The 144,179-nt window shown below is 43.0% G+C and overlaps 1 protein-coding gene and 1 non-coding gene across 2 annotated transcripts; one reads left to right on the forward strand and one right to left on the reverse strand.

The window, feature by feature from the left end:
• The first annotated feature begins 29,099 nt into the window (after positions 1-29,099).
• On the forward strand, positions 29,100-81,129 carry SNX7 (sorting nexin 7). The gene is made up of 9 exons (XM_056844154.1): positions 29,100-29,171; positions 42,786-42,968; positions 44,494-44,604; positions 45,291-45,455; positions 46,224-46,428; positions 53,112-53,311; positions 57,342-57,428; positions 67,353-67,505; positions 80,952-81,129. Exons 2-9 carry the CDS (start codon positions 42,798-42,800, stop codon positions 81,030-81,032), a joined length of 1,173 nt encoding a protein of 390 aa, XP_056700132.1. The 5' UTR covers positions 29,100-29,171; positions 42,786-42,797; the 3' UTR covers positions 81,033-81,129.
• On the reverse strand, positions 44,355-44,426 carry TRNAA-GGC (transfer RNA alanine (anticodon GGC)). The gene has a single exon. It is a non-coding gene; the product is annotated as a tRNA-Ala (tRNA).
• Positions 81,130-144,179: the final 63,050 nt, after the last annotated feature.

Consider the following 144,179-nt stretch of genomic DNA (forward strand, 5'->3'; position numbering starts at 1 on the left):
ATTGCCAACTACTGTAAAGTGCCTACTGAAGCAAATAGACAGACAGACAGACAGACAGACAGACAGATGTTCCCATTGAAGCCTATAGGGAATGTTTCTGGGGCTGTGGTGGGCTGTTTTTAAGGTAGAGGCACCAAATTTGCAGCATAGCTACTGGTGACTCTCTTTACAAGAACTTCTGAGTTTGGTGAGGATTAGGTCAGGGGGTCCAATTTTATTTGCCCCGTTTTTTCCTCCATTTTTCTAACCCAATCTTTACCTAACTTGGGGATTCTTGTAAGGAGAGTCATCAGCAGCTATGCTGCTAAATTGATACCTCTGCCTTAAAAACAGGGTGGCCCCCAGAGCCCTGGAAAGATTCCCCATAGAGTATAATGGACCCCCCCCCCAAAAAAAAAGCAGGGGGGAAAAACATACCGGTATGGGAACTTGGCTTTCCCCCAAAAAATCTTTAAAATATTTTAGGTCTAATATACCTGAATAACAAAAAATACCAGTTGTTTTTGTGTTCACCCCTAGTTGTAATTCCAGGAGATCTCCATCCCCCACCTGGGAGGCAGGGCAGGGAGAAATGGGCCAGAGGGATCGTGGCTGCCTGCCGTTCAACTGTATCAGGGGTTTTAAAGGAATGTATCTGATCTGATGCCCAGTTTGCGAGTTGGCAAATCTATTTGATTGTGTTTATTGTATTTATAACCTGCCATTCTTTCTGGAACAAAAACAGATTTATGGATGCTCACAACATATGCATATCACAACACATATCAAAGAATAAGAGTTTAAAACAAACTAACCACCAACAAATAGGATTCCCATCTCCTGGAGATTTGGGGGTAGAGCCCCAGGTGGGTCGGGTTTGGGGAGGGGAGGGAGCTTAGCAGGGTATGAAGCTATAGAGTCCACCATCCAAAGCAGCCATTTTCCCCTGGGGAAATGATCTCTGTAGTCTGGAGATCAGTTGTTATTCCAGGAGATCACAGCACCCACCTGGAGGTTGTCAGCCATAACAACAAAACCATTAACTACCATTTGAGAAAAATTGCCCCCCCCCCACACATTTCACCATACCCAAGGCAGCGCCTAGACAAAAGGCTCTTTGAAATAACGCCTTCTTACAGTGTGTTTTCCAAATCCGCAGGGGAATGCTCCTCTGTCCTCCTATGCCAATCCATTCCACAGTGCTGGAGCCAGGTCCAGAAAAGCCCAGGATCAGGCAGCAGCTGAGCATATCATCTTGTGAGATGGTAAGGAGTCTGTTATCTAATTGCTACCCCTAATTAGGTGAAAGTAATTTGACACCCATTTCATGCTTCATATTTGAATACTCTTCTGGAAATGCTGCTGAAGTTTCTACATGTATTTTTAAAAGATTTCTAAGGTAGGTTCTTGAAAGTAGATGTGGATCTGGAGATCCAAGTCCCACTTCAGCCACACACTCATTCGGCAGCCTTGGGCAAGGAACACTGCCTTTCTCTCGTCTCTCTGGCTCAGTTTTCAGCCTGTAAAATGGGCATAAATATGGCTTCCCGTTTCCTGGGATGATTTTGAGGACAAACAAAATACAGACTGTGTGGCGGATTGCACAGGGGTTCTTTAGATATGAATTATAATGATCAGAATTTCATATTATTTCTGTTATGATTAGTATTACACAGGAGGGGTAATACTTAATGACCTTTCTTTCTCATGCTCCGTATTATCCCTAGTGTAAACCTTGTCCTCACTTTTCAGTAAGTGAGTGGTTATTTCTTACTACAAAGGCAAAAAACAAAGAACCTTCTTCATTGTGGAAACTGGGTTCTCGAGAAAGGACCAGTCTGCCTTCACCTAAGCATGCTGCTTCCCTGTACAGCTAGGGTTGCCAACCTCCAGGTGGCACCTGGAGATCTCCTGGAATTATAACTGGCCTCCAGTCCACAGAGATCAGTTCCTCTGGAGAAAACGGCACCTTCAGAGGTGGACTATATGGCATTATACCTTGCTGGGGTTCTTCTCCTCCCCAAACCTTGCCCTCACCAGGCTCCACCCCCATATCTCCAGGAATTTCCCAACTTTGCCATGGAAGTTTGTCGGGTGACAGGAGACTAGGGCACACACTCTCAGCCTTACCTACCTCATGGGGTTGCTGTGAGGATCAAATGGAGGAGATGAGAACAATGTAAGCCGGCATGGGGCCTCATTGGGAAGAAAGGTGAGGTAAATAAATAAATAAATCATTGGCTGACGGACAAAGGGAAACGTAGAATGTCTTGTTATCAAGACAGGACTGAATTCAACCAGAGGTCATGGGTGGGTAAGTGGGGTGGGGGTTAGCCAAATAGGCTGGTGCCATTTGAACAACCGCCCACACATTTAGTTTAATGGCTACTTTGGCCCCAAATAGGACTTTAGCTTAGAAAGAGATGGGTAATAGGCAACCTGAGGAGTGTTCCTTTGTTTTCTCACTCTTGGCTCCTATAACCCCCCACCTTTTTTTTCTTTTCTTTTTTCTTTTTTCCCTTTGCTTTCTTCAAGCAGAATTCCCATTCCCACAGCCCTCAAATACCTTGGCTACAATCCCATGCAGGTACCCAGGCATAACTGTGCACAGGGTTGAATTCTATTTCTTGAAAATCTGTGGCGTTCTAAAGTGGCGCAGCTGTGATTTTATTATTGCTTTGTGGTGTTTTAATATTCATTTGAATATTATTGCACATTATCATCTCTATTATAACTGTTACTAAGGACATGGGCCCCAAGAAGTGTCATTTATTTTATCAGATCACAGCTGCAACATAGCAAAAAAGCCTTGGGCAGCAGCAGTGGGGTAGCTGAGGGAATCGACATCTTCTATGTTTCTGAAGAGGGAAAAATTGTGGGGGGGATCTTTAAAAAAGGGAGAAAAATGTATTTGCAAGCATTTCAACACAGCTATAAACACCCTTGGGTTTGTTTCACTGCATCTGGCTTGCTCTCTCTTGTTTATTTTTAATTGCTGAAGGGTTTTCCATATTGGTTAGTGGAAACAAAGAATGCTGATACAATTTTCAATAATGTTTCAAGAGTGTCTTCAGTTTAAAAATAAAAGAGAAGATGAAAAACACCACCAAAACAAAGAGAACTTCTGAAGAGACATTGGAAATTTGATTTTCTTTGTTCAGATGTTCTATAAATCTATGGCACAGCCACATTTTAAATACTGTGTACTATTCTGGCCATCCCTGCATCTCAAAAAGAATAGCCTAGAAAATCTCTCTCTCTCTCTCTCTCTTTCTCAGTCTCTCTGTGTATGTGCACATTTGCTCTTTGCCTTCACTCTTCCCCCTCCCCCTCTCTCCCTCCCTTCCTCTGTTCTTTCTTTCTTTCTTTCTTTCTTTCTTTCTTTCTTTCTTTCTTTCTTTCTTTCTTTCTTTCTTTGAAATCTGAGTTCATGGAGGTATATTTTCAACAGTTGTTTGCTTTCTATTGTGCTGTGATTTAAAAAAAAATCAAATTGTTAAGAAACAGGATAATATAAAGCTGGAAAGTATACAGAAAAGAATGATCAAAATAATTGTGCAGTTGGAGCAGCTTCCCTACAAGAAAATGCTAACACTTTGGGGCTTTTATGCTAAAAAATTAAAATTATAAAATTTTATGTTGAAATGTTTATATGTTTTATGTTATGTTATGTTAATGATTACAACAGTACTCCATTCTTCTGTCATAGATACATATATTGCTGGGCTGCTACTACAAATCATCTAGGGGTGCAGAAGTCTATTATATATTTTCTGGTTTGACTTGAGTTTTGATAGCTCAGGTGGGTTCTTTTAAGCTGAGGAAAGAAATTGCACCTTTGATTTACAGATGATCTTTGACAAAAGAAACTAGATCTCAGTATTGATGTCTGTTGTTCAGGGTTTGAGGATTAAGTAGCTTTTTCTCTCTTTTGTGTGTGATTGTTTTAATGGGGTTTGATAGAGAGGGGTCTATGCCCACTCTCGGTCCTTACTAACACCAATTGAGCTGAAACCTTTTATCCAGTCTGCATAATTATATGAGCCCTCTACAGATAATTGGTCCACAGGGTCAATCAACGGCACAGGGTGGACTAGGTAGGGCTGCCAAGTTCCCCCCTGGCTATGGGCAGGGAATGCAGGGGTAAGGTTGCCAGATCCAGGTTGGGAAGTCCTGGAGATTTGAGGATGGAGCCTGGGGGTGCAATGCTTTAGAGTCCACCCTCCAAATCAACTATTTTCCAGTCAAGCCAAAGAGATAAAATTTCTAGACATCCTCAATGACTGTACCCTCGAATAGTTGGTTGTAGACCCAACCAGAGGGGAGGCAAAACTCTTAATACTCTGTGGTGCTGCCAGTGACTTAGAGTAGGATGTGGATGTAGCTGAGCCAGTTGGCAACAGTGACCACAATGGCGTCAAATTTAATGTATACATATGTGGGGAAGTGCCTGAGAAATCTCACACAATTACCTTTGACTTTAAAAGAGGAAACTTCTCTAAAATGAGAAACCTGGTAAAAAGGAAGTTGAAAAGAACAGTTAGGAGGGTTAAATCTCTGGAAAATACTTGGGGGTTATTCAAGTCCACAATACTAGAGGCTCAGCTAGATTGTAAACAGCAGGTCAGGAAATGTGGTATTAAGTCCAAGAGGTGACCACCATGGCTAATGGGTAAGGTGAAGGAAGCCTTTAGAGAAAAAAAAGCTTCCTTCAGAAACTGGAAGTATTACCCAAATGAGGCAAACAAAGCAAACACAAACTTGCACAAAGGAAATGCAAGCAAACAATTGGAGATGCAAAAAAAGATTTTGAGGGACATATCGCTAAACACATCAAGACTAACAATAAGAAATTCTTTAAATACATTAGGAGCAGGAAACCAGCTAGGGAAGCGGTTGGACCATTGGATGACAATGGGAATAAAGGAACGCTAAGGGAGGATAAAGCGATTGATGAAAAACTGAATGAATTCTTCTCATCTGTCTTCACTGTTGAAGATATAGGGCAGATACCTTCTCCTGAACAGAGGTTTTTGGGATGGGAGAATGAAGAACTGGGGGAAATAGTGGTAACAAGGCAGCAAGTCCTAGTACGTCTAGACAAACTGCAACCTGTCAAGTCATAGGCACCAGATGGTATTCATCCTAGAGTTCGTCAGGAACTTAAATGGGAAATTGTTGAACTTCTAACAATGATATATAACATGTCTCTTAGATCAGCCTCTGTACCAGACTGGAGAATAGGCAATGTAACACCCATTTATATAAAAAAAGGTTCCAAGGGGAACCCAGGAAATTACTTGCCAGTTAGCTCAGCATCTGTTCCAGGTAAATTGATGGAAAGCATTATTAAAGATAGAATTGTCAAGCCTATAGAAGGGCAAGGCCTGCTGAGCAAAACCCAACATGGTTTCTGTAAAGGTAGGTCCTGTCTCACTAACCTATTAGAGTTTTCTGAAAGCGTCAATAAGCATGTGGACAGGAATGAGCTTGTGGACATTGTGTATTTAGATTTCCAAAAGACTTTTGACAAAGTCCCCCACCAAAGACTGCTAAGCAAACTTCATAGTCATGGGATAAGAGGACAAGTCCTCTTATGGATTGAGAGTTAGCTGAAAAATAGGAAACAGACAGTAGGAATAAATGGTCAGTTTTCGCAGTGGAGTAATGTGAGCAGTGGGGTCCCTCAGAGATCTGTGTTAGGACCCGTGCTTTTCAACCTGTTCATCAATGACCTGGAGTTGGGGGTGAACAGCAAGGTGGCCAAGTTTGCTGATTACACCAAATTATTTAGGGTGGTTAAAACAAAATTGGAATGTGAAGAGCTCCAAAAGGATCTCTTCAAACCGGAGGAATGGGCATTAAAATGGCAAATGAGATTCAATGTAAGCAAGTGTAAAGTGATACATATTGGGGCAAAAAAAATCCCAACTTTACATATACACTGATGGGATCTGTGCTGACAGTGACAGACCAAGAAAGGGATCTTGGGGTGGTAGTGGATAGCTCGATGAAGATGTCAACCCAGTATGCGGCTGCTGTGAGAAAAGGCAAATTCCACTCTGGCCATAATTAGACAAGGAATAGAGAATAAAACTGCTGATATCATATTGCCCTTGTACAAATCTATAGTGAGACCACATTTGGAATACTGTGTACAGTTCTGGTCACCACACCTAAAAATTGATATTTCAGAGCTTGAGAAGGTGCAGAAAAGAGAAACCTGTGAGGAGCGGTTAGGGCTGTTTAGCTTGGAAAGAAGGTGGTTAAGGGGAGACATGATAGAGGTCTATAAAATTATGCATGGTATGGAGAGAGTGGACAGGGAAAAGCTTTTCTCCCTCATAATACTAGAATGTGGGGTCATCTGCTGAAGCTGGAGGGTGAGAGATCCACAACAGATAAAGGGAAGTATTTCTTAACACAACACATAGTTAAATTGTGGAACTCCCTGTTCCAGGATGTGGTGATGGCTGCCAACTTGGATGGCTTTAAGAGGGGAGTGGACATGTTCATGAATGATAGGGTTATCTATGGCTACTAGTCAAAATGAATACTAGTCATGATGCATACCTATTCTCTCCTCGATCAGAGGAGCAAGCCTATTTTATTAGGTGCTGTGGAACACAGGCAGGATGGTGCTGCTGCAGTTGTCTTGTTTGTGGGCTTCCTAGAGGCACCTGGTTGGCCACTGTGTAAACTGACTGCTGGTCTTGATGGGCCTTGGTCTGATCCAGCAGGGCTTTTCTCATGTTCTTATGTCTGTAGTCTGGAGATGAGCTGTAATTCTGGGGGATACACAGGTCCCACCTGGAGGCTGGCATCCCAAGGACTAGGTGAGTGTGCTTGTGCTTACTGCCTCTCTATATATGTAGACTGAATGTGCAGAAGGATTGTCTATAGCCGTGTTGGCAAACCTATGGCACAAGTGCCGCAGCTGGCACACCGAGCCCTCTCTGTGGGCACCGCGGACCCGTCGCGTCTGCCTAGGTCTGTGCCGAGTTGCCATGGTGAGGGCGCTGAGGGCGGTGCTCCTTCTCCCCAAGCCCATGCTTCCCAAGCCTGCGCTGGCGCCCTTCCTGGCCCCGCCCGTCTTCAGTTTGGACCGGCGCCTAATCACTACTGTTGTGATAAACCACTCAGCTTCCCCCTCGGTGGAATTTGGACCACTGACTGCTGTTTTTCACACCAGTGCTCCTTTCATGTTCACATATGACAATATAAAAAAGGACTGAAGGATGAGAAATGACAGATACAAAGTACCAGCATGGGACTCAAATTGGAATCCCTTCCAGGTAGGCCCAGTGTCTTACAGAGACTTCATCTAACACCAGTGCTTCATAGGAGGCTGTTTCCTTTCTGGTCTGAGATCACTTGACTGGGTCCCAGCACTGCCTCAGCAAATGCCGTGAAATTTTGTGGGGTGCCTGGGATGTGATATCACTTTTGGATGATGCTTAAGGCTGCATCCTCACAGGCCTTAGACTCTTAGACCTCTCTTTCTCTTTTCCTTCCTTTCTCACCTCTCTATCCTCCTCTCAGGAAAAAGGCATTTTTTTTTAGGGCAGATTTAGACACTGTTGAGAGTTTCTCAGAATAACCATTAATTTTAGTTAAACTTTATAACACTGAAAACATTGAACATTTCAATAGTATGGATTGGATCCAGACTAAGAGCCCTTTCCTTAGTGGGGGGGGGGTGTTCCGTGGCAGCCAGAGGCGACACAGTCGCACCACCTCCAGAGTGTCAGACTCAGGCGTCTGTCCCTAGCATCCCATAAGCAAACTCATCCAGGCGGGTAGCTCTGAAGCAGTAATACTTTATTAGGAGCAACAGGGCAGATTAAAGAACCGACTGTCTAGAAACAGGTGAGGCTTGTAATGAGGAAACGTTGGCAGGTTACATGTTTAAAAGCAATACAGGCTTTGGAAGTAAACATGAGCAAGCAGTCCTGAGATAAGCAGTTCCCAGGGAGAAAGACTAAACAGCGGCCCAGCATCTGCAGAGCAGGGGGAAAACAGGACGGGGAAAACTATACACAGAGTTTACAGGCATGAGAACCGAAGACTTGACACGTAGCCAAACACTGGCCTAACTCAGGTCAAAAGCCTTTACTCTTGTTAGAGAGCAAGGCCTGACACAGAGCAGCTTGCTGCTAGCACAGCAAGCTGAAAAAAGAAATAAAATTTATTGCATTCTTAAAACCCCGTGGCACTCCCCATTCAGTTCCATGGGGCTGCACCACAATTTTGCAGGTATATCTTGGCGCCTGCAAAATGGCGCTTACAGAGACCAAAAGGGGTTAGGAAGTTGCCTAAAGCTCCGCCCCTGAGCACGACTTCGGACTGCATCCAGGATGCCAGCGTGGAGAGATATGCTGGGGGAATGTCTGCAGGAGGCCATGCCAGTGTCCAAGAGCTGCACTGCCATGGCAGTCCAAGGGGGGTGGTGTAATTGACCTGTGGCAGCATCTCTGCCAGTTTGCATGGCACAAGTGGCATGGACACTGGCGTAGGGGTCACTCCAGCTCCTATGTGCATTCAGCCCCCCCTTTAGGAATGCGCTGTAAATTGGCAATTTCCACTGATTCCCCATTCCTGCTGCAGACCACCCCTCATGTCATTCTTGGGGTTCCCTCTCCCTTAGTAGCAGTATTTCATAGAGGAGAGTGGGCTGCAGTTGAAGGGGGGAGGCAGGGAAGTTCTGTTCTTCAAATGGAAAATTTAGACAGGTTTCAACCCTACATTATCATCATACACACTGTGTACAAAATTAGTCTACAGCATACAAAGGCATTATCATTATCTAATGTCGTAGATAGTTTTACATAAAAATCCAGCATGGTGTAGTGGTTAAGAGCGGTGATTTGGAGTGGTGGATTCTGATCTGGAGAACCGGGTTCGATTCCCCGCTCCTCCACATGAGCGGTGGATGCTAATAAGGTGAACCGGGTTGGTTTCCCCACTCATTACACATGAAGGCAGCTGGGTGACCTTGGGCTAGTCACACTCTCTCAGCCCCACCTACCTCACAGGGTGCCTGTTGTAGGGAGGAGAAGAGAAAGTGATTGTAAGCCGGTTTGATTCTGCTTTAAGTGGTAGAGGAAGTTGGCATATAAAAACCAACTCTTCTTCTCCATAATGTACATTCTGCGTGAACAAAACCTTGTATTTAAAAAAGTGTTTCACTCATTCAAAAAATATTTCATCGGAGCTTTTTCAGTGCTCCCTAAAAATTTCCAATTTTTCCTTTGAAAAAGCAATCCTTGGAAAAAAAGCTCTGAGAAAAAAATCCAATCCCTCCCCCCTCAGGTGTTCACATCTCAGTACATGCCTAGATCTCCAATACTGCAGCATTGACAACGCACGTCACATGATCTGCTCCATTTTTAGTATTATAAGTTATGGAGAATGTCTCTCCAAGCTGCCAAGTGAAAAAGTGGCAAGGAGAGCGACAGAATATGTCTTGGGGTAAAGAACCTCAGTGGGAGTTGATGAAAGTCGGAGGAAGGAAACAGCCAGAACTGTGGATAATGGGACATTGCGGTGGGAGGTAGTGGGGCTTATCTAGATGACAAATTGATGAGGAGAGACTAGGAAACAATGTTGATTTAATGTGAAACAGGCTGCACAGCTCTTTGAGGCAAAACTACCAAGGTAAATTCCACAGCAAGCTCTGTTGTGGTAGATTAATACAATACCCAGAAATTCTCTGCATAGAGATTGCTCAAGTGCCCTTGGGATGCATCAGATATTACACACAAAGAGCAAGAACAAGAATCCAACAGGAGCATTTAAAAAAATCAACTTGAATTAAAAAAAAAAACAATAGAGAACTGGGCCTTTAAAAAAGAAAGGAACGAGAAACATAAAGTGCATTAGATAAAGAAGAAGAATTAATAAGAAAACTAGCATGACAAATAAACAGAGCTTGGATATTCAAATTGTAAGGTGGCCTAAGGCTTTCGTGCTTGAGGCATGCTAATTTTCTACATGCTCCAATTAAGTGTGGATGTGCCTCTCCCAACCAGTTTAGCTTGGACGGCTGTGTCACGCAGTGCTGGAATCTATCCATCTATTGCATTTATAGTCCACCCTGAGGGGCTCAGGATGGCATAAACGCTTTCTCTATTCTTCATTTTATCCCTAAAATTTACCCAGTTTCTCCCTGATTCCAACAATTTGTTTATGCTACTCTTTTCAGGAATTTGGAGACTATTTCAAAGCAATTGCTTTTTAATAATAAAAAAAAAAAGAAATTCAAAGATAGGAGGGCCAGGAAGGGAGATCATGGAATCATAGAGTTGGAAGGGGTCATACAAGCCTTACAGTTCAACCTCCTGCTCGATGCAGGATCAGCCTAAAGCATCCCTGACAAGTGTTTGTCCAGCCACTGCTTGAAGACTGCCAGTGAGGACAAGATTATGCAAAATTTGAGAATTTTATTCTGCAGATGCTCACAGGCAGGCAACGTCTTTTCCCAAACCTTACTATCCTGCTAGAGCATTATATATATCATCATTTATATGCAAGGGCTGAATTTACAAAAGGGCACATATGTTGTATTAACAGAGTAAGAGGAACCAATGGCTAGATATTTATATTTTTAAAAAGGATTTTGGGAAAAAGAAACTCCATGCCTCATATCAATGCTAAAGAGAATATAGAGGCTCCTCAGCCTTCAATTTGCAAGATCTGAGCAAGGCTGTCAAAGATAGGACATTTTGGAGGACTTTCATTCATAGGGTCGCCTTGAGTCGGAAGCGACTTGACAGCACTTAACACACACACGCACAGCCAAGGGGAGCAATCCAAGGCCTTTTCCACCATGCTTGTCTCACCACTCAGAATGGGCCTCCCTCCTACCCACGACTATGGAGCAACCTTCTGCTTGAAACATTTGCATGCATTTGACTTGGGTCAATATATTTCAATCATTATTCCTTTGAATAAATATTTATTGATTGTAATAATATCCTGACCTGGCCTTGATGGCCCAGGTTAGCCTGACTTTGTCATATCTCAGAAGCTAAGCAGGGTCGACCCTGGGAAATATTTGGATGGGAGACCACCAAAGAATACCAGGGTTGTGACATGGAGGCAGGCAATAGCAAACCACTTCTAAATGTCTCTTGCCTTGAAAACCCACCAGGGGTTGCCATAAGTCAGATGTGCTCTGTCAACATCAGCAGCATCATATACCACACTCACACAAGTCTCCAGGGATCTCCCATTCAGGAGAGTGATCAGGGTCATACTTAATGTAGTTTCAACAGCGATGAACCATCAACTGCCCCTAGATACATTAACGTGCCTCCACATTAGCCCAATATTACCTACTCTGACAGGACATCCAGAGTCTCAAACAGAGAAGTTTCCCAGCCCTACTACATGACATCCTATGACATAATTACCAGGGAATGAGCCCAGGGCTTTCTTCATGCAAAAGGTGTGTTCCATGTCTCTGATCTATGGTTTCCAGGGTCCCTGCATAAAGACTCGTCCAACCCACACACCATCCACACCCAATGTGGATGCCATAAGGAAATGAATCACACAACTAGACCAATATAATATACAATGTTAATCTGGTACCCCATCATGTTGATGGTGTGTTTGATCAGTTTGTTTTTTGTTGTTCTGCTGAATTTTTGTTTTCCCTTTTTATTGTTGTTTTTACTGGTGTTGTATGGGTACTTGCACTACTCTGTTGTTTTGTGCTGGCCAGTGGCCATAGATAGATAGATAGAGAGACAGAGAGAGAGAGAGAGAGAGATAGATACACACACACACCTAGACCAATTCCATCAGTCTCCAGGGTGATCCAGTCCTGTGAATTTGTTCACCCAGATCCATCCAGTCAGCAACCCTGAAGGCTCCTTCAAAGCTACAGGAGCGACCGGAGATTTGAGTAGGGTTGCCAACCTTCGGTGCATTATACCAATAACTCACTCTACTGTAAATAGTAATGATGCAAATGAAACAGTAGTAGGCAAAATTGAATAAGGCAATAGGCAAAACAGCAAAACAGCCGAGGCTGTAACTATATTACAAAGAAAATAAATGTACAAACGAAGCTAAGCAACAAGGGTTACAAAGCAAGGAAATGACAAGGTCAAGAAAAAAAATCAGCTGGGGTTGCTGATGATAGGTACAAAAAAGTTCATATAAGACATAGAGTCATATTTAAGTCAATTTCAACGTGTCTTCAGGCAACGGAGATGCAGATGGTAACGCGGCTCCTGACGTATCCCAGCGTTTTCACTACAAAAGTAGCTTCATCAGCCTGATATAAAAATATATACGCATAACAATGCAAAATTACAAAAATACGAAATAACCTCTATGATAAACTACAATATACATAAATATACAACTTACCAAAAGGGCTTAATATTACTATTCCTAGGATTAAAGTGGAGCTCCCTGATGGGCTGCTATCTTGATAAATCTTGCGTGGGAATGACTGTGAGAACATCTAGCTCAAATAGAAACAGGTGCAGAGCAAAGCATGGCTCTTAAAGGTATATTCAAATGAAACAGGACAAATCAAATTCTGTATTTAATCCATTTGGGGTAAGGGTATTGAACAAAAAAATAAAGCGAATTTCATTTTGTAAAATAATCTTTTGAACATCGCTGGCATTATGAGGGTGGTCCTTGTAAACCCAGAGGACAAAGAAGCGCAGGTCATTTTCAGAATGTTTTTTTGCAACAAAATGACTAGTGAGGGGCGCCTCAAAATTCCGCGCCCTAATCCGGGACCTGTGTTCACCTATACGAAGGCGAATTTGTCTCATTGTGGAGCCAATATAAAGTAGAGAGCACCCACAGGAGACTGCGTACACGACCCGGCTCATGGAACAGTTAGAAAAATGCCTGAGTTGAAAGTGGAAATTAGAAGAAGGAGAATGAAACTCTTTGACAGGTAAAGAAAGAGGGCAAACGGAGCAACCACTGCATTTGTAATGGCCATATACTGAAGGGCGAATACTTGTTCTGATAGGATCCGACCGAACTAAAGTGTCTTTTAAAGAGGCAGTGTGGCGCAAGCCAAAAGTGGGCGGCTGGCTGCAACCAGGGATAGTCCTCAGTAAATGCCAGTGTTTCCTAATGCTTAGCTGAATAGCATAGGAGTGTTGACTGTAGGTCAAAGAACAAAAGATCTTTTGACTGGCATCATGATGTTGTTTCTTAAATAGATCTTGACGATCTTTACATTCCACACGCTGTCTAGCATTTCTCCCCTGGAGAAAATGTCTGCTTCAGAGGGCATACTGTATTGACCCACGTCCCTGCTGAGCTCCCTTCTCTCCCCAAAGCTGCAAATCTCCAGGCTGCAAATCTCCAGGAATTTCCCAAAGCAGAATTATATGAAATTTATAATAGTTGTTTTATTGTGTTTTAATAATGTTTTATTTATATTGTTAGCCTCCTTTAGTTCTGCAAGGGAGAAAGGCAGCTAATAAGAAAGAAAGAAAGAAAGAAAGAAAGAAAGAAAGAAAGAAAGAAAGAAAGAAAGAAAGAAAGAAAGAAAGAAAGAAAGAAAGAAGGAAAGAAAGAAAGAAGGAAAGAAGGAAAGAAGGAAAGAAGGAAAGAAGGAAAGAAGGAAAGAAGGAAAGAAGGAAAGAAAGAAAGAAAGAAAGAAAGAAGGAAGGAAAGAAAGAAAGAAGGAAAGAAAGAAAGAAAGAAAGAAGGAAAGAAAGACTAAATTTGGGTTAAGTTATCTGTAGCTGGTCTTGAAACCGAGGCTCCTGCCTCCAAAGCACAGACCCTGAACCGTGGAAGCATAGCATATTCACTTATTGCAGTATTAGTAATTTTAAATGCTGTTTTTAAATATAACACCCTACTTTGAGTGTGTTTCTTATTGTGAAGTGACCCATAAATGTATGGAATGAATAAAGTTCAGGGATTGGCCAGGCTGACTTTTTAATGACAAATCTAAATAGAACGACAGGAACGCCATTAAAAAGTAAATCTTAAAATATTTTATTCACCTACATCAACTAAAATGAACTTTTAGAGAGTCACTTCCTCATGTCTGTTCTGTATATTCAGATCACTCCAAAACCACAAGCAAAACTGAATCAAATTCTAATAAGAGCAGCGGAAAAATCAGTTCCAAAGACATTGCATGCAAAAACTACTAACTTCCCTATCCTGATAACAAATCTCTGCTTGGTTTTTACATTTAAGGAATACCTACATGAATATCACATAAAAACAAGACAGGCCACTGGTGCAGAATTCTATGCTGTTTTCTCCAATTTAGGGGGCAAAACTACTTCCTAAATGTGACCCTCTCACCAGCATATATTGTTAAATCCACTTAAGGAGGACTTCCTGCAGAGCAAAAAATCAAATGCTGTAGCCAAGAAACCTGTAGGATAGAAAAAATGGGATATGGAAGATATCCATTTGCTGTCTTAAGTGATATGCTATACAAGAAATGCATTAGTCTGTTAGGCTACAGGAGATCAGTAGAGCAGAAAAACGGGCAGTCTTCCTTCGCAGATAAGAATGGCAGAACTGTGAAGTTAAAAAATGGAATGCACTGAAGTCTGTAGTTCTCAAACTTTTTCTGATGGGCGACTGTCGCATTAAAGCAGATATTTGATGCTATTCAGGGCTCTGGATATATCATGTCACATTACATCTTGGTTTATTTAGCAGGTTTTTCTTCTTGAGCTAGTTGCCATGCTGAATCTCCAAAATGTTTTTCCGCTAGGGTTGCCAACCTCCAGGTAGTAGCTGGAGATCTCCTGCTATTACAACTCATCTCCAGCCAATAGAGATCAGTTCACCTGGAGAAAATGGCCTCTTTGGTAATTGAAGTCTATGGCATTGAAGTCTCTCCCCTCCCCAAACTCCACCCTCCTCAGGCTCTGCCCCCCCCCAAAAAAAGCCTCATGCTGGTGGAGAGAGGGGACCTGGCAACCCTAGAATAGAAATTTTATTAGTCAATGACCAGCACAGACCTGGCAACCCTATTTCCCCCCGCCCCTATTCCTGAGATTCAAAAGCTGATTGAAGATGAAGGAAGATGTGGGAGATGTAGCGAAATGGAAATTGAGATGCGTGGTTGCTAGCGTGCATGAAGAACACCTCCCTCCTAGATCAGGAACTTGAAAGAACAGTATCTCTCATAGGTCCAGATGTTACTAGGTGTTTACCTAGCAACTTGTAGCTACTCCAAAATTATACTACCCATGGCCACACCTTGAATCTGCAAATAAAACTGGTCTTGGAAACGAACATAATTCTTCTCCAACACAAGCTCCTTTGGTAGCTCATTTCATGAACCCTACCAATCCTACAACATGGAAAAATTACTGTTACAAAGGGAGGCCCATTGGATTTTCACTTTAAATACATTAGCTTCGTATGGCCTTAATGATCGCTTGGACCGATCTCCTTTTTTATAATTTTTGCTCACGTTTGAGGTTTATCTTATGTTATGCACATGGTATATCTCTCTCAGTTTGCTCTTGGTCTCTTTAAGGATGCATTTCCCTGCATGCGTATAGGCTTGGGTGATGCAATGTGCTCCAGCCCATAGCCTTCTGCACTGCACATGTTAATTGAATTCATGGCTTCATTGTCTCACACTGTAAGTTTTAAAATTGGGTTTGAGAGCCTTCCATTTTATTTTCATGCGTCTTTGTTTACTAATTGTTATATACTTTATTTTACAGCTGGCAGACTTGTCACTGTTGTGGTTCTGTGTTATATTATCAACACTTTTGTTTTTTGTTTTAGCTCATTTTATGTATACTGTAATACATGTCTTGCAATTTCTTTGAACCTTTGTTACTACTATTTTGTATAATTTTGGAGTAGCTACCAGTTGCTAGATAAACGCCTTGTAACCTCTGTTGCTTTGCACATTTTTTTCTGTCTTCTATCAGAGGTTTCTCCCCCTTCTTTTTTTCCTCTCATAGGTCCAACCATGGAGGAAATAAGGAAAGGTTATATATGGACAGGTTTCATTTCTTTCATGAGGGATTATGAGGACTATCCCATTGCCAGGATCACACTTTTATTAATATTTGTTATTATTTTGTGTATATACATCTCATCAAGAAGATAATTCATTACACATTTCAGCATATTTGAAGGTAGCATAGCCTAGTGGCGAGAATGTTATACAAGAACGAAGCAATGATAGTGCAAAGCATGATAATGTAGAATTCAATAACACAACATTACAAAGCAAAAATAAGCAACCTCGGTCGTGTCCGCACTTTGCGTTTGTAGCGCTGATTTCAATGGGGTTTCCTTGTCTGTTCGCACCTCATTTCACCCGATGGATTATGGAAACATCTCCAGAGCACAATTTCTCCGTGTTAAGTGCATGCACTTATACCGCGATTTAATAAAAATGAAACGTTTTCCTCACCGGCAGCTATGAGTGCGAACAGAATACCTTCTGAGATTGTTCACTTCCTGCCGCCAGCTTACGCTTCACTCCCCCCTCCACCCCCCCAACTTCCCGCCCTCCTGTTTCCTGCCCTTTTTTCCCCTTCGAAGAAAAGTGCAACCGTTACTACAGAGGTCTCTGTTTGTGCGAGCAGCAGCGGTTGCTACCGCTAACTACCATGATCAATTGTAATGCGCTTTTAAAAAATTGCTAGCACCAAACGCGCGGTTGTGACACTTTTTTTCTGCGCAGAATTATGAAATGACTGTGCGCTTATGTGTATGTCATGTTGTGCTCATGTAATCCACCGAATTGGCTTGTTATAAAAGAGGCAATGATCCACATTTCTTTATTGTTGATTGCTTTGGCAAAGGAACATTCTAAGGGTGGGATGGTGGCCAGTTCTGTGCTCCCAATGCCCACCACCTTCACCGCGTTTCACTGACACCATGATCGGGGTGGGGTGGGTTTAAATGTTTGTTATCGCCAATTTTTAAACCGCCATTACCGCCGTTCTGAAAGACACCTCCACTCTCCCAGAATTCTCCCTGGCCTTTATGTTTGCCCATTCGCTGCCCATTTTCTGAGCACACAGTACGCATGCGTGGTCGGCTACCAAGTGAGCATCTCCCTTGAAAAAAATTCTCACACATTGGCCAGCCATTTCAGCTTGGATTTTGTGGCCACCAAAGGTGTGAATTTATCATGTCAACAAGCACCAGACCCCAGGACACGACTTCAAAACCTAATGGAGGATGCGGAGTCTCTTGGCGCGAAAAGGAGACTCTGGATTTGCTTTGCATCTGGGGTGAAGAGAAAGTCCAGGAAGCCCTTTTCACTACCCACCGCAACATAGATATCTTCAAGTGAATTGCTCGTCAGATGGCGGCGCTTGGGCATAGGTGCTCTGCCGTTGAGTGCTGAACGAAAACGAAGGCGATGCACCATGAATATAAGTAGGTGGTGGCCCACAACTGCTCAGGCAATGATCTGGCCACATGTGCATTTTATCCTCAGTTGCACCGAATTCTCGGTGGCGATGCAAGCATTTGCCCCAGAAGGGTGGCCAGAAGCCTGAAGGTTCATTGGATCATCGGTGAGCAGCCACCTCAACAGATTGCCCTGGGATCAGAGGAGCTCTTCACACACAACATGATGACCATTAACACAGATGACATCGCTGCTCCATCACCTCCCGTGGATCAAGGTAGGCATCCATTTTGACTTAAGATTTCCTTCCTCAGGACACCCCCCCCACACACACACACACACTTGTGGCTGCGCCTAACATTATTCTCCTTTTCTCCATCCCTTGCCCCGCTAAGCGGAATTTGAACACAGCCAGGAGAATGGCGGTGACGATGATCCCAACAGATCCCCAGATGAAGAAACCATGCTTTCCACAGAAGAACAGAATGGTCAGTAACAGGTTTCTCGTGTTCAGTGTCTTCCTGTTCTGCTTGCACGAATGCTATTTAACACTTTTGGGAGCTTCTTACACAAAATCATCGCCATCAGAGGCATGTGCTTTATGGTGAAATAGGGGGGTTCAGTACTTTGGGGGGTTGGTACTTTTCCTCTGGATATGTGGGCGGAGAGCATCGACAATCTCTTTAAAGGTGTTGCTGGTCATCCTAAAGTTGGCTAACCACTGCTCCATACCCCAGACTCCATTTACATAACAGTCCCACCAGTCGGTGGTCTTGGGAAAAACCCAGTACCGTGGATATACAGGGATGCAGGCGAGACCATACCACCACTGCCGACGTCGTTCCATATCGGACTTTGGAGGAGCACCTGCTGGACAAGGGAGATCCGCGGAGGATCACATTGCCCCGCATCTCATCGCCGCATGCAATGCCCTGTGTCTTGCCCTCAATCTTCTCCTGTACATCCTAAGAATTGACTGATGGCACTCCAGAATGTGCAGCATCACATGCATGAAGAACAGCAAAACAAACATTTGTGGATCCATCACTGAATAGAACACCAACACACTCCAAAAGTAGCACCATTCCAAAAAGGAGCCAATTGAATTCAAGGGGATATTTCACCCAGTGAAAACACTCCTTCAAACTGAGGCGCGAACGCTACCGCACATGCGAGGAAATTAAATGGCGGCCGTGACAATAATGGCGGGAGCACTGCCCCTCCTCTCCTCCTAAAAATTCACTGTAAATCAACAGGTGCAAAGGGAAATTATACTAATCTTATACACCGGTGGAAGGAGGCGCGGTATGAACGGAAAATTGAACTTGTGTTGGATGCTTGTGGACTGACTACGATTAAACAGTGAGGTAAGTTGCTGGTGTGGTCACGGCCCTCCACTGTCACCAAATGAAAAAAACTGCTGTCCAATCCTGTCCATGTTTTCTCAGAGTTACATCCTTCTAAATCCAGACCTTAAAAGGGTGTTACTCTGCTTAGCCTGCAGTCCTAAACACTTTCCTGGGAGTAAAGCTCACTGAATAATATGTGACACTTCCAACTAGACCTGCTTAGAATTGCTGCCTGTATTCCTAGTAAGTCTGAATTAGGTTGCAGCCTTATGAAATGAAAATCCCTTTTTGATCTTTGTAGTTCTGCATTGATTTTTGTCAGCAAAACTCCTGGGACTGGCTTTGGAGATGAGTGCAATTTCCAAAACAAATTACACCCTCATCACAGAATACAACCTCTTCATTCTGATCTAAATCTCGATCAGTCAGAGTCACAGCTTGCCCCAACTTGTCTTATTTAACAGACTGCATCTTAACATAAAGCTTTAGTAGAAAAGCATTCCAGCAGCTTGCTTAGGCTTCCTTTTTATGGCTCTTGCTTTGGGCGGGGGGAACCCTCTTAGCATGTACAGTTAAAATGAAAGCACCAACAGTAGAGTTAAGAGGGAAGAATTAAAGCAAGTTCTTTAGATAGCTTTATCAATCATCAAGGAACTTCGTCAAAGGACATCCTTTCAGGGGGGGCAGTAATTATTTGCTTATTTTCAGAGCTTTTGGACTGTAAGGTCTGGCTGGGTTTGATGTGGATCTGGATTGCTCCTTGGCTAGGCTTTTTGAAAATATCCTGTCTGCTGCATTTTAATTGTTTTACAATTCCTTTGTGGGCTCTGCAGTTTTAGTTATTGGGAGTGTTGAACTCAGAGAGAGATAGGATATAAATATTTCAGCAATCACACAAAATAAATACATAAACACTTCAGTATTTCAAGAGGTGCTGTAGGTCGGCTAGTCCCTCGGTTTCAACTAAACCCATTAAATAAAATTTACAGACCTTTGATCTTTAAAGAAACATTCTTTATGCACAACAGGATAGATCAGCTGGAGAGTAGATCAGAAGGTTAAATCGCATGTTTCAAACCAAAGTAAGATCACAGAGTATCTTTAAGTAAACAGTAGGAAAATTAAGAATCCAATACAGAGTTAAGTTGTGATTAACATTGGATTTCAGTGGACTTTAAGTATGCTCAACTCTCTTTGGGACTGAGGCCAGAGTCCAAGGTATGAACCATCCTATTGGGGAAAAAATACCATCTGCTTTTCCTGTAATGAATACCCAAGGACCTGGAATTGGAAGAAAATGAACTCTTAGAAGAGTCTTTATTGGAACCGACACAATACAAAGACATGAAGGTGTTAAAATGTTATGAGATGAAGACACCTCTGTATCAATGATGGTGTGTACTCTGGCCGATAAATAGGAAAGAAGTTCTGAGTTTCTTCGTAATATTGAAAAAGTGCATAGACCATGTCTTTTGCTTTGGTAGAGAGCCACCCCCACCTCCAAATTCTTCTGGCATTCCATGGAAATGTTCTTCAGGGTCAAGGGCAGTTTTTGTTATGGCTTCTATTGCCATCTGCACATATGTGGTTCTTTCCTTTCCTCTTGCAAAGTGCTGTTCTCAGCCTTTGCTAGACAGATTTAATGCTGTTATATAATGTCACCATTTTGCACAATAGCTCAAGGACTTCAAATGTAACTGAATTACCTGGCCCATTATTTCATGTTATGCTTTTTTCTCCCATCTATCCCTTCAGTCATTTATTTAGTACATTTTTGGTAACCTCATTAAAACAGTTATTCCATCATTTTTATTTCAGAAATTCCAGTGCTAGGGATTATTAGAAAAGTGAAATAAAACAGTATTGGAATGCTGGAATCCATAAATGCCTTTGGAATATTGTGTACAGTTCTGGTTGCCATATCTCAAGAAGAATATTATTTTAGTGCTGGAGAGGGAGTAGAAAGGAGCACCCAAAATGATCAAGCGGTTGGAGCACCTTCTGTACAAGGCAAAGGCTAAGGAGTTTGGGAGTTTTTCATTTAGAGATAAGATTACTGTGGTGTTACATGACAGAAGTTTATAAAATTATACATAGGGTGGCAAAGGTAGATTTTTCCTCTCCCATGAACACTGGAAGTTACAGGCTTCAGGTTTAGGCTTGCTAACTCAGGGTTGTGAAACACCTGGATATTTGGGAGTGGAACCTGGGAAGGGGAGGGTTTGTGGAGGGGGTGGATCTCTGTGGGGTATGAAGAAATGACCCAGGCAGTTGACACAATTGCTCCCAGGCACCTTCTCTCAGGTGTTAGATCCCAGGTAGGCCCTTGGTTTACTGAGGGGCTGTGGGTGATGAAAAGACAAAGGCGACGGCTAGAGTGTCAGTGGAGGAATACTTGTCTGAATCTGGTAGGACATGGGCAAAAACTCCTTTTAAAGCAGACTCCGTGGCAGTGTTGGTGACAAAGAAACAACTTTTCTGCCATCATTGCATCTACACAGTGTAGGGCAGTGGAGCTGTTCCCGGTGGCCAGAAGCCTGTTGGGATTTGGCCTGCAGGAGGAGTTGGACTGCTCAGTGGCACACTGTGACAGTTTTGCTTAGCACTTTGCAAACAAAATCTCTTGCATCTGTTCCGACTTGGACTCTACATTAGCAGGGTGCCAGGGTGCCATCTTGCCCAATTGTTTGGGATACTTTTCAGTTTATTCAGTCAGAGAATATGGACAGGATCATTGGAAGTTTAAGCCTACCACCTGAAGCCTACCACCTACCACCCTTGCCCTTTCTGGTTACTTAAATCTTCAGGCGGGGGGTGGGGAAGCTGGCTGACTGGGTTCAAGAGATAGTTAATGCTTCCTTAAGCGATGGTGTTGTCACCCCAGCATTGAAACAGTCTGTGGTGCATCCACTTTTAAAGAAGCCTACCCTTTCCCCAGCTTGCCTGGGGTAAAGGGAAGATGACTGGGGAAGGCACTGGCAAACCACCCCATAAACAAAGTCTGCCTAGTAAACGTCGGGATGTGACGTCACCCCATGGGTCAGGAATGACCCGGTGCTTGCACAGGGGACCTTTACCTTTCCCCAGATTTCAAAAATTATCTACCAGTCTCAAATTTCCATTCTTGAGCAAGGAAACTGAACAGGTGGTGGCTGGACAACTCGAGCATCAGAGTTAACTGTTCAAAGGCATGGATGTGTTTCAGCTCCTCCACTAAGACTTCATTGACCAGTTGGTGCTGCTGGAGCAGCAGTCACCCCAGAATTGTGGGGAAACTACCAGGACATTGAAGTTTATGGCACAGTGTCCAAGGGGTCTTCCACCTCCATATGCTTAGTTTCCAGGACCTGCCACAGCCATTCCCACAAAGACTCCAGGGCGCCTCCAAGCTTTCCTCGATGAGGCAAATTGTTTAGACCCTTTCCATTCTGGGTTTAGCACTGCCTTGGTAGCCCTGCTGGATGACTTGTGCTGGGAGATGGACAGGGTGAGTGTGACTGTGTTGATTCTCCTGGACCTCTCAGCAGTTTTCAGTACTATTAATCACGGTATCCTTCTGGACTAGGATTGGGATGCACCCTTCTGCAGAGGTTCTGGTCCTACTTGGAGGATAGGTTTCAGAAGGTGGTGTTAGGGGACTGCTGTTCAGCCCCTTTGCCTATGGACTGTGGGTTCCACAAGGGTCCATCTTGACCTCTATGCTCTTTAACACCTACATGAAACTGCTGGGCAAGGTCATCTGGAGATTTGGGCTGGGTTGTCACCAATAGGCGGATGATACTCAGCTCCATCTCACATTTCCAGCTCATCCCAGGGAGGCTGTAGAAACCCTGAACTGGTGCCTGAAGGCAGTTTTGAAGTGGATGCCGGCTAATCAACTGCAGCATAATCCTGACAAAATGGAAGTGCTACTGGTGGTTGGCAGGCCTCACCTGGGAATTAAGGTGTCCCCTGTTCTGTATGGGGTTGCACTCCCCTTGAAGGAATAGGTCCATCCTCTGGAGCTGCTCTTGGGCCCAGGCCTACAGCTTGATAAGCAGTTGGCAACTGTTGCCAAGAGTGCCTTTTACCAACTTTGACTAGTTAGCCAGCTGTGGACCTTCCTGGACAGAAAAGATCTCCCCACTGTGGTGCACGCCCTGGTTACATGCTGATTAGATGCCCTGGTTACATCCAAGGTCACCCAGCTGGTTTCATGTGTAGGACTAGAGAAACCAACCCGGTTTACCAGATTAGAGTATGCCACTAATGTGGAGGAGTGGAGAATCAAACCTGGTTCTCCAGATTAGAGTCTACCACTCTTAACCACTATACCACTCTGTCTCTCTCTCTCTCTCTATAGTCACCTAGGGGCTTCTGCACTTGGCTGTTCATTCACAGACTGTAATTTGAACTGGCTTGGGTGTTTTTTCTGTTTAGCTTTTGCATATGGTATTGTAATAGGGAATCAACAGCTTATACATGATAGCCCTGATTTTGGGAGATTTCTGCACATCAAAAAAATACTGCACCCGAATACCTCTGTGCATAAAAACTTCAGAAAGCATAAATGGATTGTAAGGAAAGCCCACAGTTTAGTTCTGCGTGAGTCACAGGAATATTTTTTCAACATTCTGGAAAGAATGGCTGGCTGAATATACTCAATTTGCTGGGAGGGGAAAAGTGCTGCTAAAAAACAGCTGATACCTTTAAAGCGTGAAGCTGGGTTAGTGGGTTAAAAGTGACTGAAATGAGAACTGACAGGCTAAATGTCCACCAATATTTTCTACTTAGTATAAATTGCTAGAAACAAATGAATGTGAAATTGTTGGAGAAAGTATTCTCCTTTTTGCTTTAGTAAGGAAGGTCAGGTTTAGTCTGAAGTTCCTGAGTTTTTACTGCTTGCTTTGGCTTTCTGTAACAGTTTATGCAATTGTAGCCAAATCATCCCTGTAGATACTAATCTAAATTAATGAGAACACAGATGTATTTTCTCATGTTAAATGATACTATGTAATTTAAGTAATCTATTGTTATGGATAAAATATAGTGCTGACCTAAAATTGTTTTCACTGATACAGGAGTCCTTAAGGCATGCTACTAATTCCAGAGGGCTAGCTGTGAGTCTGTGGAAGCAAACAGGAGTCTTGCGGCATTTTAAGGACGAATATGTTTTTATACTACCGTAAATCTTTGTGGACTACCAGCATAAATCTTTGTGCAATGAGGCAGACCTTTTATAGAAGAGGTACAAAAAATAAAGAAAGAAACAGCAGGGTTAAGGGGCCATTGAATGCAGGAAGTGCATGACAAATTTTATTATGCAAAATTCAAATCTAACCAAGATACAGATACCATTTACACTTATTACCTAATTATCACTTTGGCCTTTGGCCCACAAGGTTCCATTTTATCCCATATGCTCTTTAACATCTGCACGACACTGCTGGGTGTGTTAACCAGAGATTTGGACTGGGTTATCACCCTTTGCAGATAACACTCAGTTCTGTCTCTCTCTTCGTTTATCCCAGGGAGCTTGTAGGAACCATGAACCTGAAGGCCGTATTGGGGTGGATGAGGGCTAATAAACTGAAGCTTAAACCCAAGTAGTGTCTCCTGCTCTGGATGGGGTTGCACTCCACTTGAAGGAGCAGGTCTATAACTTGGAGGTGCTGCTGGACTTTTCCCTACTGCTGGATAAGCACGTGGCTTTTCCTGGGTAGGAAAGATCTGGCTACTGTGGTACATGCCCTGATAACATCTAGATTAGATTACTGCAATGGGACTGCCCTTGAAAAGTGTTTGGAAACCTCAACTGGAATAGAACCCTACACCCAGGATGCAGACTGGAGTGGGTGAGGACCATAACACTCCCATCTTGGTCCATTTACGAAATCTCCCAACTTGTTCCTGGCCCAATTCAAGGTCATGGTATTCATTCATTCGTTCATTCATCCCCTGCCTTTCTCCACAATGGGAATCCAAAATGGCTTACATAATTCTCCTCTCCTCCATTATATCCTCACCACAAGTCTGTGAGGTAGATTAGGCTGAGAATGTGTGACTACCCCAAGAACACCCAGCAAACGTCCAGATGGGTGGCAACCCAAGAAACAGCCTTCTCAGTCATGGTGACAAAATTATGGGACTCCCTCTGCAGGGGTTTTCATCTGTCCCCATTATGTTTAATTTTCTGTCTTGTGATTTATATATGTATTTTTAGCTCTGGTTTCTAATTGGTTTTATATATTTTTATTATTTATTAAGCTTTGGTTTTTAATTGGTTTTATGATGTATGTTATGATGATGATGATGATGTATTTTATTATGTTTATGATGTATTTTATGTATTATTTTAATAGCTGCCTTGGTGCTCTGATTGTGGGATATAAATGTTGTAAATAAATAAATAAATACACTGAGTAAGATCCCAAGTTTTTGCTCAACCCTGCAGGAAGAACCTCTCAATAAATCCTAATTCAGTAATGCTGTCATCTCACTATAGGGGAAAGGCTAGACCCCAGGTTCAATACCTGGTACATGCAGTTAAAGCACTCAACCAGAAATCAGCCTCGTGACATAACTGATTCCTTGTGATGATGCTCTCCTACTTAGGAACAAATGCAACATCAAAAACTATGATGCTGTAGCAGAGTTTGGAAGACACGCTGGTATGTTTTGCAGCAAATATTTAAGAGTAGTGCACAGCATTTAAAAAAAGATGTGAATGTTCTCAAGTTTGAGATCTCAGTATTTCTACAGCTGGATTTGTTTATTCAGAGATGCAGCACAAACCGGGGCCTGAGCTATGCAGACAGGATTTAAGGACACTGCTACTGGCACTCCGAAAATGCAAAGTTGTGCAGTTCAGTTCACAACCAATCACTTGGAAACATTCTGTGCACAAAAGCTTTTTATGTATGGGCCAAACATTTCTCTATTTCTAGACTGTTGTCTGGAAGGCTCATCTTCCAACTAAAGAGTCATCAAAACTAAAATAAATTATGTAGCAAGGAGTTTGAAGCGGTGGCATTATAATACAGTGACTTTTCTGAATACTCTCCTTTCACCATCCTGCTTACTAGAACTCAACATGTCATCCAACAATCTTTGCTTGATTTAATTTAATTTTTAACATATTTTATTAACAAATATAGATACAATCACAGTTCACAAATACAGGAACAAATAAATACATAAAGCAAGAAAAGAAAAGAACCCCCCCCCCCCAGCAAAACTATAATTACAGCACTACTGGTTGAGGGCTTAATATTTGTAGCAAATTATTGTGTGTGTATATATATATATATATAATTTATTTCCCTTTTGATTACAGGTATAAAGGAGTACAATAACAGCATAGGTGTTTAATACATTTTAAAATGAAAAGAAGAGGAAGGGTCATTTGTGCTTGATTTAAATATCTGTAAGTTTTGAAGTAAACTATTTTGTTCCTTACATTAAGCTTAAAAAAAATCCTTGCAGCTGTGCAATTCTTTGAACTGCATGACTGCTAATGGCATTTTTGCTATCATGGCACTATGGTGTGGTGTTTAGAGTATCAGATGATCATCTGGGATACCCAGATTCAAATCCACACTCTGCCATGGAAGCTTCCCGGGTGACCCTGGGCCATTTGCACTCTCAGGGCTGTTCTGAGGATAAAATGAAGGAGGGGAGAATGATGTAAGCTCCTTTGGGTCCCATCAGGGAGAAAGGTGGGGCATAAATGAAGCTAATAAATAAATATGTGTCCATAACTGGGGCTGACTACCAGAACCTCTGGAGATTTCTGGTTCAAACTAAAAGTCCACTTAGGCTTCCGAGGGGACCTAGCCAATAGATTTAGCTCTTCTTTTTTTTCCTACCAAGGATTCAAAGCATGGCAGGCAAATCTATAAATCTAGCCTTAAAAAAAAAAAAAAAAAAACAGCTCCTGAGGATAACAACCCTGTGAGATAGGCTGGGCTAAGACAGAATGACTGAGAGGGTAAATAAATGAGCTTCAAAGTGAGGTCTTTAAACCTAGTCCAAACCACTACACCACACTGTTACAAAAGTGTCGTTGCATCACCACGCTAGAAAGACCGGGGTTACCGCACTTGTATTCCCAGCGATGTATTAAGAGTTTGAAAACGTTATAAAAAAATACTGTTCGCACTTTGTTTGGCCCCTTTAGCTGTGAAGACGTCTTCCAACCATTTATAAGCCGTGGTATCCAAAAACCCTTTTAAAGCGATGTTTTTTTACAACATTTTCAACTCTTAATACATTGCTAGGAATAAGTGCGGTAACCCCCATTGTTATAAAAAACATCGCTTCAAAAGGGTTTTTGGATACCACAGCTTATAAACAGTTGGAAGACGTCTTCACAGCTAAAGGGGCCAAACAAAGTGCGAACAGTATTTTTTATAACGTTTTCAAACTCTTAATTCATCGCTGGGAATACAAAGTGCGGTAACAGCCCATTTGTTGAAGCACTGCCTATAAAAAAAACATGAACCTTATGGCGGGGAGGGGGGGTGCAGTTGTGGAGGTGGGACGCCTTTAAGGAAAAAATTTGCTCCATCCCATGCTATTTTCTAAAACAACTTCTGACCCATGATGATAAACTACTTAACAGGAACATGGACTCTGGCACCAAGGCCTGCAACAAACCAAGGTGCCAACTTTGCCCTCATATAGATTCTAGGAACATCATCTCTGGACCCACCAATGTCAGCCATACTATCTCAGGTTCATACTCCTGCTCATCTTCTAATGTGATTTATGCCATCAATGCTCTTCCACAATCTACATTGGACAAACAGGTCAGTCTCTTAGACAAAGATTAAATGGACATAAGTCTGACATCTGACATCAGAAACCACAATATTCAAAAACCAGTGGGAGAACATTTCAACCTTCCAGGACATTCTGTTGCAGATTTAAGAGTAGCAGTTCTCTTACAAAGGAATTTCAAAGGGAGATTGGAAAGAGAAACTGCTGAATTACAGTTGATATTCAAACTAAAGTCAATGCATTTACCTGGGCTGAATAAAGATCTTGCGTTCATGGCTCATTACCAATGCTGATTTCTCCACACCCACCTCTCCCCTGGACATCACAGACTCTTCTGCACACCACACCTCATCCCATCACGCCTGCTATTCACATTGACATACGGTTAACATTTACATACTAGTGCTTGTCTGAATTCACTCTCCTCTACTTAAAGACAGATGGATTCACATTCTAAGCTGTATCTGAAGAATTGAGCTCTGGCTCACCAAAGCTGCCAGAAAATATTCTTGTTAGTCTTTAAGGTGCTACCGGACTCTTGCCCTTTTCTACTACTGCAGACAGACTACCACGGCTACCCACTGTGAATTAAAGTCAATGTGTTTGCCTGGGCTGAATAAAGACCTTGCATTCATGGCTCATTACCAATGCTGATTTCTCCACACCCATCTCTCCCCTGGACATCACAGACTCTTCTGCACACCACACCTAATCCCATCACGCCTGCTATTCACATGGACATACTGTTAACATTTACATACTAGTGCTTGTCTGAATTCACTCTCCTCTACTTAAAGACAGATGGATTCACATTCTAACTGTATCTGAAGAAGTGAGCTGTGGCTCACCAAAGCTGCCAGAAAATATTCTTGTTAGTCTTTAAGGTGCTACCGGACTCTTGCCCTTTTCTACTACTGCAGACAGACTAACACGGCTACCCACTGGCAATTAAAGTCAATGCATTTACCTGGGCTGAATAAAGACCTTGCATTCATGGCTCATGGCCAATGCTGATTTCTCCACACCCATCTCTGTCCTGGACATCACAGACTCTTCTGCACACCACACCTAATCCCATCACGCCTGCTATTCACATGGACATACTGTTAACATTTACATACTAATGCTTGTCTGAATTCACTCTCCTCTACTTAAAGACAGATGGATTCACATTCTAGCTGTATCTGAAGAAAGCTCCTACGCTGCCAGAAAATATTATTGCTAGTCTTTAAGGTGCTACCGGACTCGTGCCCTTTTTCTACCACTGCAGACAGACGAACGCGGCTACCCAGTGGGAATTATTCCCTTCTCAACCAGCCTCATCCCAGTCTGGGCGCGCGCGCGTAAAAACTGGTCCCGGAGCTCACTGCTGGGGCGCGCGTTCGCCTCTCTCCCAAAGCGGGCGGGGCTCCCCGGCCAGCCCCACTCCTCCTCCAGCCCTCCCGACGCGCTCGGACGCGTCTCCAGTCCGCCGCGGTGGGTGGGTCGGTGGGCGGGCCGGAGCAGCGAGGGCCGGAGCCCGGGCGGCCAATGGGCGCGGCGAGAGGAGGGGCCGGCGGCGGCCTGGCCCACCTCCTGGCCAGGGCGCGCGCACAAGGAAGCCCGGGATGGAGGCTGAGCGCTGCGGCTCGCGGCCGCTGGAGGCGACCCACGCCGGGCCGGCGGTCCTGCCCTCTTCCCCGGAGGGGCTGGAGTTCGACGCCGACGAGGACCTGGAGGTGTTCAGCAAGGTATCGAGCGAGGGGAGCCCTCTCCTCCTCCCTGCCGCGCCCGGGGAGCCTGGCGGCTCGGGGCTTGCCCGTCGGAAGCGCCGGGCCCCTTCGGGTGGGCGGAGGCCAGTCCCTCGCGCTGCTGCCCTTTGCTCTCCGCCGGGAGGAGGCTGCTTGCTCTTTCCAGGGCGCGCGGCGGGGCCCCAAAAGGGAGCGGCCGGTGCCCTGAGGCTGCGTTTCCCCTCTGCCCTGGCTGGGGGTGCAAGGCTGGGGACGCCGCCGCGGGTTCGTTGGCGTGGCGCTTTAGGGAGCCGCCTGGCAGCGGCAGGACGCGTTGGCGTTCAGCCACCCTCCTTGCACTTGGAGGAGCCGCCTCGACCGGAGACCAAGGGCGAAAACGCGCGGTCGCTTGAGCCTCCTTTCTTCCCTGTTCCAGCCAGGATCCAGCCAGGATCGAACGCACGGCCGTGCGTTCGATCCTGGCTGAATCCTGGCTGGAACAGGGAAGAACGTTCGTGCGTTCGATCCTGGCTGGATCCTGGCTGGAACAGGGAAGAAAGGAGGCTCAAGCGACGGTGCATTTTCGCCCCAAGAAAGGGGTCCACCGCATTAGTGTGGGGTCTTTCCCAGACCTCTCGGAGTGGAGCGGATGGGTGTTTTCTTCTGATGACTGCTCGTTGACAGCAGTGCCGGATTTACGCGGACTGCCCCCCCCAAAAACAAATCAGTGGGTTCTAGATCAAATCAGCCCTGACCTGGATGGCCCAGGCTAGCCTGATCTCATCTGATCTCAGAAGCTAAGCAGGGTCAGCCCTGGTTAGTCTTTGGATGGGGGACCGCCAAGGAAGTCCAGGGTTGCTGTGCAGAGGAAGGCACTGGCAAGCCACCTCTGTTAGTCTCTTGCCATGAAAACCCCAAAAGGGGTCGCCATCAGTCGGCTGCGACTTGAAGGCGCTTTGCACACACACAGATCAAATCAAGCCTGAACTGACCCTAGGAGCTCAAATGACTAAACTGCCGCTGTCGTGTTTTGGTCGCGTCATGAGACGACAAGAGTCCCTGGAAAAGACAGCCATGCTAGGAAAAGTGGAGGGCAGCAGGAAAAGAGGAAGACCCAACAGGAGATGGACGGACTCAATAAGGAAGCCACAGCCTTCGGTTTGCAAGATCTGAGCAAGGCTGTCAAAGACAGGACATTTTGGAGGACTTTCATTCAAAGGGTCGCCATGAGTCGGAAGCAACTTGACGGCACTTAACACACAACACACAAACAAGCTATAGCTTAGGCCCCCACTCTCTTGGGGGGGGCCGAAATTTTTTTAAAGGACATAATAATTATTTCATTATTAATATACTTCTACTTAATTGTATTTCAGTTCAACAATTACTTTGATAAAATACATATTTTTGTTATGTGCAAATGGCTTTAGATACCTATTAGGTCCATAAATTACTATATAGCATATATTCAGCACAAAAAACAGCGACAATTTGTTGTTGACAAAGGACAGCTGGACATATAAAGGGCCCCATTACCTTCAAGAGCTTAGGGCCTCATCAAACCGAAATCCGGCCCTGGTTGAAAGGCTGTTCGCCCATGGGGCACGGAGGTGGCAAGACCTCAGTTGACTACAAAGTTCAACCCTGAATGATGCCAAACATCCCCCCTGATCCCTTCTTTGTTACAGTATTTGGAAGAGATCAGTCACCCCATAGATCAGGACCCACATTTCAGCCACCAGGCCTGTGTTTCACTTCCCTTGCTGCCTTGGAAAGGGCTGTGGACATAAACCATGTGATGGCCCTAATTTATGTAATGAGTTATCACATTACTATTTTGTCCCTAGGAGTTTAAAATGGCCTAAGTTAGGCTGGGAGATGTTCGTTCCCTGTGAGCATCATACCTGATTAGAGATGTGACCATCTCCTTTGTCCAAATCCTATATTCTGAGATTCCTCAACGTGGCTATAGGCACCACGGTGCCTGCAAATACTTTTCCTGGTGCTCAACAAGGGCTTTTAGAAAATGGGTAGGGCTGGGCGAGTCTTTTGCCCTGCAGGTCTTCTGCTTGGCTGTGCATGTTTTAAAAAAGTGTCATGTTAATCAGAGTATCTGCCTGAAATGTTGAAGAGTTAGTATTAGAGTTATTTGTGATCTCATTCCCATTGGTTGGCTGTGACTCCTGTGGCAGCCATTTTGTGATTGTGCCCACCACCCTATTTTTGGAATTTCGAAGGTGACTGCAAAATCAAAAAGGTTAATCTCTCTACTTCTCCAGATGCTATAGTCAAAACAGCAGGTGCCAATAGATTTTGCTTTGGTGTGCTATCCAGGTATAACTTTTGATTCCTGCTGACTGTTTCTCCGCACGGTGAGAGGAAGAGGAGAAGAGAGTCCTCATATGACATTGTGGGGGCAGGGAGAAGCCAACAGAAGTTTCTCTGTTGGCTTCTGCCTGTTTCAAAGCTCAGAACAACACCATGAAAACTCAGTTCATTCACCCTCTTATCCCATGAGAGGGAGGTCTTGGTGTTTGCTGAGCCCTGGAACATGCTGCAAGTTTCTGCTTCTGCTTGTGCCCGCAGCCAAAGCCCGGCAATAGGACAGACCCCCTCCCTCATCCTATGTGCTAGAGGATTCAGGAGAAGAGACAGGATCTTACTTCACACAGTGTGGGAGCTCTCTCTAGAGAGCCAGGGACCCTTACCTTTGGTAAGCTGCTGAGTAGATTTGTCAGACTGAAGGAACCAGTTGCCGCAGGAGGGATTTCCATGTCAAATGCAACTTATACTGTAGTCCTTACTCCACATTTATATGGATATGGTAGCCTGTCATCTCAGTGTTTACTAGTGTTGCATTACTACTTGCCCAGTAGGCCGAAGCATGAGCTAAACCTGTCCCGTTTCTCTCATTGCTGCTATTTTATTTAATTTATTTTTTTAATTAGATTTTTATCCTGCCGTATGCTTACTAAAGTAGGGCTCAGGGTGACTTACAAGGACATAATCCAGTTAGAACTGCATCATCATCATAATATATAACATATAGAATAATTAAAAATCTGCAGTACAATATAAATTAAACAGTTTAAAACCAGAAAATCTAAGATCCAGATGACTCTAACTATGCCTCCATATTGGCAGTAATGGTGACATTCAGGTGGGAAAACGGACAGGTGTAAATAAACAATAAATCAAAGATGGAACAAAACAAAATCAGGAGGACAGCTTTAGATGGAACTGTTGCTGCCCTCAACCATAGGCCTGGTGGAACATCTCCGTCTTACAGGCCCTGCCGAATTGAGCTAGTCCTGCAGGCCCCTGGTCTCACTTGACGGAGAGTTCCACCAGGCTGGGGCCAGAGCCTAAAAAGCTCTGGCCCTGGTTGAGGACAGCTGGATATTTCTCGGGCTGGGGACAACTAATAAGTTGTTATCTGATGCGTGTAAAGCTCTGTAAGGGGTGTATCAAGAGAGGCAGTCTGGGAGGTACAATAGTCCAAGACTATTTAGGGCCTTGAAGGTTAATGACAAAACCTTAAACCTCATCTGGTATTCAACCAGGAGCCAATGCAGCTGGCGGAGCACTGTTTGAATATGTGCTCTCTATGGGGTCCCTGTGAGGACCCTCGCCACAGCATTCTGGACCAAATGAAGCTTCCAGAGCAGTCTTAAGGGTAGCCCTGCATAGGGCAAGTTGCAGTAGTCCAGCCTGGAGGTGACCGATGCATGGATCACCATAGATAGGTCAAGGCGGGACAGGCAGGGCACCAGCTGCTTAGCCTGGTGGAGATGGAAGAACACCACTTTGGCTACATTCGTGACCTGGGCCTCCATTGATAATGAGGCATCCAGTGTCACTCCCATACTCTTCATGGTGTATGCCGGTGTTAACTGCACCCCATCAAGAGTTGGGAGCAGGTACCCTGTCTCTGACCCAACCCAACCACGGGGCCTCTGTCTTCGATGGATTTAATCTCAGCTGACTTTGTTTCAACCATCTCACCATGGCCTCCAGACACCTGGCCAAAGTATCTGGGACACTGGCTGGCTGCCATCCATCCATCAGCAGATATAGCTGGGTGTCATCCACATACTGATGACAACCCAGCCTGAAACTCTGGAGACGTTGGGTGAGGGGGCCCATGTAGATGTTAAACAACATTGGGGAGAGAATTGCCCCCCCAGGGACCCCAAACACTAAAGGGTGTTGCTCCAATACTCTCTCCCCCTAGCGCTACCCTCTGTCTCCGATCTCGGAGAAATGAAAGCAGCCATTGAAGGGCTGTCCCACATATTCCAATATCGGCGAGGTGGTGGGTCAACAGATCATAGTCGACCATGTCAAATGCTGCTGTCAGATCTAATAATAACAGCAGTGCTGACCCACCTCGATCCAACTGCTTGCAGAGAGGGTGACCAGAGCTGTCTCTGTCCCATGGCCAGGCTGGAAGCTGGATTGAAATGGGTCCAGGGCCAGTGTGTCCTCCACGAAAGCCTGGAGCTGCTCTGCTACCACATTCTCAGCTACCTTACCCAGGAACGACAAGTTGGACACTGGGCAGTAGTTGGCAGGATCACCATGCTTATGCTATCTGAGACTGAAGGCCTCAGTTTCATTGATCTTTCCTCGATAAGAGAGAAGGCTACAGAAAGCAAGTAGACTGATCTTCTGAGGTGGCAGTTTTTCTTCTCCATTTGAAGCTGATTATGATGGGCCAAGGGTAAAGCAATCACTTGATGGATATAATTGAAGCAGGTGATCTATATGATGGTCATCTACAAGATGGATTTCATCAGTGGGCCTCTAGGTGTCTACCTATAACTTACACAAATACTATGGCAAAAATATTACGTGACAATCTTCAGCATACTTTAATCTCCATCTCTGTTGTTAGCATAAATCTGTTGCTTGCCAGGTGAGGATAAGTCATGGCTCTGTGGGAATCTCCCACATTGCAGGAAATACTACTCAGACAAGTTGTGTGTATCATGTTACACATTCTTTCGTCGTGCAGAAGGTTTAATGTATTTTAAAATCCATCAAACAGCTATGTAGAACACTATGGAGGGCCATGTGCTGGGAGCCTTTTTGCTTGAAGAGGGCACATGCGCCCAACTGGTGGTGCATTCAGCTTGTTCCTGTTGCCCTTACACTGAATATTATTAAGGCAGTTTAGTCATTAGGTTCACTGTGACCCAGCAAGGGAAGCAACATTGCCTCTATGAATGGCGCACCCCCTCTTTGCAAGGAGAGGTGACCACAAAAAGTGTTTTCATACAATAAATGTTACCCATGCCCCTGGCAGCCACTCCTTGCAGGGAGAGACCATTTCCAGGAGTGGATACATTGCAGATGTGAGTGCACCTGAGCTCCAGATAGGCAACATGTGGCACAAGTGGTTTGGGCAAGGTTACCTTGGGCAGAGTAATCATCACACCTGCTGTAATAGAATATTTATTTAGTATACCCTGCCTTGAAGCCAGAAGGTTCTCTAGGCGCTCCATAAACATGATAAAATCCATTCTACAAAATCAATAATAATCTAAAAATAATCAGTCATCATAATCCTAGGAAAATAAGCAACAGAGGCAACACAATCCATATAGGATTACAGGAAGTCATATGTAAATAGAACTATGTGGATATAAAGTCAGGGGTAAAGATCTTAAAATCGACAGCCTTTAAAATCTTGCAGAATGATGCATGAGAGCTGGTAGTTATATACATATGTAGCTTGAGTTTAGTTTTTTCAATCAGAATTTATTTTTAAAGATTTTAAACTTTTGTGCTGTCCAAAATGAGTTTCACTAGTGTAGAAAAATGCCCCTAAAGAGTTGCTGAGCCCCTTGGCATGATTGATGTTTTCAAATATGAGGAAATCACAGGAACTGTGAATCACAATGTTAACAGATGCATTCCAAAATTTAATTGGTTAATAAAACCAATTAAAGATCTTCCAAACAATTTCAAAGCTGCTCCTGTATTAATCAGGTACCATTTTTGAAAAGGTATCACCCCCCTCCCCTTTCTGAACACACACACTTGGTTGGCAGGGTGGTTAGAAAAAGTTAGGCTCAGAGCTCTCCCCTGTGATGCTATAGTTGCTGATCCTCAGCTTGCCTCTTGGAGGAGTCAGCTTGGAAAGGAAACAGGATTCTTGGCAAGGCATGGCTAACCCATACTTTTTTGTTTTGTACAGTATAGAAAAAGGGAAGTCCTTGGTTCAGTTCCCAGTGGTAAAAATATTGGGCTTGATTAGGGAGATGTTGGTATTCTCTTTTCTTATAATCTGAGCTGGAATTTCCATCAAACGTCTGTGTCTAATAAAAGCAAACCTGGTGTTGGGGCAATTGTTAATTATTTTTATACCAAAGGTGGGAAAAATATATCCCTGGAGCTATTCAAGTTTTTAATCGAAAAATTATTCCAGTTATTCTCTTTGGTACTGCTATTTGGATAAGTGCTGTTAATGAATCTATAAATCGTCCTCTGCTTCAGTTTTTACGGAGGCTGTTAAATGGACTTCAGTGTGTTGCTGGTGTTGTCCTTCATTCTGAGTTTGGCCAAATGTCTCTTGAAGCGAGGGCATGATTGCTTGCCTTTAAGCTACAACTCAGGCTGTTTTTTAGCACTGAGGGATATCTAGCTTTTTTTTTTTTTTAGTATGACTCGTGCAGATCCTTGTGGCAAAAATAATTCAGTGAGAAATTGTCATTGATGGGCATATCATGGGATAGGATATGAGATCTTGGGAAATCAGAGGCTTTCTCTGAAATAAAAAAAACGTATTAAAGAGGTTGATTATTTTAGCATGTGGTTTCGTGCTCGTCACGTTTGCTCATCTCAGTTCTTTGGAATTCCTCCCACACCTTGCTTGCCTGCTTATACCTATTTCTTGGCAACTCTTTAAGAGCTTTTTTTTCTTGCTAGACTAAATGCTAACCCTTCTATGGTTTTGCAAGGTGGATAGATGAATCTACCATATTCTGAAAGTATGCTCCAGTGTTCTACTGGTTCTATTGATTCTCTAGCACACATGCTCCTGGAGTGTAATTTTTATGAGGATCTAAGATCAAGTTATATTATTCCTCTTCTAACAGATTGAACTAGTACCTCTGTGTCTGAGTTAATACCCTATTAAGTGACAGTGATCCTAAGGTTATCTTGGCAGTGGCAAAATTTATCTCAGTCCTTATATCCCGTAAACAATAGATTTAGAATTATGCTGCTCACAATTTATGAATCAAAGAGCTTCTAAGAGAGAAAGGAATGGAAAGGCTGTCTTTAAAAGCATAGCATAAAACATATTACAGTAGTCCAGCTGTGAGATTACAGAATCATGGATCAATGTGATCAGGTCAGCTGAGAGTAGGCTGGTGGTGCAGCTGGTAGAAGACATATTCCCCTCCCCAAACCCCTGCTTTTCAAACAGCAAGACTGGGTCCATGTATACCCCCAAGCTCCTAAACTGCTCTGCAGATGCCAACTCCTCTTCATCCAGCACAAGTGGAGCTAGTGCCTCTGAAACATCAGCCTTCCCAACCAGCATTGCCTCTGTATTATCTGGATTCAGCTTGTTCTTCCTTGGCCAATTAGCACAGGTTCAAAGCCATAACGGATGCACCTGGAGGCTTAGGTAAAGAAATTTAGTGCAGGGTGTTGTCTGCACAGTGATAATATCCAAACCCAAAGCTTTGATGTTAAGTTATTAGGATTTGAAAACTAGCCATGATGAGGTGGGTGAACCAAGAATCATTGTCAAAGTAGCTTGTAGTTGTGGTAGAGGGATGGTCAACGGTGAGATTGCTGGTAGAGTTCCTGGAAGCAGAGTCAGGAAGGCTGATCAGTTGGGATTGGAATATCCAGAAATCCTTGCAGGAAGGAAGTCTATAAACAGGGGTCATCCTGAAGCAGGGATTTATGTATAACCAATCAGAAGACTGGAATGAAAGTCAGCTGGGGTCTTTAGGAAGTCGTTGTGTGGCTCAGTAGTATCACAAATCTCCGTCAGTTTCGTGATCTTCTGAGCTGGCTGGCTACCAGTCCTAACTCCACAATTCCACTCTGAAATGCAAAGCTTCACTGTTCAGCCTATTGGCAGAAAATCAGCTGTTCCACATGGCAAACATTTAAAGTTGCTGTCTGCCTAAAAATGAAGGAAAAGAACATTCACAGAGCAGCTGTAAGAGGCAACACACATTTTTCATTCTTGAAAATTCATGTTCACGGATCTGTTTATGACAGAAATTTATGGAGTGAAAAATCTAAATGTCAGCATCTTCAATTCGATGGTTCAGATTTGTTACTGAAAATAAGCCTAAGAGGCATTAATGAATCATTTATGAATTGTACCCTTCATAATGTTTAAAAATAAATCCAGCTAAGGCAGAAATAGTATTTCTGCTCTGTGTACAAGATTTTTTTTTTAATACACACATACTCTTAAGTCAACATTTTAATACTTAAATGTACCATCTCCTGGCTTCTTGAAAATAAAAACAATTTAAGTCAAGTGATATTTTGGATAGGGTGGTGGTATGAAATACATACTAGGGAAAGATGCTATGGGATGGGAACAGCACCAACCCTCCCCTCATTTCCCTTGGTCTCCTTTCAGTCCCTGCTCCACCCACAACTTCTGCCTCCATCCACTCATCACCTACATCACACTCATTTTTGTCAACAGCCAATTCCTCATTCTTAACCCCCATCTTTGTTTAAATCCTTTCTCTCCATATTCCTCTTTTTTATCACTTCTTCGGCCTTTTCTGTAATGTGGCCATTCTGTGTCCTGCCCTTACAAACAGTCACTATGTCCTTTCTTTGTTTCTGCAAGAAATAGTGGCAGGGAATAAAGAGAAAGGATTCAGCCCTGTCCTTATTGTATCTGCAGTAAGGGGGATACGCCATGTGTGGGTGGTGGGCAGTAATATAGGGAAGCTGGAAAGAACTGCCCATTTCTTCCTCTCCTCAACTCTAGGGGCGTGAAGTAGGCACTGATCAGAAACGTCGCTCTCTCAGAGGCATCCTCAGAGGTGAAAAGATGTATGTTTGACTTTTCAGACAGACTCACGGCCACAGGTTTTGGACATGATCCCCAAATGTCACGTAATGTTTAAGTATCTTCCACTTGCTCCATGATCAATACATGTATAAGAAATACATCAGCACAGGTATGTAGATGTTAATGAGGGTAAGCAAACTCCAGCAGCCCTTCTTTTCTCCACAGAGGAGCTGCAGAAGTGTGTGGTCTGAGTTAAATGAAGTATTCAAACCTTTCCTCGCTCCCCACTCTCTATCCCAACACATTTCCATTCAGGGTTCCAGATTGTGTGTGTGTGTGTGCATGCGTATGGGTAAAATATAATTTGTAACCCTGAAGGACCCAAAGTGGCTTGAAGGGAGGAGACTTACCCACATGAATTCCTACAGCTTTGCTGCTTTGAATAAGTGACACTGTTGGCAAGGGCAATCAGGTTACACATACCAGCTTGAATGTGAAAGAACCTGTCTCTTCTGTAGTGACTCATGATGACAAATTGTATTTGGAATTGCCAATAAACTAGTTAAAAGTGACCAACTAAAAATTAGGGTGACCCAGTATATAGTTGGACTTGCAGAAATGATAACAAGTAGGGTTGCCAGGTCCCTTTTTGCAACCGGTGGGAGGTTTTTGGGGTGGAGCCTGAGGAGGGCAGGGTTTAGGGAGGGGAAAGACTTCAATGCCATAGAGTCCAATTGCCAAGGCGGCCTTTTTCTCCAGGTGAACTGATCTGTCAGCTGGAGATCAGTTGTAATAGCGGGAGATCTCCAGCTAGTACCTGATGGTTGGCAACCCTAATAACAAGTCATCTTCTGAGCAAAGGCTTTGGCCTCACTACCATATTCCAAGAATCTCCTTTAAGTATTTTTGAATGCCTTCAAGCTTGTTCCCAAACCAGTAAATAGTGGTGCCCTCTAAGATTTCCAGATCAGTCAGCTTTACCATTCCCAGTTTCTGTGAATGGAATCACTGGAGATTTGTGTTCTGTCTTTGATAGCGCCAAGATTTTACACATGTAGCCTAGTTATTGTGTCAAAATACCACTTGAGATATTTACATACCTAATTTTGGAAGGGATCAACCAGTTGGCGTTGTCTCTGGATTGTAAAACTAATTTTTGCAAACGTTAATAGAAGCGTTCCTCTAAACATAGTATTAATAGGATGGGAATTGCCCTGCTTCTGCTCCTTCCATGTATGCACCTGCAAAGTTTGCTGCCTAACCAAAATATTATTATTTTTCTAGTGCATGAGTACCTAGAAGTAAATTGACTTCATACATCATTTCTTGCAGCTTTCACAATGGAAATAAAGTGGCTCTCTAACCAGTGAAAAATGAGAATCTTAAAGCTGTCAAATTTAATAACTCACATTATTACTCAAAATATAAACATGAAGTACATACATTTTATAAAATAACTGACTATGTAGCCTAATGGTGCCCCTGGAGCACAGGAACCCTGAGTGCTATTTTAGAAGAAAATATAGTACCCCTTCCCCCTTTTCTTGTTGTGCCCAGTTGGCATTAGATGTGCAGGACCTTTTACGTTCTGAATCAAGAGCTGAGGCAGTCCTGTTTTAAAAGGTTACTGGCACCTGTCATAATTTGCCTCAAAGTAAACTTTACCAGAGGTTGCCATAAGTCAGATGTGACTTGATGGCAAAAAAAGCTTATTTTGTGAATACAGAACTTGTATTGTGCACTAGCTAAGGGTATGAACCATCAGCTGTTGTATCTATTACAATTTTATTCCTGTCCTTCCTCCAAAGAGTTAAGAGTGATGAATAAGGTCTTTCCCTCCTACATGTTATCCTTACAACATCCCTGTGAGGTAGATTAGGCTAAGAGAAAGCAACTGGCCCAGTAAGCTTCGTGGCAAAGAGCTCCCCAGCCCTAGATCAATACTCTGCTACACTATACTATCTCTCAACCTCCACACCATGCTGGGTCTCAGGCTGTTTATATGTATATAAAATACAATTTAAAAATCTTTTAAGTAAAAGAATAATTTAAAACCTGGCAAGTTCTCCGTTCAAATCCTGCCTCTGCCATGAACATTCCAGAACAGGGGTCCCCAACATGGTGCCTGTGGGCACCCACCAACACCTTTCCTGGCACCCACCGAGTGTTGTTAGAAAGTGGGTGAGGTCAGGCACTTGCCCAACAGGGCTACTGGTTGATCACTGGAGATCTGATTGACAGGGCAGATTAAAATGACATTGTTTCAGTGGCAGCTACCACCACAGTGTTAGTTTGATTCTCTCTCCGCTTTTTTAGTGTATTTTTAAAATTGACCCCTTTCCCCCTGCGTTTGGGCTTTCTCAGTGTGTAGAGCATTGCCTCCTGCAAGTGCCCCTTTTCTGGTTGGCGCCACTTCCTGTGGGACCCGTTTTGTGGAACCCATCACCCTGTGTCAGAATTCCAAAGGTGCTTGTGGGCTCAAAAAGGTTGGGGGACCCCGTTCTAGAATAATGTTTAAATTGCGTATTGTTTTTGTTATTAAAAACATTTTTATCTTGCCTTTCCACCCAAATAGGGTCCCCAAGGCAGCAAACATTAAAACATTTGAACATTAAAACAGCACTGAAAGGAATCATAGAATCATAATCATATACTATTATTCAGTAAAAATGTATAAACGCATAAACATAAATAGTAATACTTAGCATTTATATGGCTAATTAAATGTATGTAGATCATTATAATAACCCTGTAACAAAAGTTATATTATCACCATATTTCAGATGAGATGAGAAGTGGGTCAGTTTCCCACAATAACCTAATAGATTTGTGGCAAAGGTGACACTTTCCATCTTGCTCTCTTAGCCACTAATCTACGCTTGCTGTAATTATAAAGGCTGTAGGTTAGTTGTTTTTACTTTTCTTCCCACAATGCTGCAGCCATTCAGGGAGTTTCCTTTGGGTTCGTTTGACCACTTCATGTAGCAATCTATCAGAAACCGTACATGGAATACTAGCCATTTAAGCATTGTAAAAATGCTCTTTCCAGTACAGGGTTTACCTGCTTATTTCCGAAGGGTTTCTGTTGCCTGAAAAGAAGGGGAGAGTCTGGATGTTTGACCTTTATGGGTCAGGGGAAGTGATGCCACAGTTCTAGGTGCCAAGACTCTTTTTAAAAAGGGCAATTGTGGCTTTTACGTTGATTGATACCCTTTTCCCCCCTTGTTGCCTCGTTGTTGACCGAGTGGCCAGTTTTTAGGGAGATAGCCATTGTGGAGCTGGCTGTTGCCTGACAATAAAAGAGCAGCTGGTTGAAATGTCAGCAGGGGTCGGAACTGCTGGGGAAAGCATCTTGAAAGAGTTTGAAACTAAAATCTTGCTTTTTATAGAACAAACAGTTAATTGGAGAGCAATGAGTCAATAACTTGATTTTTCTTTCATGTGTTATAGGATCCTTTAAAGAGCTAAGCTGCCAAACTATTATCAGCAGTCCAAAATTATACATAATTGGGGGCTTCTGATAGTGTGCTTTGTTTTCAAGGGAAAACTAAAGCTGTTATTTAATGCAGTAATTCTTCTTCGACCCTCTATATTGCATATCCAGCATTTTGTGGCCCCATGGGCGAATGGCTCCCCGGAAAAGGGGGGAAGGAGGATCAGCAAAATGAACACACACACGCTGTACTTATTGGGTAATAAAATTGGCCACAGCTTTATTGATCACAACAGAATGGAGCATTGGCAGAAAACCATGGGGGTGGATCCAAGTATCAGATCACCACCCTGTCATCCGATATATCGAAAGCATCGATAAACGGCCCAACCACCTGTTGAGACAGCACCGCCTGTTGGGACAGCTTAGATGGCTCCACCAGGACGGGAATCTCTGTGTGAGGCCAGCGCCACCTGGGATTGGAGTACCGAACACAAGCCCAGTCGGGCAACTCTGTTGTACTCCATCCCAAGACCCCTTAAGGGGGTCCCCACAAACGGGAAGGAAAGGCACCTCTTCCCATCTTGGATCAGACCCCATGCAAAAACCGCCCAGAAGCTGTGATGAAAAGGAACTACAAAACCATAAAAGAGGGAGGGTGGGCGGGTCTTCTTGCCGCCGTCCCGCACGCAAACAGGACGGCGGCCGGTCTGCGCGCCGCTTTAATAAGCGCGGGGAGAAGCGCGGGGGTCAGGCAGCTGGCCTGACTACACTCCGCTACGCCGCCCCCCAATCACCAAAAATCCGTGGGGCTGGCGGGGCCTTGCGAGATGCGTGGCGAGCGCAGCCCCCCCCCTGCCTTGAGGGCACCCCCTTTTCCCTTCAGATCCGGCCCGGGTAAGTCCACAACCGGCAACTTGTTCAGTCAAGTTGTGTTCTTTATAAACATTGAAATGGCTTTTCTCCCTACAACCTTGAGGGCTAGAAACATGGATGTTTCATATTTTCATAAATATAATGTGTGTGTTTGCGGCTCACAATATGAAGGCCACTTGTAACCCTTGACAATATGTCGAACCCACAAGTTATATGCAATCATTTAAATATTCTAATGATTCCTACTAGTTCAAATGGCAGCAAGTGGAATCTTTGGGGTGGGAGTGAAATGTCTTTCAAATGTCTTGTTTATCCACAGGACGCATCACTGATGGAGGCAAATTCATTCAGTCCTTTGATGCCAACATCTCCTTCTTCTATGATAAACCAGTATAAATTTGAAGATGAACAAGAATTAAAGGACCTTTTTGTTACAGTTGACAATCCAGAAAGCCACATCGCTGCCATTGAGACATTCATCACCTACAGAGTTGTTACAAAGGTGAGCTGTACAGTGTGACTTCCATCATTTAAACTTTGCAGGTGATTGACGATGGTGCAAATAGCAGCTTGTGCTTCTTGTAAGTTTGCATGTGGAAATTGATGTTGTAGATCAGGATACTGTAAAGGAAAATGTTTAAAATTGCTAAATAATTATAATGTTTTTATAGAGTGCAAGAACGTTAGTAGTGCAGTGTGGTCTGGTGACATAAGCTTGGATTCAACTAGTTTTTCTGACCCTTGGGGGCTTGTGTTTCTCTAACACTCTCTGTCATATGGCTTGCCACGTAACTAAGGGGACTTTCCATACCAACTTGTAGTATGGCATGTGGGACTACTGTTCAGAGAAAAAAAATAGACATTTCATCGGGCACGCACAAGCTCTGGGTCATTGCTAAAGTAGATCTTTGAATCTTGGTTATGAGTATTAATAGCATGGCCAGATCACATGGAAGTGATTTGGAAGGGTTCCTCATTTTGCAGCAGGGTTTAATCCAGAATGCACCAGATACATGAGCCTCTTCAAAAAGGCTCTTACTTCTGCCAGCTGCACTTCCTGTGTGACCAGTGATTGCTAATACTGCTTGTCAGAATGAGGTAGCTTCCCCTCCAGATATCTTGTCATTAGATGCCTGTTATCCCTGCAAGGAACTGTTCCAGAGACTTTCCCCCTACAAACACACACTTACATGGCAATCATAAGGCAGTTTAAAAAGTTATTTTTAAGCCTAGAGGACACATATTTTGACAGCTTAGTTTGTCTCATAAAAAAACAGCAACCTGTAACTGGCCCACGCTGAAATATCCCTGATAATTGCTGATTTTATAGGAGCAGCTGCTCTAAGTAGATTACTGGTTTGTAAATGTAAGATAAAGTTATGAAGACTGATCTGATGTATGCCTATTTGGGAGTAAATCAGGATTATAATTCATGGTGTTAATTTAAACGGGTAGGACCCGTCTACCCAGTTATTACTATCCTGGGGTCTCATTTAACATATTACTTGTATTGGGGTAACAGAAACAATAGAAATAGTTAGAACATTACATTTCCATTTGCTTTTTTATTTTAATCAAGAGATTCTAGCTTTTGTGTGGTTGGGTAGTTGTGTAATCTGCCTTGAGTTTTAGTGAGAAAAGCAGACAGTCCATGTGGTATAGCAGTTAGAGTGTCAGACTAGGATCTGGGAGGCCCAGGTTCGAAACCTCACTCTCCTAGGGAAGCATGAACATTCCCGAGTAGCAACTATGAACACATGAAGCTGCCTTGTACTGAATCAGACCTTTGGTCCATCAAAGTCAGTATTGTCTACTCAAACCAGCAGCAGCGCTGCAGGGTCTCAGGGCAGAGGTGTTTCACATCACCTACCTGCCTAGTCCCTTTAACTGGAGATGCCAGGGATTGAACCTGGGACCTTCTGCATGCCAAGCAGATGCTCTACCATTGAGCCACATCCCCTCCCCCATGCATTTCTGAAGCATGTTTAAGTATGTTCGTAATTTGTCCTTTTAAAAATGATTTGCAGACAACCCGTGGTGAATTTGACTCCAGCGAGTATGAAGTTAGACGGCGGTATCAGGATTTCCTTTGGTTAAAGAGAAAACTTGAAGAAGCACATTCAACATTGATCATTCCTGTAGGTCTAGACTCTTGTTTACTAGCTTGTTTGCTAGCTTGTTTACTTAGGTAGAAAACTGTGATCCACAGTGGAGAGAAGGTACATGTGGGGAAAACATATAGCACCATTGTTTTTGTGGCCTCTAATCTTGCTTACTGCTGTATTTAATTTGTAGCACTGGTCCTCATGCAAATGGCAGAGACCCTTACAGTGCAAGTCATAATTACCAACAAGGGTTCTGCAAGCTCAGGGGATACCTCAACTTTGCAAAAAAATTAGTTGTCGTCACCACCCCATTTTGGGATACCCTCCCCCCCCAAAAAAAAAATTCTGCAGGTTTAGGTGGTATTTTCAGTTGTCCCAGCAGCTATGAAGGGCTGATGGTGGGGTAAGGAAAGCTGGATAAGGGGTGGGGAAGAGAGGAGACCAGAAGGAGAGGAGGTATATGACAGTGAGTAGCAAAAAAGGGAGCAAGAAGTAAGGGGCGGTAGAGTAGGATTTCCTTCTCCCCCGTTATTTTTTTTATGGGACTCGTGCTTATATTTCTTTCAGTAACAAAAATGACACCAGCCATTTTAATTTAAAGCACAATTTTGCATACAGAACATATTTTCCATTGCTTCACTTAAAATTATATATTTTTCAGATATGCATACAATTATGTAGCTCATCTTTCCCCCTGACCCTTTCTATTTTTTACTTAGCCGTTGCCTGAAAAATTCATAATGAAAGGAGTTATGGAACGATTTAATGACAATTTTATCGAGACTCGAAAGAAAGCACTGCATAAATTTTTAAACCGGGTTGTCGATCATCCCACTTTAACTTTTAATGAAGATCTGAAAATTTTTCTTACTGCTCAAGCCTGGGTAAATAAACTTTAGTTACTATTATTGTTGTTACTAGAATGTATGATTTGCCATGAGTGTCCAAAATAGGTATTGGACAAGTTTAGAATGGCATCTGTAAGTTGGGCCCAAGTCAGATGATATTGCCCTCCTGCCCAGACTTTTCTTTGGGGAGAGCTGAGGAACTTGCATTAAGCTTGTTTGTTTCCTTCTCCTTTCTTTATACTTCACTGACAAATGATTGATAGAAAGCAGCAAGTGCAGGGTTGTCTTGTGTTTATTATAAATGTAGCATCTCCCAACTTGCTCAGTCAAGGTCTCATCTCTTCCTAGTACAATCTAGTTGAAAGGTGAATACTGTGCTAAGAAGGCAAATGTGTTTGTTTTCTACAGAATCATAAACACTACAAAACATTTAGAGGAAGTCACTGTGAAATAATATAACTTCCCAGAAAAGTATGTTTGAGCTTCAAAACCCCATTTGACTACGTTATGTGAATCCCCAAGGAAGATTGCTAGGAAGTTCTTAACTGGGATTATGGATGAAACCATGTTGGGCAATTGACAGAAGTCGTCAGAGAGTCCAAAGGATTGGATGATGAGGTACAGGTGACCTCAGTGTGGCACTTGTGATGGCCACCTGGGACCCCCACATTATGTACATACACTACATGAAAGCAAGATGGAGACTGTGCTGTGGGGGCACTTTCACTGCATTTTCTTTTAATTTGGCATGAACAAAGACACAGCCACCTACATAAACATTTGCTTTTGTCCCTTAATTTTCAGGAACTTTCCTCTCACAAGAAGGAGGGGCCTGGTTTGTTGAGCAAAATGGGACAAACGGTCAAAGCGGTTGCATCCTCGATGCGAGGAGGAGCTGTGAAAAACCGTCCTGGTGCGTTCACAGAAATGAGTGACTACGTGGACGTATTTAGCCAGAAAATCAGTCTCTTGGACAAAATCTCGCACAGAGTTTATAAGGAAGAAAAAGGTTGGTAGGAAAGAAGAGCTGAGCACATACAGATCATGGGCCACGGGTTGATCACTTGATAATTCCACTTCTTTGAGACTCCAAGTAGCTGTGCTAAAAGAAGGTAGAATCCAGCAACTCTTCTCTATGCTTGAATTATTCACTGCTGCCCTATTAACCAAGTCTCTTGCAAAGGGAAAAGTGTAGACATGGCTAGTACTAGAGAATATCATATGGAGTCACATGAAGTTGCCTTATACTGAATCAGACAATTAGTTCATCAAAGTCAGTATCATCTACCCAGACTGGCAGCAGCTCTCCAGGGTTTCAGGTTGAGATCTTTCACATCACCTACTACCTTATCCTTTTGACTGGAGATGCCAGTGATTGAACTTGGGACCTTTGGCATGTCAAGCAGATGCTCTGCCACTGAGCCACTGACCCTTCCGTGTGTTTTTTTCTGTGTCTACTAGTGGAAGCAGCAGCAAACTACTCCTGTCAGACAACAACAGCTGGGTTCTAACTTATTCTAGCACCGCTTTTACAATGTGATCCTAAGTAGGTCTCAGAATCCTACTGAAATCTGCTCTCTGGGGCTTACTCCCAGGAAAGTGTGTTTAGGATTGAACTGTAAAAGGCTTAAAGGGGAGAAGCAGACATTGGGTCTTCTCTCTCTGAGGGAAGGGTATCTTGAAGTGCTTGGTTCTTCCCATCCATTGCTAGGGAAGGCAGGATCTGACTTTTTACTTCCTGTCTTCTGATGGGAATGACCTCAGCTTCCAGTTTCCCTCCTGCCTCTAGAGAGAGCAACTGCACAGCAGAGCTGCTGCTATGTTAGGTCCCATTTAGAGTTTCTCTGTTTTCTTTCTTCGCTGCTACTACTACTACTGTGTTCTTTTTACATTACTTTCTATTCTGCCCTTTCTCCTTCTAATCCTTCCCTTTATTTCCTGTCTTAATTAAGTGGGAGAGAAAGTGAGAAAGAGACCGGGCTGGCAAAATGGCTGACTGGACGAAAGGCAGACGGAAGGAGGACAATTTCCTCACTACAGAGGATCATGATCTAGCATTGTGTCCTTCCCAGCAAAACGACTCCAGGCCCTCTGTCAGCTGCTCCTGCGGTCTGTCAGAGCAGCCGGAGCAGGAACAACGAGCAGGTGGCAAAAAAGCACTGGGTTGACCCACACCTTTAAAAAGGCACGAAAAAACAGTGGCTCAGCAAAAAAAAAAACTGTGATTGCTTCAGCTGCCTCCGTTCGCACCAGTTCCACCCAGGCTGTTGCTGTTGGGTTGGAGAGGGCTGATGGATATTCCCAGGAGAAAACACCTAAGGGTGATGAACCACCCCCCTCAGGTGAGGGTGCGGGAGTTAAATCAGTTACTCACGAGGAGGTTGCTCAAATGATTAGCCTAGCCTTTGAAAAGCACTTCCAATGAAGGCAACCTCCTCCTCTCCCCCCCTTTTTTGGCTCCAGTGGCCCAAATGGTTTCCCCTGGGAGTTCCCCTGCTCAATCCCAGACAGTATACTCTGAAGAGCCCTGCTGCACATGGATATCCATGGCCCACTAAAGCAGCCATGAAATCCTGCTATAATTCTGAGCCCCTGCACAGGAATACTTATGGGCAGGCTGCCCTTGAGTCAATGAACAATCAAAGGGAGGAAGGGGAGTTTAATTTGGATGATGAAATCCCTTTAAGGGAAGAGGAACATCAACTTAGGCTCTTTTCTCATGATGATTATCAGTCCCTACTGTCTAAGGCCCTTATTGCCTTGGACCTGTCTGATGATCCTGATCCCACAGTCTAAGCCTAAGTTCAAGCACAGGGTGTCAAAGAGTACTTCCCTGATTTTGAGGCAGTAAATAAAAAGGTTCCCTTACCTGAATATTTTGAGAAGGTGATCCAAGCTGAATGGGATAAATTTACTGCCAATAGGCAATTCCCAGTGGGCATAAAAAAGCTATATGATATGGCACTATTTGTCATGGAGATGTTTAGACTACCTTCTGTAGATGCCCCTGTCGCTGCATTGAAGTCATCTGATTTGATTGCAGAGGATGGAGTATTTCATCAACAGAAAAAGCCAATTGCAGCCATTAAAAAGGTTCCAACAACTAGGGGTCACCATAGATTCTGTGGCCAACACCTTGTCCCTCCCACATGACAGGGTTCTCAAAATATCCAACCCGGCAAGATCCACCACCAAGTCAGCGTCCTCTCGCCTCATGGCCTTAACCAGCCTACAGGGCCTAATGATTTCTTGTATCAGCATAGTTCCATGGGCACGACTTCAGTCCAGGCCACTTCAATGGCTGCTTCACCCCCATCAGGCCAGCATTCTTCACAAAACAGACAAACCAGCCCTCCTCCAATATGCACCAGAGCCTGCGATAGTGGAAGAAGAAAGACAATCTAATCAAAGAACAAGAGTACCTGCATCGCGAACCAATACCAATTTTTATGGATGCAAGTCTGGAGGGCTGGGAGCCACCCTCGAGGACCACTTCACCCAAGGAGAGTGGAGACAAGAAGAAAAGCTCTTGCATATAAACCAGCTGGAGCTGAGAGCTATTCATCGGGCCCTGCTCAAATTCTCCTCTATCATTCTAGACAACTTTGTCCTCATCAGAATGAACAACATTTCCGCCAAGGCCCATATCAACAAACACGGTGGGTCCAAGTCATCCCGTCTGCACAAGGAGGCAGAACTCATTCTCCTGTGGGCGGAAGGTCACCTTAGATCGATTCGGGCGGAACACATCAGCGGCATATAGAAGACCAAAACAGACTGGCTGAGTTGTCAAACCATTGATGAAGGGGAGTGGCCACTCAGTCCAGTGGCATTCCAGATGATGATAGGTACGGAACACTACAAGTGGACATGTCCTGGAACCATCTCCTCCAATTCTTCACCAGATTATTTCACCCAAGAGCGGAGAGAACAGACGCACTAATGTCTCCCTGGCCATCAGAAGTGCTGTATGCATTTTCCCCAATTCCAGTCTTGCCAAAGGTCCTGAGAAAAATCCATCTGGAAAGAGCAGAAGTCATCCTGATAGCCCCAGACTGGCCACGACGCCCATAGTACTCCACCATGCTGGAGATGTCGATCCAAGAACCTTGGACCCTACCAGTACGGCCAGACCTGATCCATCAGGGACCCATTCACCATCCAGATCCAGGATGGTACAAACTGACCAGATGGAGATTGAAAGGAGAAGGTTGAAAGATCTGAGGCTAGAACCAGATGTAGTCTGTACCATTCTACAAGTGAGACGTGCGTCTACTCAAAGAATTTATAACTACACATGGAAAACCTACGTTTGGTGGTGCAAGAGAAAGGGCTCCCCTTAGCCCCAGAACTGCTCAACTTTCTAGCCTTCCTTCAGGACAGAGTTCAGAAGAAGCTTTGAGTGGCCACCTTGAGGAAATAAGTAACAGCTATTTCTACAGTGGTTCCTTCCTTGGAAGGATATCCCATATCCAAACACCCACAGATTAAGACCTTCCTGAAGGGAGTTCTCCAATCTAATCCTCCTATGATTCATAGGTTTCCAATGTGGCAACTTAATGTGGTGCTTTCAGCTCTTACCTGCGCTCCGTTTGACCCCTCGCAAGAGGTGCCCCTCCAATTCCTTTGAACGAAGACCATTTTCCTAATCGCCGTAACATCAGAAGAAGAGTGTCAGAGCTCGGAGCCTATTCCATCAGGAAGGACCTCTGTGTCTTTCATAAGGACAAAGTAGTTTTGTGTACTTACCTTAGTTAATTCCTTTTTTCATCATCAACAAGAATTGCAGTTACCTTCATTCTGTCCCAAACCTAGCAATCTGAAGGAAAAGGAGTGGCACACCCTAGATGTGTGTAGGGCACTGAAGGTGTTCATCCACAGGACAGCGCCCCTTAGGAGCTCACCTTACTTGTTTATTAACCTCTCAGCCCCCAACAAGGGCAACAGGATGTCTAAACCATCCCTTAGCAGGGCTCTTAGGCAGTGCATCATAGAGGCCTATAAGGCAAGTAAGATCCCAGTCCCGATGGGGATCACTGCCCATTCAGTAAGAAGTGATGCTACGACTGCAGCCTTCAAGAGACAGGCATTGGTAGAAGAGGTATGTAGGGCCGCAACCTGGTCTAACATATCTACTTCATTAAACACCACCGTGTCAATACCTTTGCCTCGGCTGAGGTAGCATTAGGACACAGGGTCCTACAACACTTCCTTGAGTTAGAGGGAAAGGATTAATTCCCACCCATTAAAGTCATACAGCTCTTGGATGTCCCAGCACTTCAAGAAGCCCTTCCCTCAGAGCGAGACTGGAACCATGTTTACTCACCGACAAGGTTCTTTCTGCTCTGAGGTAGAAGGGCATCTTGCCCACCCGGAAGAAGAGAGCTATGCACTCGGATCCAGGGTGGATTCTAGTTCTACGCAAATTAACGGATACTGTACATTCAGATCAAGGTTTTTCTCATTAGTTCTCTGTCTTAGAGCCGTTGCTCTAAGCCCTTACCAGTTGCATCTTTAAGCACTTTACTGTTTACTGTTTTTTCCTTCTATTTGTATACTGTTAATATGTCCTAGCTCAGGACATATGAAACTAGACATAAGGTAAACTGGAAGCTGAGGTCATTCCCATCAGGAGACTGGAAGTGAAAAGTCAGATCCTGCCTCCCCTAGCAATGGATGGGAAAACCCAGCGCTTCAAGATGCCCTACCTCCGAACAGAATGAACCCTCTCGGTGAGTAAACATGGTTCCGTTCTTCCCTAGCAGCTGTCTTTCTGCTGTGAGTCCTGGACTATTCCCTGTTGGCAGCAAGAAACCCAGAATTCCAAGCAGGATGATGGTCACGCTCAGTTGAGCACTGGGACACAGCAGCTCCATCCATCCTCAAAAAAGGCCCTGTGTAAAAGAAGAGATGCCGTGTTGAGGGAGGAAAAGCCTCACTGTACAAGGAGCCTCACTGTTAGAAGGAGAAGGTGGCTGGCACTGCTGTCGAACAGCACACAGCTTGCCACTTCACCAAACCTGTTGCTGCATGCTTACCTGCTATTTGGTTGTCCACCCTGATTGCTTGTGGGGGAGGTGGCTGGTGGCAGCATCCCACAGAGCAGCAAGTGACAATATTGCTGAGGAACTTGGCATTTATATAGTCCTTTAGAGACATTATTGTTGTAATCCTTCAACATCCCTGTAATGTAGATGAGGATTGCTGTCCCCATATTGCTGATGGAAGACCGAGGCTAAGAAAGAATGGCTTGCCAAAGATGAGCCTGTGGCTGAGATGAGGTGTGAATTGGTAACCTCCTGTGTCTCAGCTCATTCTCTGACACCAGCTTGGCTAGTTCTGACCAGCATAAAATGTACTTACTGGTGGATTGGAGAGGGGTCACTGCTAGACTTTGGAGGTTATGTAGCCCTACTGCCATTGTGACTGTACTGTGAGAATTTCCCTGCTATTCACATAGATGCCGTTACAAGTAAGGACCAAGTTACATATTGCAAAGGAATGTATACAGTTATGTTCTGGGAATTCCCACCTGGCAGTTAAGTCCCAGGCATATGTGGCCCAATTTGGATTGTGACTGTGGCACATGAGGAGAAGGGGCTTCAGTCAGTGCCTTTATTTCTACATGAAATGGCTCCTGAGAGCTACCATTTTCCCCATTGGGGAAGCTTGCATATACTGATGCATAGGTACACATATATTTTGCCAGATGGGTAGATAGCAGCTCCCTAGTGCTATTTCAGTTTAGAAATTGTTGCAAGGGGGGTGCTTAAGGCTCTTCTTGCGTGCTAGCATCCTAGTCCAGATCAGCAACATGTACACGTGTTCCTAGCTATAAAACATTGCTTTGTGTTTAAGAGCACTGGCATAAATTGTTGTTTTTTTTAAAAAAACACGCTGATTTTTGTAAATGAAAAAATATCCCCTATGGTTTCATTGCTGGCCATGAGCTGATCACACCTTTGATCACATTCATTGTTCATCTATGACCAAGTCTTTGACCAACTCCCCTTACTTAAGTGTTAGATATTAGAATCCCTGGTCTGTAGTAACTCAGATGTGGTTTTGGTATTGTATTTGCAAGTTACCACAGTGTATTTCTCATAAAATGTATTGGGTAATTGTGACCACATTTCCCCATTGAACTTCCATTTTGTGGCTGGTTGGGTTTGGTGGACCATGGAACCCTCCTGGTTTAAAGCATGACAAGTGGAAGGAATAAGCAGGGAGCTTTACTCCCATGTTCTTTAGCCATGTACAAGAGTTTCAGCTGATAAATATTCCCTTTATTGCTGAGCTGCTGCTGGAAATTCCAGTCTAGCAACCTGTCTGTACTTGTCAGACATGAGAGAAAATACAAGGAGGAAAGATTGAGCAGAATATACATCAGCTGGATGTGAAGATAATACCCTTCCAGTGACATTTTGCAGGTCTCGACTTAATGTGTATATATTTAATTTATGTAATCTGTATGTTTAATGTATTTTCAATATCCAGCTGACATGAAGCATGGTATATTGATAGATTGCATTCTTAAAGTTTTCATTCACAGGGAAAAAAAGGAGAAGAACATATTCCTCCTTTGGCAATGTTCTAAAAATCCAATTTAATTTCTTGTCCTGCATGGATTCGTAGTTTTAAACATTAGTTTAGAATGCAAGTCATTAATAAGGTGTTGTTGTTGTTTTTAAGACTACTTTTATGAATTGAAGGAATATGGCCCAATCCACACTCTTTGGTCTGCTTCTGAAGAAGACCTAGTAGACACCCTGAAAAGTGTTGCCAGCTGCATTGACCAGTGCTGCAAAGCTATGGAGAAACGGATGGCAGCACTTTCTGAAACCCTGTTCCCTACTCTACATGAATATGTGCTCTACGGTGACACATTAATGGTAAGTTGGCATAGGTGTGGCATGGTTATTATGGTGTCCCATTTTAAAGGTACATATCTCATTGCCACATCCTTCAAAGGACTGCTGTCGGCACAGTGTCCCAGTTGTGTGGGTGGTGCGGTGCTTAAGGAGTGGTGTTTTCCTTCATTTGTTGTCCGCCTTTCTCGTTGAGACTCAAGTCCAGATTACAGAGTTATCAGACAGCACGATAAAGACCAGTGGAATACATACAGTAAACAATGCAGTAAAACTGAATCGCACGGTTACATAAACAACAAAATGAAAACAGTATAATACATCCAATTAACAATGCAATAAGAGGGGGAGAAAGAAAGAGAGGGGGGAAACTGCCTGCAATTTCTTCACACAATTAAGCTACAATCCAATTCCCTTTATTAAAATGTGCCCTCCTGAACAATTCAGTTTTACTGCATCTCTATTCCCTTTTGTAGCAACACCTTCCTGAACAGTTTCATTTTACATTATGTGACATGTTAGTAGTATGAGAGCCATCCTGACTTCATCAGGCTAGCCATTCCACCAGAGGAGACACACAACAACTGGCAGCTGTCAATTGTAGCCATTTGCAGTGGGCACCTGCAGAAGACTTTGCTCCGATGAGCAAAGCTGCTGCATTGGAGCGTATTGGAGAGGTGGTTCTGCAGATATGTGGGTCCCAAGCCATGATAGGCTTAGTAGGTAACACCTAGCACCATGAATTGAACCAAAAGTCCCCCCCCAGCACCAGTATACCATGATGTCTTTGTTTAAAAAAACAACATAATAGTTCATAAATAGAGAGCCAAAGTGCCATAAACCTGCTTGCAAAGTCTTTTCACTCAACTACTCTAGCTTTGGATAGGCAGCAAGGGTGTAAGGGCCTTAAAGGATCATGGCGGAGGGCTAAAGAGTTTAGAAATCATGTAGTGGGTGGTTATGGCAGATACCAAATGGGGGACTGCTAGATTCAAGGGGCCCCCCAAAGTTCTGAGAAGGAGTAATTCTGGAATATATATGCATGCGATTTGATGGTTGGGAATGCAGTTGACTAATATGAGGTTGGCTAATGAGAGATTATTACGTATTGGGGACATGGGGAAAAGTTGGGCAGCAAACAGCAGGGCAACAATACTACGTATAAGGTTGGGGGTGGGGGGAGATTTAAGCTTAGAAGCCAAGCGGCAGTAAAAAGTCTGTGCAGAAATGACCTATTTATGGCTCATCTATCTCAGTAACTTGCCAAATAACTGTATAGTATGAATTTCAGTGTACACCATCACATTTGAACGAATAGCATGTATTTCTTTCATGGCCTGTATGGTCCAGGATCACTCACATCTCCCTGCACTGGGGCACATCATGAAAGCACTTGTGTATCTGCATCAGACTCAGTGATATATAAATTAACCTGTTCTGTGAAGTAGCCCTCTGATTCCACATGTAGGTGATATCCAGTTCACCCATCACTGTATAATTCTTTTTCTCAAAGTTTTAAATATTAACATTAGCATAATTGCTGAAGATATCCAATTTCTCTTTGTAATACAGAGGCAAACAATTCTGGGAGAGGAGAGGCCAGAGTCAGTGGGTGCCACTCATATAAATCATGACCCATCTAAATGTTCTATTAGCTTTGAAAGAGCTTTGTTGTTTTTCACTTTCTCTTTATATGTTTTCATCACAGTTGAGTTTTTCCTACTTGTAGCTGTGTGCTGGTGTAGTGTGTCCAGAGCATAGGCCGTAATTTAATAGTACCATTGCTATTATGGGAGAGATAATTTGACTATGGTCAAACTGGTTTTGTGGCTACCAAAGCAAAACTGGAAATAGAGCCATCATAGCAGTACAGAGGACATTGATCTGGAAATACTACATCTGTACCCAGACTAGCCAATGTAGACCTGTAAAAAAGGAATTTATTTTAAAACTGAATGGTGCTGCTGTTATTACAAAGGGTTCTGATTATTTTCAGTGTTAGAGACTCAGGAAACTGTTTTTCACCATCAAGTCAAGGTGAGGGATATTCAGAAGTGGTTTGTCACTGCCTGCCTCTGCATCTTGACCCTAGACGTCCTTGGTGGTCTCCCATCCAAATACTAACCAGGACTGACCCTGCTTAGCTTCCGAGATCTGACTTTGTACAGAAATTTTTGGTGACAGTGTTTGGAAAAGACACATTTAAAATTTAGTTGTTTCCCCAACTATTACCACAGAAAGTTTCTTTACAAAGTGAAAAGAATATAAAAGAAAGAGTTTGGGGTGGGGGAGAGCTGTTTTTTCTGCTTTCATTTTACAAATATGCATACTGTAGCTTTTTTTTTTTAATAAAGCATTTGTTGCTGGTGCTGTCATACAATGGGGAAATTGGGATACTGCTGCCTCCCACCTGATATTTGTACGTTGGAGTTGCATTCACATAGGGTCCAAACCTTTAGAGTTCAGTGTTCTTTGCCTCGATATGCATTATCATCATCCTGCATAAACATTACTAAAAACCATCTGAGCTGAGATCTTCTTGTCTGGCCCTTGATTTATCACGACTATATGAATGAATTCATGAATGTGAGGGCCGTGTGCGTCTGTCTTCCTACCTGACGTCACATTGGAGGACATCTGCATTTAGAATAAGGCTATTCCAAACAGAGAATCCTTTCAGTATTAAGTGCTTGGTTCTTGCCATATTAAATGAATTGAAGCTCTCTTTTTGGGATGGGGTGGGGAGCTCTAAAGTTATTACCAAGATCATTTTACTTTCGCACTAGCATGTGAATGCTTGCAAACACTCCCTCATGTGGTGACAGCTGGTATTTACTGTGTTTGAAAATCATAAAGACCAGATACTTCATGTCTGTTTACTGAAGTGATACGGTTATTGCTTTTTCATAGCTCGATCCATTGCTGATTGGGTAATGCAGGCATGTCAAAACCCATGGGAGGGAGACACTTCCCACACGATCCCATGCTTCCCATGTAGTTTCTATATTATTTGAGCTACATGGAATGAAGTCACAGCAGAACGGCAACACATTAACTTGAGAAAGTAGTAGGGCCGAAGAAATTGAAGTAGCGGCTTGAAGTGGCAGATGATATTTTTCTCCACAGGGGCACCATCACAAAACTGATGAGAAAAATCTCCCCATGATACAAAGCAAAAAAAAAAAGTCTTTTGCGCATTACAATTTTTAATAGACGGGGTGACCTGCTCAGTTCTCCCTGACTTTCTTTTCAGCCTTATTAGGCTACATGTAGTATCTGCAGGGGGGTAGTTACTCCTTGCATTAACGCAAAATTTGCATTGACACAAAACATTTGCAACTGCCATCTGGCTGTGTACTCTTGGGAGTAGGGGGCAGCATTTCTCATATGGGCCTCAGCTGTTAACTCTCACAGACTCACCAGCATATCATGAGGGATCTTAGTCTTTTATGTCAAGCAAGGAAAAACACTGAAATATAAAAATAAAGTCTCAGTATCTATTTCGGTTACAGGGTAGGGTGATGGAAATCAGTTGTTTGTAGCTGACCAAATTCTGCCCTGCTGGATTGGATTCAACAGCTGTCTAATCCAACATCCTGTTTCAAATTGAGGCTGGCATCCACCAACAAGGCTTGATGACAACATTTCTTCCCTGTTTTGCCTCTTATCCCCACCATACTACCTCTGAGCCTGGAGGTTCTATTTAGCCATTGTGCCTTATTCTTTATAGATCTACCTGAGTAGGGTTGAATTTGTGTAATTTGTCTACTTTAAACCCATCTAACTCAGTGGCTATCACTGCGTGGCAGCAGAGTCCATGTTGATAATGGAATCCATACAATCAAGTACTTTTCGTTCCTGACTGTCCATTTCAGTAATGTGCACTAATGATAGAGAGAATGAGAGGAAAAAATTATCTACTTTGTCCCATTTTTTTTAAAAAAAAGACATACATTGGAAGTTCTCACTAACATTTGTATTTGATTTTTTTCTTCAAAAATCTATCTACATAGAGCTGTCCACTCTAAATTTATGTACTGCTTTATAATTCCAGGGAGTCTTGAAAAGGAGAGATCACATCCAAGCAGAGCTTGATTCCAAAGTTGAAGCTTTATATAATAAAAAAGTTGAAAGTGATCTGGTAAGTATGTAATATTAATAATCAAGTAATGTCAAGTTGTAACCAATTTATTGCAACCCCTTGAGGTTTTTCAAGGCAAGAGATGATCAAAGGTGGTTTGCTATTACTTTCTTCTCTTTAGCAACCCTAGTCTTCGTTGGTAATCTTCTATCCAAGTCTTCTATATAAAATACCCTAGAATGTACAAACAAGGATGATGGATTATATCATTTGTATGTCAGTGCATGATCTAGCCTGATCTCGTCAGATCTCAGAAGCTAAGCAGGGTCAGCCCTGGTTAGTATTTGGATGGGAGACCACCAAGGAAGTCCAGGGTTGCTGTGCAGAGGAAGGCACTGGCAAACCGCCTCTGTTAGTCTCTTGCCATGAAAACCCCAAAAGGGATCACCATAAGTTGGCTGCGACTTGACGGCACTTTACACACACACAAGGGAGAAAAAATTCAAACTTTTTGCTCTTTGTGATGTGATTGATCTGTTCAGCGGAGAACAAGGAAAATGACTGCAACAGCTACTACCAGAATTAGCTAAACTTATCAGAATAGCCCTTACCATACCTGTTCCCTCCTGCACCTCAGAAAGGTCACCCTCATGCCTTCACAGAATAAAGACTTTTCTACGGTCAAGCATGAGACAGGCAAGGCTTAATCACATGGCTTTTCTTTATGGACATAAACAGATCTCTCAGGAAATTGATCTCAATGTTATGGTGTCATTTAAGTACAGGGTATTTTGAATTGTTACATCTTACGACTGGGTTGTATCTAGATGACACAATCTGTATACCACTAATCATACCAACACATGGGGATGAATCATCTGCTTTTAAGTAATACATCCGTTTGTGCCAACGTGGTGTAGTGGTTAAGAGTGGTGGATTCTGATCTGGAGAACCGGGTTTGATTCCCCACTCCTCCACATGAGCGACAGACTCTAATCTGGAGAACCATATTAAATTCCCCATTTCTCCATATGCAGCCTGCTAGGTGACCTTGGGCTAATCACAGCTCTCTCAGAACTCTCTCAGCCCCACCTACCTCACAAGGTGTCTTTTGTGGGGAGGGGAAAGGAAGGTGGGGAGGTGAAAGAAAATTGGGAAGGATAGGTGGGATATGGCAGGAGAGGATGCTTGTGGGAGCAGCAGACGGGGTAATGGGGATTAGGAGAATATTTGATTTTATTGAAATTTTAAAAATGTAAATAAAAAAGTTTGCCTTATTTAAAAGTTAAAGTTGAATTTCAACTGTCTGAAGATCATTTGTTGAAGCCCCCCTAAATTTCTGGGAAGCCCCCCCCCAAATTTCTGGGGAGCTCCTCCCTAAATCCCCCATGGCCTTGCTCCATAGATAGTGGCAACAGAGGCCCCTTCCTGTGATGTCACTGGCTCCTCCCTGTGATGTTATAGCAATGCCTCTGGCCATCCCCAGCCCCACCAGGAAATTGGAAAGTGTACGCCCCTGCAAGAGTTGTATAATCAGGTAGTAGCTCTCAGACTTGCAAGAATCCTGTCTACATCCTCAGACTGGGCAAGCTGAAAGGTATAGAGAGCAGGCTTATATCACATCGCCCATTTGGGCATTCTGCTTTTTAAGACGCTTCTTTGTTGGTGTGGCTGGTGACCCAGGAGATTTCTTTTATCAAGGCCTGACCAGTGGTGAACATTGTGAATCCCTACCTGAATACCCCCTCAAGCCACAGCTTGAAAATCTACTTGAGGTTGGGCTCCTGACAGACATCATTATCCTCTACCAAACAACTGAATATTTAGCACGCTAGTGACCACTGTGCCATTTTATTTGATCATAACAGAAAAATCAAAACATTTCAATCCAAATTTGAATTGCAACTTCAGTTGTATTTTAAGAACTATGATTGAATGCAAATTAAAGGAGAATACTTCAAAAGGATCTTTTAATGGTTATGTAAATTAGTCTGCTGCTGTTTCTTACAAGCCTGGAGATCTTAATTTTTTTTTACATCAGTATAGTTGCTGATGTAATGTATAGTGACCTTTTAATTTCATGTTTTGAAGCATTTATGCTCTACCAGCTCCACAGTAAGGAAGAGCTGTTGTAATTGTAAATACCTTGCACAAAACTGATGCTTAATTATGGTTTCACTGTCTCTCATTCCTCTTACAAAAGGCTTCTGTTCAAAATTAAATTTTCTTGTGTGACAGCCTCATACATTAATGAGTCACTGGTTAGATTGCAGGGATATGCTTGCCTTAAGGCTCTGTACCAGATTGGGGTCTTTTAGCTGATTAATCATCTGCTTTTGAGTGATACATCCATTTGTGCCAACGTGGTGTAGTGGTTAAGAGCAGTGGATTCTGATCTGGAGAACCGGGTTTGATTCCCCACTCTTCCACTTGAGCGGCAGACTCTAATCTGGTGAACCGGGTTTGTTTCACCACTCCATATGAACCCTGCTGGGTGACCTTGGGCTAGTCACAGTTCTCTCAGAACTCTCTCAGCCCCACCTACCTCACTAGGTGTCTTGTGGGGAGGGGAAGGGAAGGTGATTGTAAGCCGGTTTGAAACCCCTAAAACGTAGAGAGAATCAAGGTATAAAAACCAACTCTTCTTCATCCATTTTTAAAAAATGTACACTATTGACATACACACAGGGATGCCCCACGGGGTGGAGGTATTGAAGAAAGTGTAAGGACTTACAAGCTAATAAACAAACACTGTCACTCTTGAGAAGAAAATGCTATCTTTTAAAACATTTACTTTTTCTGTTTCATATGGCAGTAATATGTGTTGTCCAAAAAAGCTTTAAAAGTAACAGTTATGGAGTTCTTACTGGGACTGAAGGCAGATGACAATAGAACTGTTCAGTCAATCAGCAAGCTGATTACAAAACATGATAACATTTGAGTCTAATGCAGAGATTCCTAGTAACACAACATAATGCAATGGGGCAGGGATTGAAGAACTGGAAGAAGGGGGAAAACACTATCCTGACCTGGATGGTCCAGGTTAGCTTGTGCGACCTTGGATGGAAGCTAAGCAGGGTTGGCCATGGTTGGTACTTTGATGGGAGACCACCAAGGAATACTAGAGACAGCGACAGGCAGTGGCAAACCACCTCTGTTTGTCTCTTGTCTTGAAGATCTTATGGGGTTGTCATATTTCCACCACCACTATTCCTAACAGAAGTCACCACCTAAGCTGATCTATTATGTCACAGCTCTACTTACTTTACAAGAATGCTCTCCTGAACAATTGTGTTTTAGACATTTTGTGAAACGATAGAAGCATTGTGTCTTCCTGATAGCTTCACGCAGACCCTTCCATAATGTGGGAGCCACCACAAAGAATGTGCATGACAGGCAGTTGTGATTTTACCTCTGGTGAGCAGAACATAGCAGGAGAGGTGGTCCTGCAGGAATTTGATTCCAGTGCCATTGTAGTTAAGGAAAGAGATACGAATTTACCTGGCTCCCAGAAATTCATTCAGTTTCGGTGTGGGTTTCTTTGACTATTGCCTTCCAGTTGCAATTTATATTAAGAATATCACAAGTCAGTTTTGTTACTTACAAATTGTGCAGGAGCTTTCATGTACTTGTGTAGATGGGGTAAAAAGAATAAATAATACTAAATGAATTAAAAAGCATTATAAAAATGTTCTGCGAAAGAAAAAATATCTCGTTTGTTTTTAAATCTTTTTTGTAGTCCTATAGATGGCATAAGATTGTTATGCATACTTTTTCCCGATGAAGCAGAAACATTTAAAATGGTTTAATTTGTATTACCACACAAGGAGGTACAGGCATTCAGAATGTTTTAAAAAGAAATTAATTCCAAAGTTCAAGGAAAACTGCGAGCGGGCTATCCTTAAAATCTGTTTTGATTTACAAAACAAGCTAACAAGTTATCACAATCAAAAGTGAGCTTTTAAAACCACATATTTAGAAGTTGTGCTTTTAGTTTGTGAGTCATTTGCAACTTGTTAATTTTAAACGTATTTAGGTCAATTTTTAATTGGTGAAGTTCTAACAAAACTTTTTTTTTGGTAATGTTTGGCAAACTTTCCTTTTATCTGAATACTACAAAAAAAATACTAAGTTACAGTCTCCCCAATTTAAAATTGGCCAGTGTTTTAGAATTAATCAACTATATCTGATTGACTGAAAGAAGCACGCAGTCAGGTTAATACATCTATCTATCTGCTTGCACTGAACTGTTTTCTAAAAGGTGCTGTCCTTAAGATCAAGATGAACACCTGTGAACTGAGCCAGGAAATTACTTCTGTGAATAGCTTGACAAGATTGCGGCTTATGCTTTTTCAAGGAACCCTTCCTTATAGTTATTCATTTCAGAAATATTAATGGAAAAGGATAGATGCACCGTAACTGTAAAAGGCAGCTTTAACTCAATACATTACAAACGCAGTATAATCTAATAAATACATTAGTGTAACATTCTGACATTTTGTCATGAGCCGGAGCTCTTGATATGACACCCGTACTGCAGATGCAATCCTGCAGATATAACAGTGATCAGAGCCTGGGTGGGTTAGTGGTTAGGACATTGGTGTAGGATCTGGGAGAGTTGAGTTTCTGTTCCCCATTCTTCCATGAAGCTCATTGGATGATCTTAAGCCAGTCATACTCTCTCAGCCTAACTTGCCTTACATGGTTGTGGTGGGGATGAAATAAGGAGGAGAGAACCACATATGCTGTTCTGAGCTCTTTAGAGGAAGGATGGGATTAAAATGCCCTAGATAGCTAGACAGACATATAGACCAAATTGGCTTGTCACCTTAACCATGCTAATTTGCAATTGAGGCAGTTTCATATACTCCACAGGGAATTGTTGAGTGTTGAGATATCAAATGGTCCCCAAGCTTTTAAAAAGGTAAAAGTGGTCCCCTGTGCAAGCACTGGGCCACAAAATCACACAAGGTTGGAAGAGACCACAAGGGCCATCCATTCCAACCCCCTGCCATGCAGGATCCCAAAATCAAAGCGCTCCCGACAGATGGCCATCCAACCTCTGCTTAAAGACCTCCAAAGACGGGGACTTCCCCCCCCCCCCCCGAGGCAGGGCATTCCACCGTCGAACCGCCCTCACTGTCAAAGTTCTTCCTAATGTTTAGGTGGAATTGCTTTTCTCTTAGTTTTAATCCATTACTCTGTGTTCTAGTCTCTGAAGCAACAGAGAACAAGCTAGTTCCCTCTTTAACATGGCAACCCTTCAAATATTTAAACGTGGCTATCATGTCACCCCTTAACCTTCTCTTCTCCAGACTAAACAAACCCAACTCCTTAAGTCTTTCCTCATAGGACATACATTCCAGACCTTTGACCATTCTGGTCGCTGTCCTCTGGACACGCTCCAACTTGTCAACATCCTTCTTAAATTGTGGAGCCCAAAACTGGACACAGTATTCCAAGTGAGGTCTGACCAATGCAGAATACAGTGGTAGCATTACTTCCCTTAATCTAGACACAATACTTTTTTTGATGCAGCCCAGAATTGCATTGGCCTTCTTAGCCACCATATCACACTGTTGACTCATATTCAGTTTGTGGTCCACTAAGACTCCCAGATCTCTTTCACATGTACTGTCGTCAAGCCAACTATCCCCCATCCTGTACTTGTGCTTTAAGTTGTTTCTGCCTAGGTGAAGTACCTTACACTTCTCCCTTTGGAAATCCATTTTATTGTTTATGGCCCAGCTCTCCAGTCTATCAAGGTCATTCTGAACTCTGACCCTGTCCTCTGGGGTATTAACTACCCCTCCCAACTTGGTGTCATCTGCAAATTTAATTATCATATCCTCTATTCCATCCTCCAAGTCATTTATAAAAGTGTTAAATAGCACCGGTCCCAAGACAGACCCCTGTGGCACTCCACTGGTCACGCCTCTCCAGGATGAAGTTGTGCCGTTAATGAACACCCTTTGGGTTCAGTTGGTCAACCAATTACCAATCCACCTGACAGTAGCAGTGTCCAGCCCACATTTGACTAGCTTTGCTTCAAGAAAATCATGGGGGACTTTATCAAAGTCTTTATTGAAATCAAGGTACACTACATCTACAGCATTCCCTTCATCTACCAAACTTGTCACTCTATCAAAAAAAGATATGAGATTAGTTTGGCATGACCTGTTTTTGAGAAACCCATGTTGACTGTCAGTGATCATGGCATTTCTCTCTAAGTGCTTACAGACCGTCTGTTTAATTATCTGCTCTAGTATCTTACCTGGTATTGATGTCAGGCTGACTGGGCAATAATTGTTTGGGATTTCTTTTTCCCCCTTTGTAAAGATGAGGACCACATTTGCCCTCCTCCAGTCTGCTGGAACTTCTCCTGTTCTCCAGGAATTCTCAGGGCCATTACTAATCCATGGGGTGACTAACCCATTACTAACCCATGGGGTGACATCAAATCATGACATTTACTAGGCAGTCTAAGTTTATGGGGTGGTTTGCCATTACAGTGGCGGACTGAGTCTAAACATATTGGTTGCCAGGAGACAAAGGGGCCCCACCCACAACTATAAGGCTATCATTTAATTTTTATAAGAAATAAATAAAATTTTCAAAACATACATAAGTGGAAAAAAGGTAAAATTAAAATTTTAGTTGCATACAGTAATAGTATTGGAACTTCTATTATATTTTCAAGCTACTAAAAGGTCATTAACATTTTTAACATATTGTTTAATGTTTAAGCGGGCCCACTTCATCGGGCCCACAGGGCCCACTTGCCATCGGGCAAGCTGACACCCTGGCGAGTCCGCCACTGCCGTATTATGATTATGCACAAACTTAATTATGTAACTGAATACCAGAATACTTAGAGCAAATAAGCAACAACTATTGTTTGATTATTCAAGAATAAAATTGTGTAGTTTTTAAAGGCCCTTTTAAAGGAAACAGCCATTTAGAAAATAATTTGCTTGATGTCTATGCTAAGTTGGTATTTACTAAAACTGTAACCTTACCTATTGTAAATACTTTGCTTAGAAAATAGGTGGTAACTTAAAGAAAATAGTGAGCAGGCATTACAGAGTAGCTTAATAAATAGGCATGTGATAGTATGTTTTAACTAAGGGATACTGGAGTTATTTTACAATAAGGTTTTTTAATTTAGGTATCTTTATTTACCTAGCCCTTATCATAGAAAGTAGTAGTAGTATGGCACTTTTTGGAAGGTTTAATATATTGTTTGTGTGGTTTTGTGTTTAGATTACATGTCTTTTTTGTCATAAATATTTAATTTTTAAAAAAGCAGGGTCCATGGGGAGGGAGATACTGCTCAATTTGGTGCAGTGCAGAACAGAACTTGGCTTTGTTCTGCATTCTTCTTCCCCTCCCCCCTCCCTTGAGCAGCATTTCAGAAGTTTTAATGAGCTACATGCAACTGCCCAGTTAAACTCAGTTTGAAGAGATGATAGCCAAAAATTATGCTGACAGTGAGTGGCAGAAACTTGAATTCAATGTGAAGAGCATTTTTGCCAGAGAGATGGATTGGCAAACATGTCATTAGTACTAATAAAAGGCTACAGTATGTGATCCTTGAATAGGACCTCACATGGTTCTTTCATACAGTTCAGCTGTTACTCTGAATGCAGTGTGAGAAGAGGACAAAATGGGAGTATGTTTGTAGTCAAGATAGGACCTGAAATATATCTGATTAGAGACATTGTCTAATATGGTATGTTTCAAGCCAAAGCCAATGATTTGGCTAGCCACACATTGTCCACTGTTAACTAGGATTCTGTCTGTCTAGCTAGTGCGTTTTATACCAGACTCCTCTGTGGAGCTCCAAGTGGCATACATGGTTCAACCTTATCTTCACCACAACTCTGGGAGGTAGGCAAGTCTGAGAGAGTGACTGGCCCAATGAGCTTCATAGTTATGGGGCTTTGAACCCTGGACCTCTCAACTTCTAGTCCAACATTTTGCTTAGTCCAACGTTCTGCTGCGCCACACTGACTCGTGTGCATGGCTCATGTACATGTTGGTACATGCCATTGTGTCCTTTTAGAACGACTATTGACCCGCCAAGGACAGCTTCCAAGCTATGCACGATAAATTTGATGCATGATAAAGATTTGATAAATTTCCTGTTGGTTGCCAAAACAGAAGACAACTTTGCAGGTCACAGACTGTGCAGACTGGGTCTAATTTTTGTGCATGCGTTTGCCATATCAAGAGGTAACCATATTCTTCTCCAGAGGTTGGTGTGTGTCTGCCATTGTAATAGGATAGGCAGCTAGAATTTTTCAAAAGACTTCCATACTTTCAGCAACTGTGTGGAAGCGTGACGTCAGCATGTGTCTAATTTGTGCAGTTCTATGACATGATAAACGTCACCTGCCAAAATCCCTTCTGTCAAAGGGATAAGGGCCTGGCACTTTATTGTATCTGGTTGGTAGCTGAGGCTGTAAACAAGAATCTGAACAGCACCCCCCTCCTTTTTTTTTTTTTTTGCCAAGAAAGTAAGGAACCAAAGTGAGATTACTATGGCAACTGGTTGTCATATTTTGTGTGTGGGTGCATGTGTCAAGGTACCTGAACTTTTTAAGGCTGTGTGAAAGGCAAAAATGGATCAAGTTAGGCTCTCACTATTGCTTCACTTTTCCTATTGCTTCATTGTCATATGGGAGAAACCTCACCTGCTAACAATTATCCATTAAAGACTCAAGGCCCTGTCAGAAAACAATGCAGAGCCTTACCATTGCATGACCTCAGAGAGCAATCTCAAACACACCACTTTCCTTCAGCTGCGCACTTTAGGGGAAGGCCAGTAAATTGTGAGACCTAAGAAAATGATATCTTATGTGTGTTGGGACATTACCAGTTCTTTATTAGAATACACCAGCCTTGCAATCAGGGTTGTCAAGCATGGTGAGAGAGCCAGCATGGTGTAGTGGTTAAGAGCAGTGGTTTGGAGCGGTGGAGTCTGATCTGGAGAACCGGGTTTGATTCCCCACTTCTCCATATGAGCAGGGAAGGCTAATCTGGTGAACTGGATTTGTTTCCCCACTCCTACACACGAAGCCAGCTGAGTGGCCTTGGGCAAGTCATTCTCTCTCAGCCTCATCTACCTCACAGGGTGTCTGTTGTGGGGAGGGGAAGGGAAGGTGATTGTAAGCCGGTTTGAGTCTCCCTTAAGTGGTAGAGAAAGTCGGCATATAAAAACCAACTCCTCTTCTTCTTCTACTACTACTACTACTGCTACTGGCCTGGAGAAAAATGTCCTCCCTTTAACAGAGTCTTAATGTGTGGAAATGGACAGGTAAAGTTTCATGCCATAGTGAATAACATCCCATTTAGACTCTGTTAAAGGGACAGGGCCCTGACCAGGATGGCCCAGGCTAGCCTGATCTCGTCAGATCTCAGAAGCTAAGCAGGGTCAGCCCTGGTTAGTATTTGGATGGGAGACCACCAAGGAAGTCCAGGGTTGCTGGGCAGAGGAAGGCACTGGCAAACCACCTCTGTTAGTCTCTTGCCATGAAAACCCCAAAAGGGGTCACCATAAGTCAGCTACAACTTGACGGTACTTTACGCACAAAGGGACAGGACATTTTTCTCCAGGCTACTTGGCAAGGCTACCTATTTAAATTCAAAGCTTCTCTATGTATTTATTCTGCTTCTCTTCTTTTTCATGAGTATTCCTGTAATAAATAAGGAACCAGTGGCATGCCTGGTAGGGACAGACCAGCTATCCTTCAGGGAAGCTTCTCCACCATTGCAGAACTTCTCACTGAGATTCCCCTGAGAAGCTTCCAAGTGACACAAGACCTCCATGGAAGTTAGGCTGACAACTAATTGAGAAGATAGTTTTTCGCCCCTGCATTTTAGAAAATGCCTTTATTTTGGTGTGAACAAATCTCAACAACTGAGTTCTTAACAGTGGTTTCTCCACCCCTGATTTCTCACACAAGTCCGATTTTTGTTTAGCTCTCTGAAGAGATTGGAAAACTTGAAGACAAAGTGGAGTGTGCCAGTAATGCGCTGCAGGCTGACTGGGATAGATGGAAAGAAAGCATGCGTCTTGATGTGAAGATGGCATTTAGCGATGTGGCTGAAAACAATATCCAATATTATGAACAGGTGAGATGCAGATTAAAATAAATAATTGCTTTCAACATCTCTATGTACTTTATTTATAAAACGATTATTCCTACTACTACTTTGAATGTATTGAAAAGTGCAAAAATAATATAAAAGAACACCTCTATGCTAAATTAACACTAACACAAAAATCAGCATAGGAAGCCAAAATATAAAGTCTCCTATTTCTAACAGTATTTTACACACACAGCAGAGAAAATAATGGTAGTCCTATAATGCATAATTTGCTGAAACAATTTAAAGTCCAAACAAATCAAGGGATCCGCCCCAATCCATCTTGGGTCCCAATCCGTCTTTGGTCAGACTTGCCACTTCACAATGCGATCTCTATCCTGTATAGACGGTCTTCTAGAAACATGTACCGTTTCGTCATCCAACTTCTTCAGTATAACGTAGAATTTGCCATACAAGAGCCTAACCAATACGTATGCTATCTAACAATGCATAAAGAATACAAACTATCAGGAACCATCCAAGAACTCACCTCATCATACAAATATATAAATAAATAAATGCTGTCTTTCACCATCTATCTGTACTTTATTTATAAAATGATTATTCCTACTACTACTTTGAATGTATTGAAAAGTGCAAATGCTACCTTATTTTCCCAAATAGGTCTTTGCGTCATCTATTATGCACTCAAGCAGCTTCTAAGCTCACTGTCAGTAGAGGGCAGTCTTGTTTTACAAAGCACAAGAATTTGAGCACTTGTAGGTGGGGAAGAGATGTTAAAAATCAGTTTCAGACCTTTAAGTCAGGGAATCTTTACTTTCTAGGGCTCTGTGGAAAAGGAATGTTGGGCTTGATCAGCAAATTCATTGCCTAAGGCTTTAATTGATAAGTAGGGTGAATTTTCATTGATAGAGGCAAGTTTTAACTGTTGAGGCTGAGACTGAAAATAAAGAGATTAATGGTACAGTTGCTTATTTTTTCACAGTGACTCTGCTGCTTTGTGACATGTAACAAACAAATCATTATTAATTTGCATGTCATCTGCTTAATTTGTGTCTGGTTGCTGTTAAAAACATGGGAAGGACCGCACAAAGGAGAGGAAGGAAGGCAGACAGACAGGCTGTGGCAACCTTAAATGGCTTTCGGATTAAGAGAGTTTATATAAGCAAACTTTCAATGATGCATACTCACATACAGAAATTCCTAAGAAAGAAAAAGGTGGTATATACAGAGACGGGGGGGGGGGGGGGTTAGGGGAAGAGATTACCCCAGATGGCTCCTTCTCAAAACAATGGGGATCAAAGACTTCTTGTGATGTGGCAATATTATATGCTATCCTGACACCAGTGATTTGTACATCCGCGGGACTGGCTGGAATCTGATCCTTATCTCTTGGAGATTTATGGCGATGTCTTTCGTCTTTCCAGGATGTGGCAGCTGTGGGAATCGTCTCCAGCTGCTAATATAGATTTGCAACGGATGTTTTGCTGATTGAACTGTTGGGAGGGGGGAATGCAGGAGAAGGCTACGTGGTGCTCTCGCCTCGGCTCCATGGCTTCTCTTTGGATCAGGAGACAATCAGGATCATGGCTTCCCTCTGGCTTGTTTAGGGGCGACCCGGTCTCTTGTCCTGGACAGTCTGGCTTGCACGAAGCAAAGGAACGCTTGCCAAAGCGACGGGCATTGCCGCTTAGGCAGTATAGTGAGTCTCTGGTGTGGTTGCCATGACCAGGGCGGGAGGTCAGGCTGCCCACCTAGTAACATTTTTCACTTCGATTAATTATTGTAATAAGGAGTAAAAAAGAAAAGATTAAAGACAGTCTTATAATCTAACAATGAATGGTGTGTAAGGTGCCATCAAGTCGCAGCCAACTTATGGGAACCCAGTAGGGTTTTCAAGGCAAGAGACTAACAGAGGTGGTTTGCCATTGCCTTCCTTGGCATAAAGGCCCTGGTATTTCTTAATGGCCTCCCATTCAAGTACTAACCAGTTCCAATCCTTTTTAGCTTCTGAGATCTGAAAAGATCAAGCTGGCCTGGGCCACCTAGGTCAGGACAATGAATGATAGATTTTCAGTGCAATTCTAAGGGGTTGGGAAAGGCCTTTAGAGGCAGCATGACCCCTGTGCCAGCGTAAGTGCCACTCCGGTGCCAGGAAGCAGCGCATCATCATGAGGCACAGGCGGCACAGCCTCTGCAACTGCACTCCTCCAGTGCAGGGTGCACGCTGGCGCCAAAGAGGGCATTCCTGGGGGCGGGACTGACCCTAAGCTCTTTCGCCCATGGGTCACCCATTTTTGCCGGTGTGAACTTATGCCAGCAAAAATGGTGGCATAGCCCCATGGAATTGCATACAGCAGTTCCACGGGTGTCAGGGAATTTGCCTGTGCAGCTTGCTCACCTTGGTGCTGCAAATGCTCAGGAGGCGGCCCGGCTGTGCTGTGGCTGCGCCGTCCCTGTCAAAACTCCCCCCTTTGGATTGCCTTGTAATAAGTTTATTAAATTGTCAATTGTCCCACACTTCCATCAGTATCCTTCAAAGGATGATGCATTTAAACATTTAAGTTTAATTAATTCATTTTGGACCAGAACATTAAGGGAGAAAAAATGGAAAGGATGGTTCAGAAATTACTTTTACTTTTTAGACGGCAGACTTCTACTTGCTGTAAAATTTTATGATTGCCGTTCTCAGCATAGGCCTACTCCACTGAAAACCTCCATGTGTCACCTACTTCCCCTGTCAGCTTTGAAATTCTGAAGCTAAATATGTTTGATTAGTACTGTGTTTTTCATTAAAAAAAACTGACTGAACGAACAAATGAGTGTCTGTACCTCATCTTTGTTAATAATCTTTCTAATTGAAAAAGGATTCTGAGGTGGGGAGAGGAAGGGGATTGTAACCCGCTTTGAGACTCCTTAAAAGTTAGAGAAAAGCAGGGTATAAAAACCAACTCTTCTTATTCTTCTAACCACAAATTGACTGCCACAGGTAATGGAGCTCATGTACAGTCCAAATGCAGGGGAGAAGAGGGGTAATTAAAATACATTGGGAAAAGAGGGGCGAGAGAGAATAAAACAAAAACTGTGGTGGCAGCTGCCACTGAAATGATGCTGGTTTACACTGCATAGCCAACCAGATCTTCAGTGGTAATTCAGAAACCCTACTGGGCAAGAGCCATATCTGACCCCATCCACTTGGTGGGTGCCATGGCACCCACAGAAACCATGTTAGGGATCCCTGCTTTAAATGCATGCCCCTAAACTATATTCCCACTGATTTAAAACTGAGCCCCAAAAGGCACAGTGGAAGGGCTGTCTAGCAAACAAGCCCACACAAGATACTAGTGCAGAAGGTTTTAGTTGGCTTGCCTGCTTACCCACACATGACTAATATATAGAGTTGTCAACTGCCTGAAGAAAATATGTCCTGGCCCTTTAATTGAGGTTTAATGGGATGTTATTTATCAGGAGATGTTATGCCCTGAAAATCCTCAGTTTTGCATTTCCACACATTGTTAAAGGGAGAGGACATTTATCTCTTCAAGCAGTTGGTAACACTACCTGGATTATTGCTGAGTGGTATAGAGGACTGGATGGATCGTTGGTATGTCTCTGTATAAGATAGGATCTTTGATCTAAGGAAAGTGCTTTAAAAGTGTTATTACTTTGCTTGTGGAAAAAAGTGCTTTATAATGAAATGAAGTGTAAAGGATAGAATGTACAGTGTACAGGATAGAAGTGTAAAGGATAGAAAGTGAGCATAAAATGCATACAGAATGTTTGCTGCTTGTATGTGAGATGTGCCTTTCAATTTCCATACTTTTTAGAATAGACTGAATGTTAAAATGCTTTAATTCTTAAACAGAAGGGTTGTTTTTTGTGGGGGTGGGACTGGCCATGAGTCTTCACACAAGGCAGTTGATGCACTTGGGACTTCATTTTATGGGTTGTACATATATTGGACCAGAATATCAGTACCAGCGCAGGTTGTACAATCCATACAGCTCTGCACAGGGAATCCCTAATGCAGAACGCATGTCCTCTTTTCAGGGACTACTGGCCCAGACTAGCCTGATCCCGTCAGATCTCAGAAGCTAAGCAGGGTCAACCCTGGTTAGTATTTGGATGAGAGATCACCAAGGATTACCAGGGTTGCTGTGCAGAGGAAGGCAATGGCAAACTACCTCTGTTAGTCTCTTGCCTTGAAAAATCCATTAGTGGTCGCCATAAGTCGGCTGTGACTTGACGGCCCTTTACACACGCACTGTCCATACTGCTGGTGGGACACTACAGTGGCCCAACCACAAGGGCTGGAAATGGTCATGCAAATCCTCCATGCAGCAACTTCAAATTAACATAATTTGTGAGTGAAAGAAGTGGAGATTTGTAAACTGGATGACATGTTTTCTTTGTGGCTCAGTTGCCAATACTGTGCTGTGGTGAATGTTGCATGATGCATCAAAAGCATAAGAATGTTCCACACATTGGTAGCATGCCTGATTTCTCCCTCCATTCAGACCACTGACTCTGGTGTGGAAAGTGCCTACATGCTAATGATGAGGCATGGGAGCCCTTCACAGGGGAGCATGTTCATAAAGGTGCTCTGTGGATTTGGGTCTTTTTGTTGTGCTTGTTACCATCATTGGGAGTGGTTTGATCATAAATCATAGTTTCCTTGTCTTGCTATTCAAGGATTTTCTTACAAAAGGAGAAAAATGACTCCAAATATCCCACCCACCTCCATATATGTCATGAAAGAGCACAAGCCTAAGGCACAGCAGAGCCAATGGGGTATGCATTACATTTGCTGAGGGCTGCATTAAGTGAGAATAGGGCTTTCCCCCATAATACAGGGTGACAAGTGATATTTCATTATATTTGACATTGTTTGAAGAACAGACTTCCCCCCTCTTCTGCGTGACTGAGCCCTTGTTTGAATATATTGCACTCAGTCAAGCCCTTCTCATATATCAAAGTGATCTTATTTGCATCTCACTAAGCAATTCCAGCTAAGCCCGTTATTTTTCTGCACAATTCTATATTTGTATTCTTAGGGATGTAGTTGTCTCTCTTTTAAAAAGTTGAAATTATTTTATATGTTTATGTGCATCTCCAAAGAAGGTCTACCATGAACTGAATTGTAGATTAGTCTCAATCACATATGTGATTCAACAATATAAAGGACACAGAGGTAACTGTGGCTCCCCGTCACCATGAAAAAGATAGGTCTGTTTCATGGTTCATCAGTGTATTGTCCCATGGTAGACAACTGGTGGTCTGCAGCTTATATCGACCCAATGCATTTTTTTTTTGCCACCAAGTTGCAGCTGACTTATAGTGACCTCATGTGATTTTCAAGACAATAGGTTTGCCTCTGTGCAGTGACCCTAGCATTCCTTGGTGGTCTCCCATCCAAGTACTGACCAGGGCTGACCCAGCTCCGCTTCCATGATCTGATGAGATTGAGCTAGCCTGGGCTATCCAGGCCAGGGCAATGAAATTTTAGGTGTCCCTTATTGGCCCTACCAATTCTGTCGAGTCCTTTGAATGCTGTGGAACCCCCTAGTGCTGTAGCACTGCCGCTCCCTGATCATTCCTTTAGATGGGAAATTTCTGGGAGTGCCATCTAAGAGCAGAGTGTGAATGTAATAAAGAAATAAAAGTAAAAAGTTTGCGCCAGGTTTGCTAAGAACAAAAAGAACATTGATTTCCAAAATAGTAACCGAGAGAGGTATTAAATACTTCAGTGCTACATTGTTCTTTGGGATGTGCTTGTTTTTTTTGTTTGTTTTTTTATTGATTTTTATAATAAATCCAAAAAAAAGAAGAAAAAATATACATAATAATAAAAGATAATAATAATAAAAGAAAAAAATAATAATACATACATATATAGAGCGTACATTTCTGTTATTACATTATTATACATATAAAGATATATATTGTTTCTATTGTTATATTGTTATACATATATTGTTATACATATATTGTTATACATATAAAAATATATATTACGCCCTACTTCAAAAACCCACCACCCACCACAGTGCCCATCACCCATGGACTTCCGATGGGGTGTAGTGACTAATAGAAAAAATCTCATTATTATACATTAATTAAAATCACATTGTACTATAATTCGTTAATTATATTTTTAAAATCAGTTTTTGCCCATTTATCCCAATATGCAGCGGCCTTTAACCACATAATTTTGAATTCCTCCATGTCTTTACCATGTAAAGATGCTGTAATTTTGGCCATCCGCATATACATCCATAATTTTTCTCTCCATTCTCTAATTGAAGGTTTATTCGTTTGCTTCCACTTTTTTGCAATTATAATTCTAGCTGCTGCAAAACTATATTGGCATATGACTCTATCACCTTTATCCAATTCTCTATTTGGAATACCCAATAAACAAAAAGTGGGATCTCGCTTAATTTTTACTTTAATCAAATTATTAGTTTCATTCATAACTGATTGCCAAAATCTAATTTTTTTACAAAACCACCAACTATGCATAAACGTTCCTATATCAGTACCACATTTCCAGCAAAACGCTTTATCATTTTTTTTCATTTTACTTAATAAAACCGGAGTTATATACCATCTATAAAACATTTTATATATATTTTCTCTTATTTCATTCGAAATAGTAAACCTAAATTCATTTTTCCAAAGCTTTCCCCAAATTTCCAAATCAATATTATATCCTAGATCTCCCATCCATTTCAACATGACTGGTTTAATCCTTTCTTGTTCTAAGTTCAATTCTATAAGTACTTTATAAATCCTACCAATCAATCCTTTATTACCTTTTAATAATAATATCTCAAGTTGGAATTAGTACGGTTAAATCCCAACCTATTATCTTTGATAAAAACATCATTTAATTTATAATACATAAACCAGTCTTTTAGTTGAAGTTCTTCACGTGTTTTCAATATCCATATCCCGTCTCTATAATCTATCAATTCTCTATAAATATCACAGTCCAAATTTAGATGTGCACCTCTTCGCATAAAAGCTTCTATAGGATTTATCCAGCCGGGAGTTTTACTTTCTAAAGCGTCTTTATATTTATTCCATACTTGTAATAGGTTTTTCCTGATAATATGAGAGTTAAATTCCTTATTCACTTTCTGCTTCTCATACCATAAATAAGCATGCCACCCGAATCGCAATTTATATCCTTCTAATTCTAATAACTTTGGGTTCTCCAAGAGAATCCAATCTTTAATCCAGGTGAAACATTCCGCTTGGTAATACATTTTTAAATCCGGTAATCCCAATCCTCCCGTCTCCCTTAATTCTATTAAATTATTATATGCAATCCTATGTCTTTCTTTACCCCAAAGAAATCTCAAAACATCTTTTTTCCAATCTTCAAATATCTGTACCCCTGTCACTATTGGTAAATTTTGAAACAAAAAAAGCATTTTGGGCAATAACATCATTTTAATTACTGATATTCTTCCCCAAAATGATAAAGGAACTTTTTCCCAACTTATCAAATCTTTTTTTATTTGTTGCCATTGTTTCACATAATTGTCCTGGAATAAATTAAGATTATTATTCGATAACCATATACCTAAATATTTAACTTTATGTTCAATATTGAGTCCCGACTTTTTGATTAATGTTTGTTGCTGTGAAAGAGTCATATTTTTAACCAAAATTTTTGTTTTTGCCTTATTAATTTTAAAACCTGAAATCTTTCCATAAACCTCCAAAATTTTATTCCATCTGTCAAACTGTTCAATCGGGTCAATCAAAAAACATACTAAATCATCCGCATAAGCTTTAAGTTTATAATGATTTCTCCCTATTCTTACCCCTACTACATCATTAGATTTTCTAAGGTTGTTCAATAAAACCTCTAATACTAAAATAAAAAGTAAAGGGGAAAGAGGACAGCCCTGTCTCTTTCCCCTTTGAATTTCAATCTTTGGTGATAAAGACCCATTCACAATCAAATTAGCTGTTTGATGTGTAAATATACTTTTTATGGCAGTTTTAAAACTATCACCAAAACCCATATATTCTAATACCTTAATCATAAACTGCCAATTAACATTATCGAAGGCTTTTTCAGCATCCAAAAATATAAAAGCTATTGGTGTTGTATCTTGTTCCGCATATTCTAAAAGATCTATTACCACCCTAACATTTTGACTAATCAGTCTTCCTGGTAAAAATCCAGCTTGATCATCATGTATTAATTGATTCAGTACTCCTTTTAATCTAGTAGCTAAAATTGCTACAAATAATTTGTAGTCAATATTTAACAATGAAATCGGTCTATAATTTTTAACTTCCAATATATCAGAATTCACCTTTGGTATTAAGGCTATATTTGCTTGCTTCCAGGTTTGAGGGATAATACCTTTTGTCATCCCTAAATTCATAACTTCCAAAAGATAGGGGATTAATTGCTCTCTAAATGTTTTATAATAATATGCTGTAAAACCATCTGGTCCAGGAGATTTATTCATTTTACTTTTTTTTATAGCCTGCTCCAATTCATCTTTGGTTATTGGAGAATCTAAAAATTCTTTATTTTCTTGTGTTATTTTTCCCCAATCCCATTTAGCAAGATAAGCTTCCATTTCTACCTCTGAAACTAACTTTTTTTTATATAGATCTGTATAAAATTTCACAAATGTATCTACTATCTCCTCTTTAGTTCTTGTTATCTTGCCCTCCCTTCTAATTTGAATTATTGGCATTTTTTTATCTTTCTGTTTAATTTGCCAAGCTAACATTTTACCTGGTTTATTAGCATGTTCAAAAAATCTTTGTTTAGTATACATAACTTTTCGTTCAATTTCTTCAGCAATTAAGAATTCATATTGATGTTGGCAGTTTCTAATCTTATTTTGTTGTTCTTGTTTAGCCCCTTTATCTTGCAATCTACATAGATATCTCTCCGCCTGCTTTATTTCATCTAATATGCATTTTTTCTTATTCTCCCTTTCCCTATAATATCTTGTGTTTTGTTGGGTTAAAAGTCCCCTAATTACTGCTTTATCAGCGTCCCAAACTATATCTTCACTGGTACCTTTATCCATATTTTCTCTAAAATAATTCGTTATTTCAGTTTTCAATTTGTCTACAATTTTTTTATTTTTTAAAAGAAAGTCATTAATTCTCCAGGGTTTGTAACCTCTATTTCCCATTTCAATTTTAACTGATACCGCGTTGTGGTCTGACAACACCCTAGGTAAAATCTCAGAGTTTTCTAAATTCTGTACCAGACCCTTTGACATCCATATCATATCTATCCTGGAATATGTGAGATGTCTCTGTGAAAAAAAGTATATTGCTTCATATTGCCATGTGTCAACCTCCAGAGATCAAACATATCCCACTGATCTGTAAGAACATCAAAAATCCCTGGTAACTTTCCTTCATTACTTGCTTTTTTCTTTTTCCCAGATCTATCTACCTTAGGTACCTTAACTCCATTAAAATCCCCCATCCATATCATTTTTTCAATAGCATATTCAGCTAATAATAGTGCTAAATTCTCATAAAATACCTTTTGATTTGTATTAGGTGCATATATTCCCACAAGCAATACCTTTTGGAAACCAATTGTTACCTCCAGCAACAAAACTCTTCCCTTTGTATCTTGATAAATAACTTTTGGTTGTAATAAAGCAGGTATATACATAGCTATTCCATTGGTTTTTTTACTCTCATTACAAGCCGTAAATAGAGTACCCAACCTGGCATGTTCCAACCTGAAAACATCCTTTGGGAGTATATGCGTTTCCTGTAAGCAAATAATATTAGCATTAGATTTTCGTAAATGATGAAATATTTTCCTCCTTTTGTTGGGAGAGTTCAATCCATTAACATTCCAAGATAAAACCTGTAACATATCAAATTTTCAGTTAAATTCCATATATTTCCACGGTAAATACATACTTGACTCCTACTACTGCAACCCCCCCTGCCCCCCATATCTATTCAATCTTCAGTCTTCGGTATCCTCATTTGGAGAGTCCTCTGATGAAGCTACTGGCAAATCTCCACCACCAGAAGCTTCAGATGCCTTTTCTTCTTCTGTGGATTCTCTAGTTGGAACTTGTTTAGCTGACTTGAGAGGTTTAACCAGTTCTGCATCATATCTTCTTAAAAACTGGTCTGCCTTATCCACTTCCGTGAACTTGAACCTTTTCGCCTTAAAGATGAAAGAGACACCCTGCGGGTATTCCCATCTGTATTGGATTCCACTGAGTCTTAAACGCTGGGCAATCTCCATAAAATCCTTCCTCTTCCTCAGCAATCTTGCAGGTATTTCTTTCATCAGCCTCAGTGACTCATCTCCAACTTTCAATGGTGTTTTGTAGTGAGTGTTAAGTATTAAGTCTCTGTGACTTCTGGAAAACAGTTGAAGCAGGCAGTCCCTCGGTACTTTATTCCTGGTTGCATATGCTGAATTTATTCTGTAGGCTGTCACAATCATCCCTGCAATCACCTCTTCAGATTCCTGTAAAAAATCTGCCAAGAGAACCATCAGATATCCACGCAGGTCCCGATCCTCAATTTTCTCTCGCAATCCACGAATACGTAGGGAGGATTCTTTTATATTGAGCTCCATCATTGCCATCTGATCATTTTGGGTCTCTTGTCTGTCAGCTACAGATGTTATTGACATCTCCAGGGTATCCACCTTCTTCTTAGTTTCTTTAGTTTCCTGTGAGTTTTTTTTAAGCTTGGTTTCTACCCTGTCTTGCCTGACAGCCAAGGATGAGATTGTGTCCTGCAAGGCAGCTATTGCAGCTGAATTCTGAGCTATAGTAGCTGTGTTCTGAGATAGCTCCTGTTTCATTTCTGTGACATCCTGATGAGTCTTAGTTAGCAGTTCAAAAACAGAAGTCAAAGTCACTTCAGGTTTAGTTTTTAAAGGCATCTTGGCAGCAATAGATGTTGTTGCTATTGGAGAAGTTGTCTGTTTAGTTGTCTGAGTTATTTGAGTCACAGAGGACCGTCTAACAGGAGGCTGTACCACCAACTTTGTGTCTTTTAAAATGTCCTTAGTGTGTTTCTCTTTCTCACCCATTGGTGAGCCAAAAGAGACTGGAGACTGAAGTTACAAGTCCATTATAATCCAAGGGAAAGTGGGGGGGGGGCAGAAAGTTTCTTTTATTTCATTTCATTCAGATCAAACCACTTTGGAGAAAACAATCACTGTGACCACTAAAAAGTTTCTATGCCATGTCACTTGATTATCCTCCAATTCCTTTCTCTTGCTTCAGTGCTCTTTGGTTTTAAAAGAAACTTTTTTTTTTGAGTGCGTCACTCAACTGGCAAAAAGCCAAAAATCACAGAAACAAAGCGTAACTGAATTATAGATAATTCAGAATTGTCCTTCAAAACAAAAAACTGCCACACACCCCAAGTTAGTGATTTTTAAAGATCAAAAGGAAAAACTTTATTGATAATCCAAGAAACAAAAAGTCAGGTCCCACCTCGCTCTCTCCTGCCGTCTTCTTTAAGATGGCGCCGGCTCTTCGGTGGAATCCGCCAGAGCGACCGCCGCTGATTTCTCGGCGGTTATCGCTCCCATGGCAGATCCGCCACCGGCACCCAGGACTGCATCCCCTCTTGCCCCGAGGGGTGCCGCTTGCGAGCTCTTCCCAGGGCTGATTATGCGCCCCGTAGCAGTGAACGGCAGGAGCGCGGCTTCGCGCTTGCAACGGGGGGGGGGTCCCCCGACCCGGAAGCTGGGATGTGCTTGTAACACCTCAGTTAGGCAGTATAGATAGGGTTGCCAGGTCTTCTTTACCAGTGGCGGGAGGTTTTTGGGGCAGAGCCTGAGGAGGGCGGGGTTTGGGGAGGGTGATACAGTCTGAATAAGTTAATCAAGGTTCCACATTTGGACCTGACCACCCATATGGGCAGAATAGTGACCACTTTGGGCTGGAGCCCCCAGAGTGGATCGTAATGATCAGATGCGCTTTGTAAGAACAATCAAGCCCTAAAATGAGCACTGCGAAAACATGAGCAAAATAAAATCCAGCCCTGGTTAGCATGACAACATTAAAGCAGGCTCTCATTTATCATTGACAAGAGAGATTTTCAAATTAAAATCACAGTGAGTGGTTCATCTCTGAAGCAGCAGTGTAGGGAAGCCGTTAGAAGTGAACGTTTAAAGCCTCATTTATTTACATAAGTTACTCAATTTTTAAAGCTTATTCTTGTTTATGTAACCAAATGTGTGTTCCAAAATTCAGATGTTTCTGTGGCTTATTTTGTTGTCAGAGATCAGAGTGCTGCTTCAGCTGGCAAGATATATAATTAACTACTCCGATACAAAAGTAGGTCTCTGTGCCTCAGGCTCTGGGTCTCTCTTCTGCAAAACATCAGCTGCAGAAGTGACATTACTTTTGAGGCATGCATTTGAGCTGCTCTGAAAAATTTTTATTTGTGTCCCTTAGCAAGGGAGAAAGGGGGATTGATTACAAATAAAGGATCATTAGCACAAGCTATCCAGAGAGAGAGAGAGAGAAATGTTAAGAGGAGATTTAATTTAGTATATAGGATTAGATTTATAATTTGGAATCTAATTACTCATAAAACTGTTACGGGTCACAGGAAAAAGATATCTGCACACAAATGAAATGACTGGGGCTGGCCTGAAACTACACATTACTTTGAAATATTGATGTGAATTACACATTTGAACTACAACATCAGTTTCATGTGAAGAAGAAAAAAAACCTGGGAAATGTTTCAGTACTGCACACAGCTGCATGTACAGTTCATTAGCAAATATGATAATTACACCATAATCATGCTAGAATTATTAGCAAAGACCATGAAGCATTTAAGAACGTGGAGTTGTTTTTAATCCTCTATGGTGAATTTTGAGCTCCTCCTGTTGAGCTGAGACCAATAACCCATGCCGGCACAGGATAGAATTGCAGCCCTTGTTACCAGTGGACGGGACTGGATTGGATGAAATTCGGCCCTATGCAAGATGGGGAGTAGTGGAGAGAGTGAGAGCGTACCTTGCCTTCCCACCCACCTGGCATACCTACACGGCCTCATTGGAAATGGCAGACATGTTTAAAACGAGGAGTGAAGGGATTGGGGGGGGGGGAGTCTGCTCTTAAAAGGAATACACTCCAAAGCTCCCAGAAGCCTCTGCAGCTGATTTGTTACTGGAGAGGAGCTCTGCACGGAGAGTGCAGAAAGAAGGCAGGGGGTTTAAAAGCAAAATCATGTTTCAAAGGACAGGCAGGGTTGGTTTTGCATCACCTCAGGGAAAAAAGGTTGGAACAAGGTAGGTTTCAAAAACAGCTGTTAAACCCCTCAGAGAGAAATTCAGAGTGAAACGTGGGTGAAATGCTTTAAGTAACCCACAGCTGTGAAGAGGCCAACAAGCTTCAAAATGGTTGTCTGAAAGTAGCCTATAAGTTTGTAAATCGTTAACCTATGTATCCATTTTCTTTCAAGTGCCTTGCTACCTGGGAATCCTTCTTGACATCTCAAACAACAGACATTTGCTTGGAAGGAGACTCTGAAGATCAGCCTTGACTTAAAGAAGAATATCTCACTTATCTTCTGAAATGTGGCTTTTGCCAACCAAAGAAGTGCCCTGAACAGGAAATCAAATGTATTTATTCCATATAAACACTAAGATTCAACAACAAACCTATTTAAATCTCAGGTATTCTACTGTTCCAGGCCATATTTTGAATCATGGTAAAAAGAGAGAGAAATCTGGTTTGATTTTCAACAGTATTCTGCCTATATTTGCTTTCTGAAATACTGTGTAATTTGGATATAAAATATTTTAAATAAGTGAAAATAGCTCCATTTTAATATTAAAGGTTTAATAGGAATTTGTTTACCTTATTTTTCATCTTATTTTGATTGATGCATTTAGCAGTCCTTGAGGATTTATAAAAATTTCTGCCAACGTCCAAGTGAAAATTTCTATATGAGTGGATACTTAACAGTGAAGCCTTCCCTGCCATATGGAATCTGGATACAGTGGTAACTGCAGATTCCACACCAATTAGTCTGACACCAGTTCATCAGTTAGGTCCGAATATTTAAGAAGCTATATCTGTGTGTGCAAACATTTATACACACTACACATGCAGAGTTGTCCTTTGGTAAGGGTTTTCCTTTGAAAAGATGCTAGTCTATATTAATTATAAAAGGCTAGGGCTGCAAGCTTTAATTTATTTCATTAGATTAATCAGAGCTTCGATTAACTGGTGACAGAAAATTTTAACTGGAGAAGTTTGAGTTAAGAGCACACTGGTTTAATTTTGGTCAGCTTTTTTGGTCCTAATGTGTTATGCAACTGAGAAACCAAAAAGAACATATGAAAAATTACCAGTAGCCCATTTTGCTGATTAAATTCTAAATTACCTTAAGCATCATTCAGCATTTCAAAACAGAGCTTATGTTGAGACGTCAGCCATCTGAATATCAGTTGGTCAACTGCCTTCATTAATTAATCTATCAAAATGACCAAATCCGTTGACAGCTCTGCTAAAAACACAGGATGCAACCCTGTAGCCTGAAGCATAGACTGAAGGCTGCTTGATATTAATGGAATTCACGTGGCTTGAGTGCCCTGCCATCCCAGCACCACTGCAGGAGACCAAAGGGCCACTCCTTACCCTCTGTGCAGCACACTGTTGTCCTGCAAGCAACTTCTTCGTGGTGGGACAGGAACAAGGCTGAACTGGGTTTGATGAATGATAGATGCTTAAGCAGAATACTATTGGAATTCACCAATCAGAAGGAAGGAACCACAACACAGACCTTAGCTGTGGTTCCTAGTACCCAGAGGTTACTTGTATCAGAAGATAAGTATCCTTTGTACCATTCAAATATACCGTATATACCCGTGTATAAGCAGACCCGCGTATAAGCCGAGGTGCCTAATTTCTCCCCAAAAGGGAAAAATTAGGCACCCACGTATAAGCCGAGGGTCAGCTTATAACTGCTCCCCCCCCCCCGCAGGCTTACCTGACCGGCTCCTGGCGGCGAAAAGCGGCACGGGCCCGGTGGGGGCGGCTTTCCTGCAGCCGCAGGAGGCCGCCCACAGGCCGCTCCGGGCGGCGGAAAGCGGCACGGGCCCGGCAGCCTCCCAGGCAGGCCCCGCTGGCCGCTCCCAGGCCGCAGGAAGGCGAGCAGGCCGGTGGCGGGGGCGGCCGCGAGGCCTGCCTGCTCCCAGGCAGGCCCCGCTGGCCGCTCCCAGGCCGCAGGAAGACGAGCGGGACGGCGGCGGGGGGGGGGGGGCGGCGGCAAGGCCTACCTGCTCTCAGGCAGGCCCTGCTGGCCGCTCCCAGGCGAGCGGGCCGGTGGGGGGGGGGGCGGCCGTGAGGCCTGCCTGCTCCCAGGCAGGCCCTGCTGGCCGCTCCCAGGCGAGCGGGCCGGCGGTGGGGGAGGGCGGCCGCGAGGCCTGCCTGCTCCCAGGCAGGCCCTGCTGGCCGCTCCCAGGCGAGCGGGCCGGCGGTGGGGGGGCGGCTGCGAGGCCTGCCTGCTCCCAGGCAGGCCCTGCTGGCCGCTCCCAGGCTGCGGGCCAGCGGCGGGGGGGTGGGGGGGCGGCCGCGAGGCCTGCCTGCTTCCAGGCAGGCCCCGCTGGCCGCTCCCAGGCCGCGGGAAGGCGAGCGGGCCGGCGGCGAAAGATGGCGGCAGTGGTAAGTTTCCCTCCTCCCCCCTACCCTACCCTACCGTATTGACCCACGTATAAGCCGAGTTGGCTTTTTTCAGCCCTTTTTTTGGGCTGAAAAACTCCGCTTATAAGCAAGTATATACGGTATCCATCACTTCAGGAAAGAAGCTGGCTCAAACCAAGTGTTTATTTGAAACTTGTTTTCTATTTTTTTCTAATTCACACAGATTGTCGGGAGAAGATCAGTTCGCCGTGGTGGGAGGGAGTAGCAGGAAAGTCCTGCTGTACAAGGTCTAACAGCTCATTCCTGAGAAGCGCTGGCAGCCCTCACCAAATGTCTTTGGAGGTTGGTGAAGGCCCACGCCAGCGCAAGGGCCCACAGCACAGGCATTGGGGAGGCGCACACTGACGTTTGTGGTCCCAACACCAGCATGCAGGGCTGGATGCTGGTGTTTGGCTGCTGGTACGGTAGCGCTGGGCCCGGATGCTGCCAGAGCCTGCCACCGGCGTCCGGCCTCCGGCAAAGGCCGCAGCAGTGTCCCGGGAGGCATTCCCACAGCATCCCAGCGCCGGCTGGGGGGGCGGGGCCACCGTTAGGCAGCCTCCTGAGCCGTTTCGACTCGGGAACGCCCCCTTCCCCCCCCCCGAGTTTTAGATGGCGTATCTCCCATGCAACCCTATGAGGGTTGCACTGTTTTTTAGGGGGAGGTTTCAACTGGGCCAAAACCTCCTTAGGAGGCCCCAATCTATGGTGTGGAATCCTCAACCTTCCAGATGTAGACTTTTCCATGCATGTGTAGGGGACTCAGAGTCTTCTTATGGTGCCTCACAACATATTGCATGCATAGGTGTTTCCAAGGCCTCTAGCAAAGGTGAGAAAGAATCAGTGAATCTTTGAAGATAATAAACTAGAACTCAATCTGAGGTTCAGAGAATCTGACATTTATTGGCATTGATTGGTCTTTTTTTAATGGAAGACAAGGAGCAGTTGGAAATCTATTGTTGAAATAAGAGGGAAAGGTACATAATAAGCCCATAGGGAATCAAATGAACTATTCCAATTTATAATTATCCTTAAATACTCTGCAGGGTATTTCTATGCACACTTACCTGGAAGCATGCACCATGGAACATAGTGGAACATACTTCTGCCTAGACATGTATAAGATTGCACTGCATTCTGGATTCATTGCCTAATGAGTAGGAGGAAAATATTACAAGCCAAACTAATAGTGACAGGCTGTCCTATTTAAAATGAACCCTTCAATGTTTATTGGTGAGCTTCAGCACCTTTTCTAGGATGCTGTGAGCTGAAAAGAGTCGGTGGTGTTTTTTATGATCCACAATACTGTAAAACTGAAAACCGCTCTAAAGCAATATGTCGATTGCAAAACAAGACAGTGCAAAAAAGATTCTGCAGATATTAACATCTTACTTGCATTTGCACTGCTCAAGATTGTGGATGTAGCATATCTTTATAAATGATGGAACATGAAAGATATGTTATAGAATTATTATTACATGATTCAAAAACAGCAAAGCAATCAGCCAGCGATTGTGGAGAAGGAAGCACTGAAAAAAAATTGAAAATGATGGTTCAACTAGAGGAGATGTTGGGAAATCCAGGGTCAGATCTCCTGGGGTGTTTTTGTTGTTTGTTTTTTAATAGCTAAAAGTAACTGCAGGGAGAGGAGAGTCAGACTGAGACTGCTGTATTTCAGAAAGGAAGTTTAACCCCGGGGTGCTTTTCCAATATGACTCATTACCCACTACAGCTACCATTTTCTCCTCAAGGGAAACCATACAGATGTTGCACCGTTCCCATGGCCTCCCATTATGATGATGCTTCTCACACCAAATACGTTGGTATTTCCACTGCACACTGAAAGCTGGAGTTAGTAACGGTATCCAACAGTTCCCGCTAGCTAGAAGAATATGAAAAGGAACTACCCCTGGCAGAAGGGTCGTGGTTTTCATCAACATCATAAGCACATAAGATCAGACCAGTGATCCATGTAGTCCAGCATCCTGTTTCACACAGTGGTCAACCAGGTGCCCTGGAGGATCAATAAACAGGGTAAAAAGGCTTGATGCCTCCTAGTACTGGTATTTAGAGGTTTACTGCCTCTTGATATGGAGATTCCCTTTACTTAGCCATTGGTGGATATATCCTTGAATCTGTCTAATCCCCTTTTAACCTTTAAGCAACCCTGTAAAAAATTACACATATGCACTTGGGATATACTTCTACCCCAAATCAAATCCCTAAAGAATCTAGGGGCAGAATAATTCCTACAATGACATTTTTGTTTGTGGTGGCAGAAGTCATTGTGTTTCACAGTACTAAAACATTCAGACCTTGAAAGCATCTGATGATATGAGGCAGAATGTTTATTTTGCATAGACTCACCCCTCCCCTCTTGTATACTGAATATTTCACTCCAATATGGTTTGTTTCATTTAAACAGTATAGCTTTGTAAATTTGAAGCAACAAAACCTGTTTTGAGCCCATGGCATTTAAAAAAAAATGTACAAACTTTCATGAATTTTAAAGGGAACCATAAAAATATCTAAAATAATTTTTAATATATTTGGATCATGTGGTATAAAAACATAATAACATAAGAAAGGCCATGCTGGATCAGACCAGGGCCCATCAAGTCCAGCAGTCTATTCACATAGTGGCCAACCAGGTGCCTCTAGGAAGCTCACAAACAAGACAACTGCAGCATCATTATTCTGCGTGTGTTCCTTTACACCTAATGAAATAGGCATGCTCCTCTGATACTGGACATAATAGGTATGCATCATAACTCGTATCCATTTTGACTAGTAGCCATGAATAGCCCTCTCCTCCATGAACATGTCCACTCCCCTTTTAAAGCCTTCCAAGTTGGCAACCATCACCACATCCTGGGGCAATTTAACTATGCGTTGAATGAAAAAATATTTCCTTTTGTCTGTTTTGAATTTCTCATCCTCCAGCTTCAGCAGATGACCCTGTGCTCTAGTATTAGTAAATGTTTTATTTTTAGGTAGCCAAAGGCCATTAGAAAGTAAATTAGACTGTAAAACAAGAAAATTATACAATAAAGATAAAATACAAAATGTCATATAAAGTATGATAAAATAAAATATAATTAGAGTATATCCTAGCTAGCCATCAGTTCTGGCTAGTTACATTCTTTGGTGCCAGTTTAGCTCTTATCTTTTTAGCTGCTAGAGCAAAAAGTGACAGCCTGTAAGTGATAAATGAGTCAGTATCTGACAACAAAAATACTGATTTATTGGAATCAGGAAATAAGTTTAACCCAGTTAATATTGTATGAAGGAATTTTTCCCTAGGTATTGCATAAGGAGGACAAGCTAAAATATATTGGGGGTAAATCCTCTAAAGCAGAACCACAGACACAAATACATTGTGCTAATAGTACTTTATTATATCATCCATCTAATATTGCAGTTTGCATTGTTTGAAAGTGTAAAGATGTGAAAGCCATTCTGAGCTTTTAGATTGAGACATTAACTAGATATTTGGTTCTGAGATGGTCTTTTTTAGTAATTTAAACTATGGAGAAGACTTAGATTGAAGAATTAATGAACTGTTGATCAAAGCGTCACCCTTATTTACACAATCGTGCAATGTGTCCAGCAGGTCATCAGGGACAGAATAACGAAAAAGAATATTATTAATAATCCGAAGGGGAGTTGGATCCTTGCTCAGCAAGAGATTAAAGGATTGATCACTAAACAAATTTACGTTAGCATTTTTATTTTTATTTATTTAGCAGATCCTCATGAATATATGTCCTTTTTTCTGTGATTTATCCCTCTCTGGGCCTGGGACCAGGATCAGTCCCCGCAGTCAAACCATCTGTCCATGCTTGTTAGTTATACTTGGAAAAGACAATGAAAAGGGATGTGGGGTGGGTGATAACTAGTTTTTTAAGTGAGTTTCTCTCATTCCTATGCTGATATTCATATCCAAGGGTATGATTGAGTACATTGGGCCAAAGAGCTAACAGATCTTTAGGAATCCAAACCACCTACTACATTTGGCTCAGTTTGCCAATGCATTCAGACAGAGCCAGAAATCATAGCACTGAAAACAACCACATGATATTCTCAAGGTACAAAATCATCTTCACTGTTTATGGAAGAAATTACATTACAATACAGTAGCTCAAAAAAGAAATGAAAAATAACATTGAGCCCCTTATCTATTAGAACCAATATTTACTTTCAAATTGAATTTATGTTTCCAGAGTTGTTAACCCTTAATTATAAGAATCACAATCCCCATTTTGGAGAATTTTTTTTCATGAATGTAAACTGGGTCTCGGGTTATATTTTTATCTTGCGATGGAATGGTTGCTGTGGGAATTCTCCAGTTGCATTTTTCTGAGAATCATAGTTTGCAGTTGGCATGAATGACGAAAATTATTGGTTTGTACATCCAGCTTAGTACTATGACCTTCTCATGTGTGCCGAAACTATGAGAAACACAATACTGATCTAGTATTCAGCAGTGGTAGATTTGCATATATATATATATATATATATATATATATATATATATATATATATATACACACACACACACACACACACACACACACACACACACACACACACACACATATATATATATGAACAGCACAAGCAATTAGTCAAGGTTACCAAAGAACTCCTCCAAGCTAAACTGTCTAGAGTTGAACAATTATTTTCCTTTCTCTGGAACTCTGAAAGCCAGTTCCTCCATTTTGCATATGGAAATCACTTCTACATAGGGAGGGAGGGGCGCTCAAAGGAATAGGATACAGGCATCTTACAAGAACCCCAACATTTCAAAATTAGTATAGATACCAAGACCTGGCTATAGCAGCAGGCTAGCTGATACTTGAATCTTCATCACTTGCTAACTGAGGTATAGTTGTGTTATCGGTGGTGCACTGAGAGTACGGTTGCCAACTTTGAGTTTGGAATTACAACTGATCTTCAGACTGTAGATATCAATTCCCCTGAAGGAAATGGCAGCTTTAGAGGGCAGTCTTGATGGAATCCCATCCCTGCTGAGCTCCCTCCCCAAACTCTGCCCCAAAATCTCCAGGAATTTCCCAAGCCAGGGTTATCAACCCTAGGCCCAGAGAGGTACTTCAAATCTTGGTTGTTGTTTTATTTTGTATTGCTGAATAACAATCATTTTGATTTCATTTTCTAGCTTGGTGATGCTTGTGCAAAAGTTTTTTTTTAAAAAAATGAGTAGCTCAGCTGTTCTACATCTCATAGGAACATGTGGAGGAAAGGAAGCAACAATGTCTTAATTATAGGGCAGTTCAGCAGTTACAAATGAATGTTCCATGGCTAGATGTTTCCCCAGAAAGATGTAATCAATTCACACTGTGGTGTTCTTTCTTTTCTGTTCTTTTCTTTTCTTTTTAGAATGACATTTTAGATTGTGATCTTGTAAACAGACCTTAAAATTCCCAGTTTATAAAGAAAGCCAAATTCCTATAATTAGGGAGATTGTCTCACTTTCCCCCTTCTAAGTCAAACCAAGAAGGGGAAGGGGAGCAAGCCGCTTCAATTCCAACATCCTACTGGAAAAAGAAAATGTGAACAATTTTGAAGCATGTCAGGAAAGAGCAGGGTGATTAAACTGCAATATCTAAAATGCAAGCGATGAAGAATGAAAATGGCACTTCTGTGCGAATACTGAATTGGCCAGCATGGAGCCAGTCCAAACTCAGATGGTGGGGGGTTTTGCTTGGTGGAGTTTTCCCTCTGGTTGCTGATGAGTGACTGTTCTGGTTTCTGCAAGACAGCACAGCTGTCTCGGGAATTCATTTGACATGTTGTGCTGCTGTTAGCTTGATGGAGCATATTGAGGACAGAGCTGCAAAGGAACTGCTATTTCCCAGCTCCATTTACGCTAGGCCTCATTCACTGGCTCTTGCTACATACTGCTTGGATTAACACAGTAATATGTAGTGTCAGAGCTGCAGTCGTGGTGTTAGGTCCCAAGACTGACTGACCGCTGACCTGCCTAGACGTTCACCAGCACAGGAGCTCCTACAATAACACTGAACCCTCAAAGAATATTTGAGGACTAAAGTCCCTTTTAGACATTAGGTCCCCATGTGTGTTGCACATGATGCTCCCAATACATGAGGTTGCCATGTTGCCTGAACATGGGAGTACATGTGTTTTACGTACAAATACAGCTCCAGTATGTGCTAACCAGAGTCTTGAAAAATCCAGTGGTCAGTTGATACATACCAAACATACATGAAAATATTAATGTTACCCCTGTTCAGACAACAGGGTGACCCCACATACTGGACTATATACAGCTGAGAAGATCCCAGTACTTGTGGATGTAAAGTCAGAAAAGGGCTTACATTTGCAGAAAATGTGTGTGTGTAAAGTGCCTTCAAGTCGCAGACGACTTATGGCAACCCCTTTTGGGGGTTTTCATGACAAGAGACTAACAGAGGTGGTTTGCCAGTGCCCTCCTCTGAACAGCAACCCTGGTATTCCTTGGTGGTCTCCCATCCAAATACTAACCAGGGCTGACCCTGCTTAGCTTCTAAGATCTGATGAGATCAGGCTAGCCTGGGCCATCCAGGTCAGGGCTTTGCAGAAAATACCTGGGAAATATTTGGCATCAAAATAGTCAAAGGAAATGTTTTGGGTATGAAATGTGTTTCATTTCTGCTTTCCTGTTTTCTGCATATCTTGGCCTGTTTCCCTTGTAAAGCAACAAAGAACATGTTTGGAATCAGTAAAATTGGCTCCACCAAAGATGAAGTATCAAAATGGTTTATCATGTCTGAGTGTAAATTAAGTAGTACCTTATGGTTCTCCTTGGTTTCACTCATCCATCCATCCTTCTATCAGAAAGCATCCTTGCGTGTTTTATATTCTGTTTTCTATAATATTCAGCCATTGGACAGGCTGGTTTCAATTTAGTTTCTTATTAAAAGGCTAATAACATGCTGCTCTTTGTTCCAAATTTAGCTCTTAAATAACTGGTAAGTGGTATGATTGCTACCTAATCCAAGCATGACGGATTCGGGGATGAAGCACTTAACAGCTAGCTTTATATAGAAAAGTGTAGCCTGACCATAGCTTGCAATTAAGTGTTCAGAACCTCCAAATAAACTTTTAACTTTCTGAGGTTAGAATTGTGACACTTTTTAAAATTTTAGATATTGCCATAGTAAAATAACAGATGATGGAGTTGTCGTCTGTGAGAGACTTTCTGAGACTTTTGGGCCCCATATGAGCCCCCTTTTATTTACAGTCTTCCTAGATACTCCACAAAACTGAATGCATGACAATATCTTGGTCACTGTGATCTTCATTGCTGGTAATGAAGACTTCCATATCTTGAGAAGTAACCATGAGGAGCCCCAATTCATTTCACGGACATCATGGCAGTGACCAAGGCCGCCAAGACCCTTGCTGTGGCTTTTCTATTTTCATTGTATGGTCTAGTCTAGGAGCTTGATTTTGAACAATTTGGCTGAATCCAGGTACCTCTAATTGATTGGGGGGCAGATTTGGGTAGGTTCACATATGCCTCACTGAAACTACCAACACAATGGGGAGTCCCCTATTGCTATGGTTTATTTTATATATTTAAGACATGATTCCCAGGAACTTTGGAAAGTAGGGATCCAAGAACTCACGCCACAGGAGGACCAAGTCTGAACTTGGCTAAGGAATTAAAGTCTCAGAGGTTACAGCTGAAAAGGAAGGTGTCCAGCTGTGAAAGAGGCCCATAGGTTGAGAAGGTTTGCTAACCTACAGTTATACTAGGCTTAGGAAGCAAGATATAAGGTAAGAAACTGGTAGTGAAATTGGCCAGAGTTCAGAAGTTTGTTCTTGGTGTATGGGAATCTCTCTGCATGAGCTGTTTGAAAATGTGGGGAACCATCTATTGACTGACGGGTCAGTTAAATAAGTCAATGCTGGCTAAGCAACATACACTAGTAGGAGAGAATTATATATGTTCCTTGAGTCCTTTCTTCACATGGGCCCTTGCAAGTAAGCTGGAACAGAGGTGGCCAGAGCACACGCAGAAGAGAGCATTGCAGAAAGATGGTGGAGCTGATCTTGTGACCTGCTTATTGAAAGCAACGGAAGGATTTCCCTTTAAATTTAGCTCATCTGTCCCACAGAAATGCAGAGTATTCCAGGGTCAAAGAAAAAAATTAAGGTAAGGTTTACTCTCGCTATAAATAGTTTGTTTCTATTCTCTCCAACACAGCAGGAACAAAACTAGGCATGACTGTGGGTGTCTGTTTCTTCCTTGTCATCCCTGAGAAGACCAACTAACCATGTTCTCTGCCTCTGCAGTGAATGGCTAGCTTTCAGTTGGTATAATTAATTCCTGGGGTTGAAGTAATATGTTTTATTCATTTTACTACATTATTAGCTATTGGTAGACTCATGTAAATACATGAATACACATGAAGCTGCCTTATGCTGAATCAGGCCATCAGGTTCAGAAGTGTCTACTCAGACTGGCAGCAGCTCTCTGGGGTCCAATATAGATGTCTTTCACACCACTCACTACCTCACCTTTTTAACTGAAGATGCCAGGGGTTAAACCTAGGACCTTCGGCATGTCAACGGGATGCTCTGCCTCTGAACCACAGCCCCTCCCTTGCTGTTGTGCTTAATAAAGCAGTTTGGTTCATATATCTCACTAGAATGGTGAAAAGAACCTGGGGCCCTGTGACCTACTCAGAAGAGCGGTGCACTGTGTAACTTCAAGGCAGCTTCACAACACAAGAGAAAACTGAAATAATTAAAAAAAAACTAAACACAACCATAACAGAACCAGCAGCAGCAAAACAAGAAACTAACCAAAAGCTTTAGAGAATGAAAACAACTTTTACATGAAATACAAAAGATAGAAGAGGCCTGTACCACTGCTGTGTTCTCCCAAACCACCAAAAGTCAAAGGCAGTGCTTTAAATGATAATCTGAACGGCGCGGGCAGGCTGCTGCAAAGTGGCCCATGGTGCCGCAAACGAGACAGGCTCCCCTCTGGAGCCGGGATTCGTGGTCCTGTGAGGGTCGCATTGGTCTCTGCGGAATGGGGGTTGAAGCCTTAGAGGGAGGCTTTTGGCTGCTCCCCTCTTTGGTCCAACGCCGAACCAGGGAGATGAACTGGCTGCGGCTTTCCACTTCTTCCGCCAGCAGGATCCAATCCTCCAAGGTGTCAGGATCCCCTCGCATATATGCCCAGTTCAAAATGTCGGGGTGTAATGCCTCCCAGAAATAGTGTATGTGGGTAGCTTCTGGCCAGTCCACTATTTTACTGGCGAGTCATTGAAACTCGTCGGCAAACTCCTGAACTGGGGTTGAGCCCTGCCAGAGCTGTAAAAGTTCGGCTTTAGCCCTTTCTCCCAGAAAGGGGTCCTCGAAACGTCTCCGCAGGGCCTTCATGAAATTATTGAGAGAGTGTATGGAGCGAGCCCGAGTGTCAAACTGGAGAATCATCCAGTCCGCTGCTTTTCCCATTAAGAGGGAGGCGACAAAACGAACCCGGCTGTCCTCGGTGGGGAAAAACTGACCTTGTTCCCTCATGTAACTGTCCACAAGATGCAGGAAACAGGGTAAAGCCTCGACCGAGCCATCATAGGTGATCTTTAGTCGGGGTTGTTTCCATTGAATTGGTTGCACAGGGAGCGGTAACACCGGCGCTCCAGGGGGCGGTGGTACACCTGGCGCCCCGGGGAGCGGCTGGCCTGGCACGACGGGCGCACCGGGCATGATCGGCGTGGCTGGCGCACCTGGCCCGATCGGCGTGGCAGGCGCAGCAGGTCCCCCGCCGGGTGCCTGGGGTGGATGTTGCGGAGCTGGCTGCGGAGGATGGGTAGGATCCAGTGGAACAGGGGCGTTTCGAGCCAGTTGCAACTGTTCATTCTCGCGGAGCAGTTGTTCCATCTGTTCCTGTAGACGGTTTACCTGATCAGCCAATTCCCGGTTCTGGCTCCGCAAGAAATAAGTGTCATCGCGGATCCCTCCGGTACGTCTGGATTGGCTGACCCAGAGGTCGGAAGCCCAGTGGGATCCGTCGCCATATAAGTCCTCGTCGTTGGAGAAGTCCGACTCGGGGTAACGTTCAGCAAGGCGCCGGGCACGTTGCATGGTGCGAGAATGTAAGCCCTTGGCCCGAAGAATCCCCAAAAGCAACAACCCAGACAGGTGGTCCTAAGGCAAGTTGACTTTATTGGAAATCAAACGGGTTAACAGTGCTTGCAAACTAACTAAGCCAAGAATGGCTGGTTGGCGCAAATCAGTAATATATATTAGCATAGCTGATATGGCAGGTTGGCATAGTAACTCAGTCTCCCACGGGAGAGGAATGTACGAGATAAAGTGTCCGTTAGAACAACAAAGCGAGGCAGCTGCGAGAAGCCGCGAGAAAGTCAAAACAACTCAGAGGAGCCGAGAATCGTCGAGAACAGGCCCACACCTGACACGTAAAGGAGAAAGTGATACATCTCATCAGCAGAATTTGAATCAGTGTTCCCCAGTGATTTGTCTTGAAACCTGTTTCTGGTGCTTTGGGATATGTGAAGCAGTAATAAAGATTGAAATGCCTTTGGATATGTATAAATATGTATTATGTATGAGAAATATGGGCATGATCCTCTAGGCCCGTGTTGGCTAACCTATGGCACGCGTGCCATTTCCGGCACGCGTCGCCCTCTCTGCTGGCACGCACGGCTCAGCTGGGTGGCGGGGCCCCTGCCCTCCCAGCGCCAGCTTTGAACTGTTCTGCCCTGCCTGCAGGCAGCGCGGAGCAGTTCAAAGGCCCCGCCCCCTTCCCTGGACTCTCCACCGCCCAGCCTTTCCCCTCTCCCCCCCTCCCCGGCTGAAAACCCCTTTGCAGAGCGCAGAGGTGGCTGCCGCCCTCCAGCCCCCTTCTCCCTCTCCCTCCCCCGGCCAAAAAACCGTTTGCGGGTGCACGAGGCAGCTGTCCCCCTCCAGCCCCCTTCTCCCTTTCCCTCCCCTCCTCCCCAGCCAAAAACCGCTTTGCAGAGCGCAGAGGCGGCTGCCGCCCTCCAGCCCCCTTCTCCCTCTCCCCCTCCCTGGCCAAAAACCCCTTTGCAGGGCACACGAGGTGGCTGCCGTCTTCCAGCCTCCCTCTCCCTCCCCCAGCCAAAAACCCTTTTGCAGGGCGCACGAGCCGGCGGCTGTCTTCCAGCCCCCTTCTCTCCCTCCCCCCCTCCCTGGCCAAAAACCCCTTTGCAGGGCGCACGAGGCGGCTGTTGTCCTCCAGCCCCCTTCTCCCTCTCCCTCCCCCTCCCCTCCTCCCCGGCCAAAAAACCCTTTGCAGGGCGCACGAGGCGGCTGTCGTCCTCCAGCCCCCTTCTCCCTCTCCTTCCCCAGCCAAAACCCCTTGGAGGGCGCACGAGGCGGCTGTCGTCCTCCAGCCCCCTTCTCCCTCTCCCTCCCCCCCTTCCCGGCCAAAAAACCCTTTTCAGGGCGCACGAGGCGGCTGCCGCCTCGCGAGCCGGCCCTCCAGCCCCCTTCCCTTTCTCCCTCGGTGCCTTCCATGGGCAAAAACCCTTTTCCTGGGTCGCAAGGCAGCTGCCCTGCAGCCCCCTTTCCCCTCTCCCTTCAAAACCCCTTTCCTGGGCGCGCAAGGTGGCAGCGCGCCGGCCCAGAAGCCTCATTCTCCCCCTCCCGCCAGAAGCCCCTTTCCTCAGCTTGCGAGGCTGCAGCTGCCTCTCATGCTGGCCCAGAAGCCCCCTTCCCCACCAAAACCCCCTTTCCTTGGCGCACGAGGTGGCTGCCGCCCGACTCACCAGCCCAGAAGCCCCCTTCCTTCCCTGGCCAGAAAGCTCTTCCTTCCTTTCTTCCTTTCCTCCCTCCGTCCCTCCCTGAAAACTTTCCTGATTCCAGCAAATGCCTGCTAGGTCTCTCCAGGACTTCCTCAAGAATGGAGAATACAGCCCTCCCACAACTGGTAGACTGCCTCTGAATGTGAAGGCACCACTATGGATGTCTGGTTCCCATCTATATTAGGTCTAATGCAGTTTTTGTTCTAATGTAGTTTTTGCAGGCAGCGTGGAGCAGTTCAAAGGCCCTGCCCCCTTCCCTGGACTCCCCGCTGCCCAGCAGGGAGTCCAGGGAAGTTGTTTTTTCTAAGCTAAAACCTCAGTATTCAGGTTAAATTGCCGTGTTGGCACTTTGCAATAAATAAGTGGGTTTGGGGTTGCAGTTTGGGCACTCGGTCTCTAAAAGGTTCGCCATCACTGCTCTAGGCTATGTTCAAATATATGATTTCCAGGCATACCTGATTCCTGCATTTCTTATTTCTGAAATTAAGCAGAAATGGAATGGAACAGTGACTGGCATTTGGCTCTGATCCAGTTCTATTTGCAAGCAACATCTTAACACATGACTACTTACATCAGAATATGGATGGGAGTCACATCTGAATGCACAGCAGAATGTGCATCTCATTCAAAGCAATATAATATAGATGGACTTCTAGCAGTAGAAGGTAGATTATTGTGGGGGGTAGATTCTTTTTTTTGTATTTTTATTTGTATTATTAGAGGGTACAGGAAAAGAAAAGGGAAGGGGTAAATGTTGTCATTACAAAAACAATACAGTCGTCATTAAATAGTTTCTAATAAGACATAATTACAGAGTATTTTTGATTTGTCAAACTTACATCAAACTACTTTCTAAGGTTTTTAAATGTTCATATACTGCTTGGCAATTAGTTAGAATAGGAGAATATAGTACAAAATATGTTATAGTATTAAGACATAATTAATTTAAGTTAACCGCATTTCATATAAGTATAGAAAGACGCCCACTTCTCCTCAAATTGCTCAGTAGATTCACTTGATTTAAGGTTTAATTCAAAAGTCATTTTAGCCATAGTTGCATATTCCAAAAGTTTTTCTTTCCAGTCATCAATTTCGGGTGTGTGAGGTTGTTTCCAGGTTCTTGCTAGAATTGTTCTGGCTGCTGTTGTTGCATATTTAAAGACATCATACAGTTTCTGGGGTACGTTTGACGGCACTATACTGAGTAGATAAAACTTAGGGTCAAATGTAAACTTCACATCTAAGATCATCTGTAATTCCCGATGGATTCTTTTCCAGTATAGTTGTAGTTTTGGACATGTCCACCATACATGAAAATAGGAACCGTCTGACTCTTGACATTTCCAACATGCACCTTTTTTTCCTGAAGTTGTCATCTGGGCTAACATATTAGGAGTCAAATACCATCTGTAGAAGGTTTTATACCAATTTTCTTTCACTTCTTGACAGACAGTATATTTCAATTCGGAAAGACAAAGTTTTTCCCATAGGTCCATGTTAATCATTTCTCCAAAATTTTGCATCCACTTTATCATATTTATTTTCATTTGTTCTTCTTCTGTCTCATATTTCAGGAGAAGTTTGTATATTTTTCCTAAAACATATGATTCGTTTTTGGATACTAGCAGCTCAAATTCTGTTAATTCACGAAATGGTTGTGGGTGTAGGAAATCTTTTTGCAAATTGGACCTCAATTGTAAATATGTTAACCAATTTAACTTTTGAAATTTTTCTTGAAGTTTGATCATAGTCTTAATTTCTCCCGTAGACTCTATCATTTCATTATAGGTAAAATGAACACCCGGTTTCAGTTTAACATTATCGTGGTATGCTTCGGTTGGTGACATTATGGAGGGCGGAGAGGGACTTATTCTTTTTTTGTATCTTTTCCACACTTTCAATAACGCTATTTTGACATCGTAATCTTCTTGTACTTTATCTTTTTGGATTTTTGCTTTAGAATCCCGCAAAACTTTATGGAAACCTTGTCCCAGGTCCGCCCGTTCTAGAGTGACATGCCGGCTTTTAGGATGTTTTATCCATTCAGTTATCCAAGTTAGGCAAGCTGCATGGTAATATAATTTGAAATTGGGCAGTGCTAATCCTCCTCTTTTCTTTTCGTCTTGAAGGACTTTAAATCTAACTCTCGGTTTTTTCCCATTCCAAACAAATCTGTTGGCTTGTTTTTGCCAGTTTTCTAGTATCCTATCTGGAATGTCAATTGGCAAAAATTGAAATAAAAAATTTAGTCTAGGAAGAACGTTCATCTTTATCGTTGATATCCTTCCTATCCATGAAATATTCATTTTTGACCATAGGCTCAAATCTTTTTCTATTTCTCCCCATAATTTCAGATAGTTTGACCTTAGAAGTGTATTATTGTGTGAAGATATATTGACTCCCAAATATTTCACTGGTTCCTTAGTAATTCGACATCCGATGGTGTCTTCGATATGCTTGTCTTCGTCTGCTGTTAAATTTAAAGTCAGAATCTTCGTCTTCGTTTTGTTCAGTTTATAGCTGGAGTACTTTGCATATTCAGTGAGATGATTATAAACATATGGGAGTGTTTGTTCAGAGTTTTGACAGATTAGGACTACATCATCTGCGTAACTTTTGATTTTATGTTCTTCATTTCCTATTGTTAAACCTTTGATTTTTGGATCATTTCTTATATGATTTGAGAGGACCTCCATAGATAAATCGAACAAAAATGGAGAAAGAGGACATCCTTGTCTTGTACCTTTTGTAATGTTTAATTCTGTTGACAGCTGACCATTGATCAAAAGACGAGCCTTTTGCACCGAATATATTGTGTTGAAAACTTTAAGTAGAGTTTCTCCACAGTCCATTTGTTGTAGCGTTTTGGCGATAAAGTGCCAAGAAACGTTGTCGAAAGCTTTTTCTGCGTCTAAAAATATTATTGCTGTTTTCAATGATTTTGACTTTGCATATTTTATTGCGCTAAGAACCAGTCTGACATTGTCTCTCATTAGTCTTTTAGGGATAAAACCTGTTTGATCTGGATGTACCAAGTCTCCGATGTATTTTTGAAATCTTTTGGTAATTATAGAAACAAAAATTTTGTAGTCAATATTCAATAACGATATCGGTCTGTAGGCTTGGGGGAGATATTGATCGGCAGCTTCTTTTGGGATTAAAGAGATATGTGCTTCTTGCCATGACAGAGGGATCTTGCCATATTCAATTACCTCATTGAAAAGAGAAAGTAAGACCGGAGTTAGTTGTTGTTCTAACAACTTGTAGTATTGTGGTGTTAAGCCATCCGGACCAGGTGCCTTGTCTAATTTTAGATTATTAATGGCATCTACAATTTCTTGAGTTGTTATCTTTTGGTTGAGAATCTCTTGTTCTTCTAATGATAGTTTAGATAGTTGTGCGTCTGCTAGATAGGTTGAAAGTCCTTGTTCTCGCAATTCATCTTTCGAGTAAAGTTGCGTATAATACTCCACAAATATTTTTTCAATTTCTTCTTGTTTGTTGTAGGTTATCCCGTTGACTTTGGCGCCAATTATCTTCCTTTTCTTCTCTTGTTGTCGAAGTTGATTGGCTAAGAAGTGACCTGGTTTATTTGCTCTTTCAAAGAATCTTTGCTTGGCATATTTGACTTTTATTTTAATTTCTTCTGTTTCTAGCAATTCTATTTGGTGCTTGGTCATCTTGATATCATGTAGAGTAGTTTTGTCTGGCTTGGATCTTTTCCAATTTTCTTAGTTGGTCTTGTAATTCTTTGATTTTCTTCTGTCTTTCTTTTTTCTTTTTGGAATTCAGGTCAATCATTTTCCCTCTTATAAAAGCTTTGCTGGCGTCCCATATAACTAGATCGGACATGTCATCTGTTTTATTAAAAATAAAAAACTCTTTCAGATCATGCTTGCATTGTTCAAGTGTTTGCTTATTCCGCAATATTTGATCATTCATCCGCCATCTTCTGATCCCGGTTTTGCCTCTTATCAGGGTCAATTCAATTGGATTATGGTCTGATAATATCCTAGGTGCAATGTTTATCTTCTCCACACTTGTTATCATTGATCTGGAGGTCCAGCACATATCGATTCTTGAGTGGGACTTGTAACGATTTGAATAGAAAGTATAGTCTTTTGTTTTAGGATTTTTCATTCTCCATATATCAATTAAATCAAATTCTTTCATTGACTTAAAAACACTTTTCGGTAACTTCCCGGATGTGCTGCTGTGAGTCCTGTCCATCATGGGGTTCGCAACTGCGTTGAAATCTCCTATGATTATGATTTCTCCTTGATGGCATTCTGCAAGGTTCTTAAACAATGTTTCATAGAAAATTTATTTAGCCGCATTCGGAGCATAAATGTGTGCTATTGTGAAGCAAATTCCATCTGAACCAAAAAGAATTAAAATCTGATAGCGTCCATCTGGATCTGGTATGTGGGTTTTTACTGTTAAAACTTTCTCATTAATATAAGTAGCAAGGCCTCTCTTCTTCACCTGAGCCGATGCGAGATAGGGAGTTCCCAGAAGATTTGTGTGTAAAATGTTTTCATGGTTTCTTTTGATATGGGTTTCTTGAAGACAAACAATGTCTTTTTTTTGTTTTTTTAAACTGTGAAAAACTCTTTTTCTCTTGTTAGGAGAATTAAGACCGTTGATGTTCAATGATGTTATCTGTAGATGATTCATGATGAGATTGAGATTCGATTTTACAAAGCGGCTGCTTGGTTTAATTTGTCTTCTTCAGAAGTCTTTTTATGTTTTCTGAGTTCTCGCTTCTCGAGTGGTTTTTTTCCCTTCTGAGTCGGTTGGGGTTTACTTGGGCCTTCTTCTGGTGAATCTTCAGAGTCTTTTGGAGGAGTATCTTCCAAAGTTTTTATTTCTTCCAGTAAATCTTTTGCTTGAAGTTGGTTATGGATTATTCTTTTCCCTTGTGGCAAGGAGATCTCTAATGAGTATGGAATAAGCCAGCGAAACCTAATTTGTCGTTTGACCAATTCTTGCTTCAGTTCGTTATATTCTTTTCTTTTTGTTAAAACGCTTCTCGGGAGATCAGTTAAAATCTGTATTGAGTTCCCTTCCCAGATCAATGGATCGTCTCTTTGTGACTTTAGCAGCAGATCTCTGGTTCTTTTATGGACAAATCTCACCAATATGTCTCTTGGTTTTTTGTACTTGGTGGCGTAAAATGAATTTATTCTATAGGAGAATTCCAAGAGAGTATCGTCTTCTTCAAAATCGTAGTTATCGTGAAGTAGTGTCCTGATATCTGATTCTAAGGTTTCTTTCCCGAAGTGTTCAGGAACCCCACGAAATTTGATGTTCTTGTCCCTAAGCTTCACTTCATGAGCATCAGCTTTGGTTGAAAGATCTTGAATTATCTTCGATTGTTCCAGAAGTTCTGTAGTATGTTGTGTTACTGATATCTCGATTTCGTCTTGCTTCTGTTTAATTTTAACAATTTCTTGAGAATTAAGTTCGAGTTTCTCTTCAACTTTGGAGATACTTTGCAGCACCTTCTGCTCCGAGTCTTGTATTGATTTCTGTAGAGAGGTTTTCATATCCAATATCATTTCCTGTGTACGCAAAAAGAAATCCTGACTTTCTTTAGCCATGACCAGACTTTTATCCTTTTTATCTTGTGAAGTCTCTGATGTGGACTTAAATTTTTCAACATTAACCTCTTGTTGTTCTTCTTCAGAAACTACAAATTCTTCTAAAAAATTTTGTTGTTGTTTGCCTTTCAGCTTCTGGGATTGCCGATAAGCAAAGCTTGTAAATCTCTTCCTCATAATATTCAAAGGGAACCTGAAAATATGTCAGTTCAAGTTACACACCTTAATAATTGTAATTGTTTTAATCACTCTCCCTCCCACCAGACGTAAAAAACAAATTTATTTAACTAACAGTTAGTTGCTATACTATAAACTCGGTATATTTAATCAAATCACCTGTAATTTATGATTTCAATGATATTCAACAGTAAAGTTAATCAGTATGTTTTAAAAAGAAATTGAATTAATTCTTGTATTTTTTTAAAAAAAAAAGAAAATCAATGACAGTTCGCTTTTTATCTCTCTTTGTTATTCAAGACGTGATTACCAGTAATATATTATTTTTAAAAATTTGTTTGGGTAAAATAAAAAGTTTCAGTCGGGCGTCTAGGTGAGAGGGTTAACTGCAGTTGATCAGAGAACCACAAGAGGGCAGCAAAGCGTTCATTGGTTCTTACAGCAGAAGAAACGAAAGTTAATTTTGACAGTTAGGCTCCATTTTTTTTCCCTTCGCAGTGTTCCAGTCCATTCCAGTCAAAAGCATAGCAGCAAAAAAGTAAAATAAAAAAAATAAAATCACATGGGACGCGGAGCTAGATCCAGTAACGACGTTGCGATCTGGGGGGGGATCAGAAAGAAATCAGGGAGGGTACCGGAGTGTCTGGTCAAAGCTGTTTCCACACTACCGCCGCGCCGCCGCCGCCGCCTCCTAGCCCGGTCTCCTACAGCCCGCCCTGTCCCCGTCCGTCCACCCGCACCCGGGTGGGCCAACAAGACCAGGGCAGCCGCACAGAGACCTGAGATAGATTCTAGGCACGGACTCTTAAGAAGAAGGTCTCAGCCGCTTCCAGCTCGTGGTATTCAGCCGCGGAGGCTTCCCCCCCTCCTCTCTGGTCCCGTCAGATTATCTTCGCTCACACGCGACCCCCTCAACAATATTCAGACTTAATTCAGAGTTAAAGTAAGTTCTTTGATTGTTATAATACTGGATTGTTTTGATGTTATTTTAAAAAAGGATTATTCAAAAAACGGAGGTGGGGGGAGGGAAAAATAGAGCGGACGGCCGCCATGGTCTCGGTAGACTCACCCCCGGCCGCTTCCTTCTTCACCAGACGCACATCGGCGTTTTGCTGGCAGTTGGACCCCCGGAGTGGGTCCGGGGGGGCTTTATGGAGATTCTCTCCTATATGGCCCACTCCCCCCAGGCCTGGGGGGGGGTCTCCTCGGAAGCAGTTGGGAAGCCGCGAAAAACTCGCGTCAGGCTGGCTCGGTCTCCGCCCGGAAGTCCCTGGGGGGTAGATTCTAAGTGACATAATGTGGACATTCAGAGGTGTATTTGGGTGCACATCTGAACATTCATCTGATTTAGGCTTGTGGTTTTCAATCCAGCAAGCTGTTTCCCTCCATAAGTCTGCTTAGGCATAGAAAGCTCCTTAGCACAGATCTCCAGGGTGATTATGCTTGTCTCATACAAATCTGTAAAGTGTTTTTATGAGACCCTACAAAAGCTTGGAGGTGACATTCCATCAATGCAACTGATTTTTGCCAATTCTCCCTTCCCACGGTTCCTGGGAGTCCACTGACCCACGGGAGCACAATTTCAGGGGTCATAATATAGGGAGAGGGGGAGGTCAGGAAGCTGCCTTCCTCCAGCACAACACTGCTTGTACTCCTTAGCACCCAGCCTTTTATTTCTGTTCTTATTTTATTTTCCCCTCACCTCTTTTAAAACGCCCCATGTTTTTATATCCCACCCTTCTTTCAAAAAGTTTGGAAATGGCTTAGACAGCATTATTCCGTTCTGTCCTCCCAACACCTCTGTTATCTTGAGAGACTTGCTCAAGAACATCCAATGAACCTGGAGCTAAGCAAAAAATTTGAACCACGGTTTACCTGGTTCCTTCATCACACCGGCTCTCTCTCTCTTTTTGAATTGTGGAAAGTCATGTAAGAAGAATCAGTGATATTTGATGATTTTTATGGGACTTGAGCTCTTCGGCTCCTTCCTAGACTTAGTTTTGTCTTTTTGCCTTTTTTTGGCTGGCTGCAAGAAGTCTGGTGTTGTTTCTCTCTCTTTGGCAATGAGATCTCTAATAACCTTATGGAGTTGAAACTTTTTAAACAACTATGGCAATGTTTAGTAATGGTATTGTGACTACAATTTCTATTATATTTACATATAAAAATCACTAATAATATGCATTATTGTTTTTAAGTAATAGTCTGAGGAGGGAAAGTTTGCTTTTTACAAAAATGGAGACATCCTAAATGCTAGGATTTTTTGTCACGTTTTCATGGTATGTTCTCCGCCTGCACTCAGAGAACCTAGTTACACAGTTTGTAATTAATAATTATCTGTCCTCTGTTCCTTATTTTGACCCATGGAAACCATCTTGGCCTGATATTAACGGATGCCTGTCAGCACTGGAATGTCTCGCAGTACTGATGGCAATGTGACGGACCATAAGAATTCACTTAACAAATACAGATAATAAAATGAAATGTCACATTTTATTAGACACTTCTCCCCAATCTGTCTAAATGATTTTAAATGCCAGTGCAAAAAAAATGCCAGTAGGCCATGCCCCTTGGAGCTGCTTGCATACTGCGATACTGGCTTTTAACATTTGCTTTTCATTTAAGGGATAATTCAGCTGCAGCATAATATCTTGGAAGGAGGGAGGGGACAGTTTGAGCAGTGGTATGTTACAGAGCCATTGTGCTCCATCAATGATCTTTTCCTTATAAGAACAGACCCACTTTCTGCCTCTTGTCACCGTCCCCAATTTGCTAGTTTAGAAGTTGCTCCTTGTTGGTGTCGTATTCAAAAAGATTGCAAAAAGGAACCCTCTTGGGAGCTGCCAAGGTATGTAATGGCTTTCTCATTTCAAAGGAACTGAAATTTCATTCAGTGTACTTAGGGAGTCTTCACATGATATGGATGGGTTGCTTAGAGTAGTCATCATATGCCCATCACATTTTTGCATACATGCAACAGGGAGCTTTGTTTGGCTGTGTCTGCCCATCTCCTTAACAATGTGAGCATCTACTTTAAACATGATGTTGTACATCCCATTAATACTGCATATACATTCCTAATACATACATGTCTTCAGCATCCTTGCCACTTGAAATGTAAGTTATGTCTATAAAGGTGATATGATGTGACTGAGTGAGAACATGAATGGAGGTGCACATTGAACTTTGCATCTGGTTCAAAGCACTGTGAGCTTGGTTTCCATGTCATCTACGAACAAAGTGGAGCTCAGTGAAAGAGACTTCCCTGGTTCTCCCTTATGCTACACTCCAAGGAGTCCCTGACCCCTTCTGTTTCTGGGAGAAAAGTTCGGGGTCTGCTGTAAAATGGAGGATTTAGTGGGAATCACAAACTTACTCCACCAAAGGACTACAAAACTAACTTCTGTTGTTGGAAATGGATTGTAGTATCCAAGCTATCATGTGGGGACAGATTCATCCTCACTCAGATGTACATTCAGATGCACATGAGTATTTGATCTCTGATCAGAGTTCTCATCCAGCAAGTGGTAAGGGTGCATAGGTCAGCCTGTATATACTGATCTGGCTCAGGATAGTGTTTTTGCACATGTGAGTTACCAAAGTACAAAAAGTAGCACAGGAATATTCCTTAACAACTGCATACCAAGAAGAACTCAAGCAAATGTGTTCTGGTAAGCACAAGAAAGGATGAAGCTGGTCATGTGAAAATACATTTTATTGCTTGGAAAAAATTAAAAGTACTCCCATTTTACTCTGTTTTCTATTTGGATAGGTAAGGTTATGAGAAAATCCCAGCATTATTACAACTCTTGAGCTTGTTAATCCTACCCAAATGTTAAGCTTATTACTCTTAAATGTTATCTCTTAAACCCAATTATCATGTATGCAATATGTTAAAAGTTCTGGCCTAATTGTGCCTTCACTCCATTGATCAAATAAGAGCTGAAATGAAGGCCCCTTTCACATTGCCATTCTAAACTGGTTATCTGTTGTTGGCCCAATTCCTTGTAAAGCAACTTGGGGACAGAGGTTTTAGGCAGTGTTTTTAAATCCGCTAATGAGCCATGCCCAAAGCTTTCTGCCCATTTCAAACCTGACCTTAGTAAAGCACAGGCATGAGAGATGAAAACATTACTTAGAAGCAGAATACAACACTAAGAGGAACAGAATTCCTATAATATGGATTAGACTAAAAGCAGCGCTCCTAACTCTTTTGCTGCCTCTGGATGGATTCGCAGTTGAGTTGATTTGTTCCATTTGTTCCATTAAGCTCCCTATCTGGTAAAAAAAAAAAAAGTCACACCAGTCCTCCTTTGTATCCACAAAAGAATCAGCAAGCTCTGAAGTTCATTTAGCCATGTGCAGGTTTAAAGCAGTGCAGCTAAATTGTGTCTTGTGTTGTCTGCACAGCCCAAGGAATTAACAGTCTTGATGCTTGCAGACTTAATGTAACAATTGAGATGAGAGTGTGCATACATCTTTTGGATATTGTATTATCAGTGTGTTATAGCAATCATTTGCTACTGAATTGTCTCGTCCACACTGGGAAAATTCAGCTGCAAATGACTGCTATAGTACAATATCCAACAATGTGCAGATGCAGCTCTTATCTGAAAACAAATCATACATACACTCTGCAGTAGTTGCTCACCAAATCATACCAACTTATCAAACCATAGGTAGACAGTGTGTCAACCCTCATGGATCCACTTTAGGTAGCATGACGTGGTGGTTAAGAGCAGTGGACTCTAATCTGGAGAACTGGGTTTGATTCCCCACTCCACATGAGTGGCAGGCTCTAATCTGGTGAACAGGGTTTGTTTCCCCATGCCTACACATTATGCCTGCTGGGTGACCTTGGGCTAGTCAAAATTCTCTCAGAACTCTCTCAGCCCCACCTACCTCACCAGGTGTCTGTTGTGGGGAAGGGAAGGGAGGAAAAAGCAGGGTATAAAAACTTTTCATTTTTCCTATGAAGGAGATTTTGGGAGACTTGTGGGCTTAATAAATATATAAATTGTGCAGGAAGGAACAAGAGCACACTCAGTGATGCCATACTAAAGATCCATCTTCAACAGAAAGGGCAACCACCACCACCTCTGAAAGCCTGCTTCTTGCAAATACTCAGATTTAAAACTAGTTTCCAATATCAGGTAAATATCACCTGTGTTCCAGACTCCAGGAACATCACTGGGCCATCAGTGCTTATCAACCAAGCACTTTCAATTGTGTGTGTGTGTTAAGTCGCCTCCGACTCATGGCAACCCTATGAATGAAAGTCCTCCAAAATCCTTGACAGGATTGCTCAAATCTTGCAAATTGAAGGCTGTGGCTTCCTTTATTGAGTCAATCCATCTCCTGTTGGGTCTTCCTCTTTTCCTACTGCCCTCAACCTTTCCTAGCATGACTGTCTTTTCCAGTGACTCTTGTCGTCTCATGACGTGACCAAAATACGATAGCCTCAGTTTAGTCATTTTAGCTTCTAGGGTCAGTTCAGGCTTGATTTGATCTATAACCCACTGATTTGTTTTTTTGGCAGTCCACGGAATCCATAACACTCTTCTCCAACACCACATTTCAAAGGAATCTATTTTCTTCCTTTCAGCTTTCTTCACTATCCAGCTTTCACACCCATACATAGTAATAGGGAATACGATGGCATGAATTAATCTAGTCTTGGTGGCCAGTGACACATCCTTACACTTTTCTAGCTCCTTCATGGCTGCCCTTCCCAGTCTCAATCTCCTTCTGATTTCTTGGCTGCAGTCTCCCTTTTGGTTGATGGTTGAGCCACTTTCAGTTAGTATGACTGTAAACAGTTCTTCAAATGCCTAGTCCAGCCAAGCATCTATTCTCTGAGGATTTAGATTAGAGTTAGAATTTTTTTGTAGCGTATCACTGAACACCCAACATTGTCTGTCCATCTTAATTACAAAGCCTTGCTTGTCATGTCATGAAAGATTACAGAAATGTCATACAGTATTTTTGCAGAAAGGTTATAATTTGGCTACACAGCAAGGCCAATAGTAATTTTTCTTCCCCCTTACTCAAATTTTTATTAAGTATTTTCTAAACTCTAACTCCTCTACAGTAATTTTGTGATTAGCCTTTTGTGTTTAGTCAGACAACTGGAAAAGATGTGGAGTTGTCTTAAAGCAAGTCAGATCATTGGTCCATCTAGCCCAGCAACCCTCTAATAGGCTGAGGGGTTTTTTCCTAGCCTTGTTCTCTGAGAACCCTTTAACTGGCAATGGACTTGTAGTCTCCTACATGCACGGTCTACTAAGCATCCATTAACAAAATACATCTGTCTATCTGGAAAAAAATAACATTGCAATGTGAAGTTTAAATTAAGGTGGAGTTAAGGACCATTCTTCTGAATCCACAATTGTATAGAATGACTTGAAAGAGATGAGCTGTTGATCTATGTCAATCCACCAAAATTCTATCAGTATCTCTGCTATCTTTCTCTTGTAGACCAAACATAGAATAGCTTTCAATTGATGGCTGCATCCCACCTGACCCTGAGTGAGTCAGACTTATTTGTGTAAGGATATATACAAGGCAATAGTACTATGAACAGCCCGAGTATACCTGCCCTACTGTGGTTGCAAATGATTCTTCAATCACAGTTCATGGTTCATGAACTCAACTTCCCCTACATTTCATTGCTCCACGCTAAAAATTTCTTAAAAAACATGGTATCTGATATAAACTATCCCACAAACTCCTATGTATAGATCATGGAATTTCTTGTTGGGTGACCCCTTATGTGACCCAGTGTATCATTGAACCTTTGAGGTATTGGTGGTTCCATGCTTGAGCTTGTGTACCTTGGTGCTTGAAATATGGTCATATTCTGATCTCTGTAAAGGCACAATGTGCTTTAGAAGACATCAGCAGGTGACATCCTATTCACATGAGAAGCTTAAGTATATGTACATGTTTCAGAATTGCATCCTTTCTGTTTTTAACAGTGCTGTCAACATATCAGTAAACAACAACATATTTAACCACCTGCCATGTAACAGACTGATTGGTTTAAAATAAATTATTAAACTCTCAGTATCCCTTTGAGATACTGCAAAAATCTGTCCCAAAGGATATAATTTACATCATAATAACCGAAGTTCTTAGTACATGCAGAAATAAATATTTCCCTTCCCACTACAGAAACAAAATAATTTCAAAATAATACTGTTTAACCTTTTTGTACCAAAATTATTTAAAATTTAAATCGTTGTTTTGCCTTTTTTACATTGGCTGCCATAAAATGTCTTTATTAAGACCTCCTCTACGCCTGCTAGGTGGGGAGTGCCATAGGACTTGATAAAGTCCTTTAACTCCATCTCCCTCACTAGCTCTTGACTGAGCATGTATAATTTTGAGCATACTGCAACAAGCCTTATGTGGGAGGTCTATACACACTTCACATGCAGGAAACTAGTCACCATGTTCCACACATGCTATTCATGACCTATGCTCCAGATGTGTAGAGATAATGAGTCTTGATTTGTTCCTGGGGTTGCTGAAATCTGTTATTGTGTCATAAACATTATGAATGCATTAAAGATACAAAAGTCAAATCCTCAAGGAAAGAAACGTATGAGGAAAGACTGGACAAAGATACACGAAACGAGATGACAGCACCTTCCGTTTCTTTCCTTTTTAACTTGTACATGAGATTACAATTTGGTTTATGTGTGTTTCATATATGTGAGAGACTTGTTATTTCTGTAACCATTTGTGTAACTTTCCTTGAGGATTTGAGTTTTGTATCTTTAATGCATTCATAATGTTTATGACACAATAACGGATTTCAGCATTCCTTTTTGGGTATTGTATTTCTTTGTGCCCATCACACAGTTGGCTGTTCCCACGTTACTTTCTTCCATTGTTGCTGTGTAACCCTTTATTTACTTGACTTTGTTCCTGGGGTTGCCATGAGTTGGTTGCAACTTGATGGCACACAACTATTAATTGTTATTATGAATGAACCATTAAGGTTAAACTCCCAGTATATTTACTCCCCTTCTTTATAAGAGCATCCCTTAATAAGTCACACAAAATATAAACTGGTTGTTGGTTCCAGCATTAAACCATATTTTGATTGTTCATCACTGATACACAAAACAGGTGATCACTGAAAAAGAGCTGAAAATGAAATGCAATACTTATCTATAAAAATGTGTGGGTATTTTTAAAGTGACATTTATCCTTATTGCTTCAGACTGATCAAAGTTCCTGTTCGGCATTGAAACCCCAGCATTTCTAAGTCAGTGGGAAGCTTAACCTTTAATTTCAACAACATCTTTAAGAAATCAATGATTCTACAACCTAGCGACATTTGTAACATAAATGCACTCAGTTAAAACATAAGAAAAAACAGAGAAGATTAAACCTTGGGAAAACTATGTATAATTGCAGCAATTCTCTTGACACCAAAGAGAAGATAGCTGTCACAGTCCATGTAGCAAAAACAGCTGGAATTGGTCAGGCAAAAAGTGGGTTTGGAGAAGGAAGAGATAATTAGGAAAATCAGCTGTATAGCAATCAAATATACTTCTAAGCACTTCGGGCAGGAGAAGATTGTACTACCAAAGTTCATTCTCCAGCACAAATCGTGGATGGCTTTGGCTGTAATTAACTTAATAGAAAGCATTATTTGCAGAAATCTGCCAGCTTGGCCATAAACTACAGCCTGTCATATTATACAACAAAATCTTCTATAATGGCATAATTGTAAGAATTTGTTGAAAAGACTGTTTAATTCAGTTGTTTCCTAGCATACACAGGCATCTTTAAGTACAAAAGCCAGAAAGGATCTGGAATCTGTGCAACCCAAGGGCATCATCTGGCCTGAAATCTCCACTCCACTTTCAGGCATTATCTGACCAGACCTCAGCACATGATACCTGGGACCAATCAGGTTACTTCAAGCCTCCTGACTTACAGACTGCTTTTTCAGTGTGGACAACTTGTCAGCGGTGAACAGACCTAGTCCAGGTTTTCCCCTCCTTGCTCTGCATTTATGCCCATTGTTGCTGGACCTTGCCTCCTGCCTCTGGCCCTTGGACCCTCATCTAACTCCTCAGAAATCCTGGCCATAGTCTGTTTTTGACCTTGCCTGTTGTCTCAGGACTCTTGCAACCCTCATACCCTGACACATTCCCCAACTGTGTGAACTGGCTTATAACATATACCGAACCAACACCTAATAAAATAACCAAGTTAAACTTTACCATAATAAAAACTTAAAATGGAATCACTAATATTATGGCACTACCATCAAGAAACCATATCCAACAAATCAATTCAATAGCCCACAATGATCAATTTGCAAAAGCCCTTAGGAAAAGCAGTGACTCACACAGCCTGTGGAATCTGTTTAGAGATGGAAACCTTCCTCTGGTAGGCTGTCCAAAGAAGTGATTCAATAGCAGATCTTGCCACTGTCGCTGAACGGGTGGCACAACAAGCAACTCCTGCTGCAAGGACCTCAGTGAGTTCAACAATTGTAGTGAGAGGTGTTCCTTCAGTGTGTGGTTACCAGTTTTATAGGTCAAAAAACACCTCTTGAATTGAGACTGGAAACAAGGCTACCTCCACTGCCTTTGTTCTAGTGCAGGAGTAATATGTACTTGGCAATCCATAATCTGACAACAAGCAAACTGCTGTGTTTTTTGTACCAGGTGAAGTTTCGGGATATCTTCAAGGGATATTTCACGAACTTTATTACAATATTGTGTAAGTTAAAATGTTAATGCATGCAGAGTCAGGGTGGTGTAGTGGTTAGAGTGTCAGACTAGGATCTGAGAGACCTGGGTTTGAATCCCCACTTTGTGAACTTGTCAGTTGCCTCTACTCACAGAATTCAAAAGGGATTTACATTCCAAGTTCCTTCGACAACACTATTTAGAGCTTCAGAATTTTTTCCAGAGTGGTTCTTGAAATGAACATATAAAGCAATTTTATACATAGAGTGCTATGGACATCATCACAAACCAACCTGCCTCCCTTCCAGCCATATAATGTTTGGGACTCCGACATGTTTTACATGATATCACTATGCTTCAGGTCTCACTGCATCAGCAAGTGGAGTCCAAAGAAGTGGATCAGGAAAGAGGAGGCTTAAAATATGATAGCATCACTTCACACATTGTGGATTTCTAGACATGAGGGAGGAAGATGAGGAGGATAAATTTGTGGAGCTGGTGTTTTCAGTTTTCAGGCAGCTGTTTTCTCGCTACACGGGTCACGTTCCAGCCAACATGAGATTATAGCCAGCATCTCTACATAGAACAAACATTAAGAAGAGCTCACTCAATGACACAGAGTACAAGGGAAATAAAACAGGCTTAACTGAATATAAAGGGGAAAGATGCTTAGGCTAAGGAAAAGGTTAGGTGTTGGCAAGGCACAGTCTTGAGTGCAGCCATCCCTGAGTTGCCCAATGGTACTACTCCCCTTGGACAGGAGTGGACTGGCACATTAAAACAAACCCTGGAGCAAGCAGCTGAGCAAGTGACCCCTGCAGTGCCATAGGGTTCCTGTGGCTTGGATCTAAGCTGTGGCAACCATGACAATGGGTGTAGGCTCACCAATGCCCATTGTAATCAGTATCCCAGCATAGGTCCCAGCTGCAGAGACTGTGTGATGCTGCCAGCACTGTAGGGGCCAATTGGTTCAGCTTGCTTCTGGCCTCCAGTGCCCCAATCATGGGAAGTGAGTGTTATGTTTGGACCTGCCTCAGCACGTAAAGGCTTGTGCCTAAATAGTACCCCTTCATATTGGAGATGGAAGATCAAATGCCTGACTGTTTCCATGTGACAAAAGTTCTCCACACGAAGAACCCAAACATTTCAGGAGAAAGGATAAACTAGATTTCATATAATCCACATTTACTTTTCTATGAACAGATTTTGTTTTCTATGGAGCAACATTCAGTCCTGAGATTTAGAATTAGAGAATCATGGAGTTGGAAGGGGCCATACAGGCCATGGAGTTGGAAGGGGCCATACAACCCCCTGCTTAATGCAAGATCAGCCTAGCACATCCCTGACAAGGTTTGTCCAGCCTCTGCTTAAAAACTGCCAGTGACGGGGAGCTCGCCACCTCTCTAGGTAGCTGATTCCACTGTCGAACAACTCTTACTGTAAAAAAATGTTTCCTAATATCCAGCCGGTACCTTTCCTCCCATAATTTAAACCCATTATTGTGAGTCCTATCCTCTCCTGCCAACAGGAACAGTTCCCTGCCCTTCTCTAAGTGACAGCCCTTCAAACACTTAAAGAGAGAATTATGTCCCACCTCAGCCTCCTCTTCTCCCCACTCAGCCTTTTTTCATAGGGCTTGGTCTCCAGGCCCCTGATCATCCTTGTCGCTCTCCTCTGCACCCGCTCCATTCTGTCCACATCCTTTTTGAAGTGAGGCCTCCAGAACTGCACACCAGGTGCAGCCTAACCAATGCAGCATACAATGGAACTATGACATCTTGTGATTTGGATGTTATGCCTCTGTTAATGTACCCCAAGATCGCATTAGCTGTTTTTGTCGCTGCATCACACTGGCTGCTCATATTTCACTTAAGGTCCACCCGTACCCTAAGATCCTGTTCACACACACTGCTGCCCAGAAGTGTATCCCCCATCCAGTATGCATGTCCCTCATTCCTGTTACCCAGATTTAGAACTTGGAACTTATCCTTGTTGAATTGCATCTTGTTTACATCCGCCCACTTTTCCAGTGTGTTCAGATCTTGTTGAATTCTATCTCTATCTTCTGGTGTGTTCGCTGCCCCTCCCAATTTGGCATCATCTGCAAATTTAATGAGTAGTCCCTCCACACTTTCATCCAGATCATTTATAAAAATGTTGAAAAGTATCGGGCCCAGAACTGAACCTTGTGGCACCCCACTGGAGACCCCTCTTCATTCAGATGAAATGCCAGTGACAACTGCTCTTTGAGTGCAGTTCTGCAACCAGTTCTCTATCCACCTAACTATCCTAGGGTCCAGTCCACAGTCCTCTAGTTTACCCATCAGAACATCATGGGGAACCCTGTCAAAAGTCTAACTGAAATCCAGGTAAACAACATCAACCGCATTCCCTTGATCCAGTAAGCTCATCACTCTATCAAAGAAGGAAACAAGGTTGGTCTGGCAGGACCTGTGGGGACAAATCCATGCTGACTTCCCAGATAACCAAGTTGTCCTTCAGATGCTTGCCTACTGATCTCTTTAATATCTGCCCCAGAATCGTCCCTGGGATAGAGGTAAAACTGAGTGGCCTGTAGTCTCCTGGGTCATCCTTCCTCACTTTTTTGAAAACTGGGATAACGTTCACCCTCCTCCAATCTTGTGGCACATCTCCCACCCTACAAGAGGTCTGGAAGATGATGGACAAAGCTCTGCAAGTTCTCTAGAAAGTTTTTTGAGCACTCTAAGGTGCATACCATCTGGCCTGGGGGATTTGTACTCATCCAGTGCAGCAAGGTGCTTCTCAACGACCTCTCTGTTCATGTCAACAAGCATGCTGTGGCTTGCCATTCTGCTTTCTCTGTCTTCTGACAGAGTTTCTCCTTTTTCACCCAACAATGGGCCTATGGCCTCTTTGTCCTTGTGTTTGCTCCTCACATATCTTTTCCTTTGCATTTGCTCCTCACTTATCTACTTGTGTTTGCTCCTCAACAACTTTTCTTGAAGCGAGCCTCCCTGGCCAGCATCAGCTCACTTTGAGCTTTGGCCTCTCTGATGGCTAACCTACAGTGCTTAGCAACCCACAGATACTCTTCTGTAGAGGTATATCCTTGCCTCAATTTCTTGAACATTTCCTTTTTCTCCCTTAGCTCATGATGGAGTTCTTTGTTCAACCACATTGGCTTCTTGGCTCCTGAACCATGTTTCCTTCTTGTTGGAATAGTGAGGGCTTGAGCTTGCAAGAGCTTTTGTTTTAGGAGAGCCCACCCTTCACTTGCTCCTTTCCCTTCCAGCAGTCTTGCCCATGGAATGATTCTTATCATGCCTCGACAGTGCATTCCTGAGAGGAATGCCTGCGCCGGGCTTAGGAGGCAACGTGGCTGCTCTGCCTCCAAAGGAAGTTTCAGCCCCGCCTCCTGGCACCAAAAATCTATGCAACCCTCATCGCCAAAAATAAAAGGGGGCATTCCTGGGCTGAAAGGGCTTTGGAGGCCACCTAAAGGTGGCCCTGCCCCCAGCCTAGTGCTGTAATGCCCCGGGAGCACCTCCAGGGATGCTGTAACACCCCGGGACTGCCTCCTGGGACACTGTTGCAGCCTTTGATAGTGTTCGGATGCTGTTGGAAGGCCCCGTCAGTGTCTTGGGCCGGCGCTGCTGTGGCAGTGCCCCGTGACCAGCGACCGGGTTTTCCCGCCAGCGTTCGGGCCATTAATGCCGGTGTTAGCTGCCTGGATGCTGGCTCGAGGGGCCTGGATGCCGGCACAATGGCTTCCTGACTTCCTAAGGGCTTTCGTCCTTATATCTCAGGAATGCGCTGTGAGTTTACTAAAATCTGACCTACCAAAATCTAACAGACACGTGTGGCTTTCTGCATTTGCTGGCCTTTTATGCATGGGTTGTTTCCATTGCCATCAAGCCCTGAGTACTTTGGGGCTTGTTTTCATTATGCATGTATTTTCTGATCTTTAGAAGTTGCCTCACTCTCCCCTTGCGTTTTCCCTGCATTTTGTGGATGCTGTTTTACCCCAAGTTTAATGTCTGCCTCTAAATTGAAAGCTGGTCCTGTGCATACTTGTCAATTCGGGGTTTTCTCCCTGTACCTATTCTCACTTTTCCTTCCCACTTGTCATCCAACCCCACCCCTTGAAGCTGGAATACTATGAGGCTGTTTATTGGTCAGTTTCACAGTGAGTGTTGGTCAGTTTCAGACCTCAGTCTGATCAAACAGTTGTTTTTGTTTGCAACTAGTGAGAATGTTGAAATAATCACTAATGACCTATGTGGTTGCTTATTTGGTCAGTTTCAAAGTGATTATTGGTCAGTTTCAGACCTCAGTCTGATTGAACAGGTTTTTTTTTTTTGAGACTAGTGAGAATGCTGAAATAATCACAAATGTGACTACTTACATTTGAGAGAGCAGCAAATCCAATGGAAACAACCTGTGCATAAAAGTCCACTGTCTGAAGTCAAGTCCAGGAACAGGTTTACTATGTTCATTTGCTGTTTGTGTGAACTAGGCTTCAGAGTTTGGTTATCGGTGAAAGTACATTTTATGTTCCATGGTCTGTGATAACAGGGCTGAGTTATGCAGCTAAAAAAATGAATCTCATTACTGAAAATGTCTTCTTTCAAAAACAACTCAATATGTCAAACCTGTTACGACAGTTAAGGTAAGCATATAAAGTGATTGATTCCAGCACTGTTAGAGGATGACTGGGAGGGGTAGCAAATATGGTAGAAGACAGAGCCAGGATACAGGATGATCTTGACAGGCTGGAGAATTGGGATAAAACTAATAAAATGCATTTCAACAGAGATAAATGTAAAGTTCTGCATTTAGGTAGGAAAAATCAAATGCGTAATTATAGGATGGGGGAGACTGGTCTTAGCAGTAGTGTGTACGAAAAGGATCTTGGGGTCTTAGTAGACCAAACACTGAACATGAGTCAGCAGTGTGATGTGGTAGCTAAAAAGGCAAATGCAATCTTGGGCTGCATCAACAGAAGTATAGTGTCCAGATCACGCAAAGGGATGGTATCACTCTGCTTTGAAGAGTGTGCGGCTGTCCTCAAACAGCCTGGTGGAATAGCCTTCCTGGTGACATCAGGGCCCTGTGGGACCTTAAGGAGTTTTGCAGGGCATATAAAACTGAACTATTCCACCAAGCCTATAATTGAGGGCATCCATCATTGCTGGCCTCCCCATCCCCCCCCCCACTATTGACATCTGTGTGCGGGGGGGGGGGTGACCTGCTAAAACCCAGTTATATGGTGGCATCTAGGTTCTTTTAAGGCCACCTTGTTTATGGTTTCTTATAATGATGTTTTGTTATTGTTTATTGATGTTTTATTGATATTTTATGGTTTTATGTATTCTTAGAGGTTGTTACCTGCCCTGAGCTTGGCCTGACCTGGAATGAGGGTGGGATATAAATTTGAAACATAAAGTTGAAAAAATTACCTTTGAGGCCCTTGGCAGCAGCTGCTGCTGTTCCTTTGGCTTCTTTGGTGGTGGAATGTGGCAGTGGCTGACTGTGGCAGAGCCCAGGAGCCACTGCTGGGCCCAGTCGCAGTAGTGAAGGATGCCAGGAGCTGATCCAGGCCCAGTTGTAGTGGCAGAGGATGCTGGTAGAGATTCCAGCCTTGGAGAGGGAAAAGAGGAAAAAGGATGGGGGCAGAAAGAGAAAGAAGGGAGGATTTGCATGGGGAGGAAAGAGAAAGAAGGGGGGGTTGGTTTGAGGCGGAGAGAGAAAGAAAAAGAGAGAGAGAGAGCGATGAGGTGGGGGCAGAAAGAGAGAGAAAGAGATTGTGATGGGGAAGGGGGGCAGAAAGAGAAAGAGAGAGTGATGGGGTAGGGGACAGAAAGAGAGATGCATTGGTTGCCAGGAGGAGGGAAGAGGAAATAGTGTGGGGAGGAGGATACCAGGGAAAGTAAGATGTCACCCCACAAGTCCTTGAGGGTTCCCTACTATGCAAGCGGGCCTGCCCAGTGGCCACAAAACTGGGCCAGTTTTCCTTGGTAAAGGATTCTGGAGGGGAGAGGGAAAGTTTAAGACAGAGGGGCAGATAAAGGTTGGTTGGCTGTTGGGTGAGAAAGACGTAGTGTTGCCAACTCCAGATTAGGAAATTCCTGGAGATTTGGGGGCTGGAGACTGGGGATGGTGGGGTTTGAGGTAGCAAGGGACCTAGGGTTGCCAGCTCTGGGTTGGGAAATACTTGGGGATTTTGGAGGTGGAGCCTGAGGAGGATGGGGTTTGGGGAGGGGAGGGACTTCAGTGGGGTATAATGCCATACAGTCCACTTTTTAAAGCAGCCATTCTCTTCAAGTGAACTGATCTCTTTCTTGACTGAGAACAAGAAAGAAACCTTGTCAGGTCCATACCTCACATGTTACTGTGCTTGAATATACATACAACTATTTGAGTGTTCTGAGAATATATAATAATATCCAGACGCTGAATCAGGCTCTATGTCCCTTTGGGGTGGCTGGAAAAAAAACACCTTGAAACAGGCTAGTTACCGGCATCCTGTTCTACTCTACAAATTACAAGGACATAACCAATCATTTTATGAAGAAAAAAGGAAATCTTGTAAACAAGGAAACAAAGATTTTTCTGTTGACTTTATTTTCATGGACTTTATTTGGACATACTCACTGACCTATAATACACTTGTGCCCTGCTGCATTATGATATAAATAGTGTAACATAACAGTGTATAATAATTGGGTTACTATATATAGTATGTTATAATACAAATACTAACTGATGTTATAATACAGAGATTAACTGTGTTAATATTGGCCTACAACTGTGTTCTTTGACTACCACTTGGAGATTGGCAACCCTAAAGGGACCTCATAAGGGTATAATGGCATAGACTCCAAAGCAGCAATTTCCTCCAGGGGAACTAGGGTTGCCAATCTCTGGGTGGGGGGCTGGAGATCACCTGGAATTAAAACTGCTCTCCAGATGACAGAGATCAGTTCCCCTGCAGAAAATGGCTGCTTTGGAGGGTGGACTCTATGACATTATACCCTGCTTAGGTTGTTCCCTCTCCAAAACTTGCCCTTCCAAGGCTCCACTTCCACATCTCTGGGAATTTCTCAACCTGGAGCTGGCAACCCTACATGAACTTATCTCTGTAGTTGGAAAATCAGTTGTGATTCCAGGAAATCTCCAGGACCTAGCTGGAGGTTGGCAACAAAGCAAGGAACAGGGAGAGGCTATGGGTGCTTTCAGGAAAGGGAAAAAGGATATAGTGGAGGAGGGGGGAAATGAGATTCCTTTCCAAATCTTCTCTTAATTACTCTATACCCAATTTATCCCTGAAATCCAACAATCCATTTATTTTCCTCTTTTTGGGAACTTGGAGTTAGTATCTAATCAATTGTGTTTTGATCAAACAGAAATTCGAAGATAGGAGGGGCAGAAAGGGAGATTGTGAAAAATTTCAGAATTTCACTCGGTAGATGCTCAGAGGCAGGCAATGTCTTCCTGAACCTTCCTCCCTCCTGCTAGGGCACCATCCTGTAGTGTGTAACATAAAACAACTGTAACAGCTGAAGTTACAAAAGAAATTATCTTCCCCATAACAACCCTAAAAAATACTGACCTTGATAGACCCATAGCCTGACTCAGTATAAGGCAGATTCATGTGGCAGTATGATTTATTTTGCAATAACTCAGCCAGGAACAATTGGAACTGTTTTCTTCCTTTAATATAATTTGTCTCATCCAACATTATATAGGTATTTCCCCTCCAATATGTAAATATAATATAATTTACTACTTTGCCTACTGTAATCATGTTCTTCATCATCTTGCCCTGCCTTAATTGTTCCCACAGTCCCTTGCACACACTTCTCCCCAAGTCACTAATTTACAATGCAATTATGAGAGTAAAGGAATAAACTGAAGAAAAATCCACAAATAAACAAAAATGGGTAATCTTACTCAATAAATTATTCATTTGAAATTAGACACACTCAGCTCTATTAAAATGTTGCTCAATTGCATTATTGCTGATACAGAACTTCATTTCATCTCAACTCAACACATTTATTTGTACAATTAATAAACAAGATTGCCATAGGAATATCTGCAGCAGTAATAAATCTCTATTTTCTCAAAAAAAAAATATCTTTTGGTATCTGAGGGTGCATTTATTTCCAAGGAGGGTGCATTTATTTCCTGTCCTCCATCTTGGAACTGAGAGCTGGTCTACACATGTAGAACAAGTCCAGAGATGCTGGTAAAATGGAACAAACTACTTCAACATGCAGGTGAGAATCACACTTTTGAATGCACCCTTGTGCAAAAAGCTTTTTGCTCCATGGGTATAAATTACAGGCAGAAAGGTACCAGCTAGATATTAAGAATTTTTTCCCCTGAAACGGGGGAAATTCGGCTGTTTTTCGGTTCGGGACGAACCAAATCGACAGCCCTACCCCCAACCTTCCTGCAGCACTCTCCACTGAGAAACCGACCCTGCCCCTCGGCCTGGCCCTCCCACCCACAGTCCATGCTTCACCCCTTGACCATGTGATGGTTCTGGCTGGGCCCAGCCTGCACAGCGACAGTGCCACACTGTCATTGGCTGGCCACCCTGTTCCTCACACTCTTCCTTTTATTTTCCTTGGCCGCACACACCGACCCCAACCCCTTGGGTGCCAGCTGGCTGTGCCATTGCTGCGCCTCTCCCCGACCTGGTGCAGCACCTGGAACCTCAGGAATGGGCTGTTAGTTTTCCAGTTTGTCTTAATTATAGATAGGGAGATCAACATAAGATTGTGTTTACAACAGCAACCCCATGTCGCTTACAATGTATAGTTCTGCATACACACGCAAGTGTCAGCTCTTGGCCCACAGAACCAGAAATCACCACAAAGTCGTATAGAGTCCAAACAGGTGGATTTTACTGATCAAATAGGCATACAGTGCAAACGAATAAAATGACAGCTATGAAAGGCTCACTAGCTGGGAGATATTATAAGGCAGGAAAGGCGGGAGATTACACGCAGGAATACAGTTTCCCAGGAGCTGAGTTCCCAGGCTTAGGCTTAGGCATGCGACCTTGGGGGGCAGACAATACAGCACAGAGACAGAGGCAATAACGAAACCGAGATAGCAGCCTGACATTCTGCTCCCCTCAAGGCCCCCTCCCAGTTCGCAAGGGGGCTGGCCTGTTCGGGTAAGCAATGTGAAAGGCGTCAATGAGGTCGGGGGCGGAGACATCCCGTGCGCGCACCCATTCGTCATAGGCAGGGGGGAAATGTTTCCAACGAACTAGATACTGGAGAGTACCATGGTGAATACGGGAGTCAAGGATCTTGGAGACTTCGAAGTGTTCTTCCCCCCCCACCATGATGGGTTGCGCAGGCGGTGGGTCCGGATGCCACCGTGGAGAAGCAACATGGGGTTTGAGGAGGCTTATGTGGAAAACAGGATGCACACGCCTCAAAGATTTGGGGAGAGCCAGTTCCACTGTGACAGGGTTTATGACCCGAGTAATGGGGAAAGGGCCAATGAATTTGGCGCTGAGTTTATGGCACGGTTGGGTGGACCGGAGGTTTTTGGTGGAAAGGTAAACCAAAGCACCCACTTGCAGATCACCCCCGGGGGAGCGATGTTTGTCAGCTTGCGCTTTGTATTTACGTTTGGCCCGGTCGAGGTTGCTAACGAGCCAGGGCCAAGTGGTACGGAGGGCGTGTGCCCAGGAGGCAATGTCGGGGTTCCCCTCCCCCTCTACATCATCTGTAGGAACGATGGGACTGAAATCTTGTCCATACACAGCAAAAAACGGGCTAAAACCTGTGGATTGATGCATGGCATTATTGTAGGCATATTCTGCTAAAGGTAGCAGTTCCACCCAGTTATCCTGGTGGTAGTTAACATAACAACGCAAATAACATTCGAGTACAGCATTGACACGTTCAGTTTGACCATCGGTTTGAGGATGGTATGCACTAGACAATCCCTGTTCCACCCCCACCAACTTGAGGAAAGCTTTCCAAAACTTAGAAACGAAACCACTTCCGCGGTCACAAATTATTTTACGCGGAAACGAATGTAAACGAAATATATGCGTCACGAAGAGGCGGGCCAGTTTCTGAGCAGAGGGGATCCCTGCACATGGAATCAAATGTATTTGCTTAGAAAACAAATCAGTAACAACCCACAACACAGTTTTACCCCCACTGAGAGGGAGATCAGTCATGAAGTCCATAGCGATCACTTCCCAAGGTTTGCTGGGCGTTTCAAGAGGTTGTAGCAGTCCCGGGGGTTTGCCCTGCGATCGTTTCGCAGCGGCACAAACGGGACAGCTGCGGATGAAGGAGTCAATGTCGGAACGCATTCCCCCCCACCAGAACTGTCTGCGCAATAAGTGAAGGGTCTTCAGAAACCCAAAGTGCCCAGCTGTTTTGGCTCCATGAGCTAAATGTAAAACGTCCTTCCGGAGAGCTTTGGGTACATACAATTTTGAGTCTTTGTACCAGGACCCCCCTTGTTCCAAAACACCAGGAGGTAGGGTATGAGCGGAACGTTCTAAAAGGCACTGGTCCCGAAGGACAGTTAAAAAGGATTCGGAGATGGGGAGTTTGGAGGGAGCCCCCCCGTCGGTTCTGGAGATCTGAGAAATAGTTATAGGGCTAGTGCTTACGTGTGGCGGCGCGCAGACTGCAGGCGGCTGAGCGGTCGGAGGGGTAGGAGGGGCGGGAACTCCGGTCTGTTGCGGTGGCGGCTGGGCAGCCGGTTGGGCTGGCGGAGCTTGCGAGGTGTGTTGATGCTGGGATCGGGTTTGCACAGCCAGCATAGGTAGGGCCCCACGTTGCATAGGGGTGAACAGAGAGTTGGTGGGTCTTTCGAGTTTTACCGGATATTGTGGTAAACGGGAGAGGGCATCCGCGAGAACGTTCTGCTTCCCAGGGACGTGCTTCAGGGTGAAACGGAACTGAGCAAAGAACTCCGCCCACCGTTGTTGTTTCGCCGATAGCTTATGGGACCCCGTGAGGGCAGCTAGATTTTTGTGATCGGTCCAAACTTCAAAGGGTATTTTAGACCCTTCCAAGAATTGCCGCCATAAAGTCAGTGCATGATGAACTGCAGAGGCCTCTTTCTCCCAGATGGGCCAGTTTAATTGAGCGTGCGCAAATTTTTTTGAAAAGTAAGCGCAAGGGTGAAGAAGACCGTCCGGTCCTTGCTGGAGGAGAGCCCCTCCCATGGCTACATCGGAAGCATCGACTTGCACAATGAACATTTGATTTGGGTCTGGGTGCCGTAGCACCGGCTCCGAAGTGAAGAGGCGTTTGAGGGCCAGAAAGGCGGCTTGGCATTGCTCAGTCCATAGGATCTTTGCGGAGGGCAAGGCAGCCGAGCTTACTTTTCCTTTAGTTTTCAGCAGGTCCGTAATGGGTAGAGCCACTTGGGCGAAGTTAGGGATGAATCCCCGATAGAAGTTTGCAAATCCCAGAAATTGCTGTACTTGCTTACGGTTGGTGGGGGGAGTCCAATCGAGGACGGCTTGGACTTTGGCGGGGTCCATGCGAAGACCTTGGTGGGAGATGATGTATCCCAAAAACGTGAGTTTGCTTTGGTGAAATTCACACTTAGCTAGTTTAGCGAACAGTTGATGGTTACGCAGGCGTTGTAGAACTTCTCTGACCAGAGTCACATGCTCGTCCATAGTTTTCGAATAAATGAGAATGTCATCTAAGTAGACCACCACCCCACGATATAGAAGGTCATGTAGGATTTCATTGATGAGTTGCATGAAGACCCCCGGGGCCCCTTTTAATCCGAACGGCATTACAAGGAATTCATACATTCCGAAACAACTAGAGAAGGCAGTGAGGTGTTCATCTCCTTCGCGGATACGGACTCGGTAGTAGGCTTCCACCAAGTCTAATTTAGAGAACACACGGCCTTCCTGTAATTGTCCCAAAATATCCGATATTAATGGGATAGGATAGGCGTTGGTCTGGGTAACCGCATTGAGCTTTCTGAAGTCAATGCACAGGCGAAGGTCGCCCTCTTTTTTCCGGACGAAAAACGCGGGGGCCGAGTTTGGGGCATTCGAAGGGCGAATGAACCCTCTGGCGAGGTTTTTGTCCAAAAAGTCCCGGAGGACAGTGCGCTCGGAAGCGCTCATAGGGTAAATCTTACTTTTGGTTAATGTGCAGTCCTTTACTACTTCAATCGCACAGTCTGAGGCCCGGTGGGGGGGTAAGGCATCACATTCTTTAAGGTCGAAGACATCTTCAAAGTCCCGGTATACAGCGGGTAGAGCCGGTGGTACTGGGGCAGTAGAGGTTAACGCTGGAACGGGCGGAAATGGCAGAGCAAAGTTTTGCCGATGCTGGTCGCAGGTGGGACTAGCGAAAGAAATAGTGTCTGTTTCCCAATCAATACTGGGACTATGCCCTTTAATCCAGTTAATTCCCAAGACCACTTCAAATCGGATAGGGGCTATAGTGAAGTCTATTTGTTCCCAGTGGGAACCAATTCCCATTGCCACCCCTATGGTGCGATGATCAACTGGACCCCCCTGGAATTGGCTCCCGTCCATTTGAGCAAATTGGACGGGGGCGGGTAAAGCCTCTGAGTCGGCTCTGAGGGCAGCAAACGTGGCTTCGCTTATGAGAGTGCGACAGCAACCGGAGTCAATTAGTGCTTTGACGGGGATTTGTGGACCTCCGTTAAGTTGTTGTAAAACTGCATCTACGTAGACGGTGGAGTCCACTTCTTTGATTTTGGTAGGAGCATTCGGTTTGATAGGAAGATCCTGAGAGGTCTGTGGAGATGCTCCATTCACCACAGACCGGAGCCGTTTTTTGACAAGTCGAGGGGAGATTCCAGGTTTAAGGCTGGAGAAATCCAAGGGTTTTCCTCATCCGAAGAGGGAAAGCTGTCCCCCAATGGGGCACTTGTAATCCGAGACCCGGCGGGGTCGTTGGAAGCAGGCAGGGAGGCTGGGTCCCCGGCATGGAGTGCAGAGGGTGTGGGCCTTCCCGGAGCTGCGCTGCGGGTGGCCGCGGTGCCTCTGCGTGGTGGACGACCTCGGGCGCGGGTTGTCGTGCTGGGACGAAATAATTCCTGGCGGCGTGGGCAAACGGCTGCAAAGTGGCCCATTTCTCCGCATGTAAGACAGGCACCCCTCTGAAATCGGACTTCACGTTCCTGGAGCGGACGTGGGGGATTTCGTGGGACGAGCAGTGGTGCCTTGGGTTGAGGCTTTTGGGTGCCCTTCTCCTTGTGCTTTTGACGGACGAGAGAAATAAAGCGGCGGCGGCTTTCCACTTCCTCGGCTAATAGGATCCAGCCTTCGAGGGTATCGGGATCGCCCCGCATGTAAGACCAGTTCAGAATGTCAGGGTGCAAGGCTTCCCTGAAATGATGGATTAGGGTGGTCTCGGGCCAACCTACAATTTTACTTGCCAGTCGCTGAAATTCATCGGCAAATTCCCGAACTGTAGCAGAGCCTTGTTTTAATTGTAAAAGTTCCGTTTTGGCTCTTTCTCCCAGGAAGGGGTCCTCAAACCTCCTTCTCAGGGCAGTCATGAAGTTGTTGAGGGAACGAATCGCACGAGAGCGGGTGTCAAACTGGAGGACCATCCAGTCAGCCGCTTTGCCTGTCAGGAGGGAAGCTACGTACCGCACCCGGCTGTCTTCCGTGGGGAAAAGTTGACCTTGTTCTCGCATATAACTGTCCACTTGATGCAAGAAACAAGGCAAAGTCTCAAGAGATCCGTCATACGTAGTCCTCAATTTGAGTTGCTTCCAAGGGCCGGGCGCGGGCTGACCTGGTTGCACGGGTGGTCCGGGCGGAGGAGCAACAGGAGCTCCAGGAGGCAAGGGTGGAGCAGGCACATTAGCGGGTGGTTGTACGGGTACCGCCTGACCCGGTATCGGAACGGGCTGTCTCTGAGCTATCAGGGTTTGTTGTAATTGCCTGTTCTCGTGAAGCATAAGTTCCATTACTTCTTGGAGTTGATCCACACGGTCGGAGAGCTCCCGATTCTGGGCTCGTAAAAGATGAACCTCCTCACTTGGGCCCCCAGTAAGATGAGGCTTACTGGTTCGGAAGCTCGTGGCCCATTGAGAGCTATCCCCATATAAATCCTCGTCTTCAGACTCATCTGAGTCTCGACGTCGGTCAGCCAAACGGCGTGCGCGTTGGGTCGTACGCGACGGGACAAACGCCGGGGAAAAGGTGAGACCTGATAGTCCCAGTACATAGTCCTTGGGGCGCGTGTCCACGTTCGCCTGATTCCTTGCTGCAGCTGCCCTGGCTGCTTCCGCCGCCTCTCTCTCTCTTGCGACCCTAGCCGCTTCGGCGGCTTGCTGATCCGCAAGAACTTTGGCGTTCTCAAGTCTTAGGGCAGCCTCTGCCGTAATGCGCGGCAAAAGTTCTGTCTCGAGGAGCAGGAGTATGGGGTCAGGTTCCCCGCCCAGCAGAGGTTGTACTCGAACCGCCAGTGCGGATGCCTCGGCTCCAAACGTCGGGGTCAAAACTTGAGCCAAGGTGGCTATCGGGGTGTCCTTTGTACATTCCACAAGGAGAAGAGCGGTGCTAATAGCGACTCGCTTGGCCTCAGCCTGGCAGCTGGCCGCATCCGGGATCAGGGAAAAACCCTCCGGTGGGGCTCCCGCCATGGTAGAAAGAGTTTGTCGAGAAATAAGATTATCCAGAAGTCCAGTTAATATTTGTAAATCCTCAGTCGCCAATCGGGCATCGTCCAGTAATTGATCCAAGTCCTGAAGATCTAAACGAGCATCAGTATCCTCCGATGTTAACATCCAGAGACGTCCTGTAAGAGATTGCCACTGCGCGTGTACCAGTCCCCTCAAGCGGCAAACCTCTCGGTTCGTCCGGAAAAGTTCAGCAATTAAGTCCTGTAACAGAGTAGGGTCCTCTGAGAAGGGCTCCAGGGTAGTAGATCACCTGGAGAGCTGCACAGCTCCCATCCAAGTGGCAGGCGAACCCCCCTGGGCTCCAGCCTGGCTAGGAGAACGGTGAAGATGTGAGATAGCTGTCATAATGTCAGCTCTTGGCCCACAGAACCAGAAATCACCACAAAGTCGTATAGAGTCCAAACAGGTGGATTTTACTGATCAAATAGGCATACAGTGCAAACGAATAAAATGACAGCTATGAAAGGCTCACTAGCTGGGAGATATTATAAGGCAGGAAAGGCGGGAGATTACACGCAGGAATACAGTTTCCCAGGAGCTGAGTTCCCAGGCTTAGGCTTAGGCATGCGACCTTGGGGGGCAGACAATACAGCACAGAGACAGAGGCAATAACGAAACCGAGATAGCAGCCTGACAGCAAGTTTTTCTTTACAGAGTTTCTGATAGGGCAGGAGGCAAGTATAACATTCATCGATCCTCAGACTTTAAAAAAGAAAGAAAGAAAGCTAATGTATAACTGATTTCCTCCAATCCAAGATTGAACTGAACACAAGGGCTGAAATAATTCAGTCTGATCTGTGCAATAAATATATTGAAATCATGTTATAGCCCATTCATTTACAATTCATTTACAATTAAAGCTTATTCTTGTTTTGTCTCATGGGGATTTTTGGAATTATTCATATTGAAATATGTTTATTTTCTCACTAATTTTCTCATATATTTAGTATGTGCCGGTTCGAGCTTACCAGTCTACAATCTGGACAGATATGCACACAAGGCTGAAGAAGCACTGCCATCTTGCTGTAGCTTCCAGGGTCTGGAGTAGATTTCATGTGAGGGGAAAGTGGAAGCAAAACCCACAGGGGAATCATCTTCCTGGTGTGGAAGCAGTGGGGCCGTTCACCCGTAGCCATTGACTGGTTCTCTTGTCCAAGGGATTACTCCTGAACAAGGTAAGAGTTCCAGGAAATAGGTGTGGCTGGAGAACTACACATAAAAGGCAAAAAAGGAGGTAGCAGGGGATGACTGTGTGGGCTATTGGGGGGGTATTTTTGAAAGTAGCTAAAAATGGTATTCATGTACACAATGAGCTCTTGTGGTATAGTGGATATGATATTGGACTAGGACCAGGGAGAGCTGGTTCAAGTTCCCAATTAGACACAAAACATACTAGGTAGTTTTAGGACCATTGCTGTCTTTTAAATCTTGTTGAGAGGGCAAAGTAAGGAACAAGGTGAGGACATGCATGTTGTTTCTGAGCAACCTAGAGGAAGATGGAATAAATATTAAGTTAATATAGCATTATTAAAATATTGTAAGCTGCTTTGAAGACTTTGTTGCTGAAAAGAGGTATAAGTCACAAATAATAAAATAGGTTAATACACACATCTACAACTGTCAAAACTGAAAACGTGCCCAGGTTCTCCAGAACAAGAGCACAGAAATCGTTAAAACTTTACCTCAGAATCAACCACATATTCAGAATCTCCTTCATTGCTGCTCACCTGACCCTCAAATTCTGTACACACTATCCAGATTCTTCCTATTCTGCATTTTGCCTACAGCCGCAAACATGGCTTTACTCCTCCATCTTGATATGAGGAAGCAGCTGCCATATGCTGCAACGCAGAGCATTTTAAAGGACTCCTGTTCCAAAAAAAGCAAGATAGGTATTTTCTATAAACTGAGGAAAGTGCAAGATAACAACACTGTGGCAGAGGTCCCAGATTTTCTAGGGCTCTGATCTGCATCTTACATAGCATAATGCCATACCGTGAGAAAGTCAGGAGATAAAGAAAATGTCTGATCAATAGTTGTTAACTATTGTGAGGGTAATATGATGTAAAATACACCTCTCGCTTTATTATATACATATAAATAAAGGTCTTGGGAATTGAGCTGATATATTCAACTCTCAACCTCTCTGTGATATTCTAAGCATGGATTTTTTTTTTTTTTAGATGTTGAGATTATTGGCTCAGACAGTACAAGACCTTGCCCTGGAACATACAGTATTGTAAATGACAGCCACGGGCCAAGCTCTCAATTCAGAGACCAAAGTCTGCAATTCCCAAGGATGCTGCAGGAAACCTCACTTTATGCTGAGAATTACATACACAACACATAGCATCAATCATTTAAAAGTTTAATAAACCTTGCAGATGTTATGGTATCTGCAGACCCCTCTCAGCTCCTTTTTTGCAATATATTATTTTCCAAAACAACCAATGTGACACTTCAATTTCTGTGAGAGGATTCTTTCCCAAACACAGCCAAACAGAGAATGTTCGAGGCATGAAATCAAGCTGTCATCAAACACTCAGGGGAATTTTTCACGGAGATTTGCTGCGCTTTCGAATCTGATTTGAGTCGGGGCAAATTTTTGGTTATTCATTGCAGGTCCGCATTTTCCCAGAATGAGCAATAAAAGCCGCGTTATAACTGCAGCAACTGAAACAACTTTTGAGCCGTTCTTTCCTGTTGGCGCGTGTTCTTTGGCTCAGAGGCCCATGAAGAATTGTTTACTTAGGTTCCGCTGCCCCTGCCAGTGACGTCTACTTTCTCCTCCCCCAAGAACGGTGATTGGCTGGGGGAGTTTCGCGCTCGGGAGGCGCAGATCTATTTAAAGACCCCCCCTCCCAGCCCTGGCGGGACTCCCAGCAGGGCTGGGAAGACCAGACCACCCCCCAAGACTCCCCTCAGACCCCCCCACACACACCCTTCCAGCCCTGCCGGGACTCCCGGCAGGGCTGGGGGGGGGGGCTTCAAACAGATTTGCGCCTCCCGGCCGGGAGGTTCAGATCTGTTTGAAGACCCGCCGTGTGCCTCCAGGGAGCTTCCCTGGAGGCGCGTGGCGGGCCCTTTAAATAGATCTGCGCCTCCCAGCCATGAAGGGACTCCCTTCCAGGGAAGCCCCCTGAAGGGGGGCGGGGTGCCCTTTAAACAGATCTGGGCCTCCCAGCTGGGAGGCGCAGATCTCTTTAAAGGGCACCCCGCTCCTCTCCAGGGAAGCCCCCTGAAGGGGGGCGGGGTGCCCTTTAAAGAGATCTTTGCTTCCCGGCCGGGAGGCGCAGATCTCTTTAAAGGGCACCCCGCCCCCCTTCAGGGAGCTTCCCTGGAGAGGCGTGGGGTGCCCTTTAAACAGATCTGCGGCGCAGATCTGTTTAAAGGGCACCCCGCGCCTCTCCAGGGAAGCTCCCTGAAGGCGCGTGGGGTGGGGGAAAGGGCCCAAATCGGCCGAATTTATTCGGGAACACCCCGAACTCGGCCAATTCAGCTCCCCGGTTCCCCCCCCTTTTTGAGTTCGGTTCGTCCGAACTGAAAAACCTCCAAATTGAGAGAAATTCGGCTGTTTTTCGGTTCGGGCCGAACCGAATCAACAGCCCTAGCTGCTTGTCAGTGACCCCAACCCCCCTTCCCCCCTCTTAGCATCAAGCAAACAGGCATACACACACAAACATTCCAAAGGCTGACTCCCCCACTTCTCTTCTCCCTTTCTGATACTTTTGTTTCTCCGTGCAAAGGAACAATAGAGTTCTGTTCAGTAATGTAGCAATGCCCACCCACTCTGTAGAAAGTAATGACGTTGCAGTGACAAGCTACATCGAATGTTGATTGGAATGGCAATTGTCTATATAACCTCTTGTATTGACCCCCCCCCCTCGGTGTGACCGGACTGCAGAGCTCGTTAGTCTGCTTTCTGGGATCACTCGGTATGACATACTGGCCAATAAATCAAACCGTGACAGCTCAACCCAACCTCCTTGTCTTCATTTACTCCACTGGACTCTATGTAAATGAGGGATTACATCAGTCTGTGACACTAGAATTTTTTTATTTGATTTCTATCCCACCCGTTCCCAACCAAAGTCAGGCTCAGGGCAGCTCACACCAAAAAAATTCAACAAATTAAATAATACAAGGCATCTCAACAAATATAACATAAATTATGCTAAAAATCCTTACTATTTAAAATTCTAATTTTTTTTAGAAAATTCTAGCAAATTCTAGATGCTGCCTTTAAACATTGGTAACAATGACAAGATAATTAGTCAAGGAGGAGGCAGAGAAAAAAGGAGGGACCAGGAACAGCAAAGGAGAAGAAAGTACCAAGAACAACTGAAGGAATGGGGATAGGGTAGGGAGGCCAGTTAAGATGGAACTATCACTGTCCTCAACCATAGGCCTGGTGGAACATTTCAGTCTTGCAGGACCTGCGGAATCGAGCCAGGTCCCACAAGGCCCGGGTCTCACTTGATAGAGAGTTCCAAAATATCTAAGGAGATATGAGATATCGTCATTTTCCTTTTAAACCAGTTGTTGTATTTGGGGCTTATTTTCTAAATTTGGTAGAAGCCAGCAGGCCTTGGCCTGTTGGTTGGTGGTGAGGGGGGAGTGGTTGCTAGTTTGAGGGGATGATTTGATTATTTTGGGTGGGAGCCCCTGCTTCCATTTCTCCACTGCTGGCTGTTTCAAAGTTGCATTGTTTGAATTTTGGGATTTTCTCTGCTTCAGATCTTGCTGGCTTTTACCTGAAAGGGGGTGATTTGATTGTTTGTGGGGGAGGCACTGCTTTGTTGTTGTCATCATCATTCTCATTGTTGAATTTAGAGAGAGGTTTTTTTTTGGCAGTTTGGAGTCTTCTTGTGCGAACTTTGCAATGTTTTCCTATGGGGAATGGGGGCAACCCCCTTGAGACCCCATAAAATTTGGCCCACTGAGCCAATCTTCAGCAAACTTTGAGGTTCATGCAAGGAGAGTTCCTTTAAGCTACCCTGAAAATTTGGGAACGCTACCTCCAAAAACGCCCCCACAGGAGCTTCGAAAACTTTCCCCCATAGACTATAATGGGCCCAATTTTTTTTCAGTAAATGCAGAAATAAGCCAAATACCAATGTTTACCTGTTTCCATTATGTATGTGGAACTGACCCCCCTCTTGATAAGGGAGAGAAAGGGGCAGCCACAGTTTACCTATCATAGGAGGTGTGTGGCCAGGAGCCTCCATTAAGAAATAACTGGTTAAATATTTAGACAGAGGCAATGATATATATTTTGCAAAAGTTTTGCTACTGCCATCTGCAATTACATGACAATTACATGGCACCTAATGCAGTGATGTTGTAGAACAGCAGTTCTGGCAGAAGCAAAATACTTTCTTTAGGATAATCATTTCACTCTTCATTCAATACAACTATCTCAATTCTCCCCATTGGTTGATCTGTCGTCTTTTATTCCCAGGCCTCATGCATTTTTTACATATTTTTAGGTGGCTATTGTTTTGGATGATTCCATTTTTTTCTCTTTGGTTTAGTTAGTAAAATTATCAAAGATGTTGGCAAAATAAAAAGCAGCCCAGCTTTTCCAGCAGAGTTCTAGAAGATAGAATTCAGTGCCTCAGATATGCAAGGTGAGTGTTGAATAATTCATAGTGTTTGCAAGAGGAGGCTCTATCTCTTGGGACCTCTTTGTGTTTTGGGACGATGCCACAGAATAATTGAGGCCATTCCTTTCCACATGCTGATCTTAATTATTAATATTTTCCCTTCATTAATTTCAGATGTATAACATTGGCTACTATATGGAGTAATTTTTTTTAAAGATTCTGTTTCTTTCCCTGCTCCCCTTTACGTTTTATCTTTTTGATGATTTTGCTTTGCAGGGTAACAATATAGTTACTGAACTGGAAAGGCTGTGGAAGCCACCAGCCACTCACTTATGTACTCTTCCTCTACCCACGCACTTGCTTGCTAGGAGATTTTAGGGTGGAGTCTGGGGAGGGTGGGGTTTGGTAAGGGGAGGGACTACAGCAGGGTATAATGCCACCCTGCAAAGTTGCCATTCCCCTGGACTAATTTCAGTAGTTTGGAGATCAGTTGTAATTTCAGGAGATGTCAAAGCTCCACCTGAAGGTTGGCAACCTTAGCTCCCTGTCATCTGTGCTGCACTGCACCACTGATGGGAGAAAGGTGAATGTGTGGTGTGTGCAGCTGGGAGCATGGGTGGTGGGAGGGCTTGCAAGGGAGTGAGCTAGTGGGGAAGGACGCATAGGCAGGCAATTAAGGCGGAGCATGCAGGTGGGTTGGGTAGGGAAGTAGGGCCTGGGTACTCTTCCCATAGCTGTTGGGCACTTTCTGCCAAGGGCCCAGCAAGTGGCATAAAAATAAGGACTAAAATTTCTAAGAAAATTATGGTTTTGCCTGACACTTCTCAGTTTATCAAGATTATCAAGAAAGAATTGGGGGAGGGTATTCCACAGGTGTCGCGCAACCATGGAAAATGCACCATCCTTAGTGGCTATCCATCTTACTCCGGAAGGTAGGGAGGGTGTAGTTTGAAAGTCATCCAAACAAATATGACAAGACTGTGCTTTGGTAATCGCTCACGATTGAACAATTATAACAGCAGGCTCTGTACTGCCACGGTTGCCAACAATTTTATCCACAAAAGCCTTGTAAATAAATCACAGCAAGCCAACAATTATCTCTACTAATATCATCAAGGTCAAATGAAGAACCCTACCACTCTTTGGAAAACTTCTGCTGTACAGCTATCCACAGATGTATGGGTGACAGAAAAGTTACAACACTTTATCAGCATCAGTGCCAGAAAGTAAGCACAATGACATTCTCTGTCTTGTGTCTGGTTGAATTCATCCTGAGTTTGAGCTTATGTCACTGCCCACCTTCCTCTGTAATCATCAGCTCTGAGGAGTCATGTGGCTTTTACAGAAAGTGAACTAATATCTAGGAGATATCCAGGGTTTGCCTTGGGTTTCAGCAGGAGCACACACCATGTCTGCTGGAAACTCCCCAAGGAACATTCAGTTGCTGAGAACTGACCACTGTCATGGATCCCTAATCCCTGCAGAGTTTCTGTGCTCCTGTAAATCTAAACCCCAGTGGGCACTGGTCTGACTGTGACAGTGGGATAGATGTATAATCCCCCCCACTTCCAGACCAGCATGCATTTGCTCAGAACAGAAAAGCAGACTGGGAATAGCACCTGCTGCTCTGGGACTGCCCCAAGGTCATGGGGTCCTGAGCAACACCTTTTAAGAAACCAATGTTGAATTTCCAAACCATTAATGACACAGGTCCTCAACATCGTCTGAGATCACCTCTTTGCAGCTCAGACAGGGAGACTGTTAGACAATCAGGTGGGCGCTATGACAATCAGGTGGGCGCTATGACACACCTAGGGTGTCCAGGAATTTAACACTCAACTATATGCCCTCAAACTGAAGCTCTGGCTGACAAGAAGCACATAAAGGGCAATATTGTCATGGCAGATTGTGGCAATAATTCCCTCTCCCTGACCACCCATAAAAGCTGCTGCTGCACCAAGAATTTCAGAGGATGCAGCAGAGGATGCAGCAGAGGAGATCAACTTTTCCTGCCTTATCCAACAAAAGACATATAAGGCACATATAAATATCAGATAAATTGTGAATAAAAAGCATACAAGATGTGTGCACAATATGAACAACTTTACAAAACCATCAATAAGAAGTGAAAACTGAAATAGTTGAAAAAATTACAAATTAAGGTAAAAGATGAGCTTTGCTTATTCCAAACGCTACTTAAACTCATTAAGAAGGGCCCAAACTGTCTTCTGCCTTGCCACAATGTACCTCTATTATTAAACATTAATTTAGAGACAAGGGTCTGTTGTCCATAAAAAATGTTGCCCTGGATCAGACCAAAGCTCTTTTTTTCTTTTTCTTTTGCACAGCAGCCAGTAAGATTCCTCTGGGAATTTGCAAGCATAGGATTTTTAAAAACTTTATTTCCATTTATTTTTCAAGTTCTACCCTGCCAGTGAAGCAGGTCAGTGCCTTTCAGTGATTATGCTCTTAGAATCGACCCCTCCCTAAGAAGTGGTATGTTATCTTATTCAGTTAATCACCTAATAAGCAGGACACAACTTAATTTAACTTAAGCAAGTAAGCTCTTTTTATTGTATAGTTTCAAACAAAATATGTATGTATGTGTATGTATATAAAGTCTTCAACATATAGAATATATATGCATATGTATGCATGTCAAGTTTCTAAAATGTTACAAAAGTCTAGACATCAAAAGTTTTAACATTGTTATAAAAGTTTTAGACATCAGAGGTCTTAACCATGTTTCATGTTACAAGCAATCTCTATAGTAAAGTTTCTATATTAAAGTTACAAACCTTAGAATGAAACAGTAAAAATATTTCATTTAGAAAATAAAACAGTTACAGAAATCTTATTTGGGCGCCAATGGAAGCGCCAGAATTCGAATTCAAGATCCTGTCAACCATAATCTGATTTAGTTAAAAGTATCTTGTTCAGTGAATAAGATCTGATTTAGTTAAAAGAATATTAATTCAAAATATCTAGAATAGCATATAAATAAGGAGACATACCTTACCAAGTCCTGTCTTCTGTGAAATCCCCCAGTCCATAAGGACTAGAGAAATCTGTGAGTCTCTCCATGTTTTGGAGAGACCTCTGTGAGAACCTCTGGTCTATGCAAAGATCAGAGATATTTCTGTGAGAACCTCCAGTTCACTCAAGAACTGGAGAGATCTATGAGCCTCTCCGAGTATTGGAGAGACCTCTGATCTACACAAAGATCAGAGAGATCTGTGAGAACCCTCAGTCCATGCAAGGACTGAGGAGATCTCTGAGAACCTCCAGTCTATGGAAAGACTGGAGAGATCTGTAAGACCCTCCATCTATTGGAGAGATCTGAGATTCTCCATGTATTGGAGAAATCTCTGAGAACCTCTAGTCTATAAAAAGACTAGAGATATCTCTGAGAACCTCTAGCCCACGCAAGGGCCAGAGAGATCAATGAGAACCTCACACAAGAACTGGAGAGATCTATGAGAACCTTCAGTTCACTCAAGGACTGAAGAGATCTCTGAGAACCTCCAATTGACACAAGAACTGGAGAGATCTGTGCCTCCAGTCCATAAGGACTGAAGAGCCCCCAGTCTATGCAAAGACTGGGGAGATTTTTATGATAGCCTCCAGCCCATGCAAGGGCTGGAGAGATCTAACTTCCCTGCCTTTCCACATCTATATTTATATGCCTTCTTTATTAATTAAATAATATGAGTTGGCTGCTAAGATGGCCTTAGCTAAGTCCACTCGAGCACTCCTCATGTACTCCCATATAAGGACATCCTTTTCCAGCCAAGGTTGTCTGTGGCACCCTCAACACCATCCACTACTAGCATTGACAATTACTATTATCTTTAACAGTCTGATATCATTATTAAATTATTTTAAATTGTGCTATTAGTATCTAATACTTGTAGAGATTTTAATCTCGGGATCATTCATCTGTATACAAAATACATAAGACTTCTGTGTGTGTGTGTGTGTGTGTGTGTGTGTGTGTGTATGTATGTGTAAAGTGCCATCAAGTCGCACCCGACTCATGGCAACCCCTTATGGGGTTTTCAAGGCAAGAGACTAACAGACGTGGTTTGCCAGTGCCTTCCTCTGTGTAGCAACCCTGGACTTCCTTGGTGGTCTCTCATCCAAATACTAACCAGGGCTGACCCTGCTTAGCTTCTGAGATCTGACGAGATCAGGCTAGCCTGGGTCATCCAGGTCAGGGTGTGTATTATAATGTTTCTTTTCTTAGCATCTTACAAGCATTTACTTTTGTTAGGCATTGGGACTAATGTGTTTCTAATGATCATTTGGAGATGAGAAATCACTATGACAAACCCAAAGCTATTTAAACAACGAGAAACTAAAAAAGGACTCACAGTGGGTAGCCGTGTTAGTCTGTCTGCAGTAGTAGAAAAGAGCTAGAGTCCAGTAGCACTTTAAAGACTAACAAAAATATTTTCTGGCAGGGTATGAGCTTTCGTGAGCCACAGCTCACTTCTTCTGAAAGCTCATACCCTGCCAGAAAATATTTTTGTTAGTCTTTAAGGTGCTACTGGACTCTTGCTCTTTTCTACTAAAAAAGGACTAGTTTGCATATCTTGCTGTAACACTGCCCAGTTACTAAGTTTGTTTACATTGTTTACATCTGGTCTTTTCATAACCTTGTTACAATATCATTACAATAGCTAATTCTATTAATACATCTGTTAGCATAAACACATTCAATACTTATAAAACATTTGACTTTACTAGTAGCTTAATACATCAAATATGACAGTTAAAATAGTACAACTTTATTGAATACCTATAGTTTAAAAAGCTAATATCATATTTTCAGCTTTATATATATTTTCTCAGTTAAACATCTATCTCCTAGTTCCCTTGGTTACACTTTCATAAGCAGTAACTTTAAACAGTCTGCTGAAGAGGCCATTACCGAGCAGGAATTCCTTAACAGACTGATGTAAGATTTGGCATGCTTTCAAGGCCTCTACACTGACAGAGATAGAGAGAGAGTCAAGAGCCGCTTTAGCAAGACTCTCTGCTATAGAGACAGACCTCTTTAAATGAAATGAAGGTGTTCCTTGCTCACCCAGCCTTGCTATAGAGAGAGGTACATCTTGCCTATCCAGTCTTTATTAGGGAGAGACAAGTTTGTTTGGATTTCAATGAGGCTTACAAAGGATTTCAATAGGAACTTAATGATTCCAAAATAGGAAAATTCTACAAATCTATACAATTCTGTATGATCTATAGGTCAAAGCCTGTGACACCAGCAACACAGAGCCCCTGGACCATCTTACAATGATCAAATCTAAAATAAAATTCAGGCTCTAAAAACACACAACCAACAGTGCAGTATGTAAAACTAGCTATAAGCAACAATTAAATATATGATAAAATTAATTTTCCCCCTAAACCCATTGATATCAGGTAGGTTTTAAATATTCTCTTAAAAGAAGCAATTATCTTTTATAGGGAGGGAATTTAAGGTATACCACAACCACAGAGAAGGCCACATTCCTTGACCAATCAAACAAACTTAAACAAAAGGATTTGGAGTATCCATGAAGCTATGTTACACTGAGATGGACCATTTGTCTACCAAAGCCAATACTGTCTACTCAGAGTGGCAGCAGCTCTCCAGAGTGTCAGGCAGAAGTCTTTCAAACCACATACTACATGATCCTTTCAACTGGATACGCCAGGGATTTAATCTGGGATGTTCTGCATGCAAAGAAAATTATCTACTGCTGAACCATGGCCTCACCTGGAGTAAGGCCTCCTCTGACAAATTTAGTGCACAAGATGCTCATAACATATTCTTGATCTCCTGTTGCATTCCAGTATCTAATATCAGAGGTATCCTGTTTCGGTATACATGTTCGATTTAGCTCACATAGTCAATAGCCACTGGGAGATTTGTTCTCCAGGATTTTGTCTAATTATTAAAAGATGCTACTTACCAGTGATCCACACCCTTTCCAAAGGATGTGGCCTCCTAACATCATTCCCCCTCCTCCCTTCCCCCTCCCCCATACCTGCCCCCCTCCCCTTCCCCACAGGACGTGGTTTTATGAGACTGGATGCGCTGATATCAATTTTGTTCGTTGGAGGGGAAGAAGAGAGTTTTCAGGGGATGGTGCTTGGTGTGAACATTACTTTTGTGTGTGTTTTCCTCCACAATACAGGAGATAACCTTTTTTCGCTAAAGCAGTGCTTTTGTAGTGCAGAGAGCAACTGGGAGACTTGTAAAAGCAAACACACTTCCAAAAGACAGACAGACAGAGAGAGAGAGAGAGAGAGAGAGAGAGAGAGAGAGAGAGAGAGAGAGAGAGAGAGAGAGAGACTCGCAGGGACAAACAGAAAGTTACCTTTTACCCATTTTCCATTGTTATTTTGTTGGGATTGCCGGGGGTGGGACGGTGGGACAGACAGACAGTTTGAAAGAGAGAAAACTGCTCTTTTTATCCCCTCCTCCCCTCCTTTTACTCATGACTTGGAGTTAAGTCAGAGTTTTCCTAAAATGTTTCCCCCCCCCCCACTCCAGGAAAGGAACTAACCATATTCATAAAGAAAGAAAACTTTGTTAATAGGCAATACTGTGTAAATATGAGTTTGCAGAAGAAGAAAACAGAACCTTTATTGGCATTAACATTAACAAAGCAAACATGCAAAGCAGCTAGACATGGATCCAAAAAGAATGAATACACAGTTCATCGGCAAATATTATAATAAACAATTAAATGAGGGTTCCCCTCCTTCTTTCTCCCTCCTTTAGGACCTTGGCCAGGAACTCGGCTACTTGAGTGGTAACTTCAAAGCTTTTGTCATCCAATAAATGGGCTATGTTTCCAGTAGTCATTGCAATAGTAAATTGAGGAAGGGAGCTAATTAAGCTGCATCGAAGCTGTGTGAAAAGTGGACAGTACAAGAGAATGTGTTGTATTGTGTCAGGTTCTTTGCATTGACACCTACAACATCTTGCTTCACGTGGTATTCCCTTGTATCTACCACTAACAACAGCTGAAGGGAATATATTAAATCTGGCCAACAAAAATGCTCTACGGTGAGAGGGTATAGTTAAGTTAAAAAAATACTGGGCCATAGAATTTGTTTGATAAGAAAGGCCTAAAAAACGAGGGGAGCAGATACCTTCAGCACCGGCTTTTATTATTTGGGAATCACTGTCCCATATTCTTTTTTGGATTGTCCTAAAAATATATAATTCACTGGAATTGGACAAGGAATCAAGATCAATCCCGAGTGATCTGATCCTATTTAAGATAAGCCGAGACCATCTAGAAACAGTTGAGTCAGTATGTAAAGCTGCCAATAAACTACTTGGGGGGGATCGAAAATGAGAGCGTAACCAGTATTTGATTGTAGTGATCCAAGCACCAGATTCTATCGTGTGCAGTCCCAGCTCAGCGCACAGAGAGAAATAACAAACAGAGTTTGTGACGCCAAGGATGCGTCTCAAAAAAACTGCCCTGAGACGCTCCACTTCTTTATTAAAACCCTGGATCCAAACTGGGATTCCATACAAAAGTTGCGGGATCACAGTGGCTTGGAAAATCTGTAAGGCGGCCGGAACAAAATGGTTACCCTTCTTATAGTAAAAACGAGTTATTGCAGCCATCTTATTTTTTGCCAAGGTTAGGGACTGATTACGGTGTGCAATCCATTTTAAATTATAATGAAAAGAGACCCCCAAATATTTAAACGTTTTCACTTGTTCGATTTCTCTTCCCTCAATTTTCCAAACTGATTGCTTCCAAGTCTTAGAAAAGATCAGGATCTTGGTCTTATCAAAATTAATAGATAGAGAATTCCGTTTACAGAATAGGTTAAAAGAAGCTAATAAACGTTTAAGACCCATCTTTGAAAGGGATAGGACTGCTGCGTCATCCGCATATAACAGAATAGGGACTTTCTCAGAGCTTAGCTTAGGTGCATGACCATCAGTATTAGCTAAAAAAGCAGGGAGATCTGAAATAAATAAATTAAATAAGGATGGTGCCAGTACACAGCCTTGCTTTACGCCCTTTGTCACCGGGATTTTTTGGGTTAAAAGGCTCCCCTCATCGAATCTAACTTGACAGGTATTGGATGTATGGAGGTTACGTAATAAAAACAAAAGGCGTTGGTCAAGGCCCATATGGCATAGTTTCTCCCATAAAATCTGTCTATTGACTGTGTCAAACGCTCTTTGAAGGTCGATAAAAGCAACATATAACTTTCCTCTAGGGAACTTAAGATATTTTTCTGCCAAAAATGCAAGAACTGTGCAATGATCTGTTGTAGAATGGTTAGGTAAAAATCCAATTTGCTCTTTCCCTGGGAGATTATGAAGGGCCATCCATTCAGATAAATTCTTGAGGAGATGCTTGGCATAGAGCTTTCCTATAATAGACAAAAGACTAATTGGTCTGTAATTTTCTGGTTTGCTGGGATCACCTTTCTTAAACAATGGTATTATGATAGAATTCAGCCACGAATCTGGGAGGATACCAAATTTGTCTATAAGCGTGAAGAGGTGTGCGAGTGGCGGGGCCCACCAATCGGAATTACTCCTTAGGAGCTCTGCAAGAATACCATCGGGTCCCGGGGCTTTGCCCAATTTTAAGCTAATAATATGTTCTCTTATCTCGTCACAAGTGACAGGAGGCCATTCTGGAACATCAGGGGCTATAAAAGATTCTCTGATAGAAACCCCTGGGGACTTCACATTAAAAACATTAGAATAGTGCAAAAACCATGCCTGAGCATGAATTAAACTTGCAGAGTTGCCGCCAACTGAATAATTAAGTCCTGAAATTAGTGACCAGAAAGCTTTGCTATTTTTACTATTAAATGCTTGGAATAACTGCGACCATTTCTCCATAGCAAAAGCATGTTTTTTTCCGGCTAGCAAAATTTGGTACCCCTTTCTCTTTTCGCAGTACACTGAAGGGACCCAAGGTAACAGGCCTGAACGCATCAACTTAAACAGATGGCGAAGCTCTTTCTTTGCAGCAAGGCATTCAACATCAAACCAGGTGCTATTTAGGCATTTAGAGGACCTATGACTAATTGGTTGAGCAAAGTCGCCAAGTCTGTCAACAATATTGTTATATATTGACAATGCCACCATTGGGGTTTCAGCATTTAGTAGTTCATTAAATAACTGCTGCCCAGTATCACTATGTATCCATTGCTGAATTTGGGTCGCAGTAGATGGAGACCATTTAATCCTCTTATACTTGCTGACAGTGTGATCCTGATCCTGGTTCGACAAAAAGGGCTTGGCTGGTTCACAACTAGTCTTAAGAGTCAGGAGCAAGGGTAGATGATCACTTTCTGATCGATTGCCAACTACATAATTGACAATGTGATCACTTAGGTCAGCTGAATGGACTGCAAAATCAACAACACTACAACCGCGCGGGGAGATATAAGTGTACTGGCCAAAGGGATCATATTGTAAAGAACCATTCAGTATACATAGATTAAAATTCACACAAAGTTCCACCAAATGATGACCACTCTGATTTATAACAGAGTCTTTTGACGACCTAGGGGCTAAAAATGGGAATGGTATGAAATCTTCAGCATCCCATTTCATAAAATTAATCAACTGCATATTATTATGGCCCAACCTGGCGTTAAAATCCCCAGCAAGTAAAAGGGCAGCTTCAGGTCTTGAATCTAAAAGTTTGTTCAGATAGGCATTTATTGTGTTCCAAACTGATGAGGATGCAGTACTGTCAATAAAAGGGGGAATATAAATATTAACTAATATAATTGACAGTTCCTTGGTGGGTAAGAGAAATGCCTGAGCGAAAGGGGGACAAGTATCTAGTTGCCTAACTTTAAATTTACAGGAGTTATTAACCAAACAACACAGGCCTGCTTTAGGGCGGCCCTTGATGTTAGTTTTATGAGCTGGGAGGGCATATGAAGTAAAGCCATAATAAGAAATATTAGTAAGAGACCAGGTCTCCTGTAAAAAAATAATATCAAAACCCTTCAAAAAGTTTAGCAAGTCAGGATCCCTGCTTTTGCTTCCCCAGCCAGCAATGTTCCAAGATATAAAGTGACAAACTTGACCCTGAATTCTACACCTTTTTTTAGTATTAAAATTTAGTCAGTCTAGTTCAGATATTGTAATTAGGGCCCTGTCGTGTTCTGAACAAACACAGCCATTATTGGGGCATTGCAGATTATTTATCTCAGCATCACTATTCGGTGATAGGGCTGGGTGCATCTCTATCGTTCCCACATTATGGTCTCTTGAGGACTGCACTGATCCCGCTCTTGAAAGGGAGTCCCACTTCGTGTTCATTGTTTCTTGTGGCCGTGAGGTAAATGACCGTTTTTGTGATCTTTGTTTTGCTAATTCCTCCTTCAGGCAGTCCAGTCTATCCATAATCCATTGTTGATCTTGATTGGATAGGTCAACAAAAGTCTCCTGAATACACTCTTCCATGTTATCAACTTCCGACAATAATTCAGGAGGGGTAGATACTAATTGAAGGTTTTGTGAGGTTGTGCTGTCCTCGGCCTCCTTCTGAAATCCAGCATCGGGCATAGCCTTCAGTTTGGTAGTATTTTCAGCCATGTAATGCTGGTTATGCATGGTCAGCCCGCTTTCCAAAATTGGCTGCGTATCCCAAGATATTAAATCATTTTGGGGGTTGTCGGTTCCCATCCTTTGGGGGGTGTCAGCTCCTATCCATTCCTCCTCCATGGAATCAAGAATGGTATTGGTCGGTGCCGGAAGCTTAACAATCAGAGGGTTAGTAATTGTATTCGTAAAGACCCTCACAGGAAAAACTCCTCTGCTCCTAAATCTTTTTTTCCATCTATGAATCAGGGAAGGTATTCTAGTTGAAGCAAAGGTGAGAAGGACCCTTTGCACCTGATTAGGAGGATTGAGTTGTTGTATCTGGAGAAGGTCCACTTTAACATGGTCAAACCTGAGTAATGCAGACAGGTGTGATTTCACCCTATAGAGGCCGTGCCAATCAGGTGCCTGGCCAAAAGGACTGCAGATAGTTAGACATACTTTTTCAGGGTTGAGTATTAGCTGGTTACTACTTTCAGTCAGGCTCTTTTCAGGCATCCGAAAACTGCTGCGATGATTCCTATCAGTACATGCTTGTTTGGGCTGTAAATCAGTAGCCCGGAGTCCGGTGTTACTTAAAGTCTTTTTGCATAAATCATATAGTCCGGCTACCTCCATCCTCAACTGCTTAATTTGTTTGGAAATATCATGGATATGACCAAATATACAGTCTACTGTTCTAGCAGTCAGAGCCAAATGACTCTCAGTGAGTGAAAGCCCATCCGAATTATTCACTACTCCAGGGGAGGGACTTTGCAACTCAGGAGGCTCAGGAGACTGTGCCCTTAAAGCTAGGATGTCATCATCGGGGGAAATTTCTTCTCCTCCTTCTTCCCTTGGAGACTCCAGAGGGGCAAAACGATTTGTTGTTTCAACATTATACGCATAGCATCTATTCCCCCTCTCAGGGGAGAGGAAGAAATCATCAAGTTTGGATTGTTTTGAAGCTGGAACACTCGGGACGCCATCTGGATCCCTTGGGCGTTTACCAGGTGCCATAAATCCTCCTCTAATCAGTAGTGGGAGGAACCGTATAATAATAAAACTTATCCAAGTCTTCTGTGGCTGATAGCACACAGCCTTTAAAATTTGGTGATAATAAAAAAGTTCAGCAGCTTCAGCAATTAAGAAAAAAGACAGAAGTTCTCTTAGCTAAGCCTTAGAGCCTCACCAAGTCTGCAACAACACAGAAAAAAAAACACTAAAAATTAAAAGGAGCTATCTTGCTTCACAGCGGCAGATAGCCCTTTCGGCTTATGAAAAAAGAGAACTAATGAACCAGATAAAACCTTTAAAAAGATAAAAACCTCAGAGCTCCAGGGCTGTGACCGCTGCAGCTGCCGCCATCTTGGAGAAAACCCAGTTTTTTAATATGAGTTTGCATAAAGACCTACTGTCTCACAACAGAGGGATGTTTCCAAGCATGACAGCAATGAGTATGAGCGTCAAATACCTTATGTAATACCCAGTTTTTTTTCACTGGAACATTATGCATCCTAGCTCGATGCTGACATACAATGTGTTCAAAGTAAGAGTGTATCATCTATAAAACCTACAAGCGTGTGCATCCTTTTTGCATCTCTAATTCCTTTCCCTCTTAGTCCAATTCAGCTTATAATTTCAATACCTGTGCTAGAGTAGACGGATGTAGACAAGCTGGAGCATGCCCATTCTTCCAGTACACAGAGATCCTTCTGGAGCTCTTCACAGTCCGATTTTGTTTTAACCACCCTAAATAATTTGGTGTCATCTGCAAACTTGGCTACTTCACTGTTTAACCCCAACTCCAGGTCATTGATGAACAGGTTGAAAAGCACCAGTCCCAACACAGATCCCTGAGGCACCCCACTGCTCACATCCCACCATTGGGAGAACTGACCGTTGATTCCTACTCTCTGCTTCCTATTTTTCAGCCAGCTCTCAGTCCATGAGAGGACTTGTCCTCTTATCCCATGACTATGAAGTTTGCTCAGCAGTCTTTGGTGGGGGACTTTGTCAAAAGCTTTTTGGAAATCCAAATACACAATATCCACAGGCTCATTCCTGTCCACATGCTTATTGACGCTATCAAAAAACTCTAATAGGTTAGTGAGACAGGACCTACCCTTACAGAAGCCATGTTGGGTTTTACCCAGCAGACCTTGCCCTTCTATATGCTCGACAATTCTATCTTTAATAATGCTTTCCACTAATTTACCCAGAACAGACATTAAGCTAACTGGCCTGTAATTTCCTGGGTCCCCCCTGGAACCTTTTTTATAAATGGGTGTTACATAGGCCATTCTCCAGTCCTCTGGTTCAGAGGCTGATCGAAGGGACATGTTACATATCTTTGTTAGAAGTTCAGCAATTTCCCATTTGAGTTCTTGAAGAACTCCAGGATGAATACCGTCTGGTCCCTGTGACTTGTTAGTTTGCAGTTTGTCTAGACGTTCTAGGACTTCCTGCCTTGTTACCACTATTTGCCTCATTTTCCCCTCTCCAAAATCTCTGTTTAGGAGAAGGAATCTGCCCTGTATCTTCAACAGTGAAGACAGATGAGAAGAATTCATTTAGTTTTTCAGCAATCGCTTTATCCTCTCTTAGAGTTCCTTTACTCCCATTGTCATCCAATGGTCCAACCGCTTCCCGAGCTAGTTTCCTACTCCTAATATACTTAAAGAATTTCTTATTGTTTGTTTTGATGTGTTTAGCAATATGCCCCTTTTTGCATCTCTAATTATCTGCTTGCATTTCCTTTGTGCAAGTTTGTGTTTACTTCTGTTCGCCAACTGGCTCAACTACATCCACATCC

This window comes from Euleptes europaea, chromosome 2 (genome assembly GCF_029931775.1).
Source record: "Euleptes europaea isolate rEulEur1 chromosome 2, rEulEur1.hap1, whole genome shotgun sequence".
NCBI classification, from domain to species: Eukaryota; Metazoa; Chordata; class Lepidosauria; order Squamata; family Sphaerodactylidae; genus Euleptes; species Euleptes europaea.

Bases quoted from the DNA above. Each gene is read 5' to 3' on its own strand.
- SNX7 (XM_056844154.1), top strand. From the start codon at position 42,798: ATGGAGGCAAATTCATTCAGTCCTTTGATGCCAACATCTCCTTCTTCT. The intron at 44,605-45,290 runs GTAGGTCTAGAC...TTTTTTACTTAG, and splicing joins ATTCAACATTGATCATTCCT to CCGTTGCCTGAAAAATTCAT. The intron at 46,429-53,111 runs GTTGGTAGGAAA...GTTGTTTTTAAG, and splicing joins AGTTTATAAGGAAGAAAAAG to ACTACTTTTATGAATTGAAG.